Source organism: Aedes aegypti, chromosome 2 (assembly GCF_002204515.2).
Source record: "Aedes aegypti strain LVP_AGWG chromosome 2, AaegL5.0 Primary Assembly, whole genome shotgun sequence".
Taxonomy (NCBI): domain Eukaryota; kingdom Metazoa; phylum Arthropoda; class Insecta; order Diptera; family Culicidae; genus Aedes; species Aedes aegypti.
This window is the reverse complement of record NC_035108.1, coordinates 155,088,344-155,189,793: the sequence shown is the minus strand read 5'-3', so window position 1 is coordinate 155,189,793 and position 101,450 is coordinate 155,088,344. Positions and strand designations below refer to the sequence as shown.

The 101,450-nt window shown below is 38.2% G+C and overlaps 5 protein-coding genes across 6 annotated transcripts; 3 read left to right on the top strand and 2 right to left on the bottom strand.

Annotated features, from left to right (window-relative positions):
• Nucleotides 1–15,365: 15,365 nt before the first annotated feature.
• Nucleotides 15,366–33,822, top strand: LOC5569584. The gene is made up of 2 exons (XM_021842859.1): nucleotides 15,366–16,199; nucleotides 32,359–33,822. The coding sequence occupies exons 1-2, from the start codon at nucleotides 15,673–15,675 to the stop codon at nucleotides 33,113–33,115; spliced, it is 1,284 nt and encodes a 427-aa protein (XP_021698551.1). The 5' UTR covers nucleotides 15,366–15,672; the 3' UTR covers nucleotides 33,116–33,822.
• On the bottom strand, nucleotides 19,806–21,353 carry LOC5566876. The gene is made up of 2 exons (XM_001651253.2): nucleotides 20,751–21,353; nucleotides 19,806–20,692 (listed from the first exon to the last, which is right to left on the bottom strand). The coding sequence occupies exons 1-2, from the start codon at nucleotides 21,229–21,231 to the stop codon at nucleotides 20,304–20,306; spliced, it is 870 nt and encodes a 289-aa protein (XP_001651303.2). The 5' UTR covers nucleotides 21,232–21,353; the 3' UTR covers nucleotides 19,806–20,303.
• Nucleotides 33,823–35,219: 1,397 nt separating the features above from the next.
• LOC5569591 (NSFL1 cofactor p47) lies at nucleotides 35,220–60,012 on the bottom strand. Its single transcript, XM_021842857.1, has 6 exons — nucleotides 59,746–60,012; nucleotides 59,493–59,662; nucleotides 36,600–37,232; nucleotides 36,406–36,540; nucleotides 35,575–35,733; nucleotides 35,220–35,421 (listed from the first exon to the last, which is right to left on the bottom strand). Exons 1-5 carry the CDS (start codon nucleotides 59,845–59,847, stop codon nucleotides 35,601–35,603), a joined length of 1,173 nt encoding a protein of 390 aa, XP_021698549.1. The 5' UTR covers nucleotides 59,848–60,012; the 3' UTR covers nucleotides 35,220–35,421; nucleotides 35,575–35,600.
• A 6,396-nt stretch (nucleotides 60,013–66,408) lies between these two features.
• LOC5569592 (transmembrane protein 161B) lies at nucleotides 66,409–78,981 on the top strand. Its single transcript, XM_001652819.2, has 7 exons — nucleotides 66,409–66,658; nucleotides 66,858–67,232; nucleotides 67,295–67,374; nucleotides 67,682–67,897; nucleotides 67,961–68,077; nucleotides 77,884–78,024; nucleotides 78,089–78,981. Exons 1-7 carry the CDS (start codon nucleotides 66,656–66,658, stop codon nucleotides 78,675–78,677), a joined length of 1,521 nt encoding a protein of 506 aa, XP_001652869.2. The 5' UTR covers nucleotides 66,409–66,655; the 3' UTR covers nucleotides 78,678–78,981.
• A 6,403-nt stretch (nucleotides 78,982–85,384) lies between these two features.
• LOC110676139 (heat shock 70 kDa protein cognate 4-like) lies at nucleotides 85,385–95,464 on the top strand. Of its 2 annotated transcripts, none has more exons than XM_021842855.1 (3): nucleotides 85,385–85,544; nucleotides 85,768–85,983; nucleotides 93,669–95,464. In XM_021842855.1, the coding sequence occupies exons 2-3, from the start codon at nucleotides 85,779–85,781 to the stop codon at nucleotides 95,399–95,401; spliced, it is 1,938 nt and encodes a 645-aa protein (XP_021698547.1). In that variant the 5' UTR covers nucleotides 85,385–85,544; nucleotides 85,768–85,778; the 3' UTR covers nucleotides 95,402–95,464. The 2 variants fall into 2 exon arrangements, with proteins under 2 accessions (XP_021698547.1, XP_021698548.1); XM_021842856.1 differs by lacking the exon at nucleotides 85,385–85,544 and adding an exon at nucleotides 85,622–85,693.
• Nucleotides 95,465–101,450: the final 5,986 nt, after the last annotated feature.

Here is a 101,450-nt window from a genome sequence, read left to right as displayed (position 1 = left end):
TCAGATGAAAAAGATTTTTTAAGATTTTTGGAAATCTCGAGTTTTAAGCACGATTTTGGAGCATATCACAATATGCCAAAACTTAGTAGAAATTTTTTTTCTCAAACACTTACCGTAAAATGGGGTATCTTTGATAATGCGGGTAATTTTGATAGTGCGTAACCCACCTCATATCTAACAAAATATCATATTTTTTGTTAATCAGTTAAGCAAAACGAATGCAAAACTAAAGAATATTAGTATGACACTTCATGTAAGAGTGGTTTTCATTTGAATCAAGAACATTTGAGGCTTTTTATACGAATATTAAAAATTGACACAATTTTAGCATTTTCGAAACGCTTACAAACAATCTGTTCTACGATCACTATTTGATATAGTTTTGAATAGTTGGCCACTTATCTTTGACAGCCTAGTTATCATAGAACTTGAATACGGTCTCAGAATTCTTAGCGAAAAACATTTTCACAAACTGGGACCATTTTTGTAATCTTATTCAGAAATTTCTATATAACGTTAAACGCCTAGAGGTATGCAATGCCCTACAAATGTTCGTTATTCATTAAATTTTGTTCGATTCATACTCCATTATCAAAGTTACCCCAAAACAGAAAACCAACTTTCGGTTATTTGAAAAATGATATATCCATTCAAAATCAATCTTTTGGCAATCTATCGACTGCAATCGACAGCTAGGATACCAGTACTTGTTCTAAAAATACAAATTATAATTACTTGAAGCAGCATGCATAAATATGCAAGTTTTCTCCGAAAAAAAAAACTATCCAAGTTACCCCGTTTTACGGTACTTACTTTTTCAAAATTTTCATTTATCATCTAATTTTGATTGTTAGTAAAAAATCTTGCATGAATAATTGGTAATATTCCTAGAACATGCAGGATATGTTGGCAAAAGCTCTTATTAACGTTGAAATGGGAAAATTTTTAAGCTACACAGATTTTTACCAAGATTTTGCGAAACACGTAGGATCGATGAAAGTAAGTTTGTATACTTTCTTGATTTGAGTCTGTATGAATAAGTATTCGAGAATTATATGTTTCTCGGTGATAAGGTTGGTAGTTTTTTTGATATAGCACTACGTTTTTGAGAAGTATATCATTAATATCATTAAAAATGTGTCTGCGTTTTTTATAGTTAGTGTCCAAGTTCCCGACAGCTTGAAGTTTTCTTGAAAACGAAAATAATGTATTGGTATACCGAGGGGAATTGTAATTTCCTCAACCATTCAAAGAACCCTTCACTTTGCAAAGACTCACGTTCAGTAAATCGATAACCTTTCGGGATTGTTGAAGCAGCGTTTTTTATGTTATAGGAATTAAATTGAAACAGAGAGTTGAAAGTAAGTTGGTCAGCCTTCCCCTATGGATGACACACTTGTCCCAAAGGGCTGAAAAATACGTCATTTTGGATTTATTTTGGAGAAGTTCCAAAACGAATATAATTTCTTTCCATTTTAAAAGAAACAGTGCTTAGGTGTCGTCCTTAATCAACGAGGTTAATTGGATTGTTTAGCGCTGAGAGAAGGAGACAGCTCACTAACAGTTGGCATGTTTTCTTGCCTTCTTTGACTTCTTTATTGAACTCTTGGATTGTGCACAAAGGTCAGACGAACTTATTTTGGTCAAAATCATAGTCCCATCATGTTGTTTACTATGAAAAAGGATATGAATATAAAAAAATCAGTAGCAGTTTGCCAACACTCAACAATATTTAGGAATTCATCTTTTTGAAATGCGATAAAAACACCTAGAAATTTTAATTACGATTACTTGAATTTTGACGATTTTTCACACTCTGCTCTTCAAATGTGCGGTTTTCCAGTTGACAGGTTCCCTTGACTTTAGGGAGTTCGCAATCTAAGCCAGCTATCTCCTCTCTCTCAGGTTTAGCAATGAAAAAGTTACAGGTTTCTAAGTATAACACAATTTTATTGCGCTCCAATGTCTGAACTTTGACCATTGGCGTAGGAACAGGGGGGGGGGGAGGGGGGCCTGGCCCCCTCCAGAACCATCCAGGCCCCCCCAGAATTATTGATGATAATAAATTTAAAAAATTAAAAAACAAACAAACAATTTAACTTGCAGCAAAATCTTCTGAATCAATCTAGGTACATGACTCTTGTTATTGAGTCAGTAGTTACGTTATTTTATGCTGTAGAACACTATAGCGAGAAAACCTCGCTTGTCTTATACAGCATCAGCGTGATAGTTCTGACTTTGGTGAATCACGCGACAACCGAAAGTTTATCCGTCCGGCTGTCGATCGATTGGTTACTGTTAGAACTAGCTTCATGTTGTATGCGGTAAGTACAATTTTTCTGACATATCCATTACCAAAAATATCGTGGTATGAAAAATAGGAAGTTTGATCCCAAAAATTAGTTTTTTTTTTCTGAACAATCCAATTAATTCTGTTTCAGCATAGAGCAGCACTGCAGTCTGATTTCTCATGTTTTTGGAGGATACCCTGCTCGAGGTATGTGGTGATGATGATTACCCTTATGAGAATCCACTAAAGAAATCCATTTGACTCCAACTCGTATGATGTCCGAAAAAAATAATTGAAAAAATAGACAAAGTTACTATAGGAATTTCTCAGACAATACATAGCGGGAATTCTTGTCGAAAAATAAGAATTTTTCAAGGAATTTCGGCATGGTCAAGTTTTCTTCAAATGAATGGTAGAAATTTAACATGGCGTGAAAAAAAATATAACAAAATCGACCATAGTGACCTTAGCTCTCTTTGATTTTGATTCAATTTTTTAAGTAGTTTTGCATGAATAATTTTATTGCTTGAAAAATATTTTTTCAAGAAAGATTATTAATTCCAAAATTATTTGATTAATATTCAACAAATTTGTAGCACAATTTTTCAAAAAGCTTTTCGATATGCATTATAAAATTTTAGTTTGATCAAATACCTCAAGGAATATTTAAGGGGGGCTTCAGAACTTTTGCAAATATTTAAGAAATAAGTCAAACAATATTGTTGGACTTGTTCATACTTTCAAAGCGAATTCATCCTGGTGGACATCCACTCCTATGTCAACTTTTTATTATCAAATTGGTTTCGGAAAATGTTCCCAGATTTACCTTAAAAATGTTTCTTTATCTTTCGCTCGCAATTCCTCCAAAAAATCATTAATTCTGTTAAATCTAATTCAGAGGTATTTCGCTGAAAGTTCTATTAGAAATTCTTCTTTGAATTGCTTTAATTAGTTTTCCCGAAAATTTTATTACAAATTCTTCCGCAAATTTCATCAATAGTCGTTAAGAAATATTTCTAAAATATTTCACAAATTGCGTCAAAAAGTTTTCTATGTTTTCTTTTTTAGAAATTTTGGTTCAAATCCCCGGATCATTCAAGAATTGTAAAAAAAAAATGTTTTTAAAATGTCTCTTACCCTCGAATCTTTAGAGGAAATTTGTTGAAACCCCCCAGGAAAATTTTGCTTTCGAAATAAGCATAGCGGTAGAGGAGTCTGTAGCAAAATAACTGGGAAGAAGAAAATTTATTAAGATATTCATAAAGAAATTTCTATTGATTTTCCTTAAAATACTTCGTTAGAAATTGGTTCTTGGTTTGAATTTTTGTGAAAGCGTAATTTCTAGAGGCTTTCTGGCAGAATTCTAGAAAACCAGAAATCAAGGAAGGATAGCTTTTAAGGATAAAAAAGATTCTGATGGACTTTGAGAAATTTGTTTTATTTGTTAATTCATTAGATAATATTTTACTATCCTGTAATTTACCTGTAGAGAAAATATTATAAATTATCTTTCATTGTACCATTGCCCACCTATTGTTCGACTTGCTTCAACATTTTAATGTTTCTTCTTTCTTCGCAAACCGCTTTGAGGAACCTCGTAAGGACTGTTCATTTTATAAAGTGGACACTTTGTTTATGCTATATCTTTTTTATTTATTGATAAAATCGTAATCGGTTTTCTGTGAATCGTTGACCTATTCTATTCTAAAATGCTATGAAAATATAAAATCTTGAAGGTTGAAGAGCTAAATAGTTTTTCCAAAAACTCTTAAAAAAAGCTGTCCGTCAAAGTTTAACATTATTTTTCGCAAAACAAAAATCCTTATTTTTATGAACAAATTGTATGTTTGTATCTTTTACTATTCTACTAAAGGTAAAGCTTTAAAAATATCAATTATATTCCACCATTCTATGACATTAGGTAACTTTAGTGATTTACCCATTTATGGCCAAATTTGCTGATACACCATCCTTTCACTCCCAGCAAAAGAGAAAAGTAAGAAGCGTGTTCAAAACTAGTTTGGATTACTAAAGAAACTATATTAGTATAAACGAAAGCTAAATCGTGAGATTAAACTACAGTCTTAAGTATAAATTTTACTGTTTATGGTAGTTTTACTAAATAGTGTAGAACTAGCCCTCGTGTGTTAAAAGACACTCAAATAAAGAAAAAAAAAAAAAAAAAAAATAGTTTTACTAAAAAGTCTCATACTTTTAAAATCATGTACGCATATTTATCGATCTACAGCAAATTGTAAACAGTTTTCTCCGAATTTTTCAATAGGTAATCTCAGAATAACATATTATGAAAATAATATGTGGAAAATAAAATCGATTTTATTACAGCAGTGTTGCCAATTTTGATGATTGTCAATGTACTTTGATAGGTCTTCTAAGAATAAAACAATTGTGTTTCTGTTGTGCTTTGAATGTGACGTGGGGACTTACTAAGTAACTCTATGATGGCGTAAGTTATTTTTCATATTAATACTATATTAGGACTTCCGTCAGGACGTACTTTTACACAAAAAATTCTACTCATATCAATTCCCATCAAATTTAAAAAAAAATTTCTTTAAAAATATACGGGAAAATTGATTTTATTATATCTGTAAAATTGTTGCTCCAAAAATAACTTGATTTTTTCCATCAGGCTTCTGATTGATGATGCTTTCGAAGAACAAGCCTTTTTAGAAAATAGAAAATATATATTATCGAATTTTCCAGCCAATTTCTTACAATCATTGATTTTGATAACCTCAAAAAATCGACCGATCTAATCGTTGTTCCATATTCGTGTGAAATTTAATTATCTTGTAGAATTTTTATTATCACAACATTGTACAATACTAGTCGAACGATGTGCAAAAAACCGATTGAAATTTCATTGATTAATAAGAAAGATAAAGCATGCACAAGGTGTCCACTTTATAAAATGAACAGTCCTTACAAATCTTTCCATACTCCAAAAACCATCGTTTTAAAGTATCTAAATCTAATTATACAAATTGTGAAAAATTACAGAATTCTTATGCGTATGGTTTCTAATTCCTGAAAATCCATCAGGAATTCCTCAACAAAATTTCAAAGTAATGCAGAAGTTTTCACTAAGATTTAACCCTCTCTTTCCCATGGTAGCACAGGTGCCACCGATTTTCAACGAACGGTAGCTAAACCGAATTGGTACGAGTAGCTCAATAATGATTGGAATAAATTTATTCGCTCATTTGTCTTATCAAACATCGAAATAAGTGACCTTAGGGTCAAACTATTGAAAAACAATAAACAAAATTATTGTGATTTTGAATAATATAGCTTATTTGTAAAAACTTTTTGTTCTCTGAAACGCCATTTTGATAGTTAAATTGTCAAACAAAGCTGTGGGAAAAAAAAAAAGGTTTATTAGAATCTTACATTTTCACGTTAAACTTCTACAGTACTACAAAATAAACGATAATAAAACCTTCAAAAAAGTTTGTTTGGAATTTCTAGAGGTAGGAAAAAATGGGTTCTACATCAATATGTTCACCATAGTATCATGAATCTTCAGAGTTCATACTAAATATTATATGAGACTCTAGTTACAAATACTTTCAGTAAAAAATTCATTCGTTTTAACATGGATCATTTTCTATTATAAAATACGTCGAAAAAGAATACGATTTTATGTAGTAAATCCTACAAGAACCACTTAAGCTTTTCTGTAAGGTACATTGTTAACATGTTTCAGAAATTCTTAAATTTTACGACAGGAATTCAGTGATATTTTCCGAAGTATGTTTAAGCTGCAATTATTCAATAACTTATCAACGAGGTTATTTCAAACCTTTCGTTACTTTAGAAATCTGATATGGAATGATTCATAGAGGAATTTATAAAGCAATCCCTAAAAAATATTAAGTTTTTCCAGGAGTAGTTTCAGACCCAAAAAATGGAGAGTGTTTAAATTTTGTTATGTCTTTTTTTATGGAATATTCGTGAGATTTATATTCGCAAAAAAAAATGAGTTATTTCTAGAACTTGAAAGAATACTTGATGGAACTTCTGGAGATTTTTTTTTTTAAGATTAAGAATGAATTGCAAGTGTTTAGTGAATCTGGTGAAAAAAATGTTCAATTAAAATCCCAAAAGAATCGTTAGTGCGGTTTTTTGAAAAAAGCTCTGGAAAATGCTAAGATGAATATTTGGTAATTTTTCAGAAGAATCTACAAGAAACAATAATATAATTCTCTAATAAATCTCTGTACAAATTACTCGGGAATCTTTGATTATTTTCACGGAAGAGATGTTGCACCTTGATTTTAGATAAATCAAAAAAATAATTATCTGTGAAAAAATACAGATTTCTTGCGGAGAGCTTCTCTGAGCAATCATGAATAAAATTTCCCAATTGAATTCTTTTAAATTGCTCAGGAAATTTTTGTGGAATATAGCTAGGAATCCTCAAAGTAACACCTGGAAGAGCCAATTAATATTTTTGCAGGATGTCTGGATAATTTTGCTACGATTTCTTCAAACAATTCTATAGAGAAACCTTAGAAATAAATTCAAAAGCAAAGTTGGAAAAACTGTTGGTGAACTCTCTGAAGAATTCGTGGAATGAATCCTTGCTTGTTGATTGTGAAGTCATTTTTGGTGAGAGTCCTATATATTTTTGTTCTATATTTTGGAGAAATCCTTAGAAATCCTAAACAAATTATTTATGAACACAGGGGGATACTTTAAACTAACAATTGGAATTTATATGTAATGTGTACCTAGAGGACCTTCGAGGAGAAAGTATTAAAAGAATTTGTAATGCGGAATTCTTCAAACGATTTTTTAAGCAGTTCGATAGAGATTCTTCGAGAAATTTTCTGATGAGATCAAAAAGTCTGAGAATGATTCTCTTGGGGAATCCCAGGACGAACTCAATGAAAACTAGTAAAGGAGGTCTTGAAAAAAGCACTGAAAAGTGCGAACATAATTCATGAATAAATTCCCGTAGGGATTCTCAGAGGAAACTCTTCAAAGCACATGATTTAATTCCTGAAATAATCAAAGGAGAAACACAAAACAAAATCCTTGTGAACTTTTTGATGATTGAAATTTACAAATATCACTGATATGCCACGAAATGAGACAAAATTATAAATGAATGAAATCGATACAAATCTGTAAAAACTACCAAATTTGTGAAAATCGTGATTATTGCGACCGACATTACTTCTGTAAAACAAATATTTGCTAGGCCCCCCTAGGCCCCCTCCAGAAAAAAATCTTAGCTACGCTAATGACTTTGACATTATAAATTATTAATGAAGATTTCAATATGTAGACTCAATGACATTTCAATTTACACAATGACAGCTCGTCCCGTAGTAAAATTTGCCAAAGGATGATTCAAAAATGATTTCCATACTAACTTCAAATGTGTTTTAAAAATAGTTCCAGGTCATGGAAAATTATGAAATTTTGGATTCTGACTCAATTTTAAACGTAGAATCAGAATATGTAAATATCTGGATAGGGTTCATTCACAAAGTGCATAACACAAAAAAGGCCATTTTCGACTCCCACTTATTCACAAATTTCATAACGCTGAAGGGGGTGGGTGGGTGTCTTTAAGATGTTACAACTCATACAAAATTCGAAAAATATTCATACGAGGTGATGGGTGGGTGTCAAAAATGACCATTTTTGGCGTTATGAAATTTCCCAAGTAACAATTTCAGTGCTTTTTGATCTTAGATGTTATTTATGGAGGTTTTATTAGAGATGTATTCATTCCTAACAGTTTTAATAAAGCCTTGCAAAGTGCCAAACGTTCTTTTCGGTAAAACCCACTTTAAAATGATTTGTAGATATCTACAAGAGCTCCCGTTAAAACTTATTTGCTGGCCACATTTTTTGATAATAAATTGTATTTCGAAGGAGCTGTGTAGTGTCTATTAAAACCTATACTTAAAACCTCATCTTGCTTGTCTTGTCAAGGCATAAGTAAAACTTCTAAGACTACGCTAAGTCATGTTAAAGCCTTCTTAAATCTCAACTATCTGATGCATGTTATTGGAATGCAGTCTGCGTGTGGTTATCAATACCATTATGTTGATAAAGATAATCACGTAGTGAATTATGGATTTATCAGAACGCAAACATAGAAATGACAAATATTCCTCTCAAAGAATTAACAGACTACCGCATATTTTTCCCATACTTGCCTGAACTTCCCGTTCTAGTGGGACAACTATGCTGGACACAACAGCTGACCTACACGAAAAAAGGTTTCATTTTTCAGGCACTTATCATTTACCGTTTTCTGCATCAATACAACCGATCAAGCACGACGGGCTTTATTATAACAATTCATTCCAATTACACAGTTAGACACATAACGACACAAATTTAATAAAATGAATCGCATCACAAAATTGAATCTTCCGATTTGTTTACCTTTTTGACAGCATCAGCTTTCCTGAGTGCATTAAGTTTATGTCAAGGCTCCCAAAAAACCAATTCGTCTTAGTGCAGAACAAATATTCTGATTTAGGAATATTTTAGCCAGTGAGGGTTTTGCGCACGGGTTCTTAAGGTCAAAAGCGTTTATGAATGATTATATTGTTCGGAATAATAACCAATTGATCTTAAACCATCCCACACAAGACCAGCAAGATTTAACTGGATGGAATCCATTTTTATTGTCGCCGTTTTGGATTGATAATTACAATATGCGTGGGAAATTTCAATTTATGATTGAGATGAGCATGAAATCATTCTGAAAATGGATTAGAGTAAAATATTGGATAGCCAATAATGATGTCGTAATTGTGGCGCGTTGCTGTAAATCGAAAAATTTTATGTCATTCCACCAGTAAATTTTTATTGGCAGGAATTTCACGCAATCGTAAGGAAATTTTCTGCCACGCAAAAAATGATTATTTTAATTGATTATTATGAGTCGGCAGACATCATGATGGTTTCAATATCAAAAAAAGATTATGGTTTATAAACAAATTATTGGTTGATGTTTGTTCAATCATAAGCTCTTAACATTGGTTTTATTCCGTGTATTAGGATATCGTAAAAGATTTAATACCGCTAGTTGAGCTCAAAAAGGCTATACAATAGCTCTTATGAATGTTTTATAGCATACTACAAGGGTAGATGTATTCATACGATATAAAACTAAGAAGTTTAGAAACGGTTTTAAGGTATAGTCTTAACAACCTCCTGTAGTGTGGGCCTTTTCGGGCTTAACGGAGTTTTATCAAAGGTTTATTAAGGTTATTAAGACTAATAAGTTCTAAAATGAGTTTTAACGATATGGTGGTAACAACAGCTTGTAGTAAATGAAAAAACTAAAAATGTTACTTGGGTTGTGAACAAACCCTAACGCTTTTTATATAAATATTTTTAGGAATTTTGTATGAGCTGTAACATTTCGATTATACCCACCTACCCCCTTCCGCGATATGAAATTTGTGAACAGACCAATACCCCTAAACAAGCCAATTGGAGACCCCCGGATTGTATGGCCACGGCTCATACACATTTTAAAATTTTTGTGTGGACAAAAGACCACGAGGGGAAGAGGGAAGGGGGGAGGTATAAAAGTATAAAAAGTACGTGGTTAATGGACAATTCTTTATGAGAAGATGCGAAACGAGGGATATCATATTTGCTCTCACCGGAAAAAGTACATTTTTTCAATTCTATAAAAGAGTACTTAAGAGTACGCACTTAGACTAAAATTTTGAAATGCACTTTTTACTAGCGTGTTTGATTTAATTTCCGTGTTTTGATCATTTGTGTTTTTATGTTAAATCTTAAGTCGTTGCTCGTAATAATTTGAACATTGACGAATAAGTTTGATTTCAAAATATTTGGAAATATTTACTAATAACGCCTTTTTCAAATGATGGATCATTAAAATAACCAAAACGGCCGCTTTGGAAAGCATAGATAGCGCCACCGTAGCCTTGTGTGTTTGACAGAACAGCAATGCTGTCACAATGTTGCGCCTTTTTTTGGATGCGGTGAGCACTTTGACAAAAACTACCTTCAATGATCCATTGTCCGATTCACATTCACAACCAATTTTCCTTCATTCACAGTTAAGTTTGTCGTACCTTTTCATTGAAGATTTCACAAAATTCAATCTTAATTTCATTTGCTCGAATATGCTTGCTTACTACACTGGACAATGATTCCGCGTTGATCGATTTATTCGGTATTTTTTTTATAATGAAGCATATCATACAGAAAGTCATTCGGATTTTGGCAATATTATAGTTATCAAAAAATTGCAGCAAGAATGTTCTTTATCAAATGTAGAACAGTATTTGTTTATACAGGGTAATATAAAGAAGAAGAGCGATTTTTTAAACCTTGGATTTGAAAAGAATTTCAAGCATTGTCATTTATTTAAGTTTTTCTAAGGAATTGATTAAATATTATACAAAATACGTTGGTAAATTTTCGTGTTTTTAAGTCTATATTTAAAAGTTAAATCCTTCCATTTTCACAGCTTTGTTCAACCATTGCAATTGGACCATTGGAAAACGACGTTTCTAGTAAAAGTTTCTAATCATTTTTGGGCTAATCGTACCAATTCGGTTCATCTATCATTTAACAAAAATCGTTGGTTCTCCTGGTTTCATGGAAAGATCTGGTTTAATCAAAAGATTATTAGATTTGTTTGGCAATCGTTAGTATAACTAGAAAAGAGTACACATAAGCTCATTTATCAAAAATAGTAGTACACAAATTTTTAAGACTAAGTAGCCCGTCATTCGTTTTGGCAGCCATGTTAACATACCAGCTTGGAATTTGAAAGTGATAAATCTCAGTCTTCATAGATCATATTGATCCGGAAAAGTATCATGATCTGCAATATTCTTCATCGTAAAAATACCTATCTACCCAACTAACAATTCAGAGCCACAAACAAGCATGCATGTTTAATTATTGTTCAATAATGGTAATGACAGCTGATTAAAAAATTTGCTTTATAAAGAGCTGAGAAGGTGCCATAGTACCATTTCGACAGTAAAAATTACTATATCATGGTTAAAAACTTGCAGAAAGCCAGAATCGAACCGAGGATCTTGCGATTGTCAAGCGCGAACGCTTACCGCTCGGCTATCGATGCGGTTTGATCGAGGGGGATCAAAACGCAAATAAAAAGCGCTCTTGATAGCTCAATCGTGATTGGAATAGTAAATTTAAATACTTGTTTATGGTTCTCATTACTTCAACGCTTGTTTCAGTGTATAAAAGGATATTCAGAAGACGAACTAACGTTTTACTTGCGTCGCACTTCAGCTATTACCACATGTTTAACATGAGCATGAATAAGAGCTGAATAAGTGTCTTATAAAATCCTAATTCAGCTTCAGTATATTTTAAGAACAGTTGATCCAATACAGGCCAAAAATGACGATTAACAAACACATTGTTCAGCAATAAATAAGCGTTGTAAAAGCGATCACACTATAGCTAAATTTCATAAAATGGACAAAATATCCGAAATTCGTGTTGAGTTCCGAATGCATTTCAAAGCTTATAACTTATGCTTTCTCAAAACATTTTAAATAGTCGTTCAGAAAATAAACATGGTCAGCCTCCAGAAATGTAGGATAATTTTGAAAAACAAAAACAAACATTACGCATCCTAGCAGGAGCGAAGTACTGACAAACAAAGCGTGGTATTGACTTGATTGACATAAAAGACAAAATGTTTTTTGTATGTAGTTAATTTTAGATATCGTTTCCAGATCTTCTATATATTATATCTATCAAGTGACATCACTTTTAGCTATCCATATTATAATTTGCTATTGCTTTTTTCGCCTGCTCGGGATGTTGTTCCGTACAAGAAAAGTGGAAATTTCTTTTACAGAATTGATTAAATAACTTCCTATAGCGAGCTACATTTGAAATGACATTTTTTCACAACTGAATAGAGCGATCTAAGAAAAATGATTTACTTGGCCATTTCTGAATAAAATCCCACGCGTAAAGATATTCGAACATTTTTCTATTTAGGCGCATAGTCCTCAGAACACTTCAAATGACTCTTTAATGAATGTTCGAATCCTCTGAGCAGAATCTCAAATAGAGAAACTTAAAAGTAGATGGAGTACCGTGTACCTTTTAATTCCGCTCCTAAATGCTTATCTTTGACAGATACGCGTATGGATACGAGTAACTGACACTGAAGAAGACTGCAAGTGGTAGTCGAAATACGCGTATCTGTCAAAGATAAGCATTTAGGAGCGGAATTAAAAGGTACACGGTACTCCATCTACTTTTAAGTTTCTCTACTCCAAATGATTTAAATGTATTCATACAGAGGACTATTTTTTTAATGCATAATAGGTTTATGAAAAATACAAATCAATAATATAATTAATTATTACAAATATAATTTATAAAATAAATGAACTTCAATTTAAGTTAATGAATCATTCAAATTGAAGTTTTGAACAAACTAAAACTTATTATGAAATTAGATTAAGGTGAAGATGCATCGAAGCCAAACCTCAAATTTTCAAGAATATAAATCTAGAGAACTGAACAATCGTTTAAGCTGAAAACTTAATCGACAGCGTGTGACCAATCGATTAGATTTACAGCTCGAATCGCTGCGCTGTCTGGTTCTCTAGATTTGTGCTCTTGAAAATTTGAGGTTTGGCTTCGATGCATATTCACCTTAACCATTTCAGATTGATTTCACTTTGTGTAAATAAACATTATTTTTGACCATCATTGACAAACATTTCCTCACTGTGCGCTAAAAATAGCCGACTGAACTCAGCTTGGATCAGCACTAAACAGCAGCTGAATAATATGCTTGTTCAGTTGTTGATTAGCGTACCATATGTTGATTAGGCGTTGTCGAATAGAAGCTCAAACATGATCAATATTCAGCTATGAAAGGTTTACCTATATTTTGCACTGGACGATTCGTTCATCAATTCTAGGATGGCGCAGATGGCAAGGCATACCGCTGACGATTGGAAGGTCTCAAGTTCGAATCCAGTATCCAATTATGGTTGTTATATCATGATAATTGTGTACACTACATTTGAAGCGCCTAGAAAAATACTTTTATTTGTTTTTAGTAATATTTTTGGACCAGTCGTATAAAAGCTGAACTAAATGCTTGTAAAACGTTTTAAAAGCTGAAGAATAAAGTTGGAATTCAACGACATGCTTTAAAGTTTCTCCAAATTTGTGTGAACAACGCCTGAACAAAGGTTGGCCATGAAAATTATTAAAATGTTATTAAACATGATGCTGAATAAAACTGCCATAATGGTGTTTGTTAAATGAGTGAATGTTAGTTGGGTAGATCAGTGTTCAGAATTTTTATAGAGGTCAATAGGCGAACTGTGGCGATTTTTCTTTGCAAAAGTAAGTTTTCCCATAATAAATCCCATACAAACTTTGAACAGCTGGCGCTAAAATATAGTTACACCGGTCGAGCTGAAATTTTATACAGTTGTTATGGGACTTAAATGCAATCTCAAAAGTGGACTGAAGCGAGATTCTAGATTTTGTCCCACACTAGTGGGGGTCCTAACGTTGTTGCGGCTCATACAAAAATTGTAGAATATCAATACAAAAAGCGGCACGAGGGGAGGGGGGGTGTCCAAAATGGCCAATTTAAGCGTTATGCAATATATGAACCAACTTATGGGTAATAAACCAGATTTATCCAGGTTTTTACGAGCGCTAATGGCTGCAAAAACAGGCTCGCTTTCTGTTAGGGATCACTCAATATGACTTTTGGCTTGGGTCCGTTCAATAGGCCTTTTCAAATGACGTTTCAAATCAGCTGATCCGGAAGCTCTTTGACAGTTGTTCTATGAAAATGACAGGCCCGTGTTAGCACCGATCCTCCACAGATGTAAACAAATGCATAGACGGATCTGTCACATGAAAAGGCCTATATAAAACGAGCCAAACTAAACGTCAAATCGACTAACCCCTACCAGAAAGCGAGCCTGTTTGCAGCAGCCATGAACTAATCTACGATGACGTAACGCTACAACTTACTGCGGCAATGTTTACAAAAAATGAACGATTTCGCTGCGCATTCATCCACTCAATGTTCATCCGGAGATCATTCGTTCACTGGATGTTGATCCGGATGTCATTTTATTTAAACACGGCCCGCATTTAGAGCGGAAAAGAAAAAAAAATCGACAATAAAAGAAGACCGTGGATAAGTCCATAGGCCTTTTCACGTGACGTTTCAAATCAGCTGATCCGGATAAGCTCTTTGACAGTTCTTCTATGAAAATGACAGGCCCGTGTTAGCACCGGTCCTCCACCGATGTAAATAAATGCATAGACGGACCTGTCACATGAAAAGGCCTATAGTCCATTTTACGAGCCGTTTCGGATCAGCTGATCACTCATTGTATGAATGAAAATTTGACAGAAGGCGGTTGCGTATCGTGCAAAAGTAACAGCAATGTCATCAATGTTGTTTCGTAAAATGAACTATTAGATTTTAAAAAGCGAGGTTGATTTCAGGAATAATGGACCGATGCACGAGTTCACTAATTTGACGTTTGAGCGGTGCCGAATTCACTCGTTGCCATGGCTACATAAATAACACGGCACCGCTCAAACGTCAAAAAATGAACTCTTGCATTGGTTCATGGCCGGAAAGGGTGTTTACCGGAAAATTTACTCAACTAAAAATTTTCGGTGTACACGGACGTAAACAAGAGCACGTTCACAAGTTTTATGAATGAAACTTCATCCGACGACGGCCTTTTTGACGTTGAAACTGAGGAACAAAACAAAACGAAAAATGATTCATTCACATATCAGTTTCTAATACATTTTTTATCACATGCATAGTATTTTATTATCTTTCCATAATAGAGTGTTTAATTATGCTTGCTATTCTAAATACTATTTAGTGCGTTTTAAATGTATTTGATGAAAATTGAGAAAATTCCTCAATATTGGGAAAACACTCATAAAGTAACTTCTTATCTCATAAAAATGCACAAGTTTGAACAGATGATTACAATACTGTTCTGCATTCCAGTAAGCGTAACTCGCGCCGCACAAATCAAAATAAAAATAGTAAGGTGCACTTAGAGTGCCTGTAGATCCACTCTGGGTGCACTGATCCACATTCTCCACACCCCCACACAAGAATTTCGTGAGGACGAAGATCTCCCTATAAACGCATATTCCTGATTAACCGGATAAGCAATTGCAACTGCATTGCGCTTGTCCCTCATCCTTCCTACAATAAAAAAGAAGGAAGTGAAAAAAGCGCTGCCAAAGTGAAGAAGTGCCACGAAATTATCTAATCATCCGCGCAAGGGGACAACTCCGTGATAGATTGGTGGAACTGGTGACTGACCTCAGCGATGCGAAAGTATCAGCAACTAGCGCTGGTCCTGATCTCTATCAGTTGCATTGCCATTCTGCTGGTGTACAAAAGTGAGAACAATCGGCTGAAATATGTACTGGAAGTGGTGAATATCTTCGGCCGAAGTGACACCGCATCGTTGATCCGGGTGGACAACAGTAGCCGCTACCGTGCCGTGCCATATGACTTTGATAGCCCTCTGCCGGTTTGGCAACGAGTGGGAAGCGATGTGTATGTCTATTCCGCCTATTGGCAAAAGAATGACCTGGAAGCCGGTGGGACGGTTGTCAGCTTGGCCGTCGGCCTGGAACATGCCGTGGTGAATTTCAAGTGCCAAGTGCAACACGGAGGCAAGGATGTGGTGCCGGGGAAGTTCTACTTCATTCGACTGGATAGCCCTACGGGATCGGTGGCGACACCCAACGGGGAGGTGTCCGTGATCTACAAGTTTCTCTGTAAGGTCAAGCGGGATTTCGGTCATCCGACGGAGGTGGTCTTTACCGATTCGGTGCACGCTATAAAACGGTAAGTGGCATGATTCTACGGGTGGACCATGAGCCAACCTCGAGCGGAGTACCTTTCAAATTTAAATACCTAAGTATTGCGGGGAAATTTAAAAATTTGGATAGGCTCGCGGAAATAACGCGCACTGGGCTATCGCCGCACAGAACAAAATTCCCAAAGTGTGCTTTGCGTGCTGTTTGATAAGCATCATTAAATTAGTCATAAGCTAGGGGTTATTTCCTGTCACTTCGTAGATTTCCAATATTGCTTAAGAAAACTTGCCGTCGGAACTTGTTAAAGATTTGCAATGCTGTTGATACAGATTTTCCACGATAAGGCACGTTCTTTAATGTCGCATAATTCGCGTAAATGACAACCCGTATCTAGTTTCGAGTGATTCACTCCAGTATGATAACAAGAACAACCGAGTCGCATCGTGCTTCACAATTTATCTAGGAACATTTTTCGGTTTTCGCCCAAATCCTATAAGCCATGAATTTCTATGGACGCGGTTCTGAATGAGTGGATGGTACTTATTCCAAACCTTTCCAGACCTTACAAAATAGAATTAGTGCGTTCCACAACAGCTGTAGTTGGGTCAACATGCCATTGCTTATGCGAGATATAGTAATGTTTCAGTTCTCGTAGCATGCAATACACAGTTGTAACAATCATCCTCAAGTTTGCTCAATGTCATAAATCAAAACAAACAATCAACAACCTAGTAACGAGCAAAGCTGTCTTTGATTGTTTGCCTGGGAAATTTCCTACACAATGTAGGTGAATTTTCCAGGAATCAAAATTTTTCTTGTAACACATAATATCTTATCAAATGAAAATAATGTCAGACGATTTCATTTGAAAGTTGTTAAATATTGTGCTCTGCAAGATAAATCCACGTAATGCGATTATCTGAAAATGTCGATATACGGTCGCAGTAGTAATGAAAATCACCAAATGTTTTAGATTTAGCAAATTTGAAACATTTGTGTCCTTGAACGACGAAAAAATCCAAGCCTACTTGAATTTTGACGTTGCGTTTGAATTGCGCGCATATCTTCTGCGCGTTACCGCCGCTGCTGGATGTGGATTTAATATAAGCGCCGCAATAATGTTGCTAGAATATATATATCCGTGCGAAAAATGTTGGTTTTTGACACGAATAATCAATTTTTCCACTAGTGAGCGGAAATAGGGGCATGAGCGGATACTGGTACACTGATAGTGTCAAAACTGACAAACAGACGTCATACTCTCATCATTGTCCATCGATCACCTTTTTAACGGTCGATTCAAAAATATGGTAGGTGGCTGATCCACCACCTGCAGCGCTTGCATCGTTTTTGTTCGCGTTTGACATTTACACAGTACCGCCATCTGTTGGCGCGTCGGCCAAACACACCAATTTTTGGATTGGGCGTACATGTCATCGTGACTATGATTTTGATCAAGATTTGTTCTAAGTGTTACGTCTGATTGTCTGTGGTATCAATCTATGCATTCGGAAGAAATTTGACTGTGCAAATAGCATTTGAAGTTTGACTATTAGTATGGAAAACGCCAACCTTTTCTATTCAGGCCTCTATTTCTTTGCCATTGTTTTTTTTTTATTAAAAATTAAACAAATTCTTATGATGTTACATTCTTCCAACTACCTAGAACTTTGTCGAGGATCACATTTTGATTGAATATCAGAATAAATTGTTATTCATCAGTATAAAATGAGATGCATGTAGCATGCTTCAACAGGCAATAAGCCATTTTATGAGACGTTTCGAATCATATGTTTTTTGTTTGTTTAGCAGCTTTGAAACTTGCTGGCGGGTCCATTTATTTACGTTTCTTCTAGCGCCACATTTGGGACGAGCTCATTCATTAATGGCGTGCAACGAGCTTTTCAATGTTCCCCAGTAGAATTAAAATCAGCATGCAGGGAAGAATTTATTTTATTTACTGGTAACATCAGACATGTAACCACGTAGAAAAATAGCCAGAAAGAGAACGAAAATGTCATCACCAACAAAAAACGTTACCAGCGCCATTCACATATCATGCTAGTTTTTAAAACAATAACAATGAGCGGCCCGCCAGAAAACGTCAACCGACTGTCTCGTAAAATGGCTTATAGTGGAGCAGCTCCTGGCGGGAAGAATCATAGCAATCAAGGTTATGTTCTACAGCAACAAAGCAGTGCACAGTGGACTTTTTTTTGCAAAAATGTCTTTCATTTCAATATCTCTGGATGCCGCTAGCATGGAATCCATCTTTTTACTGCAAAAGAATGATTTTTTCTTGGGCCAAACGATAGTGACGTAAATGTTCGCTGCACGTTATTTTTCCGTACGGTTTTTACCAATTAAATATCAAATAACCTATTTTCAATGAAAACGATTTAAACATAATTCAATATATCTGGTTTCCGGTGGGATAGAATCGATCTTTTTACCGCAAAAGAACTATTACTTCGAAGGCAAAACGGTAGTAAGATGAGTTCACGGCACGTGATTTTTTGTACGCTTCTGACCTATGGAAAGTCGTCGTTGATGGGAAATAGATGTATATAAATCAATATCTTTGCACTTCGCTTAGATTTTTTCATATTCAAATGAATGGTGGGTTGAAAATTTACGGCAGACGATTTCTTTGCGCGAGTTTGTCTGACTGATGGTCAAATTACTCTGTTTTTGTAAGAACTGATGCACTTTTGAGTTAATATCGCTGGTTTCACGGCACGTGATTTTTGCGAATAAAAGGTCATGTTACCCTATTTTTTATAGAAATGAGATTTTCGTTTGGCCCATGAAAAAATCTTTATTTTGCGATAAAAAGATCGATTTACCGTTAAGTCACCAGTCACCGTGCGGCCTACATTCACCGTGCACATATACAAATTCCTACAGAATATTCATACAGTTTTCACAAATTATTCTTTAGTAAGCAAAATAAGATAAAACCGGTGAAATGAAGTAGTTCTTATGTCACAAAGTAATTTGAATCACCTACTTTATGTAGTCAAAATCAAGTGAATTCTGTTTAATAATGGGATTTTTTTAGAATTCTTAATAAACGCCAAAAAATCACATATTTCATTTTAACGTTAGAGTATCAAATTTTTCATAATGTCAATAAGTTTTCGCTGTAGATACTTCTAGTATGATGGCGTATTTCATAGTACCATCAGTGTACCAATTTCCGCTCATTTAAGAAGAATTTGATATTTGAAAACTTGTTGAAAAAATACCAGTGCAATTTTGTACAAAATTTTTTTGACAAACAATAAGTTACTTCTAGTATAAAAAGGTAAAAATATTTGCAAAGGTGAAAATATAAAAAAAATATTTATTTTATTGAACTTTCTGTTTGCATCAATTGTACCAATAGCCGCTCACGACAAAACATGGTGTTCCAATAAACGCTCAAAATTGTTCCAATAAACGCTCATATTATTTTTTCATGCAATATTTTTTTTTTAAATTTTTGCTGCCTCACTATTTTTACCACTACCCAAAATCTATCAGGATGAGCATTATTAACACCAATGCCATTACAGTCGAAGCTCGTTATAACGACATCGCAAGGGACCGTCGTAAAGTCGTTATAGAGAACGATTACAACATTGGAAAATTTTTCAAGGGACCGAAAAATGTCGTTTTAGAGAGTTTTTGTCGCTATAAAAGTTGTCGTTATAACGAGCTTCCACTGTACTCAAAATGGTACAGAATTTCCAAAAGAACTCCCAAAACTAAATTGATGTTTTTCCTAGAAACAAACTGTTCAACCTATTATTTTGTTTAATGTGACAAGCACAAACAAACAGACAACGGATCAGTAGCGACATCATACAACTTTTAAACTCGAAAAAGGATATGATAACATGAATACCAATATTGTCTATTTGCTCGATGGCTAATGATGTTTCTGTCATTTGTAAGTAAAGTAACAAAATGCTTTTTTATTTAACTTTTATTTCAAATGTTTCTTTACAAATCGTACATTTCTGTGTTTGAAGCTGTTTTCGTGGCTTTTTAGATTTTCTTTTCTTGTTTTACTTTTCTGTTAGTCTTTTCTCTCTCTTTACTTTACACGCCTTTAATTTTATGTTTACCGAATTTAACAGATTGTTTCTCAGTTTCGCACATTCTGCAATTGTGACTTCGAAGATGAACGCGGCTTCTTAGGCTTTCTTTTCTTGTCCTCCTTAACTGCTAGCTTTTGTGCTTTTTTAATTTCACGCTCCTTTCGCTTTTGCTGTTTTTCAAATTCGATTGCTTCTTTCTCCTTCACCTTTGCTTCCATGAACAAAGCAAATTCCTTGCTTGTTGCGACAGTCGGTGGCCGCAAAACCTTCCGCTTTTGGGTTGTTTTCGTAGTCGTCGGTAGGCTGAATGAACTGTTGAATGCCACATCATTAACGTCGTTCTCCTTATCGCTGTTGTTCTGCTCCGGTTCAACTTCTTTCAAGGATGTACTAGCTAGAGATGTTATTTGGCAGGAATCGTTTTGCGGTACAACACCTGTAGATTGGAAAATATAAAATCCGTTGGTTTATTTTAAACAAAAAAATGTAAATACCTGCACGATTCATTTCATCCTCTGAAAATCCCTTGAAATCGCTCTCCTCGTCCGAAAGTTCGCCTCCCCTTATTTGTTGTACTTCATCATTGACCGCATTGTCAGACTTAGCATTGCTGCAGAGATCATTGCAACTGATTTTTAAATTCCTCCATACGTAGAAAAGGTTGGTGTCCGTGATATTGCCGGGCCAGGTAACCGATTCCTCGTGCTGCTGAAATTCTGCAAATTGCTGTATGGTGAGTCTGCTTTCTAGCAGTCGAATCAACCTCATTTCTGGTGAATCTGAAAGCAGCGCTTCCTTTCCGGATTCGTTTTCATTCGCATGAGATGGTAGAGAGGAGTAATCCACTGCATCGGGTGACCACGGATAAATTCCACTACGCATAAAGCCGCTCCGGATAACTGCTTCTTTTGATGTAAAACTAATGAGAGCATCTCGCATCAGAGGACATACTTGTGATTTGCTGATTGGAACCATTCCATGTTCTGCCCGGAACTTCAGGATTTGACTTTGCCAGTGCTTCTTCAATGGTCCGAAAAAACTGACATCAAGCGGCTGAGTTAGGTGGGTTGAATTGGGGAACAGAGCAACGAGTATTATCTGATTTTTCCTACAGAATTCCGAAGTCATGAGTGTCGTGTGGCTTTTGTGCCCATCAACAAACAAGATAACCGGTAGTTGTATGTTTTCTTTCAAAAGCCACGGTTGAAAAATATTTTTCAGGAAATCGTAGAAAGCATCACTGGTCATCCACCCACTAGCGGTTTTTCCAATTCCCCAATCTGGAGGAGCGCTGGCACTAATTTCTGCAGGAAGTCGACACTTGTAAGGGAACAGCACCAATGGAGGGAGAAGGCGGCCGTCGGCACTCGCCGTAAACAGCGCAGTATAGCTTTCCTTATCGTTGTTGGCGTAAATCGAATGCAAGTGCCGCAGGCTTTTCGGGGCAAGGCACTTTTGGTTCTTCACCACCAGTTGAAAAGCTGTCTCGTCCAGGTTAAAAATTTGTGCGGGCTGATCTAATAAATATTCCACATTCGTTTCCTTCAAGTAGTCTTGAACTTCCAGGAACCACTTACGAATTTGGGATTCGGTAACAGTGGCTCGATGTTTTGCAAGAACACTAGGTTTTCGCAGCGAAATTTCCTTGTGTCGTCGCATGAATAACCTAATCCACTTCCGGCCTGGTATACCATCCTTGAATGGTGTTATTTTCTTCGTCAGCTTGACGAATTGAGCGACGCTTATTTTAAGTTGCTTCTCAGTTACAGGGAATCCAGTGCGAGCAGCCAGCTTCATCCAGCTGACTATGCGAGTCTCCTCACCATCAGTGAGAATGCTCAGAGGTCCTTTCTTTTCCCTGCGATACTTGTTACGGAGTTTGTCCCGCAAGGTTCCTGCTGGAACACCGTAGCGAGCCGCAGCTTGTCTTATAGATGTACCACGTTTTGCTGCATCCAAAGCAAATTCCACTGCATGAACAGTGTATTTTGGTTTTTTAGTTGCCGGCATCCTGTTCAATAAAAACAAAACATACATTGAGCGGCAATTAGCACCAGCTAGTTTTTTAGCGGCCCAGAAACCGCTCATCATTTTTATCAATTTGAACTCATGAAAAACGTTTCCATCGTGTAAACAATACTGCAATATCGAGTATTATACGTAAAATTACTTACCTGCTAACAATTTGTGGCCCAAAATCGAAGAAAACTCACTAAAAATGCTTAATTATGCGGACTCAACTTCTTAACCAAAACATCAACAACATGACGCTGCTGTCATTTTCAATGAGCGTGGCACTAAAAAAATACAATTACTCAAATTTTAACACTTTTTTGTTCTAAATGTTTCATTATATGTTAAATAGTTGATTTAAATAGTGATATGTACTGATCGAATTGGTAATAAAGATAAACATGTTTATTTAAATTGAAGTTTAATGTACAAGTGAGCGGAATCTGGAGCATGAGCGGGTACTGGTACACTGATGGTATGAATTATGAGATTTCATGCAAATTAAATTTATTAATTGTGTTTCAGTCGCAACAAAAATGCACGGTGATTGGACCCTTTTCAATATGTTCCTATTGAATAGGTTTCTATTACCGTGCAGTAGTGTAAAAGGCTTGAAATTATTGGGTTATATTGGATTTATTATTATGTCGTGATTTAACTACTCCATATATAGTTTTTAAGCGTATCTGAAATGCTTTGGACAATACAGTCTAACCTCATATAACGATTTTGATGAAAAAAATAATGATTTAGTCATTTTTTCAGCATTCTATGGATTTATTGTAAAATAAGATTTGAATACCCTTAAAAATGAGTGCGCACACTACTAGCAACATAGTTGCTCCACCAATAACGTTTTTTTTTCCAAGATACGAAATTGAATCATGCCGAAAACTATTCTCACGGTAAATGGTGCACCAGCGTGCACGGTATATGGTGACACACCTTAACATGACATTTGTAAACATAACTTTTTAATTTTTTTTTTTGTTATGAATCACTAGTTTTAGATTTTTTTCCTGAATTATGGTATAATTACACGCTTAGTAGTGGTATTCTAGTTCGCTTTAAGTGATATGACAAAATTATATATTATTATGAAGTGCAGATTTTTCTTAAATGCACGGTAAATGGTAGCATGACGGTAATTCCAGCGGAAACCAGTGATATTCAATTATGAATATATCATTTCCATTAAAAATAATGTAAAATTACCTTCAATAAGTCAAAACCGTATGAAACAGTAGCGTGCAGTAAACACTTACCTTACTATCGCTTGGCCCATAAAAAATCTTGCTTTTGCGGTAAAAATATATAGGTAATTTATTCCAACTAAACCAGAGAAATTGAATTATGAATATATCATTTCTATTGAAAATTTCATTTTTATTTTCATTTTGCAGCGTTTGGTGGGGCAATGAGAGCGCAAGTCAGTCCAAAGCCGGGGGAAGGGATAGGTAATGGCCGTAATAGTCTATGCGGACCACTTGAACACCATCGGAAAGGATAAGAAGGGATGGGGTAGGGTATAGGGAATGGAAAAGACTTGACACAGTAATGCGATTAATGCTGCAAAATGTAAATGTGCTGAAAGCAATTTAATTTGAGTTTTGAAATTTGATTTGACTTATTAAAATTCCAAATAGATCGGCCATTGTACAAGTAAGAAAGAATATGCTGATCGCTTTCTAGAAATTTTATTAGCAACAAAATAATAACAATATGAGAGTGATGCTAAGGGCTGCCGATGGCACAATGCGACGCTTTAGGAGATTTTGATACTGATTGAACATTACTATCTTCTTCTTTTTCTTTCTGGCATTACGTCCCCACTGGGACAGAGCCTGCTTCTCAGCTTAGTGTTCTTATGAGCACTTCCACAGTTATTAACTGAGAGCTTACTGTGCCAATGACCATTTTTGCATGCGTATATCGTGTGGCAGGTACGAAGATACTCTATGCCCTGGGAAGTCGAGAAAATTTCCAACCCGAAAAGATCCTCGACCGGTGGGATTCGAACCCACGACCCTCAGCTTGGTCTTGCTGAATAGCTGCGCGTTTACCGCTACGGCTATCTGGGCCCTTACTATACAGAGCGCAATTCAATCGATGGTGATAACTTTACAAACTTTATCTGTTTTTGCACTGATTGACGATGCTGATTTATATACAAATATTTTAAAAATATTTGATATTATTAGTTCATTTGTTTGTATGATCTAGGTGTTAATAATGGAAAAAAATTACATACCCTTGATGATAATACTTCCCTGACCAGAAATATTATATTTTGAGCGCCCTTTTCGAAGCTATTCTATCCAAGTATCCATGTACTGCTTTCAATCTTGAAATTATTCTTATTGTGCATGCTTATGCATTATATTAGTGATGCTCATAATCATGCAACAGATAAGAAGGAGAGAAAAAGAGAGTATAGGAACAGTGATTAGTAATGAGTTAATTATGTAGTTTTGTTAAAATTATAAACAATTAAACAGTAGCAATGAATAGCTTATAAAATGACTTTGCAGCATAGCTGAGCCTTTCGGATCGTGAGACCGATGTATAAAAATAATTTGTTTCGAAATTGTCCGCGTGGTCTTCTAGTGCCCCTATTAGATAAGAATCAGTCATAGACATACATATCGAATGCTCGCCATGACCCTATGACCAACATTTGTATATGTATAGCCTTAGCTGATGTGGCTTTTCTAATATGTAGTTCTTTCACTCATTGATTGTCTTCAAAACCTTGTCAAGTATAGAAAATTGATTTTATTTCATTTATTACTACATTGAAGCTACATTAAGTATTAGCTATTATTTTATGTTTTTATCACTATTGATATTATCAAGGCCAGAATTCCCAGTGAGTGAAGAATTTTATAGTACTAGAACACCATAGAAGATCGCTTAACATTACCTAATCATGGAACGGCTTTTTGCTCTATTATTTTAAGTAGATGCTATTGATCTCCCTTTGCTCCTATCCGCAACCCGGTGCACGCGCCCTGTTGGTTTTCGAAAACCTCGTAGAAGATTACAAAACCGTCAATGGCATTCCCAATTACTACCCCACATTGCACATTTAAGGGTCTGATTGTGCTCCTAACCCACCCTCAGTTCGTAATCTTCTCGCCAGCTTGAAATTATATTTTCCCGAAGTGAAAGTAATTTTGATGAGTGATAGCCTAGTGTAGCCCAACTGCTTAGTACAGTAGTTTAACCAGAATCTTTAGGTCAGAAGATAAAATCTAAATTTTGTAATAAAAAAAGTTGCCATTGCTTTGAAATTTACCCAACATCTAATCAAAACTTCTAACAACAGCGATCAATTATCAAAATTCATCGCTCCCTGGAAAATATAATCCCAAGCCCAGGTGTTACACTAAAACGGAGAAAATTGATTATTCACTGTTCAATTTTTGAGTTATTTTTGTTACAGTGTAAAACCAAAACATGTATATGGTTTTTTTTTCTGTGTCCTACCAGCGCAGACGATAGGGAGGTGTAGAAAGCGATGGTTTGTGTAGATTTGGCGCGATGCGAGCGGAAGTACGAAAGAGAAAGGAAAGAAGGATATCATAAAAGTAGAAAATTCCGTCGAGTTAAGACGTGTTTGTTTTCGTTAAATAAAATTCTTAAAATACAGTCCACTTGCTTTTCGTCCCTGAACTATCCGAAGAACATTTTGGTCCTTCGAACCGGATGTCGGATTAGTGGATGGAAGCAGTTTAGATTCTCGGTTCGTGCGCGAAACGAGAAAGAATCGACGCGAGTTTCGGCAGTTGCGACGGTCGAATCGCGAAGTGAATCCGATTGGATGCGTTGCATCGGATAGTGTTTTCCGATAAACGTGGTCGGAAATCGAATTCTGTTCCCGATTGAGTGGTCGAAGAAAGCTTCCGGTTACTTGCGTGTTCCGGAAGTGTGAGCTGCTAATCGGACGGCAGAATAGAACTTTGAAAAGTGGAGGTCAAGCTTCAACGAAGAAGAAGAGCGTGAAAATTGTGCGGTAGTGAAAAGAAGAACTAAAAGAACTATTCGCATGTAATCTTTTTGCGTTCTGGTAAAGTGAAGAAAGTGTTGTTTCCGTCGACGCCATTTTCAACCCCGACCGGTGAATTCAGTGGGCTTCGTAGTGTGCGTGAGCAGAAGGAGGAAGCTGGCAGAAAGAGAAGGAAATGGCGGAAAGTGTTGTTGCGTTGGAACAGTGTTGCCACGCTGCAAGGTCGAAAGTGGTGCGAATAAAGTCGGCCATTTTGAATGCAGAGCAGGATCCGGAAAAGTTCACGCATCATGGCTTGAAGCTGTATCTGAAGACGGTCGATTCTTCTTATGAGGAATACAACAATTTTCAGAATCGTATTTACCTCACCGATCCACAGAGGAGAGAAGAATTCGAGCCAAAATTCGTCGAATTTGAAGAGCTGTACGAGTTTGTTCGAATTTCCCTCTGTGAGATGATACAGCACTACGAAGACATCGAGAAGGCCATTGCGAACGAGGCAGCGTTGGAGCGAGAGAAGCAGCTGCTGGCTGTGAAGTTTCAAGGTAATGCTGTGGCAATCAGTGATCGTGCTGGAATCAGTGATCGTGCTGGATCCAGTGGCGTATCGGAAAGTGTCGTGCCGTATAGAATGCCACCATCGTTGTTGTTGCAGCAAACACCATTGCCAACATTCGACGGCAAATACGAGCACTGGCACAAGTTTAAGGCGCGATTTTGCGATATTGTCGACCGGTGCACCCAGGATTCCCCGGCGACGAAACTCCATTATTTGGATAAGGCCTTGGTCGGAGAAGCGAAGGGGGCAATCGATGAGCAGACCCTCAACGATAACAACTACGAAGGTGCATGGAGAATTCTGGTCGAACGTTACGAGAACCTCTCGATGGTGATTCATGGCCACGTGACAAGGTTGCTGAACTTGAAGCAGATGGCCAAGGAGTCGTCAGTGGAACTGCGAACGTTGATCGACGACTGTACGAAGCGTGTGGAGTCCCTGGAGTTCCACAAGCTCAAAATGGACAAGATGTCTGAAGCCATCGTTATCACTTTGCTAGCGTCGAAGTTGGATCCGAGTACCCGAAGAAGCTGGGAAGCATCTTGTGAACATGGTAAGTTACCTGTGTATAAGGACACGATTGCATTCCTGCGAAAGCATTGCCATGTTCTGGAGCGGTGTGAACAAAATGTCATGCCAATCAAGAGCAAGATCGTGCCGATGAAGACCCAGCCATCTATCATTACCAGTAAAACGCACACTGTGATGATTTCGAAGACGACCGATGGATGTCCCATGTGCGGAAGTGCTCATTCGATTGATGCATGTGGAACGTTCAAAAGGTTGAATGTTGACGAGCGGTATATGAAGGCGAAGCAGCTGGGTTTATGCTTCAGCTGCCTGCTACGAGGACATCGAACGATAGCCTGCAAGAGCGGTAAAACGTGTCCAACTTGCTCAAAGAAACATCATGCACTGATGCATCCGGAAGAAAAGAAGCCTGTTGCAGTTGAATTCCCTCAGCCACCTGCGGCAGAGCAAGCAACGAGTTCCTCACATCCACTGACTGCAGCAAAGTGCACAACTTCAATCGAGCCAATGCAGCCGAAGCAGATTTTGTTGGCGACAGCTATCGTGATGGTGTATGATTCCAACGAAGTAGCGCATAAGTGCCGTGTGCTGCTGGATTCCGGAGCGATGGCAAACTTCATGTCAACCAGAATGGCGGAATTGTTGCGGCTGCGAAAAGAGGGTGCAAACGTCCCAATCGATGGAGTGAATGGGATGAAGACTGTCGTGAAGTACAGAGTGAACGCTAGAGTGGCATCAAGAACAACTGGTTTCCAATCGTCGTTGGATTATCTGGTTGTGCCCCGAGTGACCGGTGCATTGCCGGCTACTAAGATCGACCCACACAGCTGGCAGATTCCCAAGTCGGTGAAACTAGCAGATCCGCATTTCTACGAACCAGGTCGCATTGACATGCTACTCGGTGCGGAGCTGTTTTTCGAAGTGCTTCAAGAAGGTAAGATAAAATTGGCCCCGAATCTACCATTGTTGCAGGAGAGTCAGCTTGGATGGCTTGTTTCTGGAGCGGTGTCCGACTCTGTGATCGGAACCGTGAAGGTGTGTCAAGCTGGAAAATCGGAGGAAACCGACGACCAACTGTGCCAACTGCTGCGGCGGTTTTGGACCATCGACGAGTTTGGAGGTGATGCATCGCCTAAGCCAGACGATAAATGTGAATTGAGTTTCCAGGAGACGCACAGTAGAACCAAGGATGGCCGTTACGTGGTAATGCTGCCATTCCGCGATAATGTTGGAGAGCTCGGAGAATCCCGGAACCAAGCGATGCGACGATTTTTGTCTCTGGAGCGTCGCTTAGAAGGTCAGCCGGAGTTGAAGCAAATGTACGTTGATTTCATCAGCGAGTATCTGGCACTTGGTCATTGCCGAGTTGTGACGGATTCCGAATGCGATAGGCCTGAGTCTGTCTTGGGCCCACAGTGCAAGAGTCACTCTTCAATGTGATATTGAGATTTCGCTTGCATAAATTCGTCTTCACCGCCGACATCCCGAAAATGTATCGGCAGGTGATGGTTCACGAGGCTCATCGAAAGTATCAGCGAATTCTGTGGAGAGAAGATAAAAATCAGCCAATGAAGGAGTTGGAGTTAAATACTGTTACTTACGGTACAGCTGCAGCGCCTTTCCTGGCGACACGATCGGTTGTCCAGTTGGCTAGAGACGAGCAAGAAGATTTCCCAGCGGCGAGCGAGGCAGTTGAGAAATGCTTTTACGTCGATGATGTGATGACTGGTGCTGACACGCTTAGCGATGCTAGGCAGCTCCAGCGAGATTTGATCGCACTATTGGATAGAGGTGGATTCCAGCTCCACAAATGGTGTGCGAATGATGAGGCGTTACTCGAGGACATTCCATCTCATGCCAGGGAGAAGCAGATGAACTTCGAAGACTGCGAGATCAACGGAGTGATAAAAACTCTTGGCATTCTTTGGGATCCCTCCAGCGATGAATTCCTGTTCCACGTGAAGCCAATTAGAGATGGCTCTGAATTTCCCACGAAGAGGTCAGTGCTGTCCGATATGTCTAAACTGTTCGATCCTCATGGCTTACTAACACCGGTGGTACTCATCGCCAAACTGGTAATGCAACAGCTATGGCAACAGAACGTAGGATGGGATGATGCGATTCCAAAGGAGCAATTTCGTATATGGAACCGATTCAGATCCGAGCTTTGCTGTTTGAATTCCCTCCGGATCGATCGGCGGATTACTATTGACGATACGGTTGCTGTGGAGCTGAATGGATTTGCTGACGCTTCCAAGGTGGCGTACGGATGTTGCATCTATATGAGAAGCGTGAAGAGTGATGGTGCTGCAGAAGTTCGACTGATTTGTGGCAAGTCACGAGTTGCCCCAATGAAAGAACTACAACGAGACATCAAGGTGGACGCAAACCCTGATGAGATGACGATTCCGAGGCTAGAGTTATGCGCTGCGTTGCTGCTGGCTGAACAAGTGGATAAAGTGCGCGAAACCTTAGCATTAACAACCGCAAAGGTGGTGCTTTGGTCGGACTCGAAAATAGTGTTGAACTGGTTGAAACTAATGAAGCCAAATACCCCAGTGTTCGTACAAAATCGCGTAGTGAAAATAAGAAAACTTTTTGCGTGGCACACGTGGCACTATATTTCGACACAGCACAACCCAGCGGATTTGGTGTCACGTGGTGTATTCCCTGAGGATTTAATGCGGTGTGAAGAATGGTGGTTTGGCCCAAGTGTGATTCCTGTTGTTGAAGACGATGAATGTGGTGTGGTGGAACCGGAAGAATATGCCCACCAAATTATGACGACTTTGGTACCGGAACGTGATTCTGTAATACCGAAGAAACAACTTGAGCCGTACGAAGTGATCCTGAAGTACAGCAGTTATCGAAAGCTGCAGCGTATTTTCGGGTACGTGGTTCGTTTCCTACACAACTGCCGCTTGAAGGGAAACAAGACGACGCGCAGAAGTGGTGCACTGAATAGTGAAGACTACACCGAAGCACAGAAGGCGATGGTGACCATTGTCCAGCTGGTGGTCTATAAGGAAGAAATCAGTTGTATCCAAGCGAATCAATCAGTGAAGGGAAAACGCATAAGGAACTCCGACCTGCCGAAAGACCAGAAGCACCCGATGATTTTGCCGGAGAATAACCACTTCACGGAGGTGCTAATAGAAGCGTTGCATCGTGAGCATCTTCATGTCGGTTTGAATGGACTACTTGCCGTGGTCCGACAGAAATTTTGGCCAGTGAACGCGAAGCGAACTATTCATCGAGTCCTGAGGAAATGTGTAGTTTGCTTCCGGACAAACCCCAGAGACGTACAGCAGTATATGGGCGATCTTCCGAGCTGCCGAGTGACTGCTGCCCAACCTTTCGCCAGGACTGGAATTGATTTCGCAGGACCATTCTTCATTAAAGTTGGACGAATGAGAGCTAAGGTGAAGGTGTACGTGTGTCTTTTCGTATGCATGTCTACCAAATCCATACATCTCGAACTGGTGAGCTCTTTGACGACTGATGGTTTCCTGGCAGCACTTCATCGATTTGCTAACCGACGAGGAAATCCATCTGAGCTGTTCTCTGACAACGGAACTAATTTTCGGGGAGCAGACCGAGAACTTTCCGAACTGTTGAACCTGCTACAGTCTCAGGTGCTGGACGAGAAAGTGAACGAGTTCTGCCAGCCCAGAGGAATCAAATGGAGCTTCAACCCTCCCAAGGCTCCACACCAGGGAGGTATTTGGGAAGCTAATATCAAATGCATGAAATCCCATTTGTGCAAGACACTAAACGAGAGCTATTTGACATATGAAGAGTTGAACACTTTATTGATCCAGATAGAAGGTGTATTGAACTCGAGACCTCTTGTGCAGCTGACGGATGATCCCTTCGATTACGAAGCGCTGAGCCCAGGACATTTCCTAGTTGGACGGGAATTGACGGCGGTAGCAGAACCGCTGTACGATGATTTGAAGGAGACGAGCTTGTCACGATACCAACTGGTGCAAAAACGAATGCAGCATTTTTGGCAACGGTGGTCGAATGAGTACGTGACGGGTCTTCAGAAGCGCAGCAAATGGTACAAGGACCCTACGTTGCTGCGAACTGGAGTGCTGGTGATTATGAAGGAGGACAACATGCCACCCAAGACCTGGAAGTTAGGTCGCATTGTTGAAACGCATCCAGGTAAGGACGGAGTTGTACGTGTGGTTACGATCCGCACTGACAACAGCATCTACAAGCGCCCGACGACCCAGATCGCTGTGCTTCCCATCGATGACTGCACGAATCAAGCAGAGCCCAAGGAGAAGTGAGACCTTCGCCTCACCCGGGGGAGTATGTTACACTAAAACGGAGAAAATTGATTATTCACTGTTCAATTTTTGAGTTATTTTTGTTACAGTGTAAAACCAAAACATGTATATGGTTTTTTTTTCTGTGTCCTACCAGCGCAGACGATAGGGAGGTGTAGAAAGCGATGGTTTGTGTAGATTTGGCGCGATGCGAGCGGAAGTACGAAAGAGAAAGGAAAGAAGGATATCATAAAAGTAGAAAATTCCGTCGAGTTAAGACGTGTTTGTTTTCGTTAAATAAAATTCTTAAAATACAGTCCACTTGCTTTTCGTCCCTGAACTATCCGAAGAACACCAGGGAAATATGAGTTTTTGATTTCATTATGAAGAATAATAATTACCTTCAGTTTGAAAGTTGTTCGTTTCCTCATGTTCCTTAATGAACCTTACGGAAATCTTATTTTCATGACTAATTTTCAAAAGTTCGCCTGAGTGTAGAACTAAGATTTCGTCTCCAATCTAATGTAAATGCCGGGTGTATACTTTGAGGGTCCAAAATGTATTAATGTGTCCAAAATAATAAAAATCAGGATAGTTTTTTGACAAAATTTCACCTGTTTCAAAGTTTTTGTCTAATCCTTGAAGGTTTCTTTCGGCCTGAAAATTCAAATATCTTAAAAAATAATACTTTTATTATATTATTTCTCCCATAGGTACATCCCACTGCGAGTAATCGAAAGCAAATCGATTCCCCAAAAAATGACCATGACTGCCTGTGTAGATTTGAACAACTATCTGGAATTGGACGAAGAATTTCGCAAACCATCGGCTGTGCTGCAATATTTCCTCCATCACCAAATTGTCGGCGTGGATGATTTCATCGTGTACAACAGCAATGCACTTGACTCGTTAACTACCACGACTCTCTACAACCATGGAATCAAAATTAACCTACTGCCGTACAATTTCCCCTTCGATCTTACCAACAAACAACAGAATCGCCAAATGATCGAATTGGACTGCCTGATGCGAAACTTTAACGCAGCCAGATACACTTTTGTCGGTGCCATAAACGAGTACATTTATCCCAACTCCAGGCTTCGCAGCAGCAACCAGTTTCTGAAGTACGCCAACAAAGCCTCGAGTGATGTTACCCAATTTTCAATTACATCGAGAACGATTTGCATTGATGACCGAAAGAAGATATTTTCCGATAACTTACTCTACGATGTGGAATCTCGCGGTGAAAAACCGTTCTACATCTACCGGCCTCAAGATTACAATCGGTCCGGATCACAGGAAATCGTCAAATCCCTAAGCATCGATGGCAACACATTGTTCATGCATCGGTACGTGGAAAAATGTGCCAGCAAGTCGGATCTCTACGATTGGTCCACCATTCTGAACAGCGACTTCCTGCAGTATGTGAACGAAGTCGGAAAAGAGCTGAACAAGCTAATCTTCCGGTAAAGCACTTGATCTCAATTCTGTCTGCTCGGTGGCATGTCCATCTGCTCCTTGCGAGTCCTTAGCGGGAACTTCCTGCATAGCAATATTTTCTACTTAGATGTTAATGTTCGACATTTTGTTATCATTGCTCTTACGCTCAACTTTCTAAGTTTCGCACAATGACTAAATCAAAGCATACCATAACTGATAAAATCAAAACGAACCACGTGAAAGTTTGTGGAATTCATATTTTGCAATTGAACAATAGCCTAATCTGATAAAACCCCATATTTATATGTTTGTGGTTATCGAGCAGTTCATCACTACTGTATGTACCACGAACATTTATCTTGGTATCGACGATGTTTGCAGAAACAATGCTACTTTGAATGTGAACAATATTATTCAACAGGCCTATAAAATAGCGTTTCCAGCGAGAATCTAGTATCACAAAGACGACCGTCTTCAAACAGCACATGTAAATTGTAGGCACAACAGAAACAATGATGAATACTCACCACAACAACGCAGTATGCACTAGTATCAACGATTTTAACACGTAACACGTAGATTTTTTACTCTTTTGATAAGAAATTGAATAGCAACCAAAGCATCATTAAACAAGAATTGTAAATTGAAATGTGGTAATCAACCTCTTAATTCACTTCGAGTAACACAATAACGTTTCAAACTCTTTAATAAAACTACTCATAAATAAATTACTTAAATCTTTCTTTGAATGTATGTCACATCCGAAATTATTTTTTGTAAGATACCGTGGGGCAAGTGGGTAATGAAAATCGAATAATTGAGATTCTACGAATCAGACTTTAAATTAGAATAAATGAGGTCGTGTAAATTTTTTTGCTTGGCTTCCAAATATAAGCGGTATGCTGAAATTGATTTTTATTTTGAAGGAAAACAGTTTTTTTGAAAAATGTATCCCTGTTATCACTTTTTCTATTCTCTTCTCTACTTTTCAAGAGATTTACTGCCGTGAATAGCAAGTCAGTCCCATATGAATTTTCGTCAAACTTGGGTTGAGTTCAGTTTTCAACATATCTTTCTTTCTTGCTCTTTCAGCTGCACTAATGAAATATTATGATTTGTTCGAAATAAATAGGAATAAAACAGCAAGTCAAATTATCCCATAACGAAAAGTAACCGCATATCAGTTCTACCACAGATTTTCGCACCGCGTTGCACAAAAATGAACCGTGATTTGATCATCTTTATATTTTTCTCGGAAAGATATCGCAGTGAAAAGAAATTGCGTAAGTTTCATTAAGATTTGAACACGTTCCACACCCCTGGAATTTTTAGAATATTCATATGGAAAACGATTTTAGAAACTTCACAGCCCATTTCCTCAACTGGGTTTTTTCTACGAGTGGCGTGAGGTGAGAATCTGCAATTACATCGACAATTCTCACCTCACGCCACTCGTAGAATAAACCGAAATGCCTACTTTTAACAGATGGGACTGACTTGCTATTCATGGCAGTTTAGGTGACCCATATCGCCCTATCGACCCCATCTGTCAGATATTGGTCAAAATTTTCATCACCATCGAGTGGGCTTCGTGGCCGTGCGGTTAGTGTTACCAAGCATTTAACCGCATGGAGTCAAGAAGTGTGGGTTCGATTGACGCTTCAGTCCGGAAAACTTTTACTCAAGAACGTAATTCGACTGTGCCACACTGGGCGTTGCATTAAATTAAATACCTAAATCGCCAAAATTAATTGAAATACCTAATTTAAAATTGCTATGTAAATAGTTAATACGAACACGCATCAATAATATGTTAGGGTTTACATTTCATGTCTATTAACGTTTTTGTCACGCTGAATTGATTGGGATAGTCAAAACAAGACTCCGAATCGTGGGGTACTGTAAACAGCACTTCAGTTCTAACGTTTTATCTCATTTTTTTTAATAGTCAGCTCAGATTGACGATATTACCCCACTATCTCTATGTCTTGTCCGCAACGTACCTACCTGTTAGATGAAATCTTAGTATGTTATACCGGAGAAACCTACAGTACTCATTTGTCACGTTTGTCCTTTTTTGTACCGAGGTGAGATTCCCCCATAAAAAGGATTTGTTCGGATCACAGATACACCATTTTTCATCACGTAAGACAGTATGTACTAATTCATTGAAATTATAAGTTATTTTGAACAGTGTATGAATAAAGCATCCAGACGGGAGTTTTTCTTGGTGATTTTTGATGAACAGGTTTCTACACTATTACTATTTCGTGTACTTCAGAGAGAATGCGAAGGGTATGATGTGAGGCCTCATAGGCTCTTACCACACGACATGACTAAGGGAGAAAAGGATATCGATTTGCACATCTCTTCAGTCTAAACACCACGCAGTGTTTTATCTCGCTTTCGATAAATAAAAAGTACAACGCTGATGTGCAGCACCCAGAACAGAGAATTAAGGCCGAAACACTATGAACGAATTAACTCACCTTTATTGCGGCCCAACCGAGGCCTACTACTTCATTCGTTGCATTATCGCCGCATTCAACAATCCCGCATCCTTCAAGCTCTGGGAACCATCGGCAAGCTCCTTCGGGGGGAATGTTGTCATCAGAGCGAAACTCGCCGATGCGTATTGGGGACGAGCGCTGAAATTGACAAAAATAGTGAATTAACTTAAACTTCCGGTTGTATGAACAACGTAAAAATACACAACATTTAAACAAAAAGTGACCGACAGGTCTGGTAGCGACAAAGTAGCATATACTGACTGTATTTGGCTATGATTGCTACTCCGTGATTGATCGAAACTGGCAAGAAATGCACTTCGATCCAAATGAATAAGAGACTCTCCGCTTACACTCGAAGTGCACGTTTTAACAGCTCGCATATTATTGATCAATAACGGCGCCGACCATGTCCTCACAGTCAGTTAGGATAGGGAAGGAATATTAGTGGGTAATGATTGTTGCTTCTAGAGACCGAGAATATCTCTGCATCTCTACAATCACCACTGGAAGGATGTTGATTAGTGAGCAAAATGTTATACAATCGAATTGCTGCAAAAATAACTGGAAAAATATGAGAGGAAACGCCTAGATGAGTTCTTGTAGGGTTTTCTGGAATTTTATTGAACGAACTCCTGTAGGAAACTTTAGAAGATCTAGGAACTTGGTGTAAAAATCTCTGCGGGAAATCCTGGGATAGTTATTGAGATTTTTTTCGGGTAGTCCCTTTATTTTTATATAGTATTGACGTCGGATTATAGGAGCATATAGAACAACCCCCCCATTGGCGCAGTCAAATACCTCTCAACTTACTTTGTTATATACTGGCGCACGTTATCGATTGTATGGCTTTGGTTGAAACGTGCCGACAAACGAGATCCATCAGCCAGCCGAATCTGCAGATTGGTAGTCGGTTGGCTTTCGTCCACTTGCAAGCTGGAAGTAGCTCTAAAAATTAAATGAAAAGCTATCAAATCTGATTCTTATTCGATTACTTATGAACTTACTTCTTCTCGTTCTCCTCGCTATTGCCAACTGCAGCTGATGCGCTTTCCACCACATTGGGAGCAGGACTGCCCAAGGTTTGGCCACTACCCCCGAATGCCCTGAATGGAGCGGATCGTTTCACGTAATCCTCATGCCGATTGTCCTTAAGATTTAGATGAATCATAGTGGGACCCTTTGAACGAAGTTCAGCCGGAATTTCACCGCGCATTATCGACTCGAAGAATTCCTTATTTGCTGGATCCTCGTAACGACGCAGTTCCCCATCGTTGATCGAAAAACCTTGGCGCCAAAGGGTTAGCGTTACGACCTCATGATTGTGGTCGGTATCTCGACCAGACGACCGCTGCCTATCCGGGATGGCCTGATGATCGTTATCAGTTTGCCCCAATCTGTAACCGGTTCCGACGTATAACGAGGAACTAGAGCTTGGACTTGCCTCGCCTTCGAACGTCTCCAAATTACCCTGCTGAGCCGACCGGAATATTTCCGAAACATAATCTTTGATTGGATTCTTTTTCGGAGGTCCTAGCACTTGCTGGCCAGAACGCTCTGATCCACCGGCGTAGAATGCTTGACCCTGCTCCTCTTCGTCTTCAGACGAAGAATCGTTCAGAGAGGCGAGAGTTGCAAACCTAAAATAGAAAGATAACTAATATAATATTTATCATCGTATTTATTTCTTATATCTGAGTGTTTTATGTTAGGGAACACTATCATCCTAATTTGATAAAACTAAATTAAGCTATTATTATCATTTTGTTAACAACATGTTACATTTCATTTGTCGTAGCAGTTTAGAATTTTCATAGGTGAATTGAATTCGCTTCCCAAATTGCACTTTAGTTTGCTTGCGTGCTAAAATATAGCTGAAGAGCCCTATATTACTTCCATAATAGTCCTATAGGGCCAAAAAGGTGGTTACTTGGCATATGAAAGGAATGAGTAATGCTTTTCATAGACTTAACCTAACTTAACCTAAATAGGTAGCTTGCGACGACTTTTTCTATTATTTACAATTTTATTAGTCATTTGTTCAAATGTTTCAAAATTAGATGTTCATTATATTTAGTATTCAGTACATTCGTACTGAACTGTACCAGAGAGGGAGCCTCAGAATAATTTTCAAAATTTTATTTTGAATCCTCTGCAAAGCTTTCTTCATGGTATTACAACAGTTAGTACATATTAGTACAGCATACAACAAGGCTGGCCTGAAAATTTGTTAGAATATCAAAAGCTTGTTCTTAAGGTGACACGGGATACCGTGTTATTTTCCCTATCTTTTGTCTCACTCTAACATCACTTATCATCAAAACTTTGCAGAAGCAAATCTCTAGTTTTAGTGAATCGATTAAACTGAAAATGTATTGGGCTGTGCACTACATATATACAATTATAGTGATAAGGTACCGCGGGGCAAGTGGGTAAATGGGGTAAGTGAAAACAATTGATATATTTTACTGAATATGCGAATTAACGTTTTAAACTCATGCGTAAACCTTTGAGGCCATTGAGAACATTACGATAGGTAAGAGATTTCTGAGATTTTTCAGCCATTATTGCATAATAGAGCGAAAAATTGTTAACCTGTCAACTGTTACTCCGTAACAAGTTGGCGGCGTACAATCTTATTTTAATATTTTCAGTGGAAAAAAAGTTGTGGAAAATAATTTCCTGTACCACTTCTTAGTTGTCCTCTGTGACAGTTTCAAACTGCAATAAAAAAAGTTTTAGAATTAATTCGACGTAGACTTAAAAATAACTAAATTTAAACACCGTCAATTTTCTTATCAGGTGGGGCAAGTGAAAAGTTTATAATTGAAGATTGAATTTGTGTTTTCTCTTTGAGTAGCCATAAGTAAACATGGTTTACAATTATCATAGAAAAGCATAACGTGCTGATGCCCCACTTTTGGGGCAAGTGAAAAGTAAGGAGACATTTTTTAAAAACTTTTTCTGTATTTTTTTCTTCAATTTTTCATAAAAATCAATTTCAGCATGCTGCTTATATTTGGTGGGAATCAAGCCAAAAAATATACACGACCTCATTTGTTTCAATTTAAAGTCTCTAGAATTTGAAGAATCTCAACTATGGGAATTCCATTACCCACTTGCCCCACGGTACCTTACATTTTTCGCATCGATATATTGAGTGATACATGAGATTTGTTTCTTCAAATGGAGAGGGTGATTAAAACACCGTTCCGTGCGGCCTTAAGACAAAGTTTTGATTTTCTATTAATAAGGGGATAGAGACATTTTACATATTTGTTACATTTGGGGCATTCAACTTCAATGTGATTTTTGAAAGTCAAATGTTTATCTAACATGAGCCCCAGATACTTAACTTCATCTGACCAATTCATTGGAACCCATCTCATCGTAACAACATGTCTATTTGAAGGTTTCTGAAGAAGCTCATCGAAGTAGCAGGTGATCTACATTAAGAAAGCTTACATAGTAGTAGCCGTTGATTTGTTCTGATTACCTAGGGTAATTCGCTAATTGTTGAACGCTACCCAAATGTTGAACGATCTGTACAAACCATGTTAAAACAGGAAATTCAATCATTTTCAAAAAGTTTCAATAAATTATACAGATTATTTTGTAAGTTAGCTGTACTATTGGACACAATAAATTTAATTAGCACATCAATTTCTGAAACGATATATTTATTGAAAATTTTTATCGGTAGGTGGAACGAAAATTTCAATTCTCTAACTTAAGCTGGGGCTGCTATGAAATAAGCTGTGTGGTAAAACATACTACGTATATTGGGTTAAGCACCTATTCACGATATCAGTAAAAGTCTACTTTAGTTATTTTCTAAACATCCGTACAATTTACTCGTATCAATTAATTACATAAAATCATTTTCAATTGCACTTTCGTTTCACGTACATTTTCCATTTGTTGAACACTAGCATAACATGGAAGGCTTGGTTTCATCAACAGTATTGCCAGATTTTTTATTTTCGTACCAAACACCTATATTGAAATGGAATATTGCATTACACAATATAGTATTGTTTTTTGCTTTAAATATCTGTTGAATAATTATTATAAAAAATCCTATAATGGTGTATGTTACAATGTTGAAAAACGCGATTCAGAAAAGTATAATTAATTGCATCCCATTCCCATAGCCATTCTGATTCTTTTTTTTTCGAATTTCACTATCTTCACTATGACATCAATGCCATCACCGTTTGTTTGTTTACACCATGATTGAAATTACGCATCGGCAGCCGATTTATCAACTCGCGATTGATGCTGTAATGTCGAAAATAATGTACATTCGGAGAAGCCGCTAAAGTCTATGGAGTGTCGTAGGGGACGATTCACTTCCGTTTCAGCCCAGAGTGGTCAGGGAAAGTGCTACGCGGACCTAACCCTGGCCTTACAACCGACGAGGAGCGCGAACTTGCAAGTTGAATGAATGCGGGAGTAAAACGGTCAACATTTAGCGACAATCGTTCAACATTAGGATAAGATGGGTTATGTATGTGTTCAACAATTGGGTATAGAACTATCTTTTTAAATATATATTTTTACAATTAAAAATGGACATTACCGTGCTAAATATGTTACAGAAATAATGTTAAACAATCGTCTACGGTGTTGAATGCTTTTTTAGCAACCTTTGAATCAAAATTTCCATGAAAATCAAATAACAAAAAAACGTCTATCTTAACCGTTCAACATTTGGCGATTTACCCTATATAAACTCAGTTCAATTGTAAAACGTTCATTCCTCAATAAACCTTCCTAGACGCTGGACATAACTTTAGGTTCTGGACCCAGTCTCACTTTAACCCCTGAAGACCGAAGATAGGAGAAATGTTGGAATCTGAAGCCCTCTTGGAAGTTGGAACCGTTAATTAGAAGCAGCCGTTTACTTTGTGAAGAATCAATCTGGGAACGATGGCAAGCAGCGCGAAGAAAGCTGGCATTGTGCAGTTCGCTGGTGATGGGTTCGGCACATGGAAGTGGTCGAGACGCTGCTTTCGGCCCATGGAGTACGAGATGTTCTCGATGAAGATGCCCCGACAGAAACGGCCACTGAAGCGGTTCAAAGAGAAGGACGAAACAGCAAAGGCCTTATTGGTGGCATTCATAGCGGACAGCCACCTGGAATATGTACGGGACAAGGCCATGTGTAAGTCTTTAGAGTCGACGTTTGCGAAGAAGGAATTTGCGGCCCAAACATACATCCGGAGGTCACTTGCCTGCTGCGGATGGAAGAAGGATGTGCCCTGAAGGACCACTTCCGGGACTTCGACGAATTGGTGAGGCAGTTAATAGATGCCGGCGCAAATCTGACGGAGTTGGACCAGGTGAGCCAACTGTTTATCTCGTTGCCAGCCTCGTACGACGTCTTCACTACAGCAATTGAGAATTTGGAAGAAAAACAGCTCACTCTGGCAACAGTGAAAAGTCGTTTGTTAGCTGAAGAACAGAAGCGAAACGGTCGTGATACATGCAGCGGACTATCAAATCGATCCGACGGGACGGTACTGGCAGAAAGGGCCGAGAAGCAAAAGAAAGGCATCCGTGAAGATAAACCGAAATTTGCTGGAAAGGGGTCATGCACCAATTACGTCACGCTAAGATAAGGTAAGAGTTCCTCCCAGGATGGGACAACTCCGAGGACCAGTGATCGGGAGTGTAAGAGACCAGGTTGGTTCCGAGATTTTATGTCTTCTTGTAGAGCAAATTCTGCTGTAAATATTTCCACTCAGATTCCTATGTGCTACGACGACATCGATGGCCATCCTGAAGCAACACGGTGGTATCAGGCTGAAAATGATGAGCTTCGTGCGTTGGACCACAACCAACCCAGGTAACAATTTGAAACTGCTCAAACGCTTTTATAGCAAATTCAATTCAGTTTATAGTTTTGGGTTTTATCAACGCAACTAACAATTTCAAACACATAGTGTAGAAAAGTGCTGGAATTTAAAGATGAAGATTAGTAAATATGTGCCATTGAGATTTGAACTGGGATTCGCTGATTTATAACCACTTACCTTGACATCTGCTCCACATGACACTGTGTGAACATCATCAACAGCAAGGGACTAACTTATTGTTTTGTCTGAATAAGGGCTATTTTAAAGGCTGCATTGAGGCTGAAGAAGTGATAACAGCGCTATGCAAAAACACTTGAGTTAGCTGTCAAAGTGTGTTGTGATTTTTGTTTCATAATAGAATCCTCGGTAATTTTTAATTTCTGCTTTTCAATTGTTGTCAACGCAAGTTGGTAATGATTTCGATTTCGTACAGTTAATTAAAAATGTAACGAAGAAATCTGCATCATCGAGTGTAGTGTTCTATCTTGTTGTTACACAAGGTCATCGATGCCGGATTCAAGATTTTTTTCGACAAATGATTGGCCCGTGTGCGTTTACAGCATGTCTGCTTCGGGATGTGAAAAATTTGTTGTTCGATGAAACAGTTTTATAATAATTAATTTAGTGTTCGACCCAAAGTAGGTAAATATTTCGGTATGTATATTTTTATCAACATACAGGTGAACAATTTTTCGACAATGGCTGTTGATTTGATTAAAGCTTCAAATAACCTTTAATCAATATCATTCAGGTTGGCTGAACAAAAGTTAAAACTGTAGATGAAAAATAGTTTGTTCAACTCAATATTCAGCTTTGAGTATACTGCTGAATAAGAGTGTTTAATAAGCTTTTCTTCAAATTATTGTTCAGCTATCACGGTGTTCAGCCTTGTACACCATTGATCAGCCAATATTCAGCAAATACTCTTGCTGTTCAGCTTTCATTGTTACTTGGGAAACCTGGACATCGGGGATAGCGACCGGCGACTGTCGTTCCAGTTCCATGCAAGTGGGTGTTCGCTGTGAAGACCGATGCTGATGGCAAACCTATTCGCTACAAGGCTCGCTTGGTAGCCAAAGGATTTATGGACTACGAAGAAATATTCGCATCCGTCGCCAAGTTAACTACAATCCGGCCCATTCTGGCGGTGGCAAACACTCGGGACCTCGAAATACATCAGATGGATGTTCGTACAGCGTTTTTAAATAGCAAGTTAACCGAAACGGTATACATGGAGGTAACTGAAGGCGTAAAATCGAAACCGGACGAGATATGGTTGCTAAAACGTTCACTCTATGGCTTGAAGCAATTGCCAAGGTGTTGGAACAACCGTTTCAACAATTTTCTCCGGGATCAAGGCTTCGTTCGGTCGAATCATGATTATTGCCTCTACGTGCGTCAACAGAAAGAAGAGATCGTTTATATCGGTGATTCCCAAAGTGGGCGAATTCGCCCCCTGGGGGGCGATTTTCGGGACAAAGGGGGCGAAAAATTGTAAAACAGAATTTGGGGGGCGAAAAATCCAGTAAAGGGGGCGAAAAGTCTAGCATGGAAGAAATTTAAAAATGATTCATAACGTTCGGAGGACACACAATTCAATAGAAGTTTACATTTCTGTGTGCGTTTGAAATGCAAATATCAAATGCGGGAACAGTAAACGCGGAAAGATTTTCCACAAGCAACCCGATGTCAAAGATAGCTTTGCATTGCTAGGTTGGCGGTGATATGAGTAATCGTTGCTAGGCGTCCTTTGATTGTTTTGTCTTACCGCATTTGAAGCTCATTTAGTTGAGATTTGCACCTTAAATGCAAACAGCAATACTAATGCTTCTGAAGGACAATCAATTTCACTTTAAAATATTTATAGTTTTACCTTAGATCGATTATACCGCTTATTATAGATAACACTTTATGATTGGTAAAAGAAAATATTTGTGTTATGCATTCAGGTTTTGTTCATGTCATATGAGTTTAAGAATGGTCAGTAATTTAGGCTTTGTAAAGATCAGAATGATTTCCACTTACGGAGAGCACTGATAACACAGATAACACATTTTGGAAGTACAAAATATGCATCAAATTTTAAGAAATTGTTTAAAATACCAAATCTGCATAAAACAAGTGAAAAAGTTTTGTATGTCACGAGTAAGCTTGAGAACGGGTCAATGGATCCGAAAAACTTTCAATGTTGCATTCGTCCTGAACTTTAACGTCCTCGTACGACGAAAAATTTTAAGAAAATCTCCGGAATAGTCGGAAACCGTAAGAAAACTTATCTGTTATTTTTGAAAGTAAATTTTTTGACTTATGGCAAGACGAAGTTTTCCAGGATCACTAGTACATACCTATTTAACTTTAAGATTTTTTTGACGTTGGATAACGTCTTACGGCAACATACTGGGGTACAATTTCGAAAAACGAAAAATCGCTCGCGTCACGAAAAGTGGTTAGATTTTGACTGTTAATAACTTACTAACGCCCGGATAGATTTTCAAGATTCTTGCACCAATCGATTGGAAATCTTTCTACGAATCTACTCAAACAATGAAAACTAGGGATTATCATGACTAAACTATTGAAAAATTGGGAAATATCGAAGCATGTCTTATTTTTCATAGAAAAGCACATTTTTCTTGTGTATTCCTGACACAGACATCATTGCGCGATATCTTAGCCACTTTCGTCATTCAAAGGTAAACGCCCCTTTCGGTCTTCTTCTTACTTCTCTTTATTATCTCGTGTTCAGTCGAGCCAACCAAACTCGACTTCACGCGCGCATCAGTCAATCGTTGACCAGCAACCGGAGAAGGACTCATATCGGAATAAAATTTACACGTTCGTCGCTGCTGCTTCTGTTTATTCCCAAGCTAAATACTGCGGGTTCCGTGTAATCGCTCATCATGGCCCTTGGCATCCAGCTAGCCCATCGAATTCGTGGAGAATGCGTCCAGAACCCTTGATAATTACCGTCGGAGGAGTGAGCAAACCATCGAATACAAGGATGGACAAGGAAGCACAAAATTACCGACCGCATTTTAATTTAATCGTCTTCGGTGATCTTTTGGTGTGTTTCTGTCTAACAATGGAATGAAAACCCAGTTTGATCGACGGTGACTACCACCAACCGTCCTTTTCAGGACGACAATTTCATTTTAAAAGAGTTGTGAGAATTTTCCACCGTGAAGAGCGACATTACTGATGATTGGATGTGATTGATTCAGTCATTTGCACGCAACCATAAAGGTCAAAAATGGCATGCAACAAATAGTGTGAAAATTGATTAGAAGAGCACTTATTTTCGACCTACAAGAATTCTGTGCCCATTTTCGGATTATCATACAGAATAGGCCAAAACCGTATCGAAAATCGGTCGAAAATTAGTGTTGGGTCGAAAATTGGTGCTGTTCTCTCAAAAATCTTTCATAAATTCGTGACGGTCTCAAGCCAGGAAATAGAAGATGCTAATGTTATCCAACGTCACTTTGGCGGTCGTATCTCGGAAACAACCTCTTACTTTTTTTAAATATTTCCATTGAAAGCATCCAGTTTTTCCCATTTTGAAAGTGAAAGTCGAAAAAATTTGGGAAACACTGGTTTATATCATAGTATATGTAGATGACTTGTTGATCGTGGCGAGGACTAGAGCGACGGGGCAAGGCATCAAGCGAATTCGAGATGGCTGGCATTGGTCCACTTCATCGATTTTTAGGGGTCAAGGTGGAGAGAGACCGTGCAAGAGGCGTCATGAAGCTTTCCCAAACCGGACTATGAGCAACCCAGACAACCAAAATGTACGTATAACGAAATCACCTGGAGGCTCTATATGTGCAAAATTTCACTTATAAGATGTTGCGAAACGGCCTTGTTAACGCACATAAGAGCGTCTGTTGGTTTTGGATCACTGTCGAGTGGTATTTCTTCATGGAAAAACTGAGTCAAGAATTCGTTTCAAACTGGGATATATTGCACCGACTAAAATATGGTTTCTTCAACACAAACTCAACTGATATATTGAGGTTCAAACTGTATTGGTGCAAACTGTAACTTAACTTTGACTAACGGCGATTCATTATAACGACTTATGCTAACTGCGCGCGCGTTCTTACTATGAGTCACTTGTAGTACGAGATCTCAAGGACTATTATCTGAGTCTATCTACTATGGTGGTTTTATACTTTTTGAAGACAAACAAATGGATGTAACAAACAAAGTAACAAAGGGGACAAAGAGTACAAAGCATTAAATATGAAGCATACACATGTAAACGGATTATTGCGCGAAATCTATACTGCCGCAAGTATACTGACAATCATTGATGATCTGCTACCAATTATCTACAGTGAAACTATCCTATTCCGTTTTACGCTTCAACAGGCCTTCTACGTACAAAAGTGGAGGCGATATGCGTGCATATATTATGTGATGAATAATAACATACAATGCGAGTGTATAAATATTCTACCGAACTAACCTGCAATATTATGCGACTTAACTTATGATAACAAATGATGATTTGACAGAACTCAGAAAAGAAGTGTTTTATGCGAGGAAACTCATCAATCTGACGAGTTTATCCACGGTGTTTAGCGAGTGTGATGTAATTAGTATGAATAAACGAGTTGTAACGTTAACTTTCATGCGATTTCTGGTTGTCTGGGAAGATGCTGCGGCGATTCGAGATGCAAGATTGCAAAGCGTGCAAAACACCTGCTGAAGTGCGACTACAGCTGACACGAGCGAATGAAGATTGCAAATACCCGTACAGAGAGCCGATTGGAAGCTTGATGTACATTATGATGGGACCCGACCAGACCATAGCACAGACCATCGTTGGCTATTTATCAAGATTCCAAGATGCAGCAGGGCCTGATCATTGGCAACAAACGAAACGAGTACTTCGGTACTTACAAGAGACAAAGCATCATCAACGTGTATACAAGAGAAATCCACATAAATCACCGACATAAGGATTCGTTGATGCTGACTATGCAGGAGATGAATCAGATAGGAAGTGCGTCTCAGGTTATCTACTTAAAGTATTTGGCTGTACCGTGGCTTGGTCTTCAAAGAAACAAAGAACCGTTGCGATGTCATCAACAGAGGCCGAATACGTAGCGATCAGGGTTGGGAAAAAATCAGAAATTCACTCTACAGTAGTCAAACAAAGCCAATCACAGTCAGCGAAGCCAGTGAAACTCACGCCCATCGCTGCTGTAGGCAACCCAAAATTACTGTAGAAAAATGTTCTATTTCCCGCTGCATTTCCCGCATTTAGAGCCTTCAATGACACTACTGATTTAGAGAAATTCATGTACCCAATATGGGGCTCTGCACAAAAAACTTTCTCTCTCTTTTACTCCTTCACAAAATTTGTAAACAACAAGGCCAGTAAATGTCAAAATCCCACGCAAAATCAAAACAGTGCAGAGCCCCAAAGGCTACTTGATGAGATTCACGATTTTAAGGTGACACGGGAGACCGTGTTATTTTCCCTATCTTTCGTCTCACTCTAACAATTATCATCAAAACTTTGTGGAAGCAAATCTCGATTTTTAGTGAACCGATGAAGCTGAAAATGTATTGGGTTGTGCACTACATATATAAAATCATAGTGATACATTTTTGCATCGATATATGGAGTGGTTCTTGGGATTTGCTTCTTGAAATGGATAGGGTGATTATGATGACGTCCCGTGCGGCCTTAAACTACTGTAGTGAGAGAGCCACGTAATTTTCGCGAAATTCTAGCCTAATACTATTACCATTCCCAGCACTGGTAGCGATGAGTAGCTGCATCAGCGAGGTAATTTGGATGACCGGTCTAATGACTGATCTTTCTGAAGCCAAGAATCTGCGCCCTGTTCCGGTATTTGAAGACAATCAGGGTGCAATTGCCATGGATAAAAAGGAGGAAACCAAACGGGTGAAACACATCGATGTTAAATTCCACTTCATTCGGGATGCTGTGGCCGACGGACAAACTCGCGCTCCATGCCCCGCGCATGCGTGCTCGTTAGTAAAGCAAGCGTTGCTACACTCATTTCTGAGTTTACTACCAGAGATGTATGTGCTGTCACAATCGATGTTTCTGTTGGTCAACAGAAAATATACGTCTATGAATCAATGCACGGGTACACTATTTGACGTTTGAGCGGTGCCGTGTTATTTATGTGACCATGGCAACCAGTGAATTCGGCACCGCTCAAACGTCAAATTAGTGAACTCGTGCAAAGGTCCATTCAATACAGATTCAGAATTAGGGCGAATGTGAAGACTAATACCCCAGACAACCAGAAATCGCATGAAAGTTCACGTTACAATTCGTTTATTCATACTAATTACATCAAACTCGCTAAACACCGTGGATAAACTCGTCAGATTGATGAGTTTCCTCGCATAAAACTCTTCTTTCTGAGTTCATTTGTACATTTTGTTTCGTCCCGTACACAAGTACATAGTAAGTCGGACCAATCCGTAGCAGCTGTCAAATCATCATTTGTTATCATAAGTTAAGTCGCATAATATTGCAGGTTAGTTCGGTAGAATATTTATACACTCGCATTGTATGTTATTATTCATCACATAATATATGCACGCATATCGCCTCCACTTTTGTACGTAGAAGGCCGTTTCGCAACATCTTATAAGTGAAATTTTGCACATATAGAGCCTCCAGGTGATTTCGTTATATGTACATTTTGGTTGTCTGGGACATTCTCAGTAAAATCGGTTTGAAGTTTGCGGGTTTAATTTTAATTCTATATTATGTTTCCGATCGATTTAATCGCATGATGCATTTTTGTAGGATCCATTACAATATTATTTTTGTAGCAAAACATTTAACTTATTTAAATATTATGAATAACATGTTAAAATAAATAAAAATCCATCATGCGCCATTCAACAAAATTTAGAGCTGTTGCACCCCTCGGTTTTCGGCTTCTTCAGTTTGACAACAGCGATTGCGCCTTTTGACCTCGTCTTTCTGGTTTGACTATCATCAGCTTCGCCGTTCTGCTACGCTCTCTCGCACGAACCTTTATCACTAACGCCCTTCTGCACACTCAGTTTGAAATGCGCCCAGCTGCTACACTCAAGCTCAAATGCGCCCGGTTACCGCAGAGGGGGAAGATGGGCGAAATTGACATCAGAGTTCGAATCGAAAGAGAATATCAAATGCGCCTTTATGTTTTTCTTACTTATATCGTGAAAAACGTTATTTTTAGGGAACAGATGTGCATTATATGATTGCAATTTATCAAACAAACTGTTAGGTGAATAAAACTCAGTTTGTTTACATTTGTCAGTTAGGCCGTTAATCTGGTACTGTATTGCATTGTTCGGTTCAAACGAGTTGTCGTACACTGCGTAACAAAAGGCCTTCCGCTGATTGTGGGCAGTGATGCCAATGCTCATCACATCATCTGGGGCAGCTCAGATATCAATTTGAGAGGCTCCAGTCTGATGGAATACTTAGTAGTACAGATCTTGGATCACTTAACATAGGCAATCGCCCAACCTTCGTGGTATCTAATAGAGAAGAAGTGTTAGACATAACGCTCTGCTCAAATAGAATCAATCACGAGTTGACGAATTGACATGTTTCAGGTGATGAATCATTATCTAACCATCGTTACATTTTCTTTGAACATTTAAATGTAAATTCGCAGACTTTGCATTTTTATACTCCACAAACTGGGAATTGGTTTTGACTAAATTTCATGGATATTCTCCGTCCATTGGAAATTCTAGTGATTTGGATGTTCCTACATCTGGTGAATTGGAACACAATTGTCCTTGTCCAATTGTCGAGTGATCTCACAATTGCTTGTCATTTTCCTTAAAGGAAATTTTCTCTATAACTCCCTTCACGGGAAAAGTGGACGTCTGACGAAGAAGTATGTCAGGGGTCATCCAAAAATGACGTCCATCATGAGGGGGAGGAGGGGGGGGGTCTATGAAAGTGTGACAGTGCATGTACCTAATAGGTATTGGAAAAAGCGTGACAGAGGGGGGAGGGGGGTCTAGAAATCCCCATAAACGATGGACGTCATTGTCGTAATTTCACGTCATTGTCGTAATTTCACGTCCGATGTCGCATAAATCCGTTTCAAAACTGAATTATTTACGAAATTCGTTCGCATTCCAACCCTCTACGGGCCTTGCGCGCATTTAAACCCTTGCGATCCCAAAAGTCCTTTTTCTACACTCTGGTTTACAAACACCCAATATTTGAAATAAGTTACTTTTTTACACTTCACAATTTACATTTTTTTTTCTTTTCATTCAAATAGAACCAATCTTATTTTTGTATACTATTACATCTATTCCCTACATTCACCTTCTCCTCTACTCTCATTGACAATATGATTGATAACACTCTACAAACATCTCACTCTGATTTAGTTATGTCAATCTGGGTTGAGCTTACCAGACTCAAAATATCCCTTTAGTTTCAAAATAAGAACATTTTGAATAATATCCTAAACTCATCTCATTTTACATGTCCTATCACACTTTCTAGAGCTCACTCTGATTTTATTTATGCTATTCTGGATTGAGCTTACCAGGCTCGAAGTATCCCTTTAGCAGCAAAATCAGAAAATGTTCAAATATATCCTAAAAATCATCTCATTATACATGTCCTATCACACTTTCTATAGCTCACTCTGATTTTATTCATGCTATTCTGCTATTGAGCTTACCAGGCTCGAAGTATCCCGTTAGCAGCGAAATCATAAAATGTTCAACAATCATCTCATTTTACGTGTTCTAACACACTTTCTATAGCTCACTCTGATTTTATTTATGCTATTCTGGATTGAGCTTACCAGGCTCGAAGTATCTCTTTAGCAGCAAAATAAAAAAAAATCAACAATATCCTAAAATCATCTCATTTTACATGTCCTATCACACTTTCTATAGCTCACTCTGATTTTATTTATGCTATTCTGGATTGAGCTAACCAGGCTCGAAGTATCCCTTAAGCAGCAAAATCAGAAAATGTTAAATTAAATCCTAAAAATCATCTCGTTTTACATGTCCTATCACACTTTCTATAGCTCACTCTGATTTTATTTATGCTATTCTGGATTGAGCTTACCAGGCTCGAAGTATCCCTTAAGCAGCAAAATCAGAAAATGTTCAAGTATATCCTATAAATCATCTCATTTTACATATTCTATCACACTACAAACAGCTCACTCTGATTTTGTTTATGCTATTCTGGATTGAGCTTACCAGGCTCGAAGTATCCCTCAAGCAGCAACATCGAAATATATTCAAATATATCCTAAAAATCATCTCATTTTACATGTCCTATCACACTTTCTATTGCTCACTCTGAGTTTATTTATGCTATTCTGGATTGAGCTTACCAGGCTCAAAATATCCCTTTAGCAGCAAAATCAGAAAATGTTCAAGTATATCCTATAAATCATCTCATTTTACATATTCTATCACACTACAAGCAGCTCACTCTGATTTTATTTATGCTATTCTGGATTGAGCTTACCAGGCTCGAAGTGTCCCTTACTCAGCAAAATCAGAAAAAGTTCAAATATATCCTAAAACTCATATCATTTTACATGTCCTATCACACTTTCTATAGCTCACTCTGATTTTTTTCATGCTATTCTGGATTGAGCTTACCTGGCTCAAAGTATCACTTTAGCAGCAAAATCAGAAAATGTTAAATTAAATCCTAAAAATCATCTCAGTTTACATGTCCTATCACACTTTCTATAGCTCACTCTGATTTTATTCATGCTATTCTGGATTGAGCTAACCAGGCTCGAAGTATTCCTTAAGCAGCAAAATCAGAAAATGTTAAAATAAATCCTAAAAATCATCTCGTTTTACATGTCCTATCACACTTTCTACAGCTCACTCTGATTTTATTCATGCTATTCTGGATTGAGCTAACCAGGCTCGAAGTATTCCTTAAGCAGCAAAATCAGAAAATGTTAAAATAAATCCTAAAAATCATCTCGTTTTACATGTCCTATCACACTTTCTATAGCTCACTCTGATTTTTTTATGCTATTCTGGATTGAGCTAACCAGGCTCGAAGTATCCCTTAAGCAGTAAAATCAGAAAATGTTCAACAATATCCTAAAATCATCTCATTTTACATGTCCTATCACACTTTCTATAGCTCACTCTGATTTTATTCATGCTATTCTGGATTGAGCTTACCTGGCTCGAAGTATAACTTTAGCAGCAAAATCAGAAAATGTTCAAGTATATCCTATAAATCATCTCATTTTACATATTCTATCACACTACAATCAGCACACTCTGATTTTATTTATGCTATTTTGGATTGAGCTTACCAGGCTCGAAGTATCCCTTTAGCAGCAAAATCAGAAAATGTTCAAGTATATCCTAAAAATCATCCTATTTTGCATGTCCTATCACACTTTCTATAGCTCACTTTGATTTTATTCATGCTATTCTGCTATTGAGCTTACCAGGCTCGAAGTATCCCATTAGCAGCAAAATCATAAAATGTTCAACAATCATCTCATTTTACGTGTTCTAACTCACTACAAACAGCTTACTCTGATTTTAGTTACACACTTACACACTTGATTGTTTGTTACTCACGTTATTCTTTACTGAGTTTAACTGGTACAAGACAAATAATCGAAAGCATATCAATTTTATTCGGCCTAACTAGGTCCGATGACTTTTCTGACCTATCATGTATGTTTTTGACCTGAGTATGTTTTTAAAATTCGTTTGGCTTAACTTGATTCAATGGCTTCTTCGACCCAACGACCATTTCACTCCAGAGTTGGATTTCGATATTCCTGTGACCCAACTACTCCTTTTGACTCCGGTTACTCCGACCCTTCGACCAACTCACTCCAGAGCTGGATTTCAAATTGCTTTGACCCAACTAGGTCCGATGGTTTCTCCGACCCATCGACCAACTCACTCCAGAGTTGGATTTAAAAATTCCTTTGACCCAACTAGGTCCGATGGTTTCTCCGACTCATCGACCAACTCACTCCAGAGCTGGATTTCGATATTCCTGTGACCCAACTAGGTCCGATGGCTACTCCGACCCATCGACCAACTCACTCCAGAGCTGGATTTCGATATTCCTGTGACCCAACTAGGTCCGATGGCTACTCCGACCCATCGACCAACTCACTCCAGAGCTGGATTTCGATATTCCTGTGACCCAACTAGGTTCGATGGCTACTCCGACCCATCGACCAACTCACTCCAGAGTTGGATTTAAAAATTCCTTTGACCCAACTAGGTCCGATGGCTTCTCCGACCCATCGACCAACTCACTCCAGAGCTGGATTTCGATATTCCTGTGACCCAACTAGGTCCGATGGCTACTCCGACCCATCGATCAACTCACTCCATAGTCGGATTTCAAATTCCTTTGACCCAACTAGGCCCTATGGCTATGCCGACCCATCGACCAACTCTTTTTGACTTGGATTTATAACAATAAAATGAGCCAGACCTGTGTAAATAGTTTGTTATTTGAAAAATATTCTATTTCAAAAACTGTTATATTTTTCGTTCCTTAAGCGAGATACATAATTCATTGTCCATATTACAAAATGAGTCACTGAATCGATCGAAAAAGTCGATTCACTTTTGTGAGTGAGTCACCTACGATTCGTTCCCATAATTGGACCATTTTGCCCATTTGTAATTCCGACCCATCGACTAACTCACTCCAGAGCTGGATTTCAAATTCCTTTCACCCAACTAGGTCCGATGGCTATTCCGACCCATCGACCAACTCATTCCAAAGCGGGATTTCAAATGCCTTTGACCCAACAAGATCACATTTCCGATGTAATGAAACATTTTTAATTTTACACCATTTCCGACAACCATTGCGGATTTGTTACAACGAACCGCAATAAAAAAAATCTGATCTTAAGTTATATATTGGTTAAGCTCAACAGCTTGATAAATCCTCAAGCATGTTATAAAACTACATACCTATCCTTGGGATGATTTTTTTTTATTTTTTTTTACTAACGCCGTTTTCATTAATCAAATGATGATTTGTCTCCACTTTCAACATAAAATCTGGTGCTGTATTGTTATGTCAATTTACAAATAATATCGCAAGTTTACCTTAAACTTATTATGTACTTCCCATTGGGCAACTATACAATATATCAGTTCCAATCGTTCTCATTTGATTTCGATACACAATCCAAGCAAGCGAAAAAAAACATTTCATATGTATCGGTCCATGATCGACAATATTACGCAAGTTGTAACAAGTTTGATAAGTAACAGCTGTGAACGATACCTTTCCTTTTTTTTACTTTTCTCGTTCACTTACCGTTGAGGGACGTGTTCTGATAGCAATAGTATCCCCCCACGTTTGGAGCTTGTTTATGTTTTTTTTTGTTCAGCGTTATCCCCTCAATTCAATCATAGCTTTAGCAGTAGATAAGCAGATTCTCATGTTGTGCTGCGGATCACGATTATTACAGAGAGGGATAATTGAGAGATAATCTCAATTTTCTCCGCATTCAATCCCTGGTTCCGTTGGAATGAACCGTATGTGAATGGTCTGTGAAATATATTCGGCTTGGTTTTCGTATGTACTGTATATTTACAATAGTTTCAATGAAAAACACATTATACGGTTTCTTTTATGTTCAAGCTTCTCATTTTGCTGAACACTACTCAAAAAATATATAATGTCACCGTGTCATCAACTATATAAAGTTATTCTAGTTTTTTTTTCGGGTTCGGTTTCTGTTTATGAAATTCGAGTCATCTCGTAATATTAGTGGGAAGTTTATTTGTTTTTATTCCGTTGATGTCAGTTTTCTGTAACGGCTGCGGCGTACGACCGCCGCCAAACTCTTAAAAAATAAGACGTTCAGTGTATTGAATTGAACTGCTACTACTGACATTCACTAGTTACCAAGCAAATCATACTTCTAGTATGAGGCTCCGCACTCAATCAAAATCGTACATCAAAAGAGTGCAATGCTCTATTCGTCATCAAACGTCAACATCGCTAGTGTTGGAGTGCAAAATCGCTAGTGTTTGGAGGGGATTTTAACCTCCAAATTGCCAAATAACCTCCAAATCATCACCTCCAAGTTAGTTCTAATACCATCTGTTATGTGAAATATGATGGCGCATCGATCGTCGCAAGTTTATCGTTAAACAGTCAATATCAGGACCGCATGAAAAGAGACCTCACTGTAATAACAATTTCTTCTTCGCCATACCACCCTCACAGCGCCTGCAGTTCACGCAAACAAACACTCACCTCACACCATACACAAACGATTCGGATCAGCCATCTGCTTCATCCTTTTTTTTCCTCATCACCTGAAAACACAACACTACAAGCAAAAATTTTACAACCGCACACTTACGCGAAACAGAATGAAACAACAAGCAAACTAGAAAACTTCCGAAAATTAAAACAAATCATAATCCGCGTTGAAAAATAAAATTACTGTGGCCGAGCAATAAAGCAATTTGGAGCTTCGGTTCCCCACAAACTGCGTCATTGTCGTAATTTCACGTCCGATGTCGCATAAATCCGTTTCAAAACTGAATTATTTACGAAATTCGTTCGCATTCCAACCCTCTACGGGCCTTGCGCGCATTTAAACCCAGGGATGCCAGGTGATTTTTTTCCAATGTCTTCCAATTGCACGGAAAAATGTCTTCCACTTAAAACATTTCAATTATCATGGTAACCTGAAAGTCCAAATATTCGGGTTAAGGCCCAAGTAATAATGGAGCAAATGTCAAAACTAAAAAAATCAGTTCTCTGCTTCTAAATCCCCAATTCTACAAAAATAAATATACACAACTGTCTTACTTTCAAACTAAAACTGCTGAGTGTTTTTTTTATTTTTTGATTTTAATGCAGACAACTTCTTTTTCAGTTTTGACATTTGCTCCATTTTTAGTTAAGCCTGGTAAGTCAGAAAATTAGGCTCTCCTCTATCATGTTTGACATTATCGTTGAGGAATTTCTTCAAAGAAATCCTCCACAGCTTATTCCTCTAGCATATTGTTTTAAAACCATGCTTGTCATGCAATAGTGGACCTATGCATGGTTTTATTTTCAACCAGATTTCAATTTAATCAGAAGTTCCATTGGTTATGAATAATTATTCTTGAGAATTCATCAGGAGTTCAACCAGAAACTCGTCTAAGAATACCTTCACAGATTGCTACATGAACCCTTAAAATATATCATTAATAATTTATTCACGGAATTCTTCAGTGATGTTACATGAAATGTATCTAAAAGAATAGCGAAGGATTCTTCCAAGATAATATGAATGTATTCCTCTAAGCATTTCAAAAAAGATAAATTGAATGAACAATTCAATTAATACAATTTTAAGCAGAATATTTCTTTTCGAGTTCCTTCAGAAATTTTCTATGATGTATCAAGCCAATCATCGAGAAACTTTTTGATCTTCGTTCAAGAATGTCTTCAATTCAATTTATCCTGGAATTTAACAAAGAATTTTTCCAGGAATTCTTCCAGAAATGTTTATACAGATTTTCTAAGCACGCCCACCTTTTTCTCCATCAATCTCCATAAATTCTAGCAAAAATATAATAATTTTTCATGGTTTTCTTCAGACTCTTTAGCAAATTTATCAATCTCATGTGCTCCTCTATGAAATCTTCTAGCGATATTAAAATTTTCGTGAACAGTTTTCGAACAAGTCACCCTAGAACTCCTTTTATTATGTTTTTTACACTTCAATCGTCGCGCTGTTGTATTTTGTACAACACTATTGAAAAAACCTCGCTTTTCCGGAAGAACTGCCAATAAATTCCCGGTGGAGCTCCAGATGAACTTTGGAAGAATTTCTGGAGAAATTCCCAGATTAATTGTGGAGGAATTCCTTAAGAAACTGTGAAGGATTTCCGGAGGAACTCTGGAGTAAGTCCCGGAAGAAGACTGAAGGAATGTTCAGAGAAACTCCAGAGGAATTCCTGGAGGAACCCCGAAAGCATTTCTGGAGAAACTACGAAGAAATTACTGGAAGAATATTTGAAAATTAAGGAATCCGTAGGGATTTCAGATGGAACTTTGACGGAATTCTAGGAGAAACTCGTAAGAAATTCCTGGACGAATTTCAAAGAAATACTTGGAAAAACTCTGAAGGATTTCCCGAGGAAATCTAAGGGAATACTCAGAGTAATTCCAGAAGTATTCCTAGTGGAACTTCGGAGGATTTCCAAGGAAATGCTGGTGGATTCCTTGAGAAACTCTGATTAAATTCATCGTATACCCGGTGGAGCTCCAAAGCAATTCCCGATTAAGTCGTCTAGAAATTCCTCGGAGGATTTTTTCCAAGAATTCACCCGGAGATTCCACAAGAACTCCACCGGGATTTTCTCCAGGAATTCTTCATGTGATTTCCAATAACAATTCCTCCGTGGATTTCGTCCACGATTTTGGTGGAGGAATTCCTGGTGCATTCCTCAGAAGATATCAGATAGCAATTTATGCGGGGATTTGGTCTAGGACATTCTCTGGGGATTACTTCTAGAAATTCATTAAGGATTTACTCTGAGGATTTTCCCCAAACATTATTTCGGAGATTTTTCTAGAGATTTTTTTAGAAGATTTCTTGCAGGAATTTCTCCGATTATTTTCTCCAGGAATTCCTCCGGGGTTTCCTTTGCAAAAGCTATTACTCCAGGGTTTTTTTTTTTTCTTCCGAGGATTTCCTCCCGAGACTCCTCCTGGGATTCTCTCCAGGAATTCCTCAGGGGATTTCATCCAGAGATTTCGCCAAGGAATTCCTCTGAGAATTTCCTTCAGAAACTTCTCTGGAAATTTGCTTCAGGTTCCTCCGGGGATTTTCTCCAGAAATTTCTCCGGAGATTTTTTCCAAGAATTGTTCCGGTGATTTCCCCCAAGAACTCCTCCGGGATTTTCTCCAGGAATTCTCAAGGAGATTTAGAACAGCAAATCTTTCGAGGATTTTGTCCAGGAATTCCTCTGTGGATTTTATCCGGAAGTTCTTCCGGGGTTTTACTCTAGAAGTACCTCCAAAGATTTCATTACATTAAGATTTCCTCCAGGATTTCATCCAGAAATTCACTGAGAAGTTCTTTCGGGGATTTTTCAGAGAATTTTTCCTGAGCTTTCTTCTGGCAACTCCTCCAGAAATTTTACCGTGGATTTCGTCTAGAAATTGCTCTGGGGAATTCATCCAGGAATTCTTTCGAGGATATCCTCTAGCAATTATCTTTAGAAAATCCTGATAGAATTCCTCCGGGGATTTTCTCCAGACATTTCTCGGGGTATCTCGAATAGCAATTCTTCCGGAGATTTACCTCAGAAATAATTCCCCGGACACCTCAAAGGGATTTTCTCCACAAATTTATCCAGCATATCCTCCGAATTTTCTCCAAAGCTTCACCGGGAAGTACTTTGAATTCCCTAGCTCTTTTGGAATTGTTGCGCAGGATTTTTATTTCGGATTTCTCCCATGAATTCCTTTTCGAGTCCTCTAGCAATTCTTCAGGAGTTCCTTCAGCAATTCCTCCTGGAGCTTTGGAGGAACTACGGAGGATATTCTGGATAAAATCCACAAGAATTGCTGGAAGAACTCCGGAAAAATTACCGGTTAAGCGCCGAAGGAATTTTCGGAGGAACTCTGAAGGATTTCCTGCAGACTCTGGACAAAATCCTAGAGAATCTCCAAAGAATATCTTGGAGGAACTATGCAGCAGTTCTTGGAGGAATTCCGGAGGAGTTTCCAAAGCAACTTCAGGGAAATTGCTTAGACACTGGAGAAATTCCTGGAGGAACTAAGGAGGATATTCGAAGTAATTCCAACTGTTGGGAAGGAACACCGTAGGAACCTTCCAGGAATTGCTGGAGGAACTCCAGAGGAAGTTCTAGAAGAAATCTAGAAGAATTGCCTGTAGAAATTCGGAGGACTTTCCGATGAACTGCTGGACGAAATCAAGAAAAATTGCCAGAGAAAATCCGAAATAATTTCTTGCAGGGCATAAACAATTTTTTGGAGGAACTCTGGATGAACTCCTGGAGGAAGTGTAGTGAAATTCCCGAAGATTTTTTTTTTAGAAATTTCCTGAGGAACTCTGGACAAACTCCCGGAGGAAATGTAGTGATTTTTTCGAAGCAACTTCAGAAGATTTCCTAAGGGAGCTGTGGAGCATTTCCTAGGAACCATAGTGAAACTCCCATGAGTCGATGTTCCATTATTCGATATCGACACATGAAAGCATAAAAAAACTCAACATTAAATGGTTACTATGATGGCCTCCTTATACAGCTTTCCAATACATTTCTGTTCTATGGCTCGGTATTTCCATGAGTCTGTGGTCCTTCCAGATATCAACTCAGGGAGGTTGAGGAACTCTGGAGAAATGGAGGAGCTCCAAAAGAATTCCCGGGGGAATTCTAAGGAAAAATCACCGGTGAAATTCTTGGTGGAAATCCCCGAAGAAATTCCTGTAGAAAATCCCCGGGAAAAAAATCTGATAGAAATCTCCGTAAAATTTTCTGGAGGAATTCCTGAAGTAAATTTTAAAAATTGTAATAATTTCAAATTGTCTTCCAAATGTCTTCACTAATTCTGAAAAGTCTTCCAAATATCTTCCAGCTTCCAAATGTCTTCCACACTACTCAAATGTCTTCCAATGGAAGACATGTCTTCCAACCTGGCATCCCTGTTTAAACCCTTGCGATCCCAAAAGTCCTTTTTCTACACTCTGGTTTACAAACACCCAATATTTGAAATAAGTTACTTTTTTACACTTCACAATTTACTTTTATGTTAGCGTGCATGTCGAACTCAATTAATTGAGGAAATGAATTCAGTCAACTCTGTGAACCTTGTATGGGTACCTGTCCATTCTTCCATCGCTGGAAATGAATTGGCTGATGAGCTAGCAATTTAACTCGCAATGGATCAGCGCATGCATTTAAAATTTGCATGCATTTAAAATTTGTGGAAGCACAGCACGAAAGTACATCTTAAATGGATATTGCAAAAAATAGGTACTCACTTGGACGATTGCTGGGTCTTTTTAGCTTTCGGTTTGGCGTCCGATCGTGAGAGATGAACCGAATCCATCGGAACATTATCGTCGTCTGAATCGTCATCGTCTTCATCTACCGCCACGGCCGCTGACCTTTCGCCCTCATTATCGCCTTCGTAGAAACTGGACAGTGCTACCTAAAATGTGCCATTGATTAGAATACACCACGTAATCCCACCCAGCGCAGATTCTTTTGTTGTGGTGCCCATTCGCAACTTACTTGCAGTTCTCCGTTGGCTGCTTCCAAGTAGAATTTCGCCCGATCTTCGGCCACTCCAGTGACGTCGGAAAACTGTTTGATCAATTCCTCCCTATCGGCCATTTTTCTTAGCGAAGTGAGAACGTTTGATTAAAGGATGAGTTCGAGCAATTAACTACGGAATTCAACCCGAATTTATCACTACAATTTTACAGATTGCAATAATTTTTCGCGATGATGCTGCCGCTTCCTCTCGATGAGACACCAGAATGACAAGCACAAAGGAAACTGCGTGATAACGGAGAAAATGAAGGAACAGAGAAAAGTAAATGTCACGATTTCTGAGAACATGCTCCGTACACTGAAACAAAATTTTCATTCTGAAGCTACACTGAAACAAGCGTTGCAGTAATGAGAACCATGAACGTGTTTTTAAATTTACTATTCCAACCACGATTGAGCTATAATGAACGCTTTTTATTTGCGTTTTGTTCCCTCTCACCCGGATAAAAACGTATCATTCAGGGAATGGAATAAACCATTAATGTACAATATAACGTATTGGATACAATACAGCGTATTGTAATAGGGTCCTAAAATGGTTAATTAAGTCTTGTTTTCATTTAATAACACGAAAGATCATATTACTGCAACTACTTTAGCATTTTTTCTCGCTCAAATAACGGATATATCATATTTAAACTTTAATTTCAAAATTGGATCCATAAATGAACCTTGACACTTGAGATCATGTTTGATGTTCGCTTAGTCGACAAAAATATCACAGGGGTTTTAGTTTTAACACTGGGGTTGTTCCTATCTGACATTTCGGAAGGGACACGGAAAACAAAATACACCCGAAATTTGAGTTCAAATCAAGGAATGTGGCAAAATCTATAAAAACATAAAAAAATGTTTTTTGTACTTAAACAAATGAAAAACATTAAAAAATTGAGTAAACATGTGTTTTTGGCCTGAACGTAAGCGTTTGGCACTAAAATTGGGACAGGGCTTTAGGACCCTATTGAATGTCGAAGCAATATTATTCATGTTTGGATATACAATTCAAAAACAATATAATATATTGTAACAGAACATTGTATTGTTTTTAATTGGTTTTATACCTTACAATTTTGGTCAAATTCCTATTTTCGCGTTAAACAACTGTTGCTTTTTTCTATGTAGCTTTGCTGAAAGAAATAAACAAAACAAGTTCAAAAAGCAAGAAATGTTGGGTGGAAAATATTCAAAAAGTAAAAATAAGTAGTTTTTTAGAGGTCACTTGACATTAGCTGTAACGACGAATGCAACCATGATACAGTTTGTTGAATTGTTTTTGTATTGTACAACAATACACGAATTGCTTATCAAGACAATACATGAACAATATATCGTATTGTATTTTCAAAATGTTTGTATGAGAAAATATCTATATTTGTATTGTTACGATACTTAACCACCCATACATTATATTGCAAAAATCTCATATACCGTACAGTGAACTGTTCAAAACAATATATTGTACTGTAATTGTATTGTCATTTTACAATATACTGTATTGTATTTCCAATATATTGAATGGTACTGTTTCAATATGTTATATTGTTTTTGTATTGTATTTTTTATACGGGCAGTCCAACCGCGTCGATAGCCGAGCGGCTAGCGTTCGCGCTTGACAATCGCCAGATCCTCGGTTCGATTCTGGTATGCTGCAAGTTTTTAACCATGACATAGTAATTTTTACTATACAAATGGTGCCATGGTAAAATTGAATGCACAAACTATTCTAAATAAATGCGAATTTAGTCTGCACAAATCAAGTGGCGTTGTGTATTTAATTTAACCCTCTGATATAGTATTTTCAACCGCAACGCTGTTCTCAGTGTAGTTTTAACACTACACTGAGAACAGCGTTGCGGTTGAAAATACTATATCAGAGGGTTAAATTAAATACACAACGCCACTTGATTTGTGCAGACTAAATTCACATTTATTTAGAATATTTTGTGCATTAAATTTTACCATGGCACCATTTGTATAGTAAAAATTACTATATCATGGTTAAAAACTTGCAGCAGACCAGAATCGAACCGAGGATCTGGTGATTGCCAAGCGCGAACGCTAGCCGCTCGGCTATCGACGCGGTTGGATTGAGAGGGAACAAAACGCAAATAAAAAGCGTTCATGATAGCTCAATCGTGGTTGGAATAGTAAATTTGAAAACACGTTCATGGTTTTCATTACTGCAACGCTTGTTTCAGTGTAGGGTTGTTCCTATCTGACATTTTGGAAGGGGCACGGAAAACAAAATATACCCAAAATTTGAGTTTAAACCAAGAGGTGTGACGAAATCTCAAAAATCATAAAAAAAAATGTTTTTTGTACTTAAACCAATGAAAATCATTTAAAAATTGAGTAAACATGTGTTTCTGCCCTAAACTTAAGCGTTTGGTAATACAATTGAGACAGGGCTTTAGGACCCTATTGCAGGCAAATTGCCACCATACGGGTTTCTCAAAATACGCGAAAGTAATATTTAAACAAAGACAGCATTGAGAACAACAAGGAGATAATTTCTATATGATCTTAAACTGAATATAATTATCAAAATATTCAACCTTTTTTCAGCAGATTTTTTGATATGCCAGCAAGAAATATCGGTGACGTCGGAGAAACCGAAAGCGGAAAGAATCTCACTCGTAGGACCACTCATTTGGATGATGGACGGCAATGGCAGCCTATTTGGAATTAGATACTAGATCTGAACATGATTAATCTTAAAATAAATAAAGGACATGCAAAAGTTCACTTTCTTTCTTTTTCAAAAGTCCAATGAAAATGGCTAATTTTATTCAATGTCTGGAATTTTAGAACTTTATACATTAAATAAATATTTTTCAAAAAATCATTTGGCGATGTAAAATACGTTTATACTAGCTAAGCTTAAAACATTAAAATGCATCACAATGAGTAAATAGACCGAATATGGTTTTAGAATGGTATTTAACATATCTAGTATTTTATTTTCTTAGCGTGCAGTGTGGTCAAAGGTATGATTCTAAACTTCTCAAATCAAGAATGTTTCTAGTCAAAAATACTAGGGGTCGTCCATAAATGACGTAGCGTTTTTTGGGGGAGGGGGGCTTCACGGATTTGTGACGATGTGTGACGAGGGGGAGGGAGGGGTCCTAGCTAGTGGACGTAGCATTTTAAATCATGTCGGTAATAAGAGAGGTGCTAAAAAATGGCATGCAATTATTTTTTTATCAAACTTTTTTTGGTTTGGGTTTTAAAATGATGATTGAGGCTCGAAACATTCATGACAAGATTGAAAGAAATCTATTAAATTTTAGATTTTCTTGATAAATGCAATCAAACAGATTCTTTAAAGCTTTAAATAATTATGGGAATGTTACATTTTATTCGTGTCTAAATTATTAAATTTTTAAATAAACAAAATAAAAGTTTAATAAATTAATTAAAAATCAATGCTTTAACAACTTGGAGAACATTGTTTTCCCATTTGTTTACCAGATATAAAGTCAACCGTATCAGTTTAATTCAAATTTTTTGTTGGGGCTGTATTTCTTGAAGAGAATGAAATATGCTCTTTTTGGCAAATATTACATTTAAACAAGATATTTATTCCGTGAATTATGCATTCAATGTTGCAGGAGATCTCCACCCAATCAACTCATCTATTTGTTTTTGATAGATCAATGTTCTTGATAGAGTAGCCTGAATATTAATGAAAACAACAGATTCGAGTGTTATCGAAATTGCCCTGTCATTCAATTTTCATAATAAAGCTAAGTATGCTGTTTCGCTCAAGAAAAGTAAAGAAATTCTTTGACTGAATGGGTCAAGAAATTTCCTACAGAGAGCCCCCTTTGAAGTGACATTTCTTCTCAACTGCGTACTGCGATCAGAAAAATGTGATTTTCTTGACCATTTCTTGGAAGTAATTTTCCACGCATCGAGATAGGCGATTCCTTTTCTGGTCAGTAGCAAACCAGCCTTAAAGCCTGATTCGCTGCTGACAAGTAATTTCTCGGCCTATCTTGATGCATGGGAAATTCCTGCAAGGAATCGATCAAGAAAGCTCTATTTTCTGATCGTAGTACGCAGCTGAAAAGAAATGTCAGTTCAAACGGGAGTTGCTGTAGAAAATTTCTGCAAGGAATCGGCGGGAAATTTCTTTAGCGATTCCTGTTCAGCAGCAAATCAGGCTTAACTCGGTAATTTGAAGAAAGATTATTTTTATTATTTAATTGTTTCATTGTGTAAAATTATTTCAGTTTGGGAAACGATAATGAAGTTCAGCTGAAGTATTAATAGAGATGAATAAGTTGTATAATAATCGCTATTTTTATCTATATCTGGCCAGTGATGGCTAAATGGATTTGAATTTGCATGAAAAAGATCCATTTCAAATTAATATAGTTTGTTGATCATTTTCATTGAAATCTATTTCTTAACAACGAATAATTTAAAAAAAAAACAATCCTCTAGTATAACGAAATTTCTGTTCAATTTGTTATAAAATATATTGTACCTTAACTCGTTACTGTTAACATCATTAATCCAAACAAACATTTTTATTTTTCACTTTTTTTGTTGTACACTTGTTTTTTTATGATAACAACAGCAAAATCAATACAATTTAGCCTATATGAAACTGGAAACAAAAATTATGTAACTTTAACAGGAAATATGTTTATTCAAAACTGTTTTCCAAATTACTTATGAGCGCTACTGTATATTGAAATGTTATAGAGCTTAGTGACATTTGCATACACGTAGACTAGCATACGCTCGTCATACACAGTTTGTTTTTGTTTTCCTCAAAGAAACTTGCACACGCTTTCCAAACTCATCAGAATGCATATGGAAATATTACCCAATTTGAAAAATTTACACCCGGTTTCTGGGTGTTTTTCTAGACTGAGTGCATATTGTTTTCCTCTAAGGTTCACAACTACATCTATATAAGCCATTTTACGAAGCATGGTGAAATGACAGGAGACATGGGATTTTTCAATCATCGGCGTCAGTTTTCGCGATGATGATGGTTGATGACTGTGCGCATTTCTAGCGTAGCTTTTCATCCAGGCGAAAACTTAAATGGAGAAAAATTATTAAAATATTTCTGATCACAAAAGTGCTTTTTTATGTGCAATATGGGTAACAAAGAGGTAGCTGATACAATAACTAGGTGTAATGTTGCAGTAACGAACATTTTTGGATCTCATTTTTGTCATTTTCTCCATGTCCTCGTTTGGTAAGATGAGGCGTTATTGAAAATCACGCTGGATTCAATCCCAGGTCTCCTGTCAATTGACGCCGTTGCGACGATCAGCTGTTCCGAAACGTCTCGTAAAATGGCTCATTAGGGCACTCATACCATTGGGCGTGATAACCACTATTCGTTAGATTATCCTTACATTTCAGTCAGTAATTAATATCAAACTTTGAATTGAACTTCTGAATTCCTATTTTTTGCTTCAGCCCAGTCGCTAAGAAAAACAAATAAAAAATACAGGTGGGGGGGGGGGGTTCTTGATATGCTACGTATTTTCCAAGGGAGGTATCAGCATTTGTGACGATATGTTACGAGGGGGGAGGGGGGTATAAAAAGTCAGTGGAAAAATGCTACGTCATTTGTGGACGATCCCCTACAACTCTGGTTAAATCAACAGAAGAAATTTTCTTGTGTAGTGATGTTGACTATGTTTTGGTACACGGGAAAAAATTCTGTGGTAAAAATAACTATTTTAGCTGACTACGCCCATTCTTAAAACTACCATGGAAATTCAGACCAATATACTATGTTTACGGTACACCCCACCGCATTACTGGTACATTTGACAGAAATAATTTACAACAATCTGATTTCAACTACAGACATGGTAAAATCAAGCGCATTTCTGGTCTGCTGAAAATTGCCGGTGCGAGCGCTTAAGTTAACCCCCTAGAATGGTAGTTTTTACCGCACAATTTTTTTGCGTGTAGAGTTAACAGATTAATGTATACATTAATACTATAGTAGGTTGAAAATCGTTGGTGCAGTTCTTAAGCTGCGGCCACAATGGTCCGTTAGCGTCGACTTCACCGTCAGCTTTAACTGACAGCTAAGTTTAAAGTAATGATATTCAATGCAGCACCCCACAATGATGCGTTGCGTCTAACGCACGCATGTACTAAAAACGCTGACGCTGTGCTAAACTTTGAAAATCTTCAAAGTTGACGCAGCAGCCAACGCGTGACGGAAGATTCAAAACAAAAAAAATGGCAAAACTTCGGATTCCGCTAGAAATGCAGTCAACATCACACAAAAGTTCAACTCCGAGGAAAAATTGATCACAACTTGATGTAGGTAAACAAGACTACGATGAGAATGACGCAATTCAACAATAATAACAACGCACGACGCAACGCAGTATTGTGCGCATGTGTTGCATTAACGCATCCGTCAACGTTTTTAGTACATTGACGGATGCGTTAACGCTGAAGTCGAAGTCGAAGTTGACGGACCATTGTGGCCCCCGCTTTAATTTTACCATGGATCCAGTAGTTTCTACAATAAAATTCATTTCAGTGTAGTGTAATCAAGGCTTAAAGCTGCGAACGTACTCCTGATATAATTTTACCTGAAGATATCAATTAACTTTGGGCTTTAAAGTTGTCTTGTCAGTTTCGTTTTCGTCTCCGGCCGATTTGCTTCGAAGGTGATTTTTCGTGCGTGCGGGAGGTTGAAGATGAGGTGCTAAACTGTGTTAAGTAATTTAAAGTTCTGCGATTCGGTGAAATTATAGTTTCGAGTGAATTAAAGTTACGCAATAATTAATGCTGCATAGCGTTGGTATACGTGGAAAACCTATCTGCTGTGGCATATGATTTTTTCGACGCTGGAAAGGAGTTAAAACCCGCAATGGTAAGGGCCCCAGATTCGGACATCAGGTCAACCTGTCAGAATGCAAATGACCTATTTATAGAAATTAATTCTAATTTTAGTGTTAAACGAGAGCTTCCTTAAAATGTGTGCCACCACGCACTTTTTCTTTTGATTAGATGGTCATTTAATGGGTCGGTTGACATGTCGCCGGCTTTTTGCGTTGTTTCTTTTTTTGTAGGCCCTTCTGGGAGCTCAATTGGTCATCACCCTGATTATGGTCAGCGTGATCCAGAAGCTGAGTCCACACTTCTCGCTGGCCAAATGGATTCTATGTTCTACAGGACTTTCGAGGTATTTGCACCCAACGGATGACGAACTGCGGAAACTGTCCGGTGTTCCCCGGGAGAAGGCCAAGTCCAAAAAGGACAAACAACGGAACGGGCATGTCGACCAGGGTAAATCCTCGACGTTTCACATTCCGAGAAGTTTGGACATCCAGCTGGAGACCGTGGGAATTTCGCCGTATGATATCGTCCATTTGAGGTACTACACCGAGTACCAGTGGCTGGTGGATTTCAGCTTGTACGCTTCGATTGTCTACGTTGTCTCCGAGGTAGGTTCATGTGCTATTCTATTTGAACTTCATGACAATTACGGGATTCCGTTTGCTTTCAGGTGTACCAGTTCTTTTTCCCGCTCAAGGAAGAATTCAATCTCAGCATGTTGTGGTGCCTGCTTGTTGTGTTCTTTGCATTGTATCCTTTTAAATACTATTTTCAGCGGTCTCAACGAATTTACACAGTGTATTCTGTGCTCTCTCGCCTTTGGCGACTTTCAATAGATAGGTACCGATATGTTTTTTCGCTGCAAGGTCACTAAAAAGTCTATTTTGCATCGGAGAACCAGAACAAAACAAATGTAAAAAGAGCGTGATTGCTGGATGAGCAAAGTTTGCTCACAACCGATCTTTTCCCGTTCAATGCTTTTTTGTAAATAACTGGGTGGATTATGATTGTAATTGATAGATTTCAACATTTTCCTTAACCCACTCTTGAAAAATAGTAAACTTCTAGCATCTCTCACGGTTCAGTACTTCCAAAGCGAGGAATCGATTGGCGAGCGATCCACATGTATCGTAACCGGTCTCATATATTTGCTGATTGCGATGGTGATTCTGATCGTACCTGAGACAACTCTGGAAGTGGGACTAGATCGTGCCTATCGAAGCTTCAACGAGAGTGCATCTGCGTTTTTGGAAACTCAAGGATTGAACTCATCGTGAGTTATTGCTTAACAAGTATGTAACAATGTATTCAATTTTCTGTTTTTTTCGTATTGTAGAGGACCAGCATCCAAAATCGTGGTGAAATTTTTCATTGCTGTCAGCTGTGGCATCCTTGGAGCTCTGTTCACCTTCCCTGGACTGCGTATGGCAAGGATGCATTGGGATTCACTCAGGTATGTAAATTGGCAATATTAATGAATATGAATATTACAGTAGGTCCAGAAAAATCTCAAGTTACCCTCCCAAATTTGTTCATTTGGGATTTCTATTATCATTTCATTACTTTCGTTACTCCCTTTCACTCTGAGTATAGGTATTGTATTCACCGAAAAAAAGCCAATAAATTTTCATAATAAAACCCATCAAGTCTAAAGATTTTCAGATAATTTCAAATTTATTAAAGATTTCCTAAAATAGTTCTTTATAACTTCTTCTTCTTTCTGGCGTTACGTCCCCACTGGGACAGAGCCTGCTTTCTCAGCTTAGTGTTCTTTATGAGCACTTCCACAGTTATTAACTGAGATGCTTACTATGCCAATGACCATTTTTGCATGCGTATATCGTGTGGCAGGTACGATGATACTTTATGCCCTGGGAAGTCGAGAAAATTTCCAACCCGAAAAGATCCTCGACCGGTGGGATTCGAACCCACGACCCTCAGCTTGGTCTTGCTGAATAGCTGCGCGTTTACCGCTACGGCTATCTTGGCCTTTATAACAATTATTTGTAAATCAGTTTACGCATGGTGCATGTGTCAAAAATTAGGCAAATCGAAACTAATACAGTGGACGCCACTGAAGTCTTGGCTTGAATTTCACACAATCCGAGATGCAATTCCCATTGAAAGTCATGTCAAATAATCCATAACCCTAATAATAAAAAAAAATTAAACAGGATGCTTTAGTGTTACTGGACGGTGTTCTCATGGAACTTGTACAAAATGTCCATAGAATCTTAACCAAAATTTAGATGAAATACTGAGCACAATTATAAACGAATCGAAAATATAATTCTCAGAGAATTGTTAACTATTGAAAGAACATAAAGTTGGTTATTATTCGTAACAACAATCATTCTTTTAAGTTTCTCCAAACAAATGCTTCAAACTTACTGATAGCAGTTCGAATTTATCGAAATGTTTTAACAAGAATTTTCTAGAAATCAGAGCAAAATTCTCTAACATTTGAAAAAGGTTTTACTGATTAGTTTCAAAACTTTTTGTTCAATTCCATGCTTCTATTTTGAATGCAATATTTTGATAATAATTTTTGTGAAATTTAGGGTAGAATCCTCCTATTCGATTTGAGTATGAACAACTTTCATAAAAATCAACATCTTGGAATTAGTTTAGTACTAATTTATTTATTGTTCATTCTTCAAGAAGTTGAAATTCATTGCAAATATTCTCGTAGTTTTTTTCATGTCAACAAAATGTCGATAATAAATTACATTAAGATATTTAAGAACATTTAAATTGGAATATTGACCAAATTTATTATACTTATACAAAAATAAATGGTTTGGAAATGTCTACAATAATTTATTTAAGAAAAAGAGTCTTACCGAGATTTTAACGATGATAAAAATACAATAGTTGTTACGAATTCACATCTAACCATATAAACGGCAATTTTATTAAGCTATTTACTAAAGGTTAAGATGTTTTAAAGCTATACTTCAAAACTTCAGCGTTTCGAAACTTGATCGATAGGTCATTATTAGCTTAAACGGTTGTCTGGTTCTCTAGATTATCTAATTCTTAATTAATGCTTAAGTTTTATCATTAAGTCTCCATAGACTTTCAAAATTTGATGTTTTTCTGAATTTTTTAACTTTAACTTGTACAATGTTTTGCTGAGATGAACATGCCTTCGGCAGATAATCCGTTAAAAAAGAGAAAGGAAAACATTGTGAACTTTGCTTTGAATAAGGGGCGCTTAAATGGTTGTTCGCCAAGGGCGCCATGAGACCACGCTACGGCTCTGTTGTGATTGAACGAGTTTCAAATCCGCTTGGAGAAAACTATCTACAGTCAGTGACATAAGTTAGTAACCAAATGCTGTTTTTCCATATAAAATGCCCAAGTTTGGGATGCTGTATCTCTGCTTCTGGTAGTCCGCATTGGCTGAAATTTTGATGACGAACTACAGATAACTTGAAATTTTGCCTGTAAGGGAATTATTACATTGCAGTCTTTTTACATAAAGTTTCAGAGGGTTGTTCAAAGACAAAAGTAAGTAACCGAGAGACTTTTTCATTTATTTCGAAAACGGTTAGTCGTGGAAAGTTGGTGTGCTCTGCAAATTTGTGTGACTTCTGAAATTGAACATTTTTATGGAACAGACCAACTTTTCACGACTAACCGTTTTCGAATTAAATAAAAAAGTTTCTCGGTTACTTACTTTTGTCTTTGTACAACCCTCTAAAACTCTGTGTAAAATGACTGCAATGTAATAATTTCCTTACAGGCAAAACTTCAAGTTATTTGTAGTTCGTCATCCAAATTTCAGCCAATTCGGACTACCAGAAGCTGAGATACAGCATCCCAAACTTGGGCATTTTGTATGGAAAAACAGCATTTGGTTACTAACTTTTGTCACTGACTGTAAATACCGTAAGGACGCCATTCACCGTTCATGCTCAATTCACCGCTCATTGAGTTATTTTGAAATAATCTGAGCAAATTTTCGCTATAAAAGTTATTAGCATGTATTGGTATACCAAAAAGGGTTGTATCAGAATGAAATTTATATGATTTTATCTTATACATTTTTTCTAAAAAATAATTTTAAGCTGTTTAAGGCAATAAATATGAGTTCAACAATGATTTTACTATGGAAGATCAAAAAATGCTTCTCATCTGCTAATGTTAAATATGTTGTCGTACTATAGTACAAAGATAACAATCAGCTAATTAAAGTAAATTTAATCTAACTAGTGCTGTGTATAGGGGTCTACCACAAAAGGCCGAATCACAGAAGGCCGAATCACAGAAGGCCGAATCACAGAAGGCCGAATCACAGAAGGCCGAATCACAAAAGGCCGAATCACAAAAGGCCGAATCACAAAAGGCCGAATCACAAAAGGCCGAATCACAAAAGGCCGAATCACAAAAGGCCGAATCACAAAAGGCCGAATCACAAAAGGCCGAATCACAAAAGGCCGAATCACAAAAGGCCGAATCACAAAAGGCCGAATCACAAAAGGCCGAATCACAAAAGGCCGAATCACAAAAGGCCGAATCACAAAAGGCCGAATCACAAAAGGCCGAATCACAAAAGGCCGAATCACAAAAGGCCGAATCACAAAAGGCCGAATCACAAAAGGCCGAATCACAAAAGGCCGAATCACAAAAGGTCGAATCACAAAAAGCCGAATAACAAAAGGCCGAATCACGGAAGACCGAAATTTTGAAACAAATTTTAGTGAAAGCCACAAACATTCAGCACATTTTTCTACAATATTACGAGCATTTTTACAGTAGGGTAAGGCGGAACAAGATGCACAGGCAATATTACTAGCTGAATAACAGTTTATCCAGCTAAAATATGGTTAGTGTTTTTTGGGTGTGTCAGCTGGTCTATTGGCACGGTAAATGGCTGGGCATGGCGTACCATTGGTACCTCGCGTACCCGCAGGAATAAAATAGACCCCTTTGTGCGGTCCTTAGCCTCTTGCCCAGCAACTCCTATCCCTACCTCCTCGTGGTACTGGCCGGGGTACGAGTAACCTTGGGGAAGATCGGGTAACCAACCCCCGGTGGGAACTTTGGTCGTATGCTGACAGGGAAGGGGGGGTTTGCTTTTGCAAACCTGGAGCGTCTGTACTCCACGTTAGGAGCGGCTCACAACAGCGTCTGTTCCCCATGTCAGGGGCGGCTGATCATCGTCCGAGTGCCAGAGAAGGACTCTAAGCTAAACTGCGCACTATGGCTCTCCGAACATTTAGGGGGAATGGTCCTCCGGAAATCTAGGGGGTTGGTGTCAGGCCCTGCAAGCCAGCCGTAAAAATACACCAGCACAGGAACGTCAACGAGAGAATACGGACCGGAACAATCGGCAAAGACCACAGCGACGAAAATGGACTAGCGATTGGAAACTCGGTACGTGGAACTGCAAATCTCTCAACTTCATTGGAATTACTCGCATACTCTCCGATGTACTGAAGACCCGCGGTTTCGACATCGTAGCGGTAATCATACCATCTACCAGAGCTGCGGCAACACACGCGATCTGGGAACAGCTTTCATAGTGATGGGTGATATGCAAAGGCGCGTGATCGGGTGGTGGCCGATCAATGAACGAATGTGCAAATTAAGAATCAAGGCCGATTCTTTAACTTCAGCATAATCAACGTGCATAGCCCACACTCCGGAAGCACTGATGATGACAAGGACGCATTTTACGCGCAGTTCGAACGCGAGTACGACCGCTGCCCAAGCCACGACGTCAAGATCATCATAGGAGATTTGAACGCTCAGAATGGCCAGGAGGAGGAGTTCAGACCGACGATTGGAAAGTTCAGCGCCCACCGGCTGACGAACGAGAACGGCCTACGACTGATAGATTTTGCCGCCTCCAAGAACATGGCCATTCGTAACACCTATTTCCAGCACAGCCTCCCGTATCGGTACACCTGGAGATCACCTCAGCAAACAGAATCGCAAATCGACCACGTTTTGATCGATGGACGGCACTTCTCCGACATAACCGACGTCAGAATCTATCGTGGCGCCAACATTGACTCCGACCACTACCTGGTGATGGTGAAACTGCGCCCAAAACTATCCGTCATCAACAATGTACGGTACCGACGCCCGCCCCGGTACAATCTCGAGCGGCTGAAACAACCGGATGTCGCCAATGCGTACGCGCAGCATCTTGAGGCAGAGTTGCCGGATGAGCTCGATAGGGTGCCTCTTGAGGACTGCTGGAGGACAGTCAAAGCAGCCATTAACGACGCTGCCGAAAGCGCTGTCGGATATGTGGGACGGAGCTCAAGAAACGATTGGTTCGACGAGGAGTGCCAGGAGGTTTTAGAAGAGAAGAATGCAGCGCGGGCTGCAATGCTGCAGCATGGTACGCGGCAAAACAAACCCGCCTATTCCGGGACAAAAAGCGCCGCCTGGAAGAGGTGGAATGCCAAGAGATGGAGTTGCTGTACCGTTCTCAAGAAACGCGGAAGTTCTATCAGAAGCTCAGGATGGGAGCATCTTGACGGACGGACGTGAGGTGATCGAAAGGTGGAAGCAGCACTACGATGAACACCTGAATGGCGCAGAAAACACAGGCACAGAAGGTCAGGACAGCTAAGGCGATGGCTACGTCAGCACAGCGGACAGCGGAAACCAACCAGCTCCCACGATGGGGGAAGTTAAGGATGCCATTCAACAGCTCAAGAACAACAAAGCCGCTGGCAAGGATGGTATCAGAGCCGAACTCATCAAGATGGGCCCGGACAGGTTGGTCGCTTGTCTGCATCGGCTGATAGTCAGAATCTGGGAAACGGAACAGCTACCGGAGGAGTGGAAGCAAGGCGTTATATGCCCTATCTACAAAAAGGGCGACAAACTGGAGTGTGAAAATTATCGTGCAATCACCATCCTAAACGCCGCCTATAAAGTGCTATCCCAGATTCTCTTCCATCGTCTATCACCTATAGCAAACGAATTCGTGGGAAGTTATCAAACAGGGTTCATCGACGGCCGCTCGACAACGGACCAGATCTTTTCCGTGCGGCAAATCCTCCAGAAATGCCGTGAGTACCAGGTCCCTACGCACCATTTGTTCATCGATTTCAAGGCGGCATACGATAGTATCGACCGCATAGAGCTATGGAAAATCATGGACGAGAACAGCTTTCCCGGGAAGCTCACAAGATTGATCAGAGCAACGATGGACGGTGTGCAAAACTGCGTGAAGATCTCGGGCGAACACTCCAGTTCGTTCGAGTCTCGGCGGGGACTACGACAGGGACTTTCGTGCCTGTTGTTCAATATTGCGCTTGAAGGTGTCATGCGGAGAGCCGGACTTAACAGTCGAGGCACGATTTTCACGAGATCCGGACAATTTGTTTGCTTCGCGGACGACATGGATATTATTGGGAGAAAATTAGAAACGGTAGCAGATTTGTTCACCCGCCTGAAACGCGAAGCAACAAGAGTTGGGCTAATGGTGAATGCGTCGAAAACAAAGTACATGCTGGTTGGCGGAACTGAGCGTGACAGGGCCCGCCTAGGAAGCAGTGTTACGATAGACGGGGATACCTTCGAGGTGGTGGACGAGTTCATCTACCTCGGATCCTTGTTGACGGCTGACAACAATGTTAGTCGGGAAATACGAAGGCGCATCATCAGCGGAAGTCGTGCCTACTATGGGCTCCAGAAGAAACTGTGGTCAAGAAAGATTCACCCCCGCACCAAATGCACGATGTACAAAACGCTCATAAGACCGGTAGTCCTCTATGGGCATGAGGCGTGGACTATGCTCGAGGAGGACTTGCAAGCTCTTGGGGTTTTCGAACGCCGAGTGCTAAGGACGATCTTCGGCGGCGTGCAGGAGAACGGCGTGTGGCGGCGAAGGATGAACCACGAGCTCGCTCAACTCTACGGCGAACCCAGTATCGTGAAGGTAGCTAAAGCTGGAAGGATACGTTGGGCAGGGCATGTTGCAAGAATGCCGGACAACAACCCTGTAAAGATGATGTTCGCCACGAATCCGGTCGGAACAAGAAGGCGTGGAGCGCAGCGAGCTAGGTGGATTGATCAGGTACACCAGAACCTGGGAGCGTGGGATGGAGAGAAGCGGCCATGAACCGAGGGAATTGGCGAAATATTGTTGGCGAGGCTTTATCAAGATAATTGATGTAAAGCCAAATAAGTAAGTAAGTAAGCAGCTGGTCTATTCTTGGCTTACACACCCAAAAAAATCTATAATTGGAGCTGTTGTATTTTTTACAACATAAGTGTAGAAACCTCGCGAAAACTGAAACGTTATACCACAGACAAACAGACGTCACACTCTCATAATTGTCCATCGACAACCTTTTTAACGGTCGATTCAAAAATATGGTAGGTGGCCAATCCACCACCCGCAGCGCTCGCATCGTTTTTGTTCATGTTTGACGTTTACACACTACCGCCCTCTGTTGGCCTGTCGGCCAAACACAAACATTTCAGCATTTGGCGTACATGGCCTCGTGACTATGATTTTGATCGAGATTTGTTTTAAGTGTTACGTCTGTTTGTCTGTGGTTATACAGTGCCTGTTCGATTCATGTTGCTTAAATTCCAAAATTTAACGGTTGTTATTCTTATATCTTTTATCACCGTAGTAATGACCACGAATTAAATTTACCTATTTTGAATATGTTAAGCCTTAAGTAGGCCCACCGAAACATTAAGATTGACAAGATTTGTGACTGATCATGATTTATTTTTTCGTGTACACGGATTTCTGTGTTGCCAAATTCAAGCCGAGTCAGAATCGAACGGGCATTGTACGAGGAAAAGTATTCTTAGTAAACTTAGTATTCTTATGATCACTCAAACACTTGTTATACCCTATCTTAGCAATCATTCTCCTGCTTGTTTCGTAAAAGACTATGTTGGCATTATAGTGGGCAATACTGTACATATGGAGTTCAATCGAGACGGTTATCTGAGTCGGTTGGGGGGAAGCGGGGGATTTTACGAATGCTATCATAGAAAAATGGTGATTCAGGTTGTTTTGTTGGGAAAGCATAATTTTGTTATCCATAAGTTTGGTTAATGACACTTTCAATCAACAAGCTGTCACTTTATGGTTAATCTATGAGCCGATGCCGATATAATGGTATAATGGTTAAAAAATCATTATATAATGGTTAAAAAATCTCATAAATTTTTTGTCTGTCGTAATGTTCTGAATGGCCTCGAAAAGTTACGCATTAGTTTGGATCGTATAGGGGAATTTACGTATTCTTAGCAGACTTAGCTGGTACCGCGCTTCTCTTGTAATTTTCTCGGTCATAAGCACACACATTCATTACGTGTTTATTTGTTTTAATTGAATTCAATTCAATCTACAGATTTACACCGACATACTTGATAAAAAAAGTGGGCCTCGTGGCCGTGCGGTTAGTGGCGTCTGGCATTTGAGCGCATCGTGTCATGGCGTGTGGGTTCGATTCCCGCTTCAGCCATTGAAACTTTTCGTCAGGAATGTATCTCGGCTGTGCCACTGGAGCATGCTTGTCTGTTGTCTAGTGTTAAGTTACAGTCTGTGCAGCTAAATGGCTGAAGACGTTGTCCGTGTCTTTTTTAAAAAAGCTTTTTGGAAACTTTTTTTCAACGTCTCGAACATCTCATGGCAATGTGACTATTACAGCTTATGCTCGATAACTGGGCTGAGAGAACCTTCCAGTTAGCGAGCAGTGCTCGATAACTGGACTGCCATTCCAACGCACACACACATTCAAATAAAAATCGAGGGGGACTTAGATGCAAAGTTTTGGTTGGCGTCATTCGGCCGAAACCTTATTTTGCATTTGCACGCCCCTCGTCAGTTACGGGATGGTGAAAGTTTTTGACGTTTAACTGTTTTTTAACTGGGCTACAGCCCAGTTAGCGAGCACCCAGTTAAAAAGCAGCCCAGTTAAATAGCACCCAGTTATCGAGCATTAGCTGTATCGGTAACCCCGTTTTATTCGGCAGCTTTCCCATAAGAACTGCAGGCAAACCGCTGCCGAACAGGCTCTAGCAAATCAGCCGCATTTTGAGGGCGTATTGAATTGAATTGATGACATCTCTGGCAAAATTGTTTGTTCAGTCTCGGAAATCTCGCCAGAGGGAAGCTAACAGAACAAAGAATCATCTGAATGTCTTCATTTGTGTATTTGATAGAAATATACTGTGAATTTGGTGTTTTAATTTTGCTGATTGCTAATTGCTGATAATACTCGATTGGTGCCACAGCCTCAAATTACCCTATTCACTAGACTACACACTTAGATTAAATTACTGGGGTCGGTAAACTTTTACTGGGTGTTGGACTACCGAAAAAGTCTTCTTCTTCTTTCTGGAGTTACGTCCCAACTGGGACAAAGCCTGCTTCTCAGATTAGTGTTCTTATGAGCACTTCCACAGTTATTAACTGAGAGCTTTCATTGCCGATTGACCATTTTTGCATGTGTACATCGTGTGGCAGGTACGAAGATACTCTATGCCCTGGGAATCGAGAAAATTTCCATTTACGAAAAGATCCTCGACCAGCGGGATTCGAACCCACGACCCTCAGCATGGTCATACTGAATAGCTGCGCGTTTACCGCTACGGCTATCTGGGCCCCGAAAAAGTCAGTAAAATGAAAACTGTCGCCACGCGTAATTGAAAAGCAAATTTTACCATGTTTTATTTTTTATCGATATATGATATAAAAAGGAAGCTCTCTGCAAAATTTCAGTAAAAAATCTTTGTTTTTCGATTTCTGACATTTTTTTGAGTTTACTGAATTTTTCGATAGTTCAAAAACCCAGTTATTTTTACCGAACAGATTGAGTGTGTATACAAGGTATTTTTATTTATCTCATTTACCCACTTGCTCCGCGGTAGCTTTTTGTAAACCCTCCCTCACCAAAATGATGGCCGTCATTTTTTAATGATCCCCAACGCCCAACCTGTTTTCCCTCTCCCTTGGCGTTTGCGTGGTAAGCATACACTATTCAGCAATTACCTTTCCTATCACTGGCTTTGAGTTGACTTGTGCTCTTAGGGTTTACATCTTCAAGACACCCACCCACCCCTTTCAGCGTTATGAAATATGTGAATGGGCTCTTATTTCCCAACCAAACGCTGCAATGAAAATGAAAACGACAATTCTCAGTAGCTTCTATGGGTCCAAATGAACAAAACTAGAGGTGTAAATTATAATTTTAACAAGTTATTTTTTTTCATATAAAAATTAGCCTTTATATTAATATACTACGATTCTTTTGCTTCCAGATTTTGCCAAGACCGGATGTGGTTGAAATGCCTCCTAAATCTCAGCTTCGCCATGCCGTTCCTCCTAGTCCTTTTGTGGGTGAAGCCACTTAGCCGTGATTACCTCACTGGGCGTGTCTTTGCAGGAATGTCAGCCCCACTGTAAGCAGCTGAGACAAATGGAGAAATGGTATATCTAATGATTTGTTTTTTTTTTTTTCAACAGGCTTTCTTCGGAAGCATTCGAAACCATTCGGTTGGGAGCAGTTGTCTTCGCAGTGGTGTTACGATTTCTGTTGATGCCCATCTACTTGCAAGCATATCTCAATCTGGCCTACGATCGAGTTGAGGATCAAAAGAAGGAAGCCGGACGCATCACGAACGTTGATTTGCAGAAGAAGATTAGTTCCATATTCTACTATCTGTGCGTCGTTACCTTGCAGTATGTCGCACCGATCTTGATGTGCTTGTTCTTTGCGTTGATGTACAAAACGCTTGGCGATTACACGTGGACCGGATTCCTGCAGGAAGCGTTGCCTCTGAACGAATGTCCTGCCGATTTGGACACGCAGCGTGCAATGGATGCCGCGATGGCATCTGCTTCGTCCACTCAGGACACTGCTGCTTCAGCAGACGATGGCAATATTATGTCCACGGCACAATCAATTCAGCTCTCGTTGCAAAGCCTCAAATCAGTGTTCACCAAAGACGTATACCGGGGGTTATTCGGCTTCGCTACGTGGTGGAGTTGTTTCATTTGGTTTGCGGCCAGCTCGCTCGGAATGGTCTACCAGTCATATTTCACAAAGTCGTAGAAACAATTTCGTCTGATTTTACGTCACGTCCACAATGTTTTAAAGTTAGGAAGTTATGTATCGCATTTAAGTTATAAAATGTGCATTTTCATGTTCATCGAAGAAATTTCAAATCCAATCGGCACAAGGATAATTGTAAGTCAAACTGATCGAGTCATGTTTCTAGCTTATTAACTAGTTTGTAAAATAAATGATCCCATCGTTTGTGTGTAAAAGGCTTTGAACGAAGTAGTTTAGTCATAACGAACAGCCGCATATTATTGTATCGTTTTGGGTTTACACTTTGATTGCGCTTATTTATTCATCAGAGACAAAGCAAAAGGTGAACAATAAATTTTATAACGATAGACATTTTTGTTGTCTACGGGATGAGTTAATTGCAGTGCAACTATTCGAAGGTCTCTTCAGTAGATTAAAGAGCAATGAAATAGAAAAGATATTTCTAAAGTACTCTGCAATTTTCTCAGCCTGTATAGCTTTTTTTTCTATTTTAAGAAAGAAACTTAATCCCACATTGAAACCCTCTGGAGAAAACAATTATTGTTAGACAACTCGGAAGTATCCCCGTCTAACGTGACATTGCTTCTTATGCAAACATCGTCGCGTTCGGTTCCCATTGCTATCATTTAGGGTAAGATGAGTCAATATGGTTCAGTGTCATTTTGAAGCGTATTTTATATTTCTCGAAAACTTATTCAAATAGTCTCAAGTCAGAAAAGTGAACAAAATTACTTTATCGATCCTACGTGTTTCGCAGACAAAATTCTACACACTCTGCTCTTACCCAACTAGATTTTTCACTTTTATTTATTTATTTATGCACCATCTTCGGCTACGCCGTACAGACTGATTTCTTAATTACTACTTAATCTAAACCTCTTATTCTAACACTGAATACATTTTTGGACATATTCAAATCAAATTCGTCACAAACATCATTGAACGAACGCAAACACATATGAAAACAGTTGCTGTATCCAAAATTAGATCTATGGAAAGGAATTACGAATAACACTGAATTACGAAGACGTCTGGAAGGAACATTCCACGGAATCAATTCTAACAGATCAGGGCAGTCTATATTGTTTGTGATGAGGTCAAAAATGAATAATCTCTGCGATCTGATGCGCCTTGCAGAGAGAGATTCTAAGTTAATTAACCTAAGTCTTTCCGGATAGCTCGGTAAGTTTATCGGATCATTCCAAGGAAGATGACGCAAAGCAAACCTTAGAAAGCTTTTTTGGATACGTTCAATTGCCAGATTATGCTTTACGTAGAATGGCGACCAAACCGGTGATACATACTCAATAATGCTGCGTACAAGAGAACAGAATAACGTCTTAAGACAATAAATATCGGTAAAACCGGAAGCATGGCGCCGGATGAAACCAAGCACGGTAAATGCTTTGGCAGTTATGATGCTTATGTGCTCGTTAAATCTTAATTTTGAGTCAATCGTAACACCCAGATCACATATTGAGTCAACCCTTTCCAAAAAATCTAGTCCCATGTTATACTGATGGAGCGAAATGCTATTGGATCGTGAGAAGGAAATTACTTTGCACTTTTTACTGTTTACGCGCATGCCATTATCGTCGCACCAGATAAGCAGTTGATTTATGTTTTCTTGTAGTTCGACACAATCTGCAAAGGAGGCAATCACACGGAAAAATTTTAAGTCATCCGCATATGAAAGATGAAATGAAGAAAGCAGCTCATAAAGGTCGTTTACATAAATGATACAAATCAACGGACCGAGGACACTTCCTTGCGGGACGCCGGATGGAATATTGAATGTCCTGGAGCGTGTGAATTTCACTTTCACGAAAGCTTCACGATCGGTTAAGTAGGAGCAAAGCCAATCAGTAAGCCACCTTAGCGATGCCCTCGGCAGTTGAGCGATGAGAATCATCCTTTCCTCAGGATTCAGATGTGTTCACCGAGTTAGCTTCAATGAAGTCGTTGCGTCACGGTTCCCGTTTCGTTAAGCGACTGCCACGTTGCATGCGGCGATTGTCACACTTCCTTGCATAGTGTCCCTGCTGTCCGCAATTGTTACAAGTCGCACCTCGTGTGAAACAATCTCGTGAGTCACCTGCGTGTCGGAGCGAACCGCATCGGTTACATTCGCTCCGGAAACGACTCTCACCTGATCTTAAGCGTCCACCCATCCGTTGTCTTTCAAATCGCTGATTGCAACAATCCGATGGGTTTTTTTATGGTTGGAAAGATATCACAATAATATTTTATTTCTTATTTGGTCAAAGCCAATCTTTACAGGTGTCTGGAAAGGGTCAATATTATGCTTATAAAAAAAAGTCGTGGTTTTTTTTTATCATGCATCATTATTTTTATTATTGCTATATATCCTAAAACGTAGTATCTGCACATGAATATTTACATTATTTTTGGGCTTTACTGAATAAATTGAATATTTTTGGTTCATCCTCTGAATTGGTATACCGTTTGGCTGCAATTTGTATATCACTAATAGGCATAAAACAATGATATTTTTGGGTACCAGGGACAGTTTTAACCTTATCAAACAATTCCATCAATTCCTCTGACATTTTAACATACTGTTCATTAGATATATAACAGAAATTTAATTTGGTGATACATGTATTAGTTTGTTTCACTGTAAGACTTGCTCTTTTTGCCATTCGTTTGAGAGTGCCACCAATAGCGTCACAGGGGCCTTTGCCGTGGGATGTGGCAAAAAGTGCCATTCTGCTTCCAATCCATATGTTTTCTTGAAATTACATAAGCTGGCAAAAAAATTTTTATTTTTATAATGAGCTGCAGCTCCATCTGACATAAAAATAACTTTTGAGAAATTTATTTTTTGTTTAACAAAATTTATCAATTTTGAAATAAATAGCTGAACTGCTACTGTATCATGAGTCAACACTTCTGATATTATAATAAAACTAACGTTTTCCAATTTATTATCTTTTTTATGGTAAATCTCGAATGGGTGTATCGTTGCTTGGGAATTATTCCAGTGATATCCTTGAGCAGCGTTTTGTATGATAAAACTATAATTTTCAGAAAAGTCGCTAATTACCAGTATTTCACCTTGTTTTAAGAAGTTTTTTTTTGTTTCGTAGAAAAGAAGACTGTTCTTAGCAAATAAAATCATGAGTTTTTAGCTTATCAACTTTCTCCACAAAATAAGTAACAAATTCTTTAACAGGCTTTATTATAGTTTCTAAATTACAGCGATCGGTGGTGAGCCATTGCTGAAAAACTACCTTCTTTGTCGCTTTCCTCTAAAAGCGAGATTAGTTCTCCTGTAATATTTTCTTTGGAATTTCACTTTTCACATTCTCGAAAAAAAAAAACAATCAGTCGTTCTTACTAAAACATCGCATAACAGTTTCTGCCTGCCGCATTTCTGCCTGAGAGACAATTCCTAAACTGTTAAGCATTGATTTAACATTTTCGTGGTATGTGCACACACATACATTGTGAATTCCTGTGCTATCGAGAAGCCTACAATGTTTAGGCCTCAACATAGTAAACAAAGTAAAACCAATGTCTACATTTTGGCATCTTTCTTCAAAAATCATGTACGCCTCTTTAAAAGACATCATCGAAAGACGCTTTTGAACTTGTTCTTTACTACCATTTCGGTACTCAGAAACGAAGTCATTGGCTCCTGGCATAGGCCTACTAATATCATCACTATCAAAGAAATCAATAACAACCTGTTTATCTGTTTCACTAATTGCATGCCCACTTCGAGCCCTTGTGGTTCATAGAATGCCCTGTTCATTCACAAGTTGTTTCACTTGTCTTACCATGTAAATTGGTGCCTCGAACTCCTCGACAATTTTGTTGATCGACCACAACTTAGGAAGAACCGATAATATTTTCAACTGGTCATTTCTGTCAATACCAGGTGAGTTGAATTTTTCTTTCAACTGATTGATGATTTCCTCGAATGCCTCCACCTTGTCAACGTCCATTGAATCCATGTCTAGTATGTCATGACGTACAGCTTTGGTGATCTCCACTGACTTTTTAATTCGATAGTCCAAGCTCCTCATGTTTCTCGACGAGATCGGGGACAAATTCAAAGTTTCAATAATACTGTTAAATTTTTCCACGTTGTAGGGGCCTAGTAATTCATCCGCTGATGGGACGGATGGCAAAGATGAACAGGACGGGACTGCTTCTGAAATATACAATAATGTCGAATTAATATATTGATATGGGTTCTATGTAAACAATCATTGTCGTTTAATGTGCTGCAAAGTAAATTTATCTTACCTAGCATTTCATTGCAGGCCTGACCGCTTGTTGGTGATTGAGGATTTTGATTCACTTCGCCTCCACCCGAACGTCGTTTTTTTTCTTAGGCGGACTTCTGGGAAGCCTGATCACTAAGCGACATGACTCACAAATATGCATAGTTTCATCAAGCTGATGACTATATCCCATAGCACGTATGTGTTCGATCATTGTTGGTGACAAGTTTCGCAACTGGCTACGCCTGCACTTAGGATTGTTTATACCGGCGCAACATCTCGAAATTTTAATGCGCGATAAATCTTGTTGATGAAAAGAGTTTTATTGACATCAAGCTTAAATAGTTATATGCATAGGTAGAACGACAATTATAAGTTAAATACCTATCTTTCATACACTCACGCGGTGATTTTGAGTAACTCAGGTCGTTAACGGACATTTTAGGTAGATAACAATACAAACATTATTTCTTATTCATCTGGCTTGTAACGCAGGTACGTTTAGTAGTATTTTCTAGAAGAAAATTTAATGGGGGTATGGATCAGGTTGTTCCTTTTCAATGTTTGCAATCTTTCGAACCATAAAAATCCGTCGGATTGTTAGACGGAGTTGATTTTCTCATAGGCAGAGGCGAAATCCATAGATTGCCTTCATTTAAAAATACATAATCACTGCATAATTCCGTTTTTTAACTATTCTCAATAAAAAATACAATTTATTTCTGGTTCAAACTCATTTATCACTTGAAAACACGATCATATTTGACGGTTTAGAACAAAATCTTTGAAAAAAAAATTCAGTTTTAGACTTGAAAAATTCGTTGTTAGAAAAACTTTTTTCCCTTAGATATGCCCAATTTGCAATGTATGGACGACTTTTAGTAAATTTAATTACGAAACTTTTTGCTTAAGGATGATCAAAATCTGAAATGGACATTTTTTTAAATCGACTCTTAAGTTTTGAATCATATTTTTTTCAGTGTAGAAAATGGGTTTTTATTTTTTCAACATTTTTTTCTAAAACGTCAGGAAATTTCACGACAGCCCCCCATACAACACTTTTTTGTAGGTCTTACCGTTTTCGAGTTATACGGGTTTATAAAAAAAGTAAAAATAAAACTTTGACCCTTTCCAAATGTTAGTCTAGATCGATTTTGAAAAAACAAAGTATGTAAAGTATCTTAGTTTCACATAGTCTTCACACCCAGAAAGTTTCATTGAATTCTGAAGGGGTGCTGCCAATCCCTTTGTCGAGTTGGCGTGAAATCTGTCAAAAGCGAAAAAAAAGTACATTTTAAAAATTTCAGCGATTAAAGCTTATGAAATTACCTTCTCAAAAATATATTTTTGAAAGTTTTCCACTAATTGGAACATAGTTTTTCCGGCTTTTCTTTACGAATTTTCTCAACGGTAGAAAATTTTGTTTCCAGTTAACATTTTTTTTATTCCTGAGAAAATTTGCTTTCATTTTCATAAAAAAATTTTGTTTCTATGATGCTTCGTTCTTGAGTTATGATTTTTCAAAGTAAGTAGTGTCAGAGGAAAACAAAAAAAAATCCAACTGAGTTTTCCGGGAAAATAAGCGATCCTGAATTTTTCTCAATTTTTTTTATTCATATATTGATGAGCCCTGCCTGTGGAAAAAGTTTCATGAAAATCTGAGACCCTTCGGCCCACTCTGTACGGAAATAAAAAAAATCCCCTTGTGCAACAGCTCGCTCAGCGTCATAGGCAGCATGTTGGCCACCATGCGGTGTTGAAGTAATGCGAAGCAATATTACTTGTGTTTAACGAATCTGCTTTACATCACCAACTTATTCAATTTTAATCATGATACAACTTTCTACAGTACTGTTCGCTATAGTATCAAGTAGTGTTTTCGATATTCTGGATTCAAATGAACGCGATCTACCATTTTGCTGAAACAAAAAATAAACAATGTGCTGTTTCCCATATGTTTGAGCTGGAAATCCCATATTAATTTCAATTGGAATGCGCCAACTCATGGAACGACCAAATTAACTGAAATTTTCAGTAAATCTACCTCTAACACTAAGGAATAATCCTTCAACAATACTCTAAAAATGCTAAAAATGTATGGAATGCATATGCTGAAAGAAGTTTAAGTGTACTTCGCACAAACTCTCTAATGCGTTGAACGTCATTGATGACACCATGCGCTACCGCCCATTCGATATGTAGTAGATTGACCTTCCCACTCGATGGAGACGCATGGTTACCATCAAGAAGGTTAAACAAAATCCATGTGCTCGCTGCACTGTGTCTTATGATTTTGAATGCGACTAGGTATCTAACGGCAGCGTCAACTACTGATCACACCTATAGGTGCAGACAAACTCAAAATGAATATTCTAGACACAGATCGTGAGTGAGTGTTTTATTTCTCACAACTTGACATAATGCTTTGGTGGCCTATTTTAAGCTCGGATACCGCCGAAATCGTCGATTAGTTCGTTGGGAAACGTTGAACAGATCAGATCGCTTTGTTGAAAAAGACACAATCTTCAAAAGGCGAAGTTCATTCCCATTTATTACTTTTTTATTCGAATCGTGGATTATCAGTGGAAAGTTTATCGAACGGACAGCTGATTAGGTAAATGAGTGACAATAGTTTCCGGTTTAGTGCCCTAGATATACAGATAAATGAAAATTATCTCAATTGCATACGGTAACATTTGTTGCGTGAAAACGGTTCTAGGATTTTCCTTAGCTGAGCACGTGATCTAAAAATACATACCCGATGTGATTGCCAAGCGCTATAAATAAAACGGATGATGACTGATTAGCGGTTGGTTTTTTCTTTCCTGCTTTTTTAGAATATTGTACCATGTCCAAGACTCCAGCCGTTGGTATCGATTTGGGAACGACGTACTCCTGCGTCGGAGTGTTCCAGCATGGCAAGGTGGACATCATTGCCAACGACCAGGGCAACCGCACCACGCCGTCCTACGTGGCCTTCACCGATTCTGAACGTTTGATCGGCGATGCAGCGAAGAATCAGGTGGCCATGAATCCAAATAATACCATTTTCGGTGAGTATCGAACGGTGTCGTTGGTTTGGAAATGTTGAATGGAAATTGAAATTAGCAATCGATTAAACTATGTAGTGGATTTTAGTTCGGGTGCACATTCAACATAATATCGTAAAAGGTGTTCATATTTCTGTACTGAGTATTGAATTTCAAATGTTGAGTGCAGTGTAGCTTTATTGGAGATTTTATCGATTTTGATAATGCTTTCTAGTTAAGCGGGTCTCCTGTTACACTAAAAATGTACGGTGCAAATGGACACGAAAGTATTGGTTGAGTTCCGTGGATAGACTAAAAGTGCGTTATCCAGCGCTTATTGATGTTTAGCCTTGAAGGATGTAGCACTAGGGTGATTCAAATTTTAAAAATGTTTAAAAATATGCTTCTTACCATCTTTACCATAAAAAAAAGCGTTCTGTGAAATTTTCAGCTTTCTAGCTGGTAATTTAAAGGTGGCATTACGGTACTAGCGTGTTTGGAACATATCTCAAAATTTCTCCATAGTAATTTTCGTATAAACCTACATTGCCTTTGGGCCACCTTTAAATCACCACCTAGAAGGCTGAAAATTTCACGGAACACTATTTTTATGGTAAGGATGGTATGGAACATATGGGAGATTGGATTCTCAAACATTTTTAAATTTAAAAACCTCCCTAATCTAGCACCTTTCCAGTTACTTGTCAATTCAAATATTTCCAATATTGAATTGAAATCTTGGCCTTTAAAATGTCAATTCATACACATTGAGGTGGTTCATAATCCATAAGATGCTGATTCTTAGTGTCCTGTCAAAACATGAGCTCATTTGGATGAAAACTGTGGTTGCACAAGCAAAATCATGCAATTTATTTAATCGTTTGATTATTGCTCCTGCCCGCATCACCCGCTCCCGCAGGAGCAAGCAACGCGACCAAAGGATCAAACACTACTAACCCGTACTTGACACACGATATACGAATTCCAAAATGGCAACTTTGCCATCGAAAGCTCCCAGTTAATAACTGTGGAAGTGCTCATTGAGAAGCAGGCTCTGTCTCAGTGAGGACGTAATGCCTAGAAGAAAATGAAGATGATTGCGATAATTTAATTTAAATTCAAAATGAAAAGGCCAAATAGATAAAAAATAACATTGAATTACAGGCTGATTTTTTACAGCACTATTAACATTAATAGAGGCAAAAAGCCACTATAATAAGGACAATAATTGTAATCCTGGGAGGAGTTCACGCAAAATCACAGATTCTCAAAAGAATAGAATATGTAATATCTGAAGTTGACACCAATAATACCATGAGCATTCTATATTTAGCTTATGTAAAATCTAACCAATAGTAATTACTATCGAAATCTTACAACGAGTTCTGACTGAATGATTTTGACGAAACACTTTGGCAAGATTTTCACAGAATTGCCACTAAATACAAGGTTTAGTTGCCACCAAATCCTAGGCTAGATTGGTTAGATTCTGAAAGAATCCTAGGTAAATATCTGACAGAATGCAGATCAGGCTTCTTATAAAATCCTTGACAGCATGCTTACATATTCCAGGATAGAATGTTAAAATGAATCTTGGATGAGATTCTCTTGGAATCCGTGACAGGACTCTAGAATCTTGGATATGATTCTCACAAAATTCTTGCCAGGATTTCCCAATACAATGAAATCTCCATGAATCGATGTTCCATGGTTTGATATCAACTCATGAAACCATATTATAAACAAAATTGCATGGTTACTATGACGATATTCTTCAAATAGCTTCCCAAAGTATTTATTTTCCTTGACACTTATATTTACATGAGCCAATTGTAATGGTAATATCATAAATTGCTCCCTTCCCTGTTAGGTCACATTATGTCATTTCAAAATACCACTAAGTTGCCGGAAGTGCATTTTTAATTTTTAAAGTTACAATTATATGTTTTCCAATCAGGGAAAATCAATCAATTTCTAATACACTGAATATTTATCAATCCCAGTGGGTTAAGTGATCCACTGTTTTACTTCGGTGTCTCGTTCGGAGATGTAGAAAGATACCTGCACTATGTGGGTAAAATGAATAGCTGTTGGTGGAAAAATGGACATCATACAACAAAATAGATATTTTTGAAAAATTCCATTGCATTTCCAGAAATGCATCCATAAATGATCGTAACCCATTCAAAAATAAATCTTATACAACACCTTAAGATTTTGATTTTGACATCATATCATAACGATATGCGCATCACAGAAAATCCTCAAGATATCCGAGCTAAAAGTTACGTCAGTTTTAATTTTCAAACGTGATTTGTTTGTAAAATCTTAGTTTTCGTTGATGTTATCATTTAAATAGACCTTCATATCAATCCGAACACTTTGTTTTATGCTCTAAATCGTCCGTGCGTGGCAAAACTTATTGATATTTGTTTTTCCTCCGTTAAAGGCACGGTGTTCATTTCTCCATCACTTCCCCTAATTTCAATAATTAATAAATAAATAAAATTTACAATAGTAACCAAGTGTTGAGCTCGTTGTTTCTGACTAAAGGAATGAATAAACATCCGAACTATCACCGCTGGAAGATGAAGGATGGGTTTCTCTTCATTTTAGCGTAGTTTATTAACTTGTGAATCTATTCTTATGTTCAGAAAGAACGAACCACACTCTAAGCTACCAATGGTTTTTGGGGTGTTATCATAAATTATGCGAGATTTAATGCATTATAATATAATATTATGAACAAAACAAATTTGTATGTTCCACAACCGTGCGACCACAGCCAATTCAGCCAATGGTCACGTAAATAACACGGCACCGCTCAAACGTCAAATAGTGAACTCGTGGTCCAATGACTCTGAACAGCTCCGAACACACGCCAGATTTCCTATCGCACCCTCGAGCGCAAAGTTTAACAGTAAATTAGAATGTGTAACGCTCTACTTCTATCCGTTTAACGTCAGAAACGAGGTTGATACTTCGTCTTAAGTTTCAACTCTAGAATTTGACCATCCAATATATAATTTGTCATAAGCATAAGCGTTAATGACCGTACAATTTGTAGTTGCTACTCCGTGATTGACTGGAATAATAAAAATTGCACAGGGAACCAACAGAAAAAGCTTGAGAGTAGCATACCATCTTTAATGCACAATTTCGAGGACTTCAAACTTGGAAATGTCAATAACGGCGCTGGCCAAGTCCTTACGGTCATCGAGAAAGGGAAGGAAGGTTAGTGTGACGTCCATTGCTACTAGAGACCGAGATCACCTCTGTATCTCCATGATTTTCACAGGAAGGAGTTTTGTTAGCGGGGGGGTTCAAAAGCCGTGATCAAGATTTACTTTGGATGATTCACCAGTGATGCGATTCATGGACCTTTCAATTTAAAAAGTTATCTATCAGTGCATCGAAATTTTTAATATTGAATTATTCGAAATATTATTTTTTAGAAATAAAAGAATAAGTACGAGTATCTTAATAAAACTTGAATAAGGGCCTATACCGACGTTTATAGTGGCGAACCATCCATAGTTTATTCAACGATTAAACAAATGCAACGTTTCCACGATACAAATTTGTGTTATCAAAACAAAACACGTATAATGATCCAAGGTAGTCTTTGTACTATAAAATAGGACTGTGCACAATATGCATTTATCGGTATCGGCGATAAAATTTTGATTCAATATCGGTATCGGCGATATATTGGATTTGAATTTATCGGTATTAAACCGATATCCGATAATTTTTAAAAGATGGGTGTAAAAGCAAAATCGATAATTTTCCACATAAACTTTTGCATTATGTAGTGCATTTCTTGAATTTTGTGATTACGACATGCAATTCTCAGAGGACATCTAGAATTCCATTGAATCAGTTTCATTTCTTCAATATAATTAATGAAAATAATTCTGATTATCGGATCGGCAATTGTTTTATCGATATCGGAAAATATCGGGTCATGAGATATCGGATATCGTATCGATAATATAGGCCCGATAAAATCGATATTATCGATAATATCGATATTTGCACAGCCCTACTATAAAATGCGTGAAAAAAATAAATAAATTTAAACAGTCCCGTCCCAAATATGGTGTAAGTAACATATTTTAATCGTGTAAACGTGTAAAATCAACTGCTGAAAATCGGGGTCTAGCGATTGATATAGTCTGGTTAAGAAGTTAACAAAAAAGGAGTAAAAGTTTGACCGGGATTTGAATCATGGTCTAGCGAGCCAGAGTCGCTTCCGATATCTCTCGGTCATCTCAATACGCTGAGAAAAGTGAGTTCAATCTTCTACGGGTTTTGTGTTACTAATTGAAATGGCTCTCTTGGAATTTGCGTCATTTGAATACGATTACATTTAAAACATAATATTGCTGTAATATGGATGTGATCAAATTCATTATAGTCTGATTCTTGATACATAATTAAAAAAAATGTCGGCCGATATAAATTTATTTTTTACTGTGTTAGGCGAACAGAACGAGAGCCAATCAACAGTGGATTAGTAAGAGAGAAGCAGAAATATAAGGTGTGGAAATCTACACGGAGAAATATTTTTACCTAATTTTTGAGTTTACTTTACCCAAAATTAAGTATATCGATTATAGTTTCAACCCAAAATCTCTCGCTTTTCTCTTTCTCCCACACGAATGTTGTCAAAAATAGAGAGAGCTGTATCTACCCAATGGGGGTACTTTGGCCCAATAAGCCAAATTTGGGTAAATGCAACTTTTCTTATGTTTGGGTCGAAAGAACTCAATTTTGCGTTAAATCAACCCAAAATTGAGTATATTTTTCTAATGGAACTAAAGCCAAACTACTTAGTGGGGACCTTGGAAATTTAGCCAAAATTGAGTTATTGGGCTCAACTACGGAATTGCGTTGAAACAACCCAAAATTGAGTTGAATTCCGTCTCCGTGTAACACAAAACTATGAAACTTATTCACTTCCTCATTCTAACAAATTTAAGAATGTGAATATCTGAAAAATGTTTGTTTTGCATGCTTGACGGTTATTGGATCACAAATTAAAAAAAATATATCATTGACGATTAAGCTTTCCAACTGGAACAAACTCACCCACTTCAGCATTTCACATTGGAATAATCATCCAGTTTTTAATTTATCAGTCTAATTTGTTTCGCCGGAAGATTTTGTTCAGATATTACCTGCTAAAGCTCATTTTTTCACTACTACGCCACCTTAATTTTTACTCAGAATTTATCATTTGCCAGGTGAACAGCTAGTACGTATATGAGCGGTTCTTCGAAGCCAGCCTAGTATTCGCCGACGAAGGATTCCCTGAGTGATGTCAATCTATTAGATTTAGACAGGATGAGCGATAATATTTTGTGCTCTGAATTCAGAGTAATCCCTCTGTAATTGGCGTATACGAGTCTGTGCCCTTTCTCAAATATTGGTGTATGCAGTCATCACATTATTCTTCCACCAATACATTTAGAAGAATTTGATGGCTCGATTGGTGAAACTGCCCCAAGTAACTACAAGCATTATATCAATGCATTAATTTGATCGAAAGTCAACATTTTTTGCATTAATAATGTTATCATGCATTAATTCAATAACTGTCAAGCAATGATCCATTTGATTAACATTATGAATGTTTTGTAGCATTATTTTAATTCAGCATTATGTTAAGCGTTTAGTGTGAATATACAGTTATGCTGTCATACAAGACTTCGTAACCTCATTAAACGCACTCGAATCTGTAATAAATAAATAAGACGATCGAGCACGTTCGCATTCGCTCATTACGTTTTGTGGGATATGGAAGAAGAACAATTTTTATAATGAAATGACTATCTTTCATCTCGAACCACCATTTCATGATCTAGGAACATATGTATTGATTCAGAGTAGTTGTATTTTATCTATGAGACTCTTTTATTCATAAGGAGCGAGAGAAAATGTCTACCATTTTCTCTCCCCTTAAATCTTTTTAATGCGCTAGGCCTTTGTTTTGTGAGTTAAGTTCTGTTATTTCCTCTACGAGAAAGAATGATGATCAAATGCTTTCTATTAATGTTTCATTTGGTGAGGAAAGGAAATAACTGTTGTTCAATCGCCGAAGAGATTTCTTTCTATTCGTAATAACTGGGCGAATAGTAATGGTTAACACACACAGTGGCTTCGTTTATATGGAACTTTTATCCTACCTTATCACATCAGCAGCTTTAGCACAGGACACCAACGCCGCACATCATCATCCTAGTTGTGGATTCGAATCCTTATTCCAACAAAAAAAAAAAGATCATTGAGATGGTAGTGAAAATCATTGAAAAGTAGCCAATGGACACATTATTTTGTTCACTTTTAACGCATGCCCTAAATATACATTATTTTAAGCTAATATACATCATGAACCCTAAAAATACAACCATAAAAGCTTTAGTAGAGTACTTTAAAGCACGATGGGCATAGTGTGCAGCGCGCCGTTGCGTGGTGGATTAAATTTTGTTCTGCTCTCGCTGCTTTGTACTACTCTCTGTTTAGCTGAGTATCTGCCATTGGCATACGGCTTCTGGAGGGATTTTATATATCTGTCACTCTAAGGCTCTCTTTATCGAACCACTTGTTTCGTCTTCATCATGCACCAGTGTCAACCACATTTTCGTGGATAGAATCCCACAAGCTGTTGACATCTCCAGAAACATGGATTGTTCTCAACTGCTTGTTGCGTTGTATATTGCAATGCATCGTTCTATTAACTCGAAAATGCGTGATTTCGCGCCCGAGTTTTAACTACAATACGATAATGGTCCTAGTCGATATAAGGGCCACGAAAGGTCATGACATCTATGACATCTGAGAAATGGCCGGTTTTTAGACAGATTCAACTTAATAATTTTTTGGCCTTGTACAGGAAACTTGATGACATCAGCAACTTAAATCTTTCCGATACCATTTTGATTCAGATGTCTAAAATATATTAGATTCAATATTACCGACAAATATTTTGTTATTCCCAATGCTTAAGGCAAGTTTAAATTATTAACAAAAAAAAAAAAACACTTGAAGCAATCTAACAAATCACAGAACAAATGTGCCCATGGACAAACATGGTCTATTTGGTAGCATCGCTTCTCGGTTGCTGCCAGTTGTTTGCGGATATTCCTACGAGTGATCTTAAAATTTAAGGCGAAGTAGGCCGTCATTGAAATTGGCATGCGCTGTTGATGATTGTTGCTAATTCATCTCACGATTTTGAGTCGAAGAAAATCAGTTGGTTTTGCACTGACACACCTGAAAAAGTATCAGCATACTATATGCATGTTAGGGCGTACAGCGATACTTTTTCAAGTCAATATAAACTATCAAGGCTGAGTTTTATCACTTTGGAATGCAAGCTGGAAAGTCATCATTGTTGCTAAAATGACGGGCTACTTAGCCCTAATCTTGTTATCTTGTTTTGGTCTTCTTCATAGCCCTTATATAGGCTCTCATAGTACTCGTAGTGCATGCTCTTGGGCTTATGTTATATTAGCTGCTGTTGTAGTAGATATAATAAAGTTGGAATGATCGTGGATTATTATCAAGTCCATCTTTTCCACGTACGATGTAATTGAATCTATCAAACATATAATCCTGGTTATACCTAAAAGTCTGAAACATATATTCGCTTTAGCGATATTCTACAACTACTAACACAAAAAATGTCATTTCCTGTTTTACAGATGCCAAACGCTTGATTGGTCGCAAGTTTGACGACCCAACTGTACAGGCTGACATGAAGCACTGGCCATTTGAAGTGATCAGCGATGGCGGCAAACCCAAGCTACAGGTTGAGTACAAGGGTGAGAAGAAAAGCTTCTTCCCGGAGGAAGTTTCTTCCATGGTTCTGGTCAAGATGAAGGAAACCGCTGAAGCCTACTTGGGAACTAAGATCGCCAACGCCGTTATCACTGTACCGGCTTACTTCAACGATTCGCAGCGTCAAGCTACGAAGGATGCCGGAGCTATATCCGGATTGAACGTTCTGCGTATCATCAACGAACCGACGGCTGCTGCCATTGCTTACGGTTTGGACAAGAAAGGTGCCGGCGAAAGGAATGTTCTGATCTTCGATTTGGGTGGTGGTACTTTCGATGTGTCCGTTTTGACCATCGAGGAAGGCATTTTCGAGGTGAAATCCACTGCTGGTGACACCCATTTGGGTGGTGAGGACTTCGACAACCGAATGGTCAGCCATTTCGTGGAAGAATTCAAGAGGAAGCACAAGAAGGATCTCTCGAGCAACAAGCGTGCTCTGAGACGTCTGCGTACAGCTTGCGAGCGAGCCAAGCGTACTTTGTCGGCTTCGACTCAGGCCAGCATTGAAATCGATTCTCTATTTGAGGGTATCGATTTCTACACTTCAATCACCCGAGCCCGATTCGAAGAACTGAACTCTGATCTGTTCCGTGACACAATGGAACCGGTTGCGAAGGCTCTTCGTGATGCCAAGATGGATAAGGGCAGCATTCATGACATTGTTCTGGTTGGTGGCTCGACTCGTATCCCGAAGGTTCAGAAGCTGTTGCAAGATTTCTTCAACGGAAAGGAGTTGAACAAGTCGATCAACCCCGATGAGGCTGTTGCTTATGGCGCGGCTGTTCAAGCTGCTATTCTGCAGGGTGATACGTCGGAAGCGGTTCAGGACCTGCTGCTCTTGGATGTCACTCCGTTATCTCTTGGTATTGAAACTGCTGGAGGGGTTATGACTGTCCTGATCAAGCGCAACACCACTATACCTACTAAGCAAACTCAGACTTTCACTACTTACTCGGATAACCAGCCGGGTGTGCTGATTCAGGTCTTTGAAGGTGAACGTGCAATGACCAAGGATAATAATTTGCTGGGCAAGTTTGAGCTGAGTGGAATTCCTCCAGCACCAAGGGGAGTTCCGCAGATTGAAGTTACGTTCGATATCGATGCCAACGGTATCATGAACGTGTCTGCTATTGAGAAATCGACTAACAAGGAAAACCGTATTACCATCACCAACGATAAGGGACGTCTGAGCAAGGAAGACATCGATCGTATGGTCAATGAAGCGGAGAAGTTCCGCAACGAAGATGAGAAGCAACGGGAGAAGATTTCTGCCAAGAATTCTCTGGAATCTTATTGTTTCAACATGAAATCAACGATGGAGGATGCCAACATCAAGGACAAAATCGCTGAATCGGATAAGACACTTATTATGGACAAGTGTAATGATACCATTTCATGGCTAGATGGTAACCAAACCGCTGAAAAGGAAGAGTTTGAGCATAAGCAAAAAGAACTGGAAGCTGTGTGCAACCCGATCATTCAGAAGCTGTACCAGGGAGCTGGAGGTATGCCAGGTGGAATGCCCGGTGGCATGCCTGGAGCTGGAGCTCCTCCACCAACCGGAGGTGCCGGACCCACCATTGAGGAAGTTGATTAAAGTATTCATCTAGAAGGGATAATTCTTCAAGATAATTTAAATAAATTACCAGAAAAAAACCTCGTTTTCATTGTTTTTCTTTATTGTGGAAACGATCGCAACATTTGTCTCGATTACACAAGTTTCGGTTTTACATGGCTCTCGTATTCAAGACTAATTCCTTCGTACAAAAAGTAATATAGCAACAAATGAGAACATTTTACTCGTCACGTTTCGTAACACAGCTGTTTTGCTTATTTTTTTGCGACCGACTTTGTTTGCAAAAGTGCGCACTTTTTTTTTGTATTGAACAGATTTCATCCAGATTAGTTACTTGCCTAAATATAAATGCCTCAGCTTTTTTTTGTTTTGCCATTTTAGCCTTTTTAGCTTTATTTTTTTTTTGTATATAAATCCTTACGTGCTAAACTGCTTCTCGTAACGAGTATTCGCTATAAATTTTATTCTGTAATTTGTCGACAGCCACATTTTATTCTACAAACACCAGCGAGTTTGATGTTGCACGGTACTCAATCAAAACGCATTGGGGAAGCAATTTAACAGATTGGTCACGTTTTCTCTTGTTGAAAGGAAAAATGAAAAATTAAGAAATCCAGCAGGAATTTAGTTTCCATTTACCATTTACAATGCTCTGCGTATGCTTCATTAGATTCGACTATTTACATAATATTTTGAGATTCAATATCCTTTCGTTTGCGATTTCGCACCGGGGAAAATAATCATGAAAAATTCATGTTTCAATCGTGCATTTAAGGAAGTATCGTCGTTGACGGTGGCAATTGCATTCGCTTTTTTATCGCACTTATCTCGCATAATATAATACATAAAAATGTTACTAATAGATCCGGTCATGAAGAATCATGAACATGGTCAAATAAATGTATTACTATAACTTAAACTTATAGAAGAATTGAAATCGTTGTCATGTAATTACCTGTATGGAATACTTTCTGATAATATCCTAATTGGAATCCTTTGAGAATTCCTAAGAATAATATTCCTGGAATACATGCAACAACTAAGAATTTATTTAGAGCATTCTTGTAAGAATCCTTGAAGGAGTTCATGTAAAAGTTGTTTTCTTTAAATGCTTATTTTTAAACAAAAGCAAGAAAAAGATTCTATAAGTTTGCAAGAAAAAGAATCTTGAAATCATTGAAGAACCAATAGAAATCCTCACCGGAATATTTCGAGCAATTCTCACAGGAAAAATTAATTATTTAAATTTGTTATGAAAAATATTGGATACATATTTTGTAGATATTTCTGAAATAGTTTGCAGAAATGTTCGAAGAAATTCCGATTGGAATCTTTTTTTGCTTTTTCGTTTATTTACAGGCTCAAGCGCCATCAGGTATAACGGAGCTGAACGCATTCAAATTTGTGTTACAATTCTGTTCAATTCTCAATATTCTAATGTTTGTTTTGGGGAGCCGTAATAAAAAAAAAACAAATCTATGGAAAATCCGCTTCCAGACTTCCTTGGAAGAATTTTCAAAGCAAGTCTCGGAGGAATCCATGAAGAAGTACCTGAACAAATTCTAAGAAAACACTTGTGAACATCACAGTAAATATTACTGAGTGTTGAGATCAATCCTAAGAGTTTAGAACAATCACTAGAGAACTCCTATGAAAGTCCTGGAACAATACTAGAAGGGTTTTTCTTGTAAATGTGCCTGGATTTGCCTGAATTTACTGGTCGAAGTTGAAGAAGAATCTCTTTAGAAATTTCTGGATCTTAGGACTAATATTTGATTTTTTTTTACAATGAGCCAGAAACATAAATTTCTTCAAGAGTCCATGAAAACTGCCTGGAAGAATTGATTTCTTATTCCATTTTCTGAATGAATTCTTAGAAGATCCCTCGAAAAAAAAAACAAAAGGCACAATACTTGAAAAATCTTTGGATCTCTTTTAGAAATAAAAGAAACCCTTGGAAAACTGAACGGAATCATGGAGTGATTCAAAAAGGAATCCTAGAGTGTATTCTCGAAGTATTTCTTTGATTAATTTCGATATGTCCCAGAAGAAACGAATAGAATAATCCCTGAAAGAATTGTTGGAGTGGTTCGTAGATAAACATCGAGCATAAATCTCTTAAGATGTTTTAGGAGTTTTTTTTAGGTTTTTGTAACAATCCCTGGTAAAATGGGAGAATGTCAGGAATTGAAACTTTACTGTTTCCAAATGGGACCTGTTAAAAAAAGTCGTAGAAGAATTCCAATAATTCATTGAGAAAAATTCCAACTGATAAAATCTGAACGGATTTCATAAAGAAACGACCGGAGGAGCCCTAAGCCCACTCGAGAGACTCTTGATGCAAATATCTTGAAAAAAGTTCCTGAGCATTTGTGAGTTTTTATGACCGTCTTATGATTTGCCAATCTTTGTAAGAGTAATGAACAACTTCAACAAAATTTCACGTGAAAACTTCCCCTCGGTGTGACAATTGCATTTTAGGTAATGTGTGCACTTATGTGATCCGAATTGTCTTCACTTCAACTTCAATTGCCTTCTGCAGTAATTCTGTACCTGGTTCCATTCCAGAGTGAAGTGAAGTGCTCATTCCTCGTTTATATTAGTTTCACATTCACTGCGCCTTTAATATATCAGTCTATGTTTTAAAAGTATTCTTCTGTAGCGATCTTGATGAGCCTTTCCGGTTTGCTTTTATCGATGGAGAACATAACGATATCTATTTCGTTAACTTATATATAAGCAAAACTTTACGAATGAAAATTGAGCAATTGGCGCGGGGGAATCTGTTTTGTTGTAATTTTGATGCAAGTTATTATATTGCTAATCTTTGTAATCGTATCTCATCAAAGTAAGTATGTAAGTTTCGTTATAGGTTTCGGTGGTCATCCTGTTTGAACACAATCTAAGCATAAAGCATAAGCATTGATGACCGTACAACTCGTAGTTGCTACTCCGTAATTGACCAGAATAATCGAAGTTGCACAAGGAACCAAGAGATGTAGCTTGGGAGTAGCTTTCCATCTTCAATGTACACTTTCGAGAACTCCAAACATTAAAAAGCCAATAACGACGCCGGCCATATCCTTACGGTCACAGGAAGGGAAGGAATGTTAGTGTGACATCTATTGTTACTAGATCACCTCTGCATGTCCATGGTTGTCACAGGTAGGAGTTAGTGAAGAGGGATCATAGCTGAATGATCAGGATTCACCTTGATAAGTAATGGGGTTCAAGCAACCTCAGTTCAAAAAATCACCTATAAGTACTCAAAAGATAGCGTGAACATACGGTAAGTCGACACTTTTAGCGTCGAACCATTCAAAGATTATGTTTTTATAATAATAAAAATCAAGTAAAAGGAAAGATGGGGTTTTTGAAGTTAATGTATAAGAGTCTATGTCAACACTAACAGTGATGAACTGTTCATGTTTTGGTCAATCCATTCATTTAAGTAACATTCCTACCGTTGTCATGACATAAATAAGTTTCATAATATATTGTACATTTAAAATAAAAGCATGAAACGAGCTCACCATCCATCCTTATTTGAGCAGCTGTAAGCTACTTTCATCAGCCGCTGATTTCACAAAAGCAAAATATCACTCCTGTGACGCGAAAACCTGAACTCGACTGCTCACAGAACGCGTGCAAACTAAATGCATAAGTATAAGCATTAGCACTGATGACCGTTCAATTCGTAGTTGCTACTCCGTGATTGATCAGAATAATCGAAGTTGCACAAGGAACCAAGAAATGTAGCTTGGGAGTAGCTTTCCACCTCCAACGTACACTATCGAGAACTCCAAACATTAAAAAGTCAATAACGGCGCCGGCCATGTCCTTACGGTCATCGGGGAAAGGAGTGAATGTTAGTGTGACATCCATTGTTACTAGAGACCGCATCCCCATGGTTGTTTTATTAGTGAAGAGAGATCATGGCTGCATGATCAGGATTCACCTTGGTAAGTGATGCGATTCATGCAACCTCAGTTCAAAAAATCACCCAACTATCAGTACTCTAAAGACAACGTGGACATGCGATAAGTCGATACTTTTAGCATCGAACCATACAAAGATTATTTTTTATAATAATAAAAATCAGGTAAAAGTAAGGGTATATAGTTCTAAATGTTTATGGGCATGAGTCTATGTCGACCAGTGTTGGGAAACTCGTGCTCGCGAGTAAAAAAATACTCACTCTCGTACTCGTTTGCGAGTAATACTCACGCTGTGAGTCACTCATTCCTTACTCTAACTCACGCGAGAGTATGACGTCATAACTCACTGCGAGTATTACTCACGTAAAGAGTAATACTCGCAGTGAGTATGACGTCATTACTCTCGGTGAGTGAGCAAGTTACTCTTTGTGAGTATGGTGAGTAACCAATTTCCATAGCAAAATAGAATTGTACATTAGTACCGTAAATTCGGGTGAAATTGATCACCGTGTCACTCGATTTTGTTTCTTCCTAATGGAGCACATATATCAATGTAACATGCAGTGAATGAACGTTGTTTGTCGTAAGTACTATCAAACTGTGTGTTGTGAAGTTTTTTACTTTAAAGAATGTGTATTTCTATGAAAATAATGTAAAATTTCAAAATCATGTACGGTGCAGTATTGACAAACATCAATAAACTTCTAGTTCTAGACAAGGATTTGAACATGGTATAATCCTGAAAGTTTGTGAGGATACTTCAGATATATCCCCAAACAAGATTTCATAACCAAAACTCGTACTAATTCGCTCATTTGGTTGAAATAATTGAATTTCTGTTAGATATCAGGAAATTCGCTAGAAAATTGCATACATTTAAGCGTTTTCTGCGTAATTCTTGAAATTTCACTATGCATTATTTCTATAAATATTGTATTGTTCAGAATTTAGCAAGCATATTCGAATTCTGGGAGCTCAAGTTAATTACGTAGAGTTGTTTTGAAAACTAACAATAATCGCATTGATAAGTGATCAATTTCACCCCGAAATGACAACACCCGATTTTTTATTCTAAAGGTATTTTTTAGCACTACAATTCTCGCATAACTTATGATCTCGCCCTAAAAGCCATTGGTAACCATGTGTGTAGCTCATTGTTTCTGAGCATTTGAATGGATTTACACGTTAATCAACAACTCTATGGTGAAGAAAGGATCATTATCTACCTACCAGTGATGTTGGTTTGGATGTTTATTCCTTCATTTGCTCAGAAACAACGAGCTACACACATGGTTACCAATGGCTTTTAGGGCCTTATCCCAGAGTATGCGAGAATTACTTTCGCTAGAAAATGTCGATACTTGAGCCACTGAGGCTCACCTTCGTACCTGTTTTTCTGCATTCAGTTGTTTGGCATTGCCAACATTATAGAAATCAGACAAGAAAAACCGTGAAAAATGATCAATTTCACCCGAAATTACGGTATGTTCTATACTAGGTGGAAGACTGTAAATGTAAATAATTCAAAGGGCTTGCAGCTGCTGTCGACTTCAGTGTGTATTGTGATAAGCAGTTTTATAGTATGGTTGTTCAAACTTTACCGAATTCAGAGCCAGTTTTTGAAAATGGATAAACAAGTTATAATGGCGAAAGTCCGGTTGTGTTCAAATACTTTCCAAACCAATTTATTTCATTTAGGGGCATAAAATAAATACTGTAACTTTTTCTGAACGCGTTTATGTTATTGATATTCGAAGTTGAATTGAAATATTAGTAAAAATAGAATAAAGTACCGTGGGGCAAGTGGGTAATGGAAATCGTATAGTTGAGATTCTTCAAATTCTAAAGACTTTAAATTGAAATAAATGAGGTCGTCTTTATTTTTTAACTTGACTCCCACCAAATATAAACAGTATGCTATAATTGATTTTTATGTAAAAATGGAAAAAAATACAGAAAAAGTTTTTGCAAAATGTCACTTTTCACTTACTCCACAAGTTTTTGAACAATAAATTGAAATTTAGTTATATTCACGATTTCTATTAACTTCAACATTAGTTAAGGCGTCCTGTTCCTTAGGTAAGTAACATGTAAACAAAGAAAATTTTATTCTTGTCAATTCAATTTTCTTC

What these genes read in the sequence shown, in the direction of transcription:
- LOC5569591 (XM_021842857.1), bottom strand. Translation starts at nt 59,847, where the DNA reads ATGGCCGATAGGGAGGAATTGATCAAACAGTTTTCCGACGTCACTGGA. An exon ending in CAGCCAACGGAGAACTGCAA is followed by an intron (nt 59,663 to 59,745) that starts GTAAGTTGCGAA and finishes GGCACATTTTAG; the next exon opens with GTAGCACTGTCCAGTTTCTA. An exon ending in GTGCGCCAGTATATAACAAA is followed by an intron (nt 35,734 to 36,405) that starts GTAAGTTGAGAG and finishes TGTCAATTTCAG; the next exon opens with CGCTCGTCCCCAATACGCAT.
- LOC5569584 (XM_021842859.1), top strand. Translation starts at nt 15,673, where the DNA reads ATGCGAAAGTATCAGCAACTAGCGCTGGTCCTGATCTCTATCAGTTGC. An exon ending in TCGGTGCACGCTATAAAACG is followed by an intron (nt 16,200 to 32,358) that starts GTAAGTGGCATG and finishes TTTCTCCCATAG; the next exon opens with GTACATCCCACTGCGAGTAA.
- LOC5566876 (XM_001651253.2), bottom strand. Translation starts at nt 21,231, where the DNA reads ATGGTTCCAATCAGCAAATCACAAGTATGTCCTCTGATGCGAGATGCT. An exon ending in GGATGAAATGAATCGTGCAG is followed by an intron (nt 20,693 to 20,750) that starts GTATTTACATTT and finishes TCCAATCTACAG; the next exon opens with GTGTTGTACCGCAAAACGAT.
- LOC110676139 (XM_021842855.1), top strand. Translation starts at nt 85,779, where the DNA reads ATGTCCAAGACTCCAGCCGTTGGTATCGATTTGGGAACGACGTACTCC. An exon ending in TCCAAATAATACCATTTTCG is followed by an intron (nt 85,984 to 93,668) that starts GTGAGTATCGAA and finishes CCTGTTTTACAG; the next exon opens with ATGCCAAACGCTTGATTGGT.
- LOC5569592 (XM_001652819.2), top strand. An exon ending in ATGCATTGGGATTCACTCAG is followed by an intron (nt 68,078 to 77,883) that starts GTATGTAAATTG and finishes TTTTGCTTCCAG; the next exon opens with ATTTTGCCAAGACCGGATGT. An exon ending in GCAGGAATGTCAGCCCCACT is followed by an intron (nt 78,025 to 78,088) that starts GTAAGCAGCTGA and finishes TTTTTTCAACAG; the next exon opens with GCTTTCTTCGGAAGCATTCG.